The sequence below is a fragment of the Heteronotia binoei genome, chromosome 1 (genome assembly GCF_032191835.1).
Source record: "Heteronotia binoei isolate CCM8104 ecotype False Entrance Well chromosome 1, APGP_CSIRO_Hbin_v1, whole genome shotgun sequence".
Classification (NCBI taxonomy): domain Eukaryota; kingdom Metazoa; phylum Chordata; class Lepidosauria; order Squamata; family Gekkonidae; genus Heteronotia; species Heteronotia binoei.
This window is the reverse complement of record NC_083223.1, coordinates 108,440,711-108,584,889: the sequence shown is the minus strand read 5'-3', so window position 1 is coordinate 108,584,889 and position 144,179 is coordinate 108,440,711.

Sequence of the window (144,179 nt, the reverse complement as noted above, 5' to 3'; positions counted from 1 at the left end):
CCCTGTTCTGAATAGTGGGACAATGTCCACCCCCATCCCCTGATCCTGTGTTGATCAGAGAAGCAGAAGTGTCACCTCAGATTCCCGGATGATCTGGCCATGCACATGTATGCTGGGGCTTTAAAAAAAAAAAGTGGGAGGGGTGGATGGCAGGTGCTAAACATCCCAAGGGGCAGTATCGCGTATGAGCTGTCCGAACAGGAAAAACCCGAATGTGTGCTGCTTCTGTGAAAAAGGGCCGGACTTTCTGTGCTATCAAATTAGTGCGGCATTATTCCGGGGCAAGCCAGGATGACCCTGGATGATGCTAGTTTGCCAGATGTGAATGTCTGGATGAACATATTTAATCCATCAGCAAGACAGAGCTGTATCGCCACTAATGGTATGTCTGAGCGCACCCTTAAAGAGATGGAATAAGGAGCAACATCAGATTTTGCATTGATAACTTCTGCTTAAAATACTCTTTATAGCTCTGAAACTTTATCGCATGCTAACATATTCTTTGAACAGTACTAGCCCTAATCTTGCAGGAACTTAGTTATAATAGCAACTGGCAACTTCATGTCTTTTATAAAACCAGCTCTTCTGATACAAAATTAGATTCTGGACATATTTAAACAACAACAACAAAAGTATGAGGAGTAAAATAATTGATCTATTTACCCAGTTCTGTCTACTGTCACTGACAGTGGGTCTCCAGGGACCTAGGCAGCCAATGGCTTTTCTCGTCAACTACTACCTGAGATCTCTAATGTCATAAGGTGGAGACTGAACCCAGGCGCAGCAGCAAGCAGGTCTGTTTTACCCAATTTTAGGCAGGTAAAAAACTGTGGGCAATAGTACTAAAAGTGAAAACAAAGCAGAAGTACTATGCTCTTGAACAAAGCAGAAGTACTGCTGACTTGAAAACTTTAAAACTATTGTCAAGATCTCATGGTTGTAATATGGCCAATCTAGGCTAATAATACCCAAATAAAGTTTTATTGGCAGTCTCTGCTTATACTTAGATAAGCAGCAGCAACTGAAATTTACCAACTTTCAGGGCTTTTTTTAGCAGGAATGCACCACAACACAGTTCCAGCTGGCTTGGTGTCAGGAGGTGTGGCCTAATATGCAAATGAGTTCCTGCCGGGATTTTCTCTACAAAAAAGCCCTGTGTGAAACAATGGTGATGTCAGGGAGTGCGGCCTAATATGCAATTGAGTTCCTGCTGGGTTTTTTCTACAAAAAAAAGCCGTGCCAACTTCAATCTTTGCTTCAAAATCTCAAATCATATCCATTATCAGTCTAGATACAAGATCACTTATCTGTCCTCTCAGTGGTATTTTGCTCCATTTGGAAAATATTCCAAAGTGGGTACTGATTTGTTTGCATGCTACAAAATTATAATCTGTAGGTTGTGTTTTGTATTACAAAATTAGACTGGCCTGATTTTTCTAAAACAAATTTACCAGGTTATAAAACATAAATTGGAGAACACAGGGAATTTGCTCCAGTTAGCTTCCAACAAATCTTCTCATTCTTTTTCTGCCTCAAAGTAAAGAAGACCCTGAAGTTAAAGCAAGACAGGATGGGGTGTCTCATGCCTGTCCATTTCTGGCATTGGGAACAGGTGCAAAACAGCTGGCATGCCAGTATTAGCCTAATGTACTCTCCTGGCATGGCATAGCAAGTAAGTTGCCAGCAGCAAACACTGATGAAAGAAGTGTGGAATTTTCAGGGACATCTTGTCACATAATGAAAAAGCTACACTCTTATCACGACAATCTGGGTTTGTAATCTGTATCAGAGCATGGCAGCCTTTAGGGCTATGCATTACTGGGAACAGAGAGACCAGAAAACTGGACGTGAAACTAGAAATGGAAAGGGCAAGAGCAAGCAAGCATGAAAACCTATGGGATTCTCTCTCTACAATAGGTTAAAAATACAGAAATAGTTGAATTCAAAGCCCAGTTTCCATCTTTCTTTTGCAAAGCAAGACTGGAAGAGTGCAATTCCAGTAAAGCAATCATAGGTTGGAGCTGAAGAGGACATTTGATTATTCCCTACTCTATCTCTTCCCTTTCTGCACAATTTTTCCTTGTCTGTTTCTTCCCCCAATAACTTTATTTCCAAAACCCAAACTCTAGAGCCTTATTTGCAATCCCATCATGGTTTCTCAAACTCCTGGGAGAAAGCAGCTGGAGAGGAAGCTGGAAGGAGGAAATGAAGGAAGGATAAAACACCATCTGTTTGCCAGCTGCTTCTTTGCTGAAAATCACACCTTCTTGCCCTGCCTTGTAGACACAGACTGATGTTACCACATCACATAATGAATACTGCTTTTGTTTCCCCTGTTCCAGAGGAAAACACTGAATATCGCACTTTTATCCTGCTCTTCATCCAAAGAGCTCAGGACAGTGTATAAGATTCTCAGCTTTGCATCTTATCACCACAGCAGCCTTGTCAGGTCGGCCAGACTAAGAGTGCCTGGCCTAAGATCACCTGGTCAGCATGGTGGAAATGTTGGGAGTAGAACACAGGCCTCCCTAGCCCTAGATCAATATGCCAGCTACCTGCTTTAGCCCTGAGATACTGAATATCAAACTTTTAATTGGTTGCTTGGTGTCAAGAACCTGACAATATACTTTTATCATTGGGTGATTAGATGTGAAAGAGTCATAAAACTAACTGTTGTGTTTGCCTGTGATTTAGTGCTCTGGTTTCTTTGGAGGTCAGGAAAGAAATAGCACAAGATTAATCTTCCATAGGTATGGAAGAAGCTTATGTCTTCTTAATATCATTTGGTGCATCTTGTGTCCTGATAACAACAGGAATTTAAAATGAATCCTAAAATACTTGACTACATTTGAAAATACAGATGACAAAAAAACATAAAAGCCAATGAGTACCGGTGGAGGAATGAGAGAGGTGTCACAAGAAGCCTGTTCTTTCTTGAACATCATAGATAACAAAAAAATTAAAATAAAAAATTGCTATCTAGAAGACTTGCAGGGTCATTATCAATAAAGTTACAGAGTTTTAAGGCCACCAAAATCATATTGATGGCAACAATATAACTTCTAAGTACCTCATCTAATTTAATGCATGGATACCATCCTCAGTAGCCCCATAGTGCAAAGTGGTAAAGCTGCAGTACTGCAATCCAAGCTGTGCTCACAACCTGAGTTTGATCCTAGGAGTTCAGGTAGCTAGCTCAAGGTTGACTCAGCATTCCATCCTTCCAAGGTTGGTAAAATCAGTACCCAGCTTGCTGGGGGTAAAGTGTAGATGACAGGGAAAGGCAATGGCAAACCCCCCAGTTAAAAAAAAAAGTCTGCCAAGAAAACATCATGATGTGACATCACCCCATGGGTCAGTAACAACCTGGTGCCTGCTAGGCTTCCCAATCCCCAGGTCCCAGTGGGGGATCCTCTGGGTTTACAGGCTTCCCTCTGCCCCACAGCCACCATGTACCTCTAGATTTCAGGCAGGTTTAGAAACCTGCAAACAGGTCCCATTTCAAAATGCCTGTTTGTGTGTGTCTTTAAAGTTGAGCAGGAAGCAGGAACAGGAAGTACTTCATGGGAAAGGACCAGTAGCAAAATCTCTTCAGAGGCAGCCCCTCCGTTTGTTTTGCTTTCTTTTTAGACCAAGTAAGTGGTTGGGTATGAGTGTGTGTGTGAAAATAGAAGAGAGCAGAGTAGCTAGGGCTGCCAATTCCCAGGTAGGGGCAGGGGATCCCCCAGTTTGGAGGCCCTCCCCCCCTCAGGGTCATCAGAAAGCGGGGGTGGGGGAGGGAAATGTCTGCTGGGAACTCTATTATTCCATATGGAATATTATTCCCATAGGAAATAATAGAGAATTGATCTGTGGGTATCTGGGGCTCGGGGGGGGGGGCTGTTTTTCAAGGTAGAGGCACCAAATGTTCAGTATAGCATCCAGTGCCTCTTCCCCAAATACCCCCCAAGTTTCAAAATGATTGGATGAGGGGGTCCAATTCTATGAGCCCCAAAAGAAGGTGCTCCTATCCTTCATTATTTCCAGTGGAAGGAAGGCATTTAAAAAGGTGTGCTGTCCCTTTAAATGTGATGTCCACAACTCACTTGGAGTTCAGTTATGTTTGTCACACCCTTGCCCCTGGCTCCACCCCAATGTCTCCTGGCTCCATCCCCAAAGTCCTAAGATATTTCTTGAATTGGACTTGGCAACCCTAGTGCTTGCACAGATTACCTTTACCTTTTTACCATCCTCAGAAGTCCCTTAATGTACCCCTGATGGAAAATCAGAAAGGTTAAATGTTTTATGCATACAATTCATTTTCTTGGAACACATTTCTGAATTTGTCATTAGCATTTTCAGTCCGTATATGTATTGTCTGATCTTAAATACTGCAGTAAAGCCGAAGCCTTACAAAGAACACTAGTTTGATGTAGCAGCTCAGTTCTTTCAGAGATTAGTTTGTTCTTCTTAAATGCCAAAAACATAATTAAGAAAGGTAGCCATGTTGGTCTGAAGCAATAGACCAACATGGTTTAATTCTGGGTATAAGCTTTTGTGTGCATGCTCACTTCACATTGATGAAGTGTGCATGCACAATTAAATTTTGTTGGTCTTCAGGGCTTTTTTTGTAGAAAAAAGCCCAGCAGGAAACTATTTGCATATTAGGCCACACCCTCTGACATCACCATTGTTTCACACAGGACTTTTTTGTGGAAAAAACCCAGCAGGAGCTCATTTGCATATTAGGCCACACACCTCTGACAGCAGGCCAGCCAGAATTGCGTTCTTGTGTGCTCCTGCTCGAAAAAAGCCCTGCTGGTCTTCAAGATAGAACAAAACTCAAACTTTGTTCTATCATTAAGAAGTAGTAGTCATTTAGCTACATTTCACATAAAGCTGACTACACTGAAAGCAAACTGTTAATAAAAACTACCAGAATAAAACCAAACAAGATCCAGACTCAACAAAACGGTAAAGCCACATAATGACATTGGTCTGCTTCCCAGTATGAAGTTTGCCATTTATTATGTCCTTTTCTGTAGGGAAATTAATGATCTGTATTTTTGACTATGATTACTATAGTGGCTTTGGCATCAGTTCTCAGGCCCCAAACTTTAAAACAATTATCCTCGGTATTTTATTTCCTCAGAATTGCTCCAGAGTAGGTGGTTTGAAGATATCAGCTTCTGTAATGTCCCTTACTATTATGTTTCCTGTCTGCAGAATGATCTGAGACAACAGCTGGGGTCAGACTAGCAGCTTGGGGTGACAGTGTCCTGGCTCAGAAGAAAGCCAGCATAGTGGGAAGCAACCATGTAGGGTTGCCAGGTCGAATTCAAGAAATATCTGGGGACACTAGGGGTGGAACCAGGAGACTTTGGGGTGGAGCCAGGAGACATTGGGGGTGGAGCCAGGAGCAAGGTTGTGACAAGCATAATTGAACTCCAAAGGGAGTTCTGGCCATCACATTTAAAAGAACTAGGCCATCACATTTAAAAGAACTTGAGATGACCGTTGCATGGATCACTGTTGCTAGGTTCCGGCGCTTCAAGTTAAAGGGGTCTCTATGGGTAGCCCCTTTTCTCCTAGTGTTGCCTGTTTGTTCATGGACTATTTAGAGAAAGAATTTTATTGCAATGTCGCGGTTAATCCATTTTTTTCTTCTGTTATTTGGCTTCATTGTTATATAGATGATGTCATGGTTATATAGATGATGTCATGGTCTGATCTTGACAGAGTGGGTCCCTAGATTGATTGGATGAATAGCATCCATCCATCTATTCAGTTCAGTCATAAGGCGAACATTCAATCTATGGCCTTTTTGGACACTGTAGTGTATAAATCACAGGACAACACCTTAGCTGTTAGACCTTATAGGAAATCTTTTGATAAATCTCTCCCGTTAAGGTACAATAGTTGCCATCCTACTCATTTAAAGAAGAGTTTGCCCATTTCACAGCTTATAGGGGCTAAACGTAACTCCACTAATGGGGAAGACTTTGAGAAAGAAAAAACCTGCCTCTGTACCCAATTTCTTTCACGTGGGTACCCAAAACATATAATTAACTCAACTTGTAAGCAAGTCAATAGTATGTCCAGAAGCACTATATTTTCCAAACCAAGCCACCATGAAGACAGGTCGAGAACAGTGAAAAATAGATTGACATGTGCTTTTCAGTTTCCCCCTTTAGCTTATCCTATTCAAAATGTTCTTAAAAAATTTTGGTTTTTAGTGAGAGATCTTCCTGGATGTGATAACTTTCCCAAAATTGGATATAGGAGGACTAGGAATTTATCAGATTCGATCTGATTTTAAGAGAAAACCATTGTTTAAAGGGAATAGAGGACATCATAAATGTGGGGCTTGTTCTGCTTGCTCATTATCTTTGGAATTGAAAGAGACTGTTAAAGCCATCAAGCAACTGAAAAGTGGCAAGGCAGCAGGAGTTGATGGAATTCCACCAGAGATCTGGAAGCATGGGGGCACAGTACTACATAGCTCACTTCACAAAGTACTTGTCACCTGCTGGGAACAAGGCAAATTACCACAGGACTTTCGCGATGCAATCATCATCACCCTATGCAAGAACAAAGGGGAAAAGTCCAACTACCGGGGGATAACCCTGCTCTCCATCGCAGGCAAAATCCTTGCCAGAATACTCCTGAACAGACTGGTGCCCACCATTGCAGAAGAACTCCTCCCAGAGAGCCAGTGCGGCTTTAGAGCTAACAGGAGCACCACCGACATGGTATTTGTTCTCAGGCAGCTCCAAGAGAAATACAGGGAACAGAACAAGGCTCTGTATGTGACTTTTGTCGACCTTACCAAAGCTTTCGATACCGTTAGCAGGAAAGGCCTGTGGCAAATCTTGGAACGTTTAGGATGTCCCCCAAGGTTCCTCAGCATGATCATCCAGCTACACAAAGACCAGCGAGGCCAAGTCAGACACTGCAACGACCTCTCGGAGCCCTTCCCAATAGGCACAGGTGTAAAGCAAGGCTGCGTTCTCGCGCCAACTCTCTTTATGATCTTCTTTAGCATGATGCTTCAAAGAGCCGCAATAGATCTAGATGATGACGATGGTGTCTACATCCACTATCGCACCGATGGCAGCCTGTTCAACCTGAGGCGACTAAAGGCCCACTCCAAGACAATGGAAAAATTCATCCGAGAGCTACTGTTTGCTGATTATGCTGCACTCGTCTCCCACTCGGTATCAGCTCTGCAGCATATGACGTCCTGCTTTGCAGAGGCTGCCAAGCTATTCGGCCTAGAAGTTAGTCTGAAGAAGACAGAAGTTCTCCACCAGCCTGCACCCCAGGAAGATTATCACCCTCCCTGCATCACTGTGGGTGAATCAGTTCTGAAGACAGTCCAGCAGTTCAGCTACCTGGGGTGCATCATCTCCTCAGATGCCAAGATCGACAAGGAGATTGACAACAGGCTGGCAAAGGCAAACCGTGCATTTGGCCGACTGCATAAAAGAGTGTGGAGCAACAAGCATCTGAAAAAAGGCACAAAGATCAATGTTTACAAAGCGGTTGTGATGACAACCCTCATCTACGGCTCTGAATCGTGGGTTTTATACCGCCATCACCTGCGACTCCTTGAGCGCTTTCATCAGCGCTGCCTTCGCACCATCCTCAACATCCACTGGAGTGACTTTGTGACCAACACTGAAGTCCTCAAGCGGGCGGAGGTTACCAGCATCGAGGCACTGCTGCTGAAGATGCAGCTGCGCTGGGCAGGGCATATTTCTAGGATGGAAAACCACCGCATTCCCAAGATTGCCCTGTATGGCGAACTCTCCTCCGGCCATTGAAATAGAGGGGCACCAAAGAAGAGGTACAAGGACTCCTTGAAGAAATCCCTTGGCACCTGTTGCATCAACCATCACCAGTGGTCTGACCTAGCCTCAGATCGCAAAGCATGGAGGCACACCATCCACCAGGCTGTTTCTTCCTTTGAGAACGCACGCATAGCTGGTATTGAGGACAAAAGGAGATTGAGGAAGAATCGCACTGCTACAGCACCAACCCTAAATCAGACTTTTCCCTGGAGCCACTGTGGCCGGACCTGCCTGTCCCGCATTGGTCTTGTCAGCCACCAGCGAGCCTGCAGCAGACATGGACTATTGTACCCTTCTTAAATCTTCGTTCGCGAAGCCAAGCCGAGAGAGAGAGAAAGAGTTCATTCATCCTGTTTCAGGCTTTAAGGTCATTTTGCATGACATTACAACTTGTTCTACCAAAGCTTGTGTTTATATCATTTTATGTCTGTGCTTTAAAATTTATTGTGGCAGTACAAGGCGCGCTGTTAGGACACACGTCTTGGAACACAAGTCTCGTGTGAAGACTTTAATTTCTGAAGCTCCTCTCACAGAGCATTTTCGCCAATTTGCACATGATCCTAATGATTTGAGGTTTTTTGTTCTGGAAAAATTTCCTCTACGACTTCAGGGTAAAGTAGATTTGCAGAAATGGTTGCTTAGGCAAGAAATGCATTGGATTTTTAAATTGAACCAAATGGATTGAACAATGACTGGGATCTTTCCTGTTGTTTGTAGCAATGATTTCTTATAGCAACAATCTTGTGTTAGTATCAATTATGTAAGTTCTATTGTAGATCTCTGTGGATATTGTGTCTGTAACTTCTTGACATAAGTGTCGAAGTATGTATCTTTAAGAGTTGAGGTAATGTTGAACACCAGTTCGTATATATATCATGCAAGGTGCGGCCTCGTGGTGCCATTTAATCTGCCGAAAAAAGTTCAGCTATGGCTGTGTATGAATTATTCAGGAACTGTGAAGGTTTGTATTTTTGCTTGTTATATTTTATAGTATTGTGTTCCTTAGCTTGTTGGTGATATTTCGATATTATCTTTTATGCAGCTTGTTAAAGCCCCACGTGAAACAGGGCTATATGCGTTTCCCTGTTGCTTTATTGCGCTGTGCTGCTAATACAAAATAGCAGTGTACCGCTTTTTGTGTATACACCTTCCTGGCTGAAAGGATTACTGAATTGTGCTGTGCCACTAATGCAAAATAACACTGTGTCACTTGTCATCAATACCTTCCTGGCTGAAAGAATCGCAGTAACCTTGGACTTCTACTTCACGGCTTTGCAAGGTTTCCCCGGACTTCTACTATCAAGATTTATATTGTGTATTGAATGGGAGGAATGGGTTTTTGGGGCACTTTGTTACTGTATTTATTAGATTTGTTGGTCATGCAGTAAGTTATTTATATAAAGTTTTCCATAATTAAGGTTGCTTTTGCGTGGATGCCTTCGGGCTTCATTCCTGCCTCACCTGGGAATTGGCAACTCTACAACCATGGGGTGGTCAGACAGTGCACACCCCTCTGTCGGGACAGGCTGCACGAGCTCTGGAGGCGTGGTTAGACCACTCAAGCATTTGAGAGGTGCTTCCCAGGTGCTCACCAGCCATTCAGATGGCTGGGAAAGGCAGCAAGGAAGTGCTTGGGAGATCTGCTACTGCTTAGGAAGTGGTAGTTTTTTATGCCAATCTAGAGACACTGGGGGACAGGGTGAGTATTGGAGCAGGACGATTGACAGATGTGCACATCTGAACTTTGATTTTTAATCCATCTGGGGGCTGTCTCTTTGTTGGCTCTAACTGGCCATCTGGACCCAGCCCATATTTCAATAACTTGATGTTAAACAATTTTATTTGGTAACATATGATAATTATATCCAATACTTACAAAATATTAATAAACATTTACTACCTTCCCATACATTACACTTTCCCCTCCTCCCCTCCCCCTATATCTTGACTTCCATCAGTGCCAATTACCTAAAATTCTAATATCCAAAGGTATCTTTAACTTTAAAAGAATCTAAATTATATATATATATATATATATATATATATATATATATATATATATATATAATTTTGCAGAGAAATAAAAAAAGAAAAACACAGTACTTTATAAAGTCCCACCCAGTCATCTTCTTTCTTCTTCTAAAAACCTAAGTGGTATCCTCAAAAATCACCGAATGTCTTTTTACTTTCCATTCTTTTTCTATATATTTTCTGAATTTATCCCATTCAATTTTAAATCCCTCTAAATCATAGTCTTTTAAGATTTTTGTAAGTTTATCCATTTTGCTCCATGACATAACTTTAACAATCCAGTCCCATTTTTCTGGTATTTTATCTTGCTTCCATAACTGCACGTATAATGTCCTAGCAGTTGAAAGTAAGTACGAAATTATAGTCCTATCTTCTTTTGGAAATTTCTCTATTTGTAATCCCAATAGGAAAGTCTCTGGAGTTCTCTTAAATTCATATCCCAAGATTCTAGAAATTTCTTGTTGAATCATTTGCCAAAACTGTTTCACTCTTTTACACGTCCACCACATATGGTAGAAAGAACCTTCATGCTTTTTACATTTCCAACATCTATCTGGCATCTTATTGTTCATTTTTGCTAACGTTTTAGGAGTCATGTACCACTTATACATCATTTTATAACAATTTTCTTTGATACTGTAACATGTCAAAATTTTTATAGAGTTCTTCCACAAATATTACCATGTTTCCATCTGTATTTCTTTGTTAACATTAATTGCCCATTTTATCATTTGAGATTTTACTACTTCATCTTCAGTAGATCATTTCAGTAATAGCTTATATAGTTTTGAAATCAACTTTTCATTATCTCCAAGCAGAACCTTTTCCAATTCAATTTGTTCTTTTCTTATTCCTTCACTTTTAATATCGCTTTCCAAGTTCTTAATTTGTTGAATTTGAAACCGATCATATTTGTTACTTAATTCTTCCATCTTTAGTTCAGTTTTACCACCTTGAATTTTCAATATTTGACCATATGATAGCCACTTTCCTTCACCTTCAGCATACATTTTTATTACTTCCATTGGCACTATCCACAACAGCTTTCTCTCATCTCTGTATTTTTTATATTTTACCCACGTATTTAACAAGTTTCTCCTTATATAATGGTGAGAGAAAAAGCCATCTATTTTACTTTTATCATAATACATATATACGTGCCACCCAAATTTGTTTCCATGTCCTTCTAATGCTAAAAGTTTTTTGTTTAACAGAGTTATCCATTCTTTTATCCACACCAGGCACACCGCCTCATGGTATTGTTTTAGATCTGGTAGTTGAAATCCACCTCTTTCTTTAGCATCTGTTAACACTTTCATTTTAATTCTTGGTTTCTTCCCAGCCCACACAAATTCCGAAATTTTCCTTTGCCATTTAATAAATTGTTTGTTATCCTTCACAATCAGAATTGTTTGAAACAAATACATTATTCGCGGTAGAATATTCATTTTTATTACGCTATTCTTCCCAATAACGACAGATTGAGTCTATTCCATTTTAACATATCTTCTTCCATTTTATGCCATAACTTTTCATAGTTATTTTTATATAAGTCAATATTTTTCATGGTAATTTCCACTCCTAAATATTTTACTTTAGTCGTAACTTCACATTCAGTTAAAGTCTGCAATTCCTTCTGTTTTTCAACTCTCATATTTTCACACATGATTTTTGATTTTTCTTTATTTATATAAAATCCAGCCAGTTCTCCATATTCTTGTTTTTTACTCAAGAGCAGTGGCGTTACTTTTAACGGGTTTTCATTTATGAACATAACATCATCAGCAAATGCTCTATATTTATAAGAAAATCCGTTCAATTTCAGTCCCTCTATCTCTTTATCCTCCTGAATTTGCATCAGCAAAATTTCTAAAGTCATTATAAACAACAACGGAGATAGAGGGCAACCTTGTCTCGTTCTTTTGCTGATCGTCATATACTCCGTTAAATCCGTACTAATTCAAAGTCTTGCCCATTGCTCAGTGTATATTGCTCTTACCATTCTAATAAAATTCTCTCCCAATCTCAGTTTCTCCATCACCACAAACATTTAAATTATCAAAAGCTTTCTCTGCGTCAGCAAAGAATAGCACCACTTCTTTTTCAGGATGTCTTTCATAATATTCTACAATATTTACAACAGTTCTACCCCGCTTTGGTGGGGTAGGGCGGGATATAAATCAAATAAAATGAAAATGAAAAATGAAATAATATTGTCTCTTATTTGTCTCCTTGGAAGAAATCCTGCTTGCTCCTCTTTAATAAACTTCATCAAAAATTGTTTAAGCCTTTCTGCTAATATTCTCGTGTATATTTTATAATCCACATTTAACAATGAAATTGCTCTATAATTTTTTACATCTGTGACATCTCTATCTTCTTTTGGAATCAAAGAAATCACTGCTTCTTTCCACGTATTCAGTACTTTCCCCTCCATTCTTACAATATACATCAATTTGTGCAGTTTGGGAATTAACTCTTCTCTGAGGACTTTATAAAATTTTACTGTAAATCCATCTGGACCAGGTGCTTTTCCCATTTTCATTACATTTATTACTGCTTCAATTTCCATTTTTTTCTATCGGTTCATTTAAGACTTTTTCCATATTTTCTGTCAATGGAGACACATTTATTCTTTGCAAATATATCGCCAACCTTTCTTTACTTATTTTTGATTTTCTAAACAGTTTGGCATAATATTTTAAAAATTCCCTTTTTATTCCTTCCTGATCTACAATTTCTTTTCCACCAACCTTTATTTTACTTATAATTTTAGCTTCTCTTTTCTTTTTTTTCAGTTGCCAAGCCAAATATTTACCAGGTTTATTTGCTCCTTCAAAAGATTTCTGATGCAGTCTTTTCAGATTCCACTCTACTTCTTTATTCAACAAATGTCCCAGTTGTATCTGCAACATTGTGATCTCCCTAATAATTTTCTTTTTCCCAGGTCTTTTCCTTAGTTCCATTTCCATTTAGTTTATTTCATTTTGAATGTCTAGCCTTTGTTTTTCTTTGTTTTTTTTATCTTTATTATTCAATGTAATTAGAATCCCTATTTCTTTGTTTTGTAGTAAATCTTCATTTAGCCTCCACCTTCTGGTCTTTTTAGTGGACTTAGTTGACCATATTAATGGGTTGTGGTCTGCTCTTACTTTAGGAAGAATCTCTATATTTTTAGTTATAAGTCCTAAATCTTTTATAGACCATATCATATCGATTCTTGAAAAAGTATTATGTCTTGCTGAGAAAAAGGTATAGGCCTGTACCTCAGAGTTGAACTTCTTCCATAAATCTTCCAAGTTTTCTTGTTTGACTAGTTCAAAAAAAGATTTTGGCAGCTTCCCTTCTTTATTATTTTTTTCCCTCCCTGATCTAACCAATGTATTATTAATTGTGCCATTAAAATCTCCCATTATCATAATTTGTTCGTATGACACTTGATCAAGCTGTTGCACTATTTCTTTTAAAAAAGAGTCTTTCGCACCATTTGGTGCATATAGTCCCAGCAGCAGTGTTGCTGTTTTTTATTTAATGTTACTTCAACTGCTAAATATCTCCCATCATTGTCTTAAAAATTTCTTTTGGTTCCAATTCCTGTTTAATATAAAAAAGTACACCTCTCTTTTTTTGTTTAGCCAATGAATAAAATTCCAGACCCAATTGCTTATTCCATAAAAATTTGTAATCCATTTGTTTAATGTGAACTTCATGTAAACAAATTATATTGTATTTTTGCTTTGTAATCCAATGAAATGTTGCTTTTCTTTTTTGAGGTGAATTTAGTCCATTTACATTCCAAGATAATAATTTGTAATCCATTATGTTTTCTTCTTTTAGCTGCATCACCAAATTCTTTATGTTCTTCCAAAAATCTTCTCAGTTCTTGTACACTTGTAATTGTAATCCTTCTGCCTTGGAGTTCAAAACTCAAACCTTCTGGTAAAATTCATCTATGCCTTATATCATTGTCCCATAGTTTTCCTGTTAATTTTTATAGGTCTTTCTTTCAGACAGTACTTTCTTTGGCAGCTCTCTCATAATCCTCACTACGCTGCCTTCCACCACAAAATTCTTTTCAAAGCTTTTGGCTATAATACTTCCCACCATGTCCCGTGTCAAAAATTTTACTACTACATCTCTTGGTAATTTATTCTTCTTAGCATAAAGGGAATTGACTCTATACACATAGTCATATTGGTATTTGATGTTTCTAAATCATCTTCCAAAATATCCACAATAATTTTTATTATATAGTCCTTCAGATCTTGTTCATTTTCAGGTACCCCTCTCAGACGTACAAGGTTTCCAATCAATTTACAGTCCTGCAATACAGCTTTCTCTTGCACACTTTTTAAGGTGGAATCATATTCTTTTACTTTTTTTCTCCACTTCATCCACTTTTTTTGATGTTACTACAGTTTCATTTTTAAGGTCTTCAAATTTTTTCTCTAGAGCTACTGCATTAGCTTCAATGTCCTTTTTAATTTCTTTCTTGAGTTCCTTCATTCCTTTCATCAGCCTTGCTTCCATAGCCTTTAACTGCTCCTGCATCTTTTCCATTGAGATGGCCCTTGTATGTATTGGCTTGTGATCTGACATTAAAAAATGCTCGAAAATTTGATCTCAGCAAATTGAAAACTATATATCAGATTTAAAAGAGCAAGACTTGCTCTTTCCAATGAGCCTAAAATCACCGCTCTTGGGGTCCCTAAGCCAAGATATTAATATTTCAATTTTTAAAAAAATCCAAAATGGCAGTCGTGACTTTTCTTACCCCTTTTTTTTAAAAAAAAATCCTTCCTTTTCAGGCCTCTATAGTTGCTTTCAACAGTACTGTCCAATAGTATTAACTTTATAATGTCCAAATATGCTAATTCCACAGATTTTCAAAGTCCCAAGCACTTTAAAAAAATAATATTATTTTGCCCTTCTATGGTTTTTCAGTCCTAGAGTAGGCTGGCTGACTTGCAATTTGACCTTCTTCCAATGGTTACTTCCTGCTTTACTTGCCTCCAAGTCCAGTTCTCTCTGGTGATCAAATCACGCAATGGTACAAAATGTGACTTCCTGTGGAATTCTACTGACCAGCAATGCTGTGACGATGGGGGTATTTTTCAGAAACTGCAAGTATTCAAAACTTGCTTGGTTTTTTCACTTTTAAACTCTCTTTAATATTAAATAGTTCCAAATTCACCCTTCCTCCTCTACTTTATATAAGCATGCTATAGTCTTTTTGCCACCTTTTAATTATTTTTGTAAATCCTTATTTTAGTCCTGGAGAGAAAGATAAAAATCAATACCTTCCGCAGTAGCTATCCAAGCAGACACCATCCTGATAGTAATCCAGATGTTATTTGTAGTATAGAGGTGCTGGATCCTGGTGAGTTTAAGTCAATTTAGTGACTCTGGAGACCCTCTGCAGACGATTAATGCACTCGTCGCTGGAGATCCTTCAAAGCTTCAAAGGAGCTCCCTCCGGAGCTCCCTTTCTGCCAAAGTAAATCTTCTCCAAGTTTCCCAAGCATGTCTTGAACTATTCTCTAGATGAGAAAAGTAGGTAGTAGGCATTGGATTGCCTTCTCTACCCCCCACACAGAGGTTCCAGCTGCCTCCCTTATGAGAGGCAGTTCAGCTCTCCATTTTCCAGCCCCCAGAAGTCCCCATATTTCAATAATTTATCCTGTTTCTGGTAGGTTAATCCTAGGGTGGCCAAATCGTCCCGGTTGCCCGGGAAAGTCCCGCCGCCGCCCCCGAACTCCCGGCTCCCGGGCTGATTATCCCGGGACCATTAAAAGTCCCGGTTTAGCCAGCTCCTGGAGCCGGCGAGCGAGCGCTCGGGCGGGAAAGGCGGCGGCGAGCGAGGGAGCTTCCTCCCTGCGCGTGCGCACAGCTCTGCGCATGTGCAGGGCCAGGAGAGTGGGCGGCTGGGCCAGCCTGCTCCTTGCAAATGGGCCCGCCGCTCAGCGCTCTGCCGCTCTCTGTCCCGCTGCCCGCCGCCGCCAGTGCGACACCGAGTCGGGCACCGGCTCCAGCGACCACGAACGGGAGCCGCCTCCCCCGCCAGGACCAGGCGGCGGCCCCCAGCATGCTTCGCCCTCCTCGGACGCTGCAAGCAAAGCTGCCGCAGCGCCCCCTGTCCCGCCCGCTCCCTTGGCAACTCGGGCAGAGCAGCCGCAAGGCAGCGAGGCGTCCTCGGAGAGAGCCCTGGAGAAAGCGCCCGCCAAAAGTGCCCCGCCTGCAGGAAGCGGGAGGCTGGGCGGCAAAGCCCCCCTGGATCCCGCCTGCGAGAGGCAGCTGGTGGACGAGGAGGAGCTGCTGAGGGAGATAGAAGAGCTGCGCTCGGAAAATGATTACCTCAAGGTAAGGGGCGGGAAACCGGGAGAGGGAGGCGGCTGGGCCTGAGGGCAGCTGGCGGGCGGGCGGGCGCCTCCCTTGCGACTGCGAGACTGCAGAGAGGAGCTGGCGTAGGGAGGGGGGCGGGCGGGTAGCCCCAGGTCTGGGGGGTCCCCGCATTGCTTTCTTTTATGTCCAGACCTGACAAAGGGGAAGCGCTGCTCACAAACTTCGCAGCAAAACAAGTCCAGTAGTAGTCCAGAGTTCATACCTAGCGTTTAACTACGTTTCCCTCGAGCAAACCATTCCGTGCATCTTTCAAAGACACAAAATGGCTGTGTCGTTGGGGTGTCGGGTCTAAGCTGGAACTCAGGATCGCAGGCTCAGCCTCATTTGCTTGGGAGTGAGTCTGTGACACGGCCCAGCAGGAGCGCCCCTGCCCAGCACGCCACCAAAGAGGCAGTCCCTCTCTCTCTTCCCGAGGAGTCCCTGCCAGTGAGTTTGGTGTAGTGGTTAAGTGTGCGGATCTCTTAAGTGTAAGGGTCTCTGTTGTGGGGGAGGAAGGGAAAGGCGATTGTGAGCTCTGGAGGGTGAACCCAAGTGGCAAAGAGGGCAGGGGACGGGAGGGAGGGAGCTGTCGGGGGTGGGGGGAAGGCAAAGGCGCCAGAGCTCAGGAGAAGCGCAGCAGCCCCCGTCCTAGCGCGCTCCCAACCCCTTCCCTGGGCAGCCCCCCCTCTCTCCTCCTGAGGAGACCCTACCGCCAGGCAGAGCCTCTTCCTTGCTGGCAGCACGGCCGGCTGGCTGGATCCTGATGTGACACCCCTTCCCCAAGACTCCACCCCGAAGGTCTCCCTTTTGGCGGGCTTGGTGGCCACTGGCCGGGGAGCAGCCGCTGCTTCCTGTGCACGGAGCTTGGAGAAGGGGGGCTTCCCTTGGGCTCCGTGGAGCCGGGACCTTTGGAAGCCGAAAAATTAATAATTACAGAGATGCAGTTCAATGTGTGTCCCAATTTTAAAATGATCTGTGCCATTTATTGCCAAGTGTGTGTTCCCAGGGAATACCTGTAGTGCTTTTGCAAAAGAAAAAGGAGGAGGGAAGGTAAGACAGAAGTCTTCCTAGGGAAAGGATATAAAACTGTGATCTTTGGGGATAATCATACAGCTGTAAAGCCTGCTTGTTATTTTTCTCTCCTCCCCGAGCGAGGACTGTGGCGGATCGGGAATGCAAAGTGTTCGTTTTCACAGAATGCAAGCTTTTATTGCTGTAATAAGAAATGTAAATGCCCCATGGGGGGGGGGGGGAGTCTTTCTTAAGAGTCTGGTCTGGGGGTTATCCTGCTTTAGTTTTGCGCCCTGTAGCCAACTCCAAACGTCAAAGGTGATCGTCTCTGTGCTGGCTGTTCGGTAGACTTGGAGCTTTGTGACTGGTTGCAGTTCTTTATTGCGGCTTTGTTTAAATGGTAATGACAAGGAAAAAGGAAAGGTCCCCTGTGCAAGCACCGGTCGCTTTCCTCCTCCTCCTCGCCCTCCCACTTTTCTCTTCTCCCTCCCTCCCTCCCGCAGGGGCCGGTGCTGCCTGCTTGGGTGTGAAAGAACCTCCGCCTTCCCTGCCTCCCCTGCCGTGCCATCCCTCCCTGACCCCCCCCCCCGCTCCCCCGTCGTCGATGAGTGAGCGAACGAGCGAAGGAGCAGAGCGACGCAGCCCAGGGCTGGGGTGCTTGTGGTGAGCGGTGACAGCAGCGCTGAGGCCAGGCGAGGCTGAGGGAAAGGTGCCCCTATCCTTCATTATTTCCTAGGGAGGGGAGGGATTTAAAAGATGTGCGCTCCCTTTAAATGTGGCCATAACTCCCTTGAAGTTCAATTATGTTTGTCACACCCTTGTTCCTGGCTCCGCCTCCAATGTCTTCTGGCTCCACCCCCAAAGTCTCCTGGCTCCACCCCCAAAGTCCCCAGATATTTCTTGAATTGGACTTGGCAACCCTAAGGGGGTGGGATATTTGGGGTGGATGCGGGTGGGCGGGGAGAAGCTTTCTCCGTGGCGTTGGCACATCAGACCGCGGATTAGACCTCTCAGTTTTGGTAAACACCATTATATAGAAGAAATGTGTGTGTGGAGGGGGAGGGATGTGAACACATCAGTGTGTTTATGCATGTGTGTTTTATGGGGGAGAAGCGGAATTGTATGGACTTAAGAAGAGACTGCTTAGTTTGAAGTGCTCTCCCCCCCCCCCCCTTCGTGTGCTTGTTAATGATTTCTGTTCGAAAATGTATAGGCTAGGGGCAGCAGGCTTTTGAGTGAGTATTTTATCATTGTTTGTTTTGTAGTTTTTTGCCTTCTTGGTGAGGAGCTGCTACATAGGATACCCAGTGCAGCCTTCCAGGCAACATGCAGTCCTGTATGTTAAAACTTACTCGTGTGCGTGCCCCCCCCCCTCCGGGGGTGTTGTGTGTGTGCATGTTGTTTTGTTTTCTCAAACTCAGGCTTTGGACTGCAGGCTCTTGTTCCTCAATTGTCAACCAACCCTTTCCCCTCCCCACAACACAATTACTTCTGTTAAATACAAAGCCTGCATGGAGGTTATGTATATTTCATAAGATCAACAGCACAGCATGAAAACCTCTCTAACCTAGTCTAGATTTGTCTGTTTGCTACAGCAAGAAAGTGCACACTTTTAGAGTGTGTTTGTGTGAGAGAGAAATAGAGGAGGCAAAATGTTTGGGAGTATTTGAGACTACAGCTGCCTTTTAAGATTGTAGTCAACTGAGAGCAGCCAGCAGAAATGGTGCTAATAATGAGGATCATGCATTTTGGGCAACATTTTAATGAAAGAAGAATTTTGTTGAAACTGTAGAATTTGCTGTATTTAATCAGTCTTTTATAGCTAACTGTTTAGTCAGATTCTTAAATTGCAGGGCTTTATCTGCATGGTCTACTGATTTAATTTCTGTGGTTTACAGAGTTTTCTAAAGTAATCTGGTTTTGAAATTTTTAAAGTTCCCCACTTTTAGTAATGTGCACCTTTACACTTTCGCCACTAGTTCAGCAGTTAACACTTACAACTGGTGTGCATAGTGTTTTGTATAAGGAGTTTAAAGCTCTCCAAATTGTCTGATGTGCAGTTTTTGTTCCCAGATGTGAGGTGTATTGAAAGTGCACTGTTTGTTCACAAAACATCTGTTGATCTGAAAAATGAAATTTAATAGAGCCAAATAGAATAGAGCATCAATACATCCCAGCACACTGGGAACTGCCTATATAAATCACGATTGATTTTTTTTACGCAGCATGCTCTTAAGAGCTACATTATACAACTGAGGAAGCAAACAAAATCTATGTTTGTTTATTTAGGCCGTGATCAGGCATATTAAAGAATGCACTTTCCACCCACGTTCATTGCACTTTCCAACTGGGCTTTGCCAGTTTGCACAATAAAACCCAACTGGAAAGAGCATTGAAAGTGCATTAGTTTGCATGTGTTATTGTAGCCTTATTTTGTTTAACTTATAGCCATTGTTCCTTCTAAGCTGTGGAATCTTGTGAGCAAAAATTCTGCCTCATAAGCTACTGGAATTAAAGTGAGCAAGTGATTTAGCTACTGCATAAATTAGTTTGCTCTTGGACTATATTTCCTGAGCTAATACAAAAATGTGTGAGCAGGAGGCTAAAAAACGGAGCTAGCTCACACTAACTCAGCTTAGAGGGAATATTTCTCAAGAGCTTGATGTCATGTCTGACTGAAATTCAATACCAACTCAAACATGTTACTGTACTGAACTATGAATGACATATTGAGACCCTGGAGAGCCGCTGCCAGTCTGAGAAGACAGTACTGACTTTGATGGACCAAGGGTCTGATTCAGTATTAGGCAGCTTCATATGTTCATATGTTCATATTTCACTAGAAGATTAAATGGAGACACCTGGAAGAAGAGTTAGATTTATACCCTGTCCTTCGCTTGTCTCAGAGCAGTTTACAATCTCCTTCCCTTCCTCTTCCCACAACAAGCACAGAGGTAAAGTGAGGCTGAGAGAGCTCTGAGAGAACTGCTCTTGAGAGCATGTGGAGAAGCAGGGAATCAAACCCATGTCTCCAGATTAGACTCCACTGCTCTTAACCATTATTCCAAACTGGTTTGTCTGGTTCTGAAGTATCAACTACTATTCATGTTTCCGGCGGTGATATTTGGGGGAAATGACATCACAGGAAGTGCTGTCAAAGGAGGTGGTGTCACTTCCTGTTTCCGGCAGTGGCATTTGGGGGGGAAATGATGTCACAGGAAGTGATGTCACTTCCTGCTTCCGGCAGGTGGCACGGGGGGGGAAATGATGTCACAGGAAGTGATGTCACTTCCTGTTTCCGGCGGTGGCATGCCATCACCGGAAGTGACGTCACCGGAAGTGACGTCACTTCCTGTTTCCGGCGGCGCGCGCGCGGCGCGCGCGCGCACCCCCACCTTCCCCCCCCCAAAGATGTCCCTGGCTGGCCTTCAGACATTATGGCCACCCTAGTTAATCCTACCAGAGGTTAAAAACAGAATACAGCTGTTTGATATAAGAAAACCCTGGTGGATCAGACCAGTGGTCCATCTAGTTTAGCATCCTGTTTCACACAGTGTCCAACAAATAAGGCATAGAGGCTCAGGCCTTCTCCTGATGTTGCCTCCTAAGTAATGGAATGTGGAAGTCTGTTTCCTCTAAATATGATGAATCCCTTTGTCACTACAGGAACAATCCTAAACAGGTGTACCTAGATGTAAGTCCCATTTTATTCAGTGGGACTTATTGCCAGAAAAGTGTGCTTAGGACTGTAGCCCATGACTGGTAGCTTCTGATGAACCTTGATATAATACTATAGTTCTGTTTCAAAACAATGAGATCTTTTGGCTTCTACATATTCTACAACCCTCCTTTCTCACCAATGTTTTAGTTGTTCTTTTATGTCTTTCTTTATAATTTAGCTCTGTTTTAAGTGTGTTTTAATGAGTACCTTCATTCTAAAGGGCTTTTCCTTGTCTGTCTGCAGAATGGTACTCCTGGGCTTTTTTCCTAGAACAGTGTAGAATTCTCTCAGCTCACAAGGCAGCAAGATTTATTTCTTTTCTTTTCAATCCAGTTTGTTAGTTCCTAAATAAAGCTTTTGTTACTTACAATCAGTTCAGTGCCCTGACAGCTGCATAGGCACTCTGCTAAGATACCCCTGAGTCATGGGGTATACATAATAAAGTTTAAAGAAATAATGTAAAAAATTAAAAACCCTTAAGAATTCTAATGGCTTTTGAAAATGTTTTAATGCATTAGAGATTGAGACAGGTTCATAAGCTGAAATAAATGGTTTGCTGCCTTCCATAGTGTCTGCACTGGAATGTTTGAGGCTTTAAAAAGTTCTTCAGCAATTGCCAAATTCCATCATCTGGTAGGGAAAAGGAATGATATGCCAGAATCAAGATACTGCAGAGAATATTTCTCCTCAGCCCAACATTCACATTTTAGTAACCAAAGAAGAGGGATGTAGAGACGTTGCACATTTTGATGTAAATTGCATTCTCTGTCTGATACAATCATATGAAGCAATTTGTTTCCTTCCCATTATTTGGTTTCTGATGCTCAGTATATTGGAGGAACTTGTTATTTCAGACTATCTATTAGAAGTGAATTGGCTCCTCAATCATTTTAATTGTAAAAATCTAAACAATGCCTGTTTTCAGGCCCACTGTACAACTGCAGATTTAAAACACCACTGGAGGTGTTTTATGGCGCAGCTTCATAAAACCTTGGAGGAACAGCTAGGAAATCCTGTCTTAAAATATGTGCTGAGTGAAGCCTCATGTCACATCCAAACCCTTGATTATGGGGTCCTGTTTAAATGTTGTAGCTGGGACAAAATCCATTTTCCATCCCTCAAAACAGGATACAATCTAACATCTTAATTGCTATTATTTTAAAATTTAGCTTCAATAGGAAAACTCTTCTGCTTTCAGTTATTTCAAAAGAGGTATATTTTTAAATTATAGTATGGGGCCAAAAATAAAAGGTCTAGACTTGATCATTTTGGATCAATTCTAGAGACCTTTCAGTTTAGCATTGCTGAAAACCAATCATATTGGATCCTCCATAATTCACCTTTTATCCTGCTAACTAGTGTGGTGTAGCCAGGGCTTTTTGTCTGGAAAAAGAGGTGCTGGAACTCTCATGAGGGAAATGAAGGAGAAACACATGGGATTCTTTGAAACAATATTATTTTCATGTTCTATGGACTTACCTCTACTTTAAAGCAGTTTCCAAACTTTAGACACTTCACTAACTTCCTCAGTTCTTTTTGGGGTCTTGCTTTTGGAGCTAATGCTGAGTGATGACCTTGAAGCAACCATGTTTTAACATACTTTGTTGGATCAAAGACTGTTAAGAGAGGGCCAACAATTTTTAGAAACAATAAAGATGCTATGCTTTAGACTGGCAAGGTCTGGAGTGACAATCAGGTTCATCAGGGGAAATCCACTTTCACACTCACTGGAGGAAATAGATACTGTATACAGAAAGTGTTGAATCAGAGACAGTTCTTTGGACATTTCTTTGAAAGCTAGATGTTCTATGAAGGCTCAAATGGCTTCTCTTTCAGTGAGATGAAATCTTTTTGCCAATGTATATATTTCTTCTTCCCAATGGAGAATGTTGTCCCGAGTTTACTTAGAATCCAGAACTCTTCCCCATCTTGTGTCTTGTTTTGAAAGCAGTCATTTCTGATGAGAAATTTTAAGTTGATCATAGAATGCAACTGGGGAGATTGATGAGTCATCAGCTCTATTTTTTTCTATGCAATGGGACACCCTTAAATTGCAGATTTTCTGTTGCCTCAAGTGCTTTCTTATAATAAGGACCTGGAATTGTGCTTCTTTTCTCAGATGTGACAGCTCTTGCAAAGCATCACAAATTAATCCAAGATCCAAAATAAATTCAATTTATATTTTCTTTCTACAAAAACCTTCATATATGTACTTCTCTTTTCTAGCTCAACCATTTGCTGATTTACCTTTTTCAAAATGAAGCACTAGGGCTTCATAATCCTGTGAAACACTCAGAACAACTAGATGCAACCCATCTTGTAGATAGAATCCTTTCAATTTTTAAAATCTCCATCTCTAGTATAACTGCACGACTTTAGCTGCCTTGCATTTTTTGGAGATGAATGATACAAAATATACAACTTGTCCCAAAAACTCTTAAATATATTGATGCCAGAAACTTCTTTTACAACATCATGTACTTATAATTCTAGCCTGTGGCTAGCACAATGCCATAAAAAATAGCAGGGACTCTGGCTTTGAAAAGTTTTGAAACTCCTCCATGGGATCCCAGTATCCTCACTGCAACACCATCACATGTCAATGAAACTAAATTTTCCTTTAAGGATTCTTCAGTGAACCTTAGTGACTTAATATGAGACATCAAACTTTTGTATATTCCACTTGCTGTTATGTCTTGCAGCTCTATTAAACCAATGAAGAGATTTACAGGTTCTTGCATGTCTGTTTCCTCAATGTAAGTGCAAATATACACTAAGTATAGATATCTAACTCACAGTAGTAGATTCATCGAGTATCAGTGAGATTTTACTTTTTGAATCAATAATCTTTCTAATTAGTGTAGTTCTCATTTCACTTCCAGTATGATTAATAATATTTATACAGGCAGTAGCTGAGCGCAAAGAGCCCCGTGGTGCAGAGTGGTAAAGCTGCAGTACTGCAGTCAGAGACCTCGGCTCATGACCTGAGTTCAATTCCAGCAGAAGCTGGTTCAGGTAGCCGGCTCCAGGTTGACTCAGCCTTCCATCTTTCCAAGGTCGGTAAAATGAGTACCCAGCTTGCTGGGGGGAAAGTGTAGATGACTGGGGAAGGCAATGGCAAACCATCCCGTAAAAAAGTCTACTGTGAAAACGTTGTGAAAGCAACGTTACCCCAGAGTCGAAAACAATTGGTGCTTGCATAGGGGACTACCTTTACCTTTTTAGCTGAGTGCAAAATTCACCCCGTATCAATACCATTTAATCCTTGTAAATCAATTCCAGCTTCAAAATTATTAAAAGAGTGGTTCTTTTCAGCCTCCTTATATGCAGTACAAAATATTGTATTGGTAATTTCTCTCTTGTTAGTAACTTCAGACATACCATTTCAAACTTTTCTTTTTTTTCCTTCTTCAGTTATTTTAACTGTAGCATTATGACCTGCACTTTCTCTATGGTCAAAAATCTTTTTTCAGAGATATTAGTTGCTATTTCCTATTTTTACCATAAGTTATCTCACAATGTTGCCATTCTTTAGAAAGCCGCATACCCACATTCTTTCTTTGTACCCACATACCCACAATCAACGTTTCTGTACACTGAGCTATCATGAAAAATAACCAATCTTCTCTCCTGCGCCCCTCCATTCATTCTTCTGCTCTAGAGTCCAACAACTGGGCCAGAAGCTTTCATTAACATCAGAGACTAAAGTGGAATTCCCTGAATCACTTGTTGCATTTTGAAGTTCCAAACCTGAATTTTTGGGAGTTGAAATTCCAGCTGGCCAAGGAGTGTGCAAGAAGTGCCCTGCCAAGGCCACATGTGCCTTGGAGCCGGAGAGGAGTAGGCTGGGGTGTGTGGCTGAGTAGCTTCTGCTTGGACCCACTGGGGCTGTGATCCAAGCTGCACTCAACTGGGAGTCAATGCATGAAGTGGCAGTCAGGGCACTTCTACATGTTTTTTGAGGGGGGGGGGGGAATTAAAAAATGATGCCACCATATGGGCCATTCTTTCTTATGGTCCCATAGAATACAATGGACTCCATACCCAATTTGGTGCCCCCCTCTCTGTCGATGCCCAGGGCAAGCACCCCCCTCTGCCCCCCCTAGATCCAGTCGTGTAGGCTTCAGTTGATTTTCTCTCTCCCACCCGAACCTGCCCCAGACTCTCCCCAGATTTGCAGTCCATGCTTCATCCTTGGTGAGAGCAACAAGTCCCCTGCATTGTCTGACTGCATCCCTGCTCACCTGTAGCCACTACCGGGCATCCCCTCATTTAAATCTTATTTTTAAAAAATATTTTAATATATTTGTGACTTCACAAGTGATGTCATGCTCCCCCAGTGCCCCTCATGAAATTTTAAACAATTGTTGAGAATTTTGTTTCCACAAAGAGGTTCCAGAACTCTGTTCCACTGCATTCCCCCAGAAAAAAAGCCCCGGATGTAGTAGTTAGAGTGCTGGACAAGGATCCAGTAGACTCAAGATAGAATTCCTACTGTGAAAAAGAAACTTGCTGGGTGAGCTTAGATAAGTCACACACTCTCAGCCTCACCTATCTCACAAGGTTGTTGTGAGAATAAAACAGAGGAGAGGAGAATGTTGTAAGCTACATTGGGTCCCAAGATGACAAGGCAGGGTATAAATGAAGTAAATAAGTAAGTACCTGGATGCAGTTGCCTGAGCAAGAATTTCCATATTTGCATCTGTGATGGACTGTGCTTTAAAAGCTCATAAGTGCTATATAAACATGTGGAGACTGTCAAGGGTTAATGCCTCACAGATCCAGAAAGCCGTTGAGTGACAGGCTTCTCAAAGGGATTTCATTGGATAGTGTAAATAGAGAAGAAATAGTTGGGAACTGACTGCTGAAAGGAATTCAGTTTAGCACTGAGGACTGGGAAGACTGGCAAGGAGGAGTGAGGGAATTGCTGAAGACCCCCATTTGGGCTAGAAAAAGAAACAGAGCTTCTGGTTTAGAGAAGTAATTCCCTGTCCAGTTGAAAACAGAGTTATCTCAAAGAGAAGAGTGCTCCCTAGTTTGTTTAGAGAAGGATTTGGTGTAGTTGGCTGTGTATGCTGATCTTCTGAAATGTGAAGAGTCAGTTAAACTCAAGAACATATACTGGAGTTCATGTGTTCATATGTGAGTGTTTAGCAGACACTGAAAATACAGCTGCTCACCTCAAAGATTCTAAGATTTTGTAAAAAGCTTAAAACTCTCACTTCCTAGAAAAATATTAACTGGAGTTTGTGGATTTACAGTGGCTGTTTTTGCACAGTCACCTGCCCCATCATAGGTCAGCAGCACACTCCGGTGTTAGGGAACGATTCCCCACATGCCGATTCGGACCAAGTTTTTGATCCTGCTTTTAATCCTCTCACGTGAGTTTTCTGGACTCCTGGTTTTCCCAGTGTTTCTTTCTTTGCTGCGGGTATAAAATCGCAGTTGTGGGTGTGGAATTCTTGCATTCGGGGTAAGTTTGCCCTCCTCTCACCTTATTTTCACACCCATATCCCTCCTCCTTGTGACATGAGAGTAGGGATGTGGCAAGAGCCTCCTGCATGACCACCCACAACTCACCTTTCATGTCTTTTTTTAAAAGTGAAAACTGGTTGCTTTGCAATGCAATTTCACACCATTGATGGCAGACCACTGTGCATTGCTCTGCCTCCCTTTTCCTCAGGTACTGTTGCAGCTATGGGCCTGAACACACACACAAAAGCATTTCTGTTTTCAAAATGCATAGTGATACAGGCATCTATGCATTTTACTTTGAGTGCATTTTACATTGACTACTTGATTTCCCATTGATTACATCCCAAAAGAGATTTGGTTATGTTTTCCTTAGATAGGCTGCCATTTTAACCCCCCTATCTTCCGGTTACCACTCGTTACATGAAGCCACATAATAGGGGAAGTGCATTGTCTTTCTCCCCAAAATAGTTTAAGCGGTGGCGGCAAGATGATCAACCAATCCATGCTGTGTTAACATTGCGGAAGTCGGCTGACTGCCACCTTGGTGACTATTGGTCGCGCTGTATTGCAACCACGCTTGTGAGTTTTTATTTTAAAGCGGAAGGGAGTGGAGTTTCAGCCGACGAAAGACTACAGGAGAAGGGAGCATGGCTGAGAAGGACAGACAATGCAGAAAACATTATGTGGGGCTGCTGAAAACAAACATCGAAGATAAGGCAGTGGTGCAGAATGGAAAAAAATTGATCTGGAGCAAACTGACCCACAGAAAACAAGAAGCAAGCATTCAGTGCAGAAATAGCCTAAGTTACGTCAGAGTTATTTGATTCACCTCAGACATTTTACCTGTGATTTTATGTGACCTTCTCTACATTGAATAAAATATTTTGGTTATTTTTGAACTTTCAAAAGCCTTTCATGTGCCATTTTTCGAGGTATAAGTTTAATAATGGGATCTTGTCTTTTCCCTCAAGTTCCTGGGCTCAGCCAGCATCAAAACTATAATAACAGTGGGACAGTCATAAACCTTCAAATAAGAATAGGTGAAGAAGAAAAGGAGAAGAAGGAGATTGGATTTATACCCTGCCCTTGACTTGGAGTCTCAAAGCAGCCTGCAGTCTCCTTTCCCTTCCCTTCCCCACAACAGACACCTTGTGAGGTAGGTGGGGATGAGAGAGCTCTGACAGAAACTGTTCTTGAGAGAACAGCTCTGACAGAGTTATGACTGACCCAAGGTCACTCCAGCAGTTGCATGTGGAGGGTGGGAAGTCAAACCCAGTTCTCTCAGATGAAGTCCAAGTACTTGACCACAACAGTAAACTGTTCAGTCAGAAAGGGAAAAAAGAAAAAAAACAGAGGAAAAATCCTGCAAGTGAGGGAGGGAAGAGGGCAAGGTCTCCATTGACAAAGAGTTCCCTTCAGGTGACACTAAATAGCTATAATGCTGTAGTGAACCCTACTGCCAGTTTCTGTCACCACCCTTTACCAATGGGACCTGAACTACATTTCTGAATTGAAGACATTAAGTTGTCCTTAAACTCCCACAACCAGAGTCCTTTGCTTGAACAGACAGTATTCTGCAACTTTAAGTAGCAACAAACTTTTTTTGTCTGTAGACATGTAATTACAATTTGCTTCAGCTCTGAGAGAATAAAAGGGACATAGATGCAACCTTTTGTTAAGTCAGAATCAGCAAAGCACCAACTCTCATCACAAGCTTGATGAGAGATTTCTGCCACCTCAAAGGATGTGCACATCTTGTGCTTTTAGCTCAGGTGCATCATCCTATAAAGAGCCATGAGCGTGCAATCTCCAAATGACAACAAGGAAAGGTTAAGTAGGCATAGCATTGTCAGTTCTTATTACAGTAATTCATATTCATGAGAATAGCTTCATTTCCCCCCACAGCTGTCTGTGGTATTGGTTTGAGGAATCAGAATTGTTATGCCCAGTGGTGCCTGTTATAGACAGTCATGATGAATGTAGGACTGATTTAACCTTTTAAATATCCTATTATTTGGATTGGCTAGCCATCACACCTACCCTCTTTCAAGCCTGGTAGTGAAGCCACAAGTGGTGAGAGATCAATTAAATTCTACAACACCGAAAAGGTCAATGTACAAGTGCCTTTCACAGCTTGGTATGAAGGAGCCCTCCCCTCCCTCCGCCATGACAAATACAATGCAGAACAATGTGGCATGTTAACAGTGAACATGACTCATTTATGCTTAAACTGTCACTGTACATTTGCATGCATCTCATGTGCCTGAAGCTGTACAGGTTGATGATAGGACAATAATGTTGGTTGGGTGTGATCTCAGTTAGAACCAGAAAGTGTGAAAGTGTGAATGTTTTGCCAAATGGCAGTTCTTCATATCAGGACTATGATGGATCTCATCTTGGCCTAACTAATGTCATTTTAAAATGTATAAAATTCCATTTTGGAGACAGTAGTGCCTCTCAGCCTTCAAGTCAGGCTCTTTTAATTGATGTGTGAAATAGCTTATGTCTCATCCAATTTCTTTGGTGAGCTGTTTGGAGTGCAAATGTTCTTTGCAGAGGACAGCTGCTCAAATCCCTCTGTTTAATACTCAATTAATATGTTAATAACAAATGTTGTTTGGTTACCAAGGTAGAAGGTTTTAGGTTTAAAAAGGAGGTGGGGCTAGTATTAACATATCCTTGCACTGGTTTAACCCAGTGTCTTGTTAGGATCAACACACTTGATAGAGCTGTGACTGGAAATCCCAAAAATGATGTGCCATATTGGAGTTTTTAAAGCATAGAGTGAACATGACCTGATGGAACCCATGTGTTTATTAACAGCTGTTTGGCAGCACCAGCTAAATCAGGTAGGGAAGCACTGCCTTCAATGATTACTTGTTTTGGTTTATCTTAATGCTTCCTCTTATTAGAAAGGCTTTCTTAAATTACACAGGACTTTGGCTGAGTATTAAGACTGCACATGCTTCATGCAATAGATCACAAGTTTGACTTCATGTTGTTTTAAAAACAACCTTTTGTCAAGGTTTGCCCCTCGAGGTCAGAATAAAGAGTCGGATACAATGTATTGGAATAAACTTGGGCCTCTTTTATTAAACAACATAATCCACAACAAGGGTACCGAACCAGCGGCCTGGCCAGGGCTAGGGGACACCGCGACCGCTCCCCTGCCATTAGTGGGCAAGAGACCCAGTCCCCCAGCTGAAGCTGTGTGACTCAGCTCCCACCAGGTAGGCCCAGCAGGGAGGCGCGCACCAGAGAGCCCAAACCCAGACGCACGTCTCAATGGAAGGCATCCTCTAGCCGAGCCTCCGAGACAGTCTGCATTCTCCATACCCGGGTCATCAAACCCCAAGGTTGATCATGCCAAACCCCTAACTCCCCAAAAGGGGGATGCTTCACAGTCCTCCCCTAGTCGCATAGTGCCCTAAACCCCAAAAACCTGTCAACAAAGTGACCTCCTATTTAACAGCACCTCCTGATAGCCAAATCCACAACCCACTGCACTGCTATGTAGGGTAGGCAAAAAAAACACCTCAGCAACTGCCAATCAGCTGAGGCATAAAAAATTCCTACCTGGCTCCTCAAAAGAGACAACCAGCAAATGCCTACATAACATACAGGGTGGGCAGGAGGGCCGAATGTCCGAAGGACTCAAAGGCAGAGCGGGGTCTGGCCGTTGGAAACGCCAAACCCCGCCCACAGTATTGTGCACCCAAACGGTGCGCGCCGACTCCCACTGTCCCGGGTGGCAAACAGGCTAACTTTGCTGCTGGCTGCAAGCCTCAGATTGCCCCCCGAGGTCAGAATAAAGAGTCGGACACAATGTATTGGAATAAACTTGGGCCACTTTTATTAAACAACATAATCCATGGCAAGGGTACCCAACCAGCAGCCTGGCCAGAGCTAGGGGTCACTGCGACCACTCCCCTGCCATTAGCGGGTGAGAGACCCAGCCCCACAGCCAGAGCTGTGTGACTCAGCTCCCGTCAGGCAGACCCAGCAGGGAGGCGCGCACCAGAGGACCCAAACCCAGATGCACGTCTTGACGGAAGGCACCCTCTAGCCGAGCCTCCAGGACAGTCTGCATTCTCCACACCCTGGGTCATCAAACCCCAAGGTTGATCATGCCAGACCCCTAATTCCCCAAAAGGGGGGTGCTTCACAGTCCTCCCCTAGCCGCATGGTGTCCTAAACCCCAAAAACCTGCCACTACTAAGGCCAAGTCTCTACTTAGGGCTTAGCACCCACCGGGAGGCCCAAAGCCACCTGCAACCCCTGCCGCAAATCTCTCAGGAAAAGCATGTTACCCTTTTTTGAGAGATGCACCCCATCCCCTCTGTAGAGGTCAGGAAATTTCAACGAAATGTCCGGATGGGGCAAATAGTGGCCCAACCCCCCTTCTAACACCTTTTTAATCTCCTTATTAGCCTTATACCGGGCCCTCTCAATAGCTGCAGGGTCCCAAGCACAACACCAAACCCGGCAGGGCAGCATGGCTGACCACATTATGATGGTCCCAGGCCATCGCTCCCTAATGTGCTGAAAGTCATCACGGGCCTTGCCCTTCAAAAGCCCCAGGTCATTGCCTTCCCAGGTGAACAATTAAAACCCGAGGAGGAGGACCCACACTATCTTGAAATAACAAAGGCAGCAGGACCAGCCACTGAAGGCCCCGGTGCCCCCACCATTCAATACAAACATGTTGGCTGAGTCCCAGCTGAGAGCCGACCAAAGTTCTCTGCGCCTGGTGAGCAGCCCAAAACATGTGGCTATGGGCACAGACGAGAACTCGGCTCCTCTGGCCAGGAACAACAGCATCTAAAGAGAAAGAACAGTTAAACAGGCACATAACCAGTAGCAACCAATAAACAAGCTACCTAAGGCCTAAGAAATGGTCGAACATAATACCTGTAAGCCGATGAACACCAACGGCCCAAGCGCTGAATAGAAGATGAAGGATACCCCATGGCAGCAGCCGTTGTGGCTGCCCCAGTCCTAAAGGAGTGAGTACCAAACCACACTCCTGTCAAACCAAATTTACCTAAAGCCCGTGACGTCACTGCCCAAAACTGATGTTTCGTCAACGGGCTACCATCATGATGGCAAAACAAAAACTCCTCATCGGGCCCCCGGGCTGCCAGATAAGCAGTAACTGGACACAGCTCAAGCTCTGAACAACTACCCAACTCAAGTACAACACCTTTCTGCAACTGATCCGTCTTAGAGCGACGGACAGTAATCACTGCCTTACCCTCAGATAGCCTCAGATGCCTCAATAATAGAGCCTTACCAGAAACTTCATTTCTGGACTATGCCACCAGTTCACTGACTCTCAAGGCCCCAAAAAATGCCACTAAGGATGCAGCATGAAACAAACATGCTTCAAAAGAGGAAGCATGCACCACCTCCCAAACCCCTCTCAAACCCCGCAGAATCGACGTAGACATAGGATTCCGTGTGTCCACTCTGGGTCCAACCTCTCTGGCCCACCCCTCCAGCATCTTTCGAAGCCAAAAGTCAGCTGTCTCCTCCCTATAACCCAGTGCCTTACTGGCAAAAGCCAATGCTGACAGGCGCCCCCTAATGGATCGCACGGCCAATCCCTTGCCTCGAAGCGAAACACAGTAGTGGAGCAACTGCTCCACCGGGAGGGGCCAAACAATGCGATACCCTACCTCAGCCCTAAAGTCTTCAAACTGCCACACAGCCCGTTCATAAGACTTCCTGGTGCTGGGCGCAATGGCTAGGCCTATCGCTCTGCAGGCCTTGGCTCTCCAATCAGCCATAGCTCCTGTGGCATTGGCACCGCCTCTCTGTCGGCATCTGGGGCCAGCTGATGAAACCTCTCTGTCTGTTTACGAGAGAGAGTGTCAGCCACCCCGTTACTCACCCCAGGAACATGTTTGACTAAAAACAAAATATTAAGCCGCAAACAGCGCAGAGTGAAGGCCTTCACCAACCTCATCACCCACTGCAATTTGGATGAAAGGGAATTAATGACGTGGACTACCACCATATTATCAAACCAAAAATGAACAATGTGATTGGCCATATTCTTCCCCCACAGCCAAACCACAACTAAAATGGGAAAGAACTTGAGAAACGTAAGATCTCGGTTCACACCAACCTTTACCCAGGAGTCAGGCCAACTATCTGTGCCCCAATGTCCGCGGAAATAGACTCCAAAACACAAAGACCCAGCAGCATCAGACATGACTTGAAGCTTAGCTTCGAGCCTCATGTCCTCTCTCCAAAAGGAGATTCCATTGAAGGACTCCAAAAATTCCTGCCAAACCCTCAAATCATCCCTCATGCTGCCGGTAACCCGAGTTCTATGCTGAGGCAGGCGTAACCCTGCCATAGCATCACAAAGCCTTTGAAGAAAGGCCCTCCCTGGAGCAACCACTTTGCACGCAAAGTTGAGGTGCCCCACCAGCTGTTGTAACTCCAGCAAGGTAACCTTCTTTTTAAGAAGAAAGGCAAAAATCCTAGCCCTCAATTCAACTATCTTCTGAAAAGGTACCCTAGACAGCTGTGCAACAGTATCAATCTCAATCCCCAAAAAGGTCAGTTTTTGGACCGGACCTTCCATTTTCTCAGGGGCCAAAGGGACCCCAAGCTCCGCCGACAGCTCAGTAAACCTGACAGGAGCTGCCCACAATGCCCAGTCCCCTCGGGACCCACAAAAAGGTAGTCGTCCAAATAATTAACAACATCCTGTAAACCTTCTTTCTCCCTCACAGCCCATTCCAAAAATGTGCTGAAGCACTCGAAAGCGGAACATGATGCAGAGCAGCCCATTGGCAATGCTCTATCCATGTAAAATTGGCCTTCAAAAGAAAGCCCCAAAAGCTCGAAATCATCGGGATGCACTGGTAGAAGGCGAAATGCAGATTTAATATCGCATTTTGCCAACTCTGTGCCCACTCCGCAGCGTCTCACCACGGCTACCACCTGGTCGAAGCTAGTATACCTGACCGAGCATAAATGCTCAGGAATGCCATCATTCACAGACTTTCCCCTGGGAAAGGAGAGATGGTGAATCAAATGAAATTCACCAGGCGCCTTTTTCAGCACCACACCTAACGGCGAAACCCTAAGAGTACCCACTGGAGGATGTGAAAAAGGACCCAAGATCCTACCCTCCGCCAACTCCTTGGCAATCTTGTCCCTAACAACTTATTCCAAACCCTTAACTGACTTAAGATTCCCAGACATAAAAGGAACCCGAAATTCCCAGACATAAAAGGAACCCGAAAAGGGATCCTAAAACCAATTTTAAAACCCTCTAACAAATACAAACTGTCAGCCCTTTGAGGATACCTCGACAGCGAACGCTCAAGGGGCCCCACCCTTATTGGGCTGGTCCCCTTTCTTAGCTGGATAGGATCCACCATCCCCACCAGGCTTCTTTGTATTTTTTCATCCCCTCGCTCTGGGGCAGCTACCAAAGGAGTGTGACCCCCCACACACACATGGGACATTCATTTTGAACTGGCAAGCCTTCCTGTTACACACTCCCAAAGAGCCAAATTCCCAGCAGAGCAAGCGGGATTGAACCGCCTGCCCCGCTGAACCTCGGGGAGATCTGGATGAAGCCGAAGACGATGCCACTGACCTATTTACCAGGTGACTGCTATCAGAGCGATCACCCAAATTAGGCCTAGCCGGGGACATAACCTGCAGCCATAGCTGCTGATGAATACGGTCCCACAGAAGTGATGGATACAAAGCAGCCCTCATCCGAAACTCCTGATCATATTGCAACCAGGCACGGCCACTAAATGCCGTGTATCCCTTATAAATTATATCTAAATATTGAAAAGGGACAGCTGCCCGCCACGGCTGCGCCTGGGCGATAACCCCAGCAAAAATGCAAAACCCCGGGAGCCAATTCGCCCAGGTCCTGTCCACTTTCTGTTTTTTTCAATTTCTCCTTCTCATCCAGCTCCTCCTTATCTTTTTTCTCCAACTATCGAAAGACCAGAGAAAAAATGTCCACATACTCCCCTTTCAGGATTTTCTCCATGGTTGTGGGAAGCAAGTGGTCCCCTAACGGCAAGGCAACATCCCCAAATGGCAAGGATGTAAAAGGAACCATCCCATAAGGGGAAGGTGCGCCCATAAGGGAACCTGCCAAGCCAGGATGCCCTGCGCCGGCATGAGCACAGGTATTACCTTGTCCGTTAGGCCAGACCCAATTCGGAACTGAACCAGCTCTCAAGGAAGCTGGCACCCCAGCACTTGCAGCAGAAGTACCTTGCCCGACCCCTAATGCTGGTCCCCATGTCCCCCATGGCCAAACTTGCCCCACTCCAGCCTGCCAATTATCACCAAACCTACCTCCAAATCCAGAAGGAACCAATGGCAAACCGCCTCCCGATGCTCCAGCCGCTGCCATCGTACCCAAATCAGGACCACCAGGGCAAGATCCCTGCCAGGCACCACTCCACCAGACCTGCCCTTAAGAATAGACAGCCTGGTAAGTATATTAGCCTGCATACCCTTCTTGGAGGGCCTAGCTCCTTCTACCCCCCTGGAGAAGGGATACTTGACGCCTGCTCCAAAGCCCGCAGTCTACTAATGATATTAGCATCCACCATTAAATCACTGTCCTCATCAGACGAGGATGAGGGGAGTGGTGGCCTCTTAGCAGGCGCCGTGGGTGCCCTAGGTGCTGGCTTCTTACCCTTGGGCTTACCCGACCCTTTACCTCCTGCCATTTTAGCAGAAGGAACAGAACCACAAAATGGCCTCCCACAGATACCCTCTAAGATGGCTGCCTTCCCCTCAGCAAGAAAGGGACTTAAAATGGCTGCTCTACTGTCTTTTCTAACACTACCCTCCCTCACAAGGAAAGGATCCTAAAATGGCTGCCCACCAATGCAATACTGTGAGCGTAACTCACACTAACCCAGCTCTGAGGTGGTGACTCTGGATTTCCTTGGAAGTCTCCTATCCGAATCCTACCTAGAATTGACCCTGCTTAACTATTTAAAATCAGACCCGACCGGGCTATGGTGATATATGCTCCTCAGGGCCCCCGGAATGGCAGCCACCCTTCCCAATAAAGGGACTAAAAAGGCAACTCCACTCCCCTCCTTCCCAAAAAGGCAGCCCCCAACACTCCAGTCATCAAAAAAAAAACACCTGGGACTCAACTACAGTCACTCCCAACAAGGAAGGAGGCCAACCACCCCAGGTTCCAATCACCCAGGCCCCAAGCAGACCTGCCCTGCCCCAGGCACACCCAGGCCCCTGGCAGACCAGCCCAGGCCCAAGCAAACTCAGCCTCAGACAAGATGACTCCGCAAAAAACCCCTCCGATGCTGCCGCTGTGGCGAATCCCTTCCCGACGCTCGCCGCCACTGCAAAGCCCCTGACGCAATCCTAAAAGCCTCCGAGGCCCACGAGCTGCCTCCCGAACGTCCGAAGGACTCAAAGGCAGAGCGGGGTCTGGCCGTTGGAAATGGCAAACTCCGCCCACAGTATTGTGTGCCCAAACGGCGCGCGCCGACTCCCACTGTCCCGGGCGGCAAACAGGCTAATGAAGCCTAGCAGCATTGCTGCTGGCTGCAAGCCTCAGAAAGTGGAGTTCTGAACTCAGACTTATAGAAGACACAGTTGTATCAAGCTTTAATAAACTTCTTAGCAATTAAGCTTATTTAGATGCTTCAGGCACAGGCAGTAACAGAATGCACACACCAATGCCTTTTAGCTGTTCTGACCCCTGTCAGAGTTTGTTTGGCTGTTGTTCACTCATGGACTTTTCCACTAACTGATCCTTTGTTTTGCAAAGGCTTTCCAGAAAGAATCAGAAAATCTGCATCTGCCATGGAATTATGGGGGCCTTATAAGTCAGAAGTCAGCCCCGTGGCACAGTGTTAAAGCTGCTGTGCTGCAGTCCTAAACTCTGCTCACGACCTGAGTTCAAGTAGCTGGCTAGAGCCTTCCATCCTTCCGAGGTCGGTAAAATGAGTACCCAGCTTGCTGGGGGGAAAGCATAGATGACTGGGGAAGGCAATGGCAAACCACCCTGTAAAAAGTCTGCCATGAAAACATTGTGAAAGCAACATCACCCCAGAGTTGGAAACAACTGGTGCTTTCCTGTAGGTCAGAACGTTTCATAGTTCTCCTGAATAATTATCCTGTGCTGGTCTTGGGTTTTGAGCTTTTCCCCCTGATGGCTGTTAATTTTAGGTTTGTTGTTTTTTAAGAATTATGTTTTGTACCATTTTTATTGATATACCTGCCTTAGGTCCTCAAGGTGGGTTTAATTTAAAAATAAATAAATGAATTACTTGCAAGTAAATATGAATTGCAATAATATCTATTCACTCAAAAACAATGGGATTAAATTCCAGATAAATGTATATAGAGTTGTAGCTGAAGACTGACTAGACTTTCATAATACATAAATGCTGCTTAACAGAATTATTTGGAAAACAGCCTATACTTCAGCAGCCCAGACTACTCTCACAGACTAACAAAATTTGAGACAGTGGCACCTTTAAGACCAAGTTTTGTTCAAAGTATAAGCTTTTGTCTGCATGCACACTTCTTCAGATACATTTAAGTGGATATTACCAGTCCATACATATAGATAAAGGATGAGCAGCAAATTACCATACAACATAATGAAGATCTTTAACATATGCAAGGATCAAGCAGGAATATACTTAGTTTATTATGGTTACCATTTGTTTGGATTTAATTCTGGGAGGGGGGATATAGTGAAAGAAATAGATATATCAGAATTGAAGACTGATGTGTAAATGTACCCTTCTTAATTGTGGAATGCTTATAATCAGGGGTCATTTTGTAGAAAAATTGGTGGTGGAGCTCATCCAGGGATTGTTTGCAGCTACAATACTATTCAATGGGCAAGGAGGTGGAACTCTCAGAAGGAGGCGGTGGAACTCTCAGAAAGGATCAGGAGCTGCGCTCCTGTGAGCTCCCACTGAATCTGAGGCCTGCTGATAGTAATTAACTGAGACCTTGTTGTTACACTCCATCCATCTCCTCTCAAGAATGGAGGAAACTAACAGCATTCTTTTATTTAAAGTGGGGCAATTGGTTGTAGCATGTTATGTCTCCTCTTTCACCAGACCAGGAAAATATATTCCAATCTATCATTTCAAATTACATTACATTCTATTTGTTGCATTACATTTCAATCACTATTCCAATCTACTATTCCAGATAGGAAATGCACTAAAATAAAGAGGATGTGTAGCCCTACTTGGTGAGAATACAGATCTAAGGCCTGAATGAGATTAGTATATGTCAGGACTTTTTTTCTGTAGAAACCCACAGGAGCAGCACTCCAGCTGACCTGACCCACCATGCGGCAGCCACATGTTCCCAGGCCCTCTCATCTGCTGCCAAGCCTCATTGCACTGTCAACTGCCCTCTCCCAGCTCCCTCCTCCCCCCGACCCTGGCCTGATACCTCTTGCCATGGCCACCGCTGTCACTGCAGCTGCACCTGCCAAGCCTTGTGCTACTGGCCACCTTCTCCAGTTGGCCTAGAATGAGTCCATCTGGGAAAACAGAGAAGGAGTGCGGGGGGGGGGGGGGGGGGGACAGGCAGCTGTCTTAGGAAAGCTCCCGGAGGGAAGCTTCTCCAATCAGTTTGGGACAATTTTTGGAGAGGTGCAATGTGCCTAGAACTGCTCCGGCTTCTCACTGGAGGCTGGGAGTGGCATGGATTGGATCCTCTGGACCCTTTGAGGCTTTCATGGTGTCTGTTGCTGCTGCCCTTTTCTTTGATTTGTTTTGGGGCATGGAGGAGAGCTCAGGTGAAGCTTCAGGGCAGCCCGAAACTTGGGCCACTGGTTGAAAGCAGGCAAACAAAACTTCTGCCAGGTTGATCAATGAATACTGAGGCTGCACTTTGATCCTCTGCTGCTTGGGGAGGGAATGCCCCCTGAGAAATTTAAAAGCTCCCCAAAATTTGAAATCCTGGCTATGGGCCTGCTTTGAAGTCAATCACTGAATGTCCTGGAAGGTTGAACTGTTCACCTACAGATTTCTCAGTCTTGTGATTCTTAATGTCAGGTTAGTGTGCATTTATCCTTTGGCATAAGGTTTGACCTGTTTGCCCTATGTAGAGAATGGAAGAGCATTGTTGGCATTTAATGGCATATACAATGGTAGAAGATGAGCAAGTGAATGACCCTGAGATAGAGTAGTCGATGTTTGTTTTATTTATTTATTCATTCATTCTCATAGATTTATAGGCTGCCCTTTCCCATACTGGGCTCAGGGTGACTTCCAACATGTTAAAACAATCAAATCAATTTAAAACAATTAGAACAGTTTTAAAAGTTTAAAATTAAAACAATTATGTCATAACTCACAATTAGGTAGGGCAGCAAAGATTGTATTAACAGATCAATTCAGCTTGCTTGTCCCAACCTAGATGTTCAAATCCTGGCTATCTTGGTTTCAAAAAATCAGTACAATGCAGTCGGTGCAGGGGGCCACATTTAAATGATAGGACGCCCGTCTGCCTCAGCCATAAACCTGATGGAACAGCTCCATCTTACAGGCCCTCCGGAATGATAACAAATCCTGGAGGCCCAAACCTCCACCAGGAGCTGATTCCACCAGGTTGGGGCCAGGGCTGAAAAAGCCCTGGCCCTGGTCAAGGCAAGCCGGATGTCTTTTGGACCAGGGATGGTCAGAAGGTGTTGGCAGGCCGATTGTAGCGACCTCCAGGGCTCATAGTTAATGTTAGGTCAGTGATTGTGTTGTCTGGGTGTATATGGAAGCAATGTTGGGTTATTCCAAGCTCTGGTACCAGTGCCCATGTTCAAGTTAGATAATCAAGTTATTGTGGGTGAGGAGTTGCTTAAGATTAGGGAGCTTTCAGTGTGAAAGAAAAGGTTTGCCCCCCAGTACTTCTGAAAGAGAACTCTTAGACCTGTGTTTCTCATGGCTGATGAAGGCTGGTGGTGAGGGAATACAGGCCCCTTGGTAGACATTATTAATCTGTCCCTGGGTTTAGGAATCTAATGGAGGGATTGTTGTCTTAAAGGTGTCACTGGACTCTAACTTTATTCCAGGGGTGGCCAATGGTAGCTCTCCAGATGTTTTTTGCCTACAACTCCCATCAGCCCCAGCCAGCATGCCCAATGGCTGGGGTTGATGGGAGTTGTAGGCAAAAAACATCTGGAGAGCTACTGTTGACCACCCCTGTTCTATTGCTTCAGACCAACATGGCTACCCATCTGAATCTATATGGATGACACATTGGTGCTGGAGCCATATAGATTCAGTTGGGATTCCACCCTGGTCATGGGATGGAGACAGTTTTGGCTGTCCTCATAGATGATCTCCAAGTGCAGTTGGGTCAAGGTGGGTTGGCACTACTGTTCTTGCTTGACCTTACAGCTGTGTTCAACATGGTTGATCATGATCTTTTGACCCACCACCTTGCTGGTGTAGGGCTGTGTGGGATGGCCTTAAAGTGGCTGACCTCATTTCTCCAGGGTTCAGGACAAGAAGAGAGACTGTCAACTAGGCATCCACTATTATGTGAGGTTCTTCAGGCAGTAATTCTCTCTCCAATGCTATTGAACATCTATATGTACCCCTTCACCCAACTGGTATGGAGTTTCAGGCTGGACTGTAACCATTGCTCTGATTACACCCAGCTATATCTGTTGAATGGGCAGCAGGCCAGATACTACCCCAGCAAAGGCTGAGGGTTTGGGGGGCTATGGGGGATGGCTGAAGCATCCCATCACTTAATCCGACAGAGGTTCTATGGTTGGGGAGGGGCAACTCATGGTTGGGATGCTGTCTCCTTTCTCCAGTACCAACTGTCAAGAGTCTAGGTGTGATTCTGGATGCCTCCTTATCAATCGAGGCCCGGTTCATAAATGTTGCCAGGCTGCTGTTTTTTCCATTTATGCCAATTCAGGCAACTGGCTCCTTATGTGTCTCACCCTGACCTAACCACTGTAATCCATGAAATGGTCACCTCCAGATTGAACTACTGTAACTCACTCTATGTGGGGCTACCCTTCAGTCTCACCCAGAAATGCCAACTGATCCCGAATGTGGAGTGCAAGTCCTCACAGGAACTCTACTCACAGCACATATCCATCCTGTACTTCATGAACTATATTGGCTTCTGGTGGAGTGCTGGATCAGGTCCAAGGTTATGGCATTAGCCTTTAAGGATCTAAGCGGTCAGGGACCCATGTATCTTTGGGACTGCCTCTCCTGATATACCCCCAAAGGATGTTACATATGGCTGATAAGAATCTGCTGATGGTTCCCAGCCCAAGAAACATCTGGCTGTCTTTGACCAGGGTCAGGCTGGCCTAACCTGGTGGAACTCTTTGCCGGGCTATACCCATGCCCTGCAGGAATTAATGCAGTTCCACAGGGCATGTAAGACAGAGATATTCTGCCAGGCATTTGGTTGAGGACAGCAAAGGTTTTCCATCTAGCTGGCACTCCTGCTTCTCTTGCCTCCCCCACCATGAGGCAGAGGCATGCTATGTACATCTGACAGTTAATTTATTGTTGTATTGTTATGATTTTAATGTTTTATTATTTATGTAAGGTTTTTCTGATGTACTATGGGGCATTTCCCCCCACTCTTCTACAGGGGAGGGCAGCCAAAATTTAATTTAATAAATAAAAATTAAAACGGTTACTATTTAGTAGAGGTTGATGATGTGTTGAACTGTTTTGAGTTGAGAGCTGCATGCGACTACTAGTAGTGTTCTGTTATTTTCTCTTTTGGGCTTGTCTTCTAACAGGTTTTCTTTGGGTATCATTCTGGTTTTGTAAAGATGTTTCTTGACTTCATCAGGTGGGTATTTTAGTTCCAAAAATTGTTGTAGATCCCTACATGAACACTGATCAACAGACACCCCAGCAGTGATTTCCCTCTTATGCATTGTATTTGATGCAAATGACTGACTGAGCAGAGGAAAGTTAAAGAAAACATGAATGATTGATGTTACATTTTAGAGAATGAGAAGTCCTTTGGGGCTACAATTTTGGTAGAGGCTCATCATTTCTCCAGACAGTGCCCATATGTTGTCTGTTTACGCAATTTCTCACAGTCCGGAGTATGCCCTGGAACTTGTGACAGCCTATTACAACTCAAAAGTGTTAAGGAAGCAGTATTGCAAAGAAAGGTTTTCAGATAGTGATTACATCAACACTTCTTATTTATTTGCTACATCTCTGCCCTACTGGTGCATTTTTAAAAGTGAAAGTTTCCATCATACAAAACAAATATATATATTGTTTTGCTCCTTCTACCAACATAATCACAAATTTCAACTGAACATTTTAAGTGCCTTTTTAATCTATTTTTCTATCTATATTCTTGGTATGAAAACATTAGAAGTTCCTTTTTCAGTTTGTTAACTGGATATTTACTTTTAAATAACACATCCCACTCAGCCAAAGAATTCATGTGCATTGATAATCAAATGTTATTTTAGTTTAAAATCAAATGCTAACAATTTCAAGCCCTAGTAACCACATATTTCGAGAAGTAGATCTATCATTAAATGACAATGGCTCTTCTACATAGAACATCCATCTAATACAGAGCATGCAAAATTGACAAGTAGCCCAAGAAGTTTATTGGGGTAGAGTTGAAAGTAACAGGCATTTGTATGTATGTGAATTTTTTTTTTTTTTTTTTTTTTAAAAACAGATTGATTTTTCTCTGCCTTTTTATACCTGGACTGAATACTTTAAAAAAACCATCTGTCAAAACTGTATGGAAGGTAATAAAGAGTATTTCATCTGTGAATAAATGAAAGGACTCAGACAAGATTTTAGGAGAAATGTAGGCAGCTAAGCAAACCTGTTACAATCCAGACTGGCAGTTACCCTTTTAGGGGCTCTTCAGAAGGTTTCAGATAGACGGTGGCTGAAGGTGAATTTTGAAGATAACTCTATAGTCTCCTCCCCTAGATTACTGCAACATGGTTGTTATGATTTTTCTTTTCAAATCATGGAGGTGTGATGCCTCTGAAGGGAAATTAATCAACTGGAGTCTCTGTAAACCAGTACTGATGAACATTTTTATCTTGGGGATGAATAGATTATTAATAGTATGTATTACTAATTGTACTCAATCAAAATTGTAGTTCCCACCAGTAGAATAAAATAATTCTAAAATATGCAGCTGACAGCAAGACTGCCACAGTAATTTTTGTAACCCCAAACATTTTCCTGCAGGTCATTCTTATAATCTTCTTGTTCGCAGGGCCTAGTTTCATTTGTCTAGACCTGGAACTGACAAGTAACTAACCCTCCTTTTTCTTCCTGCATATTATTATTATTTACTAAATTTCTGAATCACCCAATTCCTGCTACTGCAGGGCTCTGGGGTATGTACAGCCATCCCATACATGATGTCTAGAATTGGGGATGACAGGGTAATCTTTGCACCAAAACTCTGGAACTTTCTCCACAGGGAGATTTGTCTGTTCCCTTCTGTTGCTGTTTTTTTGTTTTGCTTGGCTTTCTCTCAGTGATTCCTTCCTCCTGTCCAATATTTTAATTGTTTTTCTGTTTTTATATGCATTTTAGCTCGGGCTGTAATTATGTGTATATGGAGGGAGAGATTTTTCTGTTTTAATAGTTTTAAATTGTTTTTTAACATGTATAAATTTGTTAGCCCCCTTGGTGGCTTTTGTGAGGGTAGAAAGGCAGGATACAATATTGATAGACGCTTGCGTCTGGAATAACACACTCTCTCTGGCTGCAAATCCATATAATAAGATGTTATAAAATATTATGGGCCATGCATGGAGCCACTATCATGCAGCCATATTTTTGAAGAACGTAGGGGACAAGATGGAAACTTGCAGGATGCCATCAGCCAAAGGTCAAGGGGCTGAGCAACAGTTCCCCAACACCACCTTACCCTAACACCATCTTCTGAAAATTACTTTCCAGGTAGAATGAGAACTATTGCAGAACAGTGCCTCCTAATCACACTATAGATAGGCAGTCCAGAAAGATACCATGATTGATGGTTTCAAAAGACACCAAGAGGTCCAGGAGAAACAACAGAGTCAAACTCTCTCTGTTCATATCATGTTGTATGTAATCCACCAGGGTGACCAAGGCTGTTTTAGTCCCATAACAAGTCCTAAACCCAGACTGGAAAGCAAAAGGTTTCATGCTTTGACCACCAGCTTGTCTGGCTGCTGCTCAAGACATAGAGGGGTTAGGTAGCAGTGTTCCCTCTAAGCTGAGCTAGTGTGAGCTAGTTCACAGATTTTTAGCCTCCAGCTCACACATTTTTGTCTTCGCTCAGGAAGGATGACCCCAGAGCACATTAATTTATGTGGTAGCTCACAAAGTAGAATTTTTGCTCACAAAACTCTGCAGCTTAGAGAGAATGTTGGTAGGTGGGCATAGTCACCTGGGTCTTTTTGTTGTTACATACATACATAGCAATTTCCTTTATTGGCTTTATAAAACTGATAGTATAGAAAAGAGTAGTTTAAAAGAAAATGCAGAAATAAAGCATACACATGTATAAAAACATACTCCATCTTTCAGTTCCATTCTTTAAAAGTTATGAATTAAATCATTATAAAATAGCTTAGTTTACCATAGTACTATGTATAAGTAGAGCTGCCTGAAGGAACTTTGCCACAGTTTCAGTAACATCATCATCAGTATTGTTTAGCATAAAAAGCAATTTGTGTGAGTCAGGTAAATCTAAAATACTACCAAGAATTGGTGATAAAATGCTATGCCGTACATTGACGTAGTGACAGCATTCTAATAGCACATGGGATACTGTCTCAATGGCACCATTTGCACAGGGACATAATTTATTATGGAAAGGTGTGCCATTTACTCTTCCTGTTAGGATCGCTGAGGGGAGGACATTAAGCCTAGCAAGTGAAAATGTTCTACATAGTGTTGAATTCTGAAGTTGATAAAGGTAGATGGGAAGATGACCCAAAATAGGTAATATCCCATGATTGAGGGAAGGGCAAGTCTTATTGGCTGTGCAGTACAATTCCACTAGTTTTGCCTCTGTCTATCCCTTATTATTTTCAGTGCCTCCATTTCTAAAAGAGGAAGGAGAGATTCAAGAGAAATACTCAGTGTCTCCAGTTTCCTTCCTATGTTAGCCAGCCAGGATGAATGATTAGATTCAATTAATAACTGGAAGCAGTAGCTGGAAGGGTCAGAGTTATAATGCAAATGCAGCCAATATTTGAATGTCATGAGCCACACCCTTGTGAGCATAAAATTCTGGCCACGTTCTTGGCATAAAGCCGCATATGGGACACAAAATGGGATGCCCAAGATCTTCCGAAAGAAGCCAGATTGTACCTGCTCAACTGCCTTATTTACTGAGTCAATCCAGATGGGGCATGTATAATAATTGGGGGCCTATTTTCAGATTGAACACTCTTTCAAAGAAAAAGAAACAAAGAAGTGCATTTACATTTGCTTTAGAGTTGTTAATTATTGCTCTGCGTTGTTGGGTCCATGTTGCAGTGGCTTGGAAATACAAACCTAGGTATTTGTAGTGTTTAACTCAATATCATGGTCACCCAGTTTTCAAGTAAATTGTTTCCTGGAGTTGGAAAAAACTAGGATTTTGGATTTCTCATAATGTTACTCTAGTTGGCATAGCCACCTGGGCCTTATTATTGTTTCTCCCTTCACTGGAGGAAGAGTAGGACTATGGGCAGTCAGGGAGCCACTCACTTGACACCAAGGACAACTGCTTCAGATGCACTGTAGCTAATACTGCCACTCACTGTGTGAATGTACTTCATGTGATGAAGAAGAGTTGCAGATTTATATCCCTGATTCTCTCTGAATCAGAGACTCAGAGGGGCTTACAATCTCCTATATCTTCTCCCCCCATAACAGACACCCTGTGAGGTGGGTGGGGGTGAGAGGGCTCTCACAGCAGCTGCCCTTTCAAGGACAACCGCTGCCAGAGTTATGGCGAACCCAAGGCCATTCCAGCAGGTGCAAGTGGAGGAGTGGGGAATCAAACCCGGGAATCAAAGAGTCCACACACTTAACCACTACACCAAACTGGCTCTCCAATTAAGGATGAGAACAAACCAGATAAATACAGTTCAGTTCGTGGTTCATGATGTGTGTGGTTCACAAACCCTTGACCATCATGATTTTTTTATGTGTTCTTGTCATACTTTCCCATTAACAATTTATTAAATTAAAATCTACGGTGAACTCATGAATTTTTTGATGTTAGATAAATTGGTTTGGTAGTAGATTGTACCCTCCAGGCATGCTAGAGACACAGACTTGCACGGGATCTCCAGCTGATTCCTTTATTTGTCCTTCAAGTTTTGTGAGGATTGGATTTATGGGGTCTGAGTTACAGTCTCCCAAAGAAGGTGGCTCCAGGAAAGTGCTTTCTGGGGGCATCTTCTTTAGGGGGCTGTAACTCAGACTCTGTAAATCCAATCCTTGCCAAACTTGGAGCACAGGTAGAGGACAGCCAAACAGAGATCCCCTGTGAGTTTGATATCTCTGGCTTGTATAGTATCTATTCTATACTGTCCTGAATCTCCTAAGCCTGCACCTGTCAAAATGACTGTTGTAGTCATTTTGACAGGCATAAGTTCAGGAGGTTTAGGAGTGTATAGAACAGATCCTATGCAATCTAAAGACGTTAAACTTGGAGGGCATGTAAAGGAGCATCCAGGGGAGATCCACTGAGGGTTTAGTGTCTCTAGCTTACATAGGATCCATTCTAAACACTCCTGAATCTGCTCCTGTCAAAAAGACCAAGGTTCAGAAGTGTATTTATTGGATCTTGTACAATCTAGAGAAATCAAAGTCACAGGGGACCTCTCTCAGATGCTCTTCTACATTTCCTCCAAGCTGTTGCTTTGATGTAAACATTCTGATTGATCAGAGATAGTCTGTCTGGGCATATATTTGTTCAAGAACCACCACAACCAGCTTGAAAAATTGTGGAAAGTTCATGCCAAGTGAACAGCCATGAATTTGACTTTGCAAAACATAAAATGCCCAAAATCCATCACAAATTTTAGTTCATGAACTAGTTCATGCCCAACCCTACATGTGATGAAGTTAACACTTGATAATGATTGTCTCAATTGATTGATTGAATTTGCCCTCATTGTTGGAATAATTTGAAAAACAGCATCCTAAGTGACAAAAATAAAAGAAGTGAAGACCTTAGTCAATTGGAGAGCCAGTTTGGTGTAGTGGTTAAGTGTGCGGACTCTTATCTGGGAGAACCGGGTTTGATTCCCCACTCCTCCACTTGCACCTGCTGGAATGGCCTTGGGTCAGCCATAGCTCTGGCAGAGGTTGTCCTTGAAAGGGCAGCTGCTGTGAGAGCCCTCTCCAGCCCCACCCACCTCACAGGGTGTCTGTTGTGGGGGAGGAAGGTAAAGGAGATTGTGAGCCGCTCTGAGACTCTTCGGAGTGGAGGGCGGGATATAAATCCAATATCTTCTTCTTCTTCTTCAATTTCCCTGTTGCTGAATTGCATTATTTTGGACCTCAGGTGGGAAGTATAATTTATGAATGTACTCCACTCTCAGATACTCTAGTGCGAAATTGAACATATGAACATATGAAGCTGCCTTATACTGAATCAGACCTTTGGTCCATCAAAGTCAGTATTGTCTTGTCTCTATGCAGACAAAGCTTGCAGGTCACATTCAAGGAGTATTTTAGGTCAAAAAGCATTCAAACATTCAATTTCCCACCTGCAGAAAGAAATGGAGCAGGCCAGTGATTTATACATCTGTAGCGTTTCTACTTACCTATTTGTTTTAAATTACACCATGAAGGGATGTTTGGTTGAATGCTCACAGTAGGTATTTATAACAAGGCTTTTATGTCTGAGGGTGTATTGTGATGCTGAAAGAATCCAAGGCATTTTTTTTTGTTTGTGGAAAACTTCCATACCAAGAAAGAACTTTGAACCTTGGTAAGTGGACTTCTGAAAGCATATTTAGAGGGACAAGAACAAGGAAACATGAGATACAGGTTTCATTCCACATTTTTCAGGAAAGGATCCTTTGTACCATTGAGATGTGAAATTTTACCAGAGCAAGCTGTCTGCTCTGTACAAAGTGATTCTATTATTGCTTTAGAACAATACTGGCTCTGTCTAGATTATATGGGGTTGCCAACCTCCAAGTAGGGCCTGAACATTTTCCAGAATGATCTCCAGACTACAGACATCAATTTCCTGGAGAAAATTACAACTGAGAGTGGACTATTTGGCATCACAACCCTGCTGAGACCCCTCCCTGCCCCAGGTTTCACCCACAAATCTTTTGGAAATTCCTAGCCTGTAGTTGGCAATCCTCCTAGATCAGAAGGTTTGACTACTACATCAATACACAAAGTGAAACCATGAAGGGGGGCGGAAGCAGTGACTGCTGCAGTGTTTCATTTATATTATTCTATGGTTTTGCTTCTTGAAATTCCTTTTTAAATTCTCAGGACCAAAAAGAACTCATCAGCTGACAGGCATTCACTTCTCAAAAATGCAAATAAAGTGAAAGAGAGAATATGAACTTTAGAGTAATAGTAGAATGGTTTTCTTTCAGGAGGTTCAAGGAGGAAAAAAATACCATAGCTGAAATCACTTGTGGTTGAACACATCATAAAAACTATTTTTAGCAACTCTCTTTTTTTTGGCACATTGTGATAGGGACTTCAGAAGCTGTTGTAAACAAGAGGAGGAATAGCTTGCATGTTTTGTGTGAATTTTAAATGGAAGAAAGCTGTCCCTGTTTTGCTAACCATATTTCAAGCTGTCAGGCAGACTGACTTTATTAGGATGACCCCACCTCAGGTCTTCAAACTGTATAGCACAAATTAAAGAATGGAGAACAAGAATGGGAAGATCAGGACTGAGGTAGCTGATTGTGATACTTTGTTTTTACTTGTACACACACACACACACACACACACACACAAGGACACCTTAATGAAAAAATAGTCCTCTGCAATAGGAAGATGACTCTCATTGCAGTAGTAATGCTGTTGATTGATTTGAAATGGTGTTTTAAGAAGGAAGTTTCTTTACTTTAAAGACACATTGGTTATTGGTTTCCATTTGTTTCTTCATCTTAAGTAATTAAGGCCTAATCTACATATACAGGAAAGGCAGGCTAAAAATCGAATAAAATATAAATAAATAAATAGCAAAATGAGGTAGTGGACCGAGGTAGACTCTACAATTCAGATTGTGGGTGGGGGGTGACATTTTAATGCACCCCAAGCTATAACTTTCTGTTTGTTGTATTAGTTTATCACTTGTAGAAATGTGCACTTAGAAAATGGATGTCACATGAGCACTCTGAAGTGATTCATTCTACCATCTTAGAACATCATCAGTTCACTATCAGTTCATTCTAATCTGTGTGTGCATCAAGTCTAAGGAGAGAATTTGTAGAGAAAGAATTACTAAAGTTATACCCAAATTACATTTTATTTATGGCTGGACTGAAGCCAGTATGCAGTAATGGTTAATGTACTGGAATAAGGCCAGGGAGACCCTGGGTTCAAATCCCCAAACAGCTTTGAAGCTTAGTGGATAGCTACTGACCAGTCACTATCTTTCACTCTTACCTAATTTAAAGGGTTGTTGGGAGAATAAAATGGAGGAAATACTATAGACACTATGTGCAATGTGCTAGGATACATACTGCTAGGAACATCAGGTCTTGTACTATGGTGGGAGACCTCTTACCAATACTGTCCATTTCCAGCTGCCATTTCAAATGCTGGTGGAGGGAAATTATGGAAAACTGGGTGAGCACACCAGCATAACACCAGATTGCATTGTCACATCCAGCAAAAATTGGAAGTCTCATGTTCCCTCTAAGCTGCAGAGTCTTGTGAGCAAAAATTCTACTTTGTTAGCTTCTAGCGTTAAAGTTGTGAGCTACTGCATAAATTAGTGCAGTGGTCCCCAACCTTGTTGCCACCAGGGACCAGTTGAAGACAATTTTTTCATGGACCAGGGTGGGGGGTGGTTTTGAGATGATACAATTGCGCATTTTATTTTGGTGTGGTGGTTAAGAGTGTGACCTCTTATCTGGGAGAACCGGGTTTGATTTCCCACTCCTCCACTTGCAGCTACTGGAATGGCCTTGGGTCAGCCCTAGCTCTCGCAGAGTTGTCCCTGAAAGGGCAGCTTCTGGGGAGAGCTCTCTCAGCCCCACCCACCCTACAGGGTGTCTGTTGTGGGGGAGGAAGGTAAAGGAGATTGTGAGCCACCCTGGGATTTGGAGTGGAGGGCAGGATATCAATCCAATGTCATTATCTTCTTCTTCTTCTTCTTCTTCTTCTTCTTCTTCTTCTTCTTCTTCTTATTGTTATTATTACATTGTGATACATAATGAAATAATTATACAACTCATGGCCCGGTTGCTAACAGGCCATGAACCAGTACCAGTCCATGGCCCAGGGGTTGGGACCCCTGAATTAGTGTGCCCTGGGGTCATCCTTCCTGAGCTAAGACAACAATGTGTGAGCTAGAGGCTAAAAATCTGTGAGCTAGCTCACACTAATTCAGCTTAGAGGAAACACTGGTCATCACAACATCAGGGGCAGCACACTTCAACCATAGAATTTTGGCAAACAAGGGGAGACCTGTGAAAAAAGCTTGTGGGGAGGGGGCATTCCCTCACCTTTGCTTCCTTCTCCTCCTTCTCTTCCCTCCTCTGCCTTTCTGCAACCACCCCTTATCTGTCAATCCCTCTCTCCTCTCTCCCTTTGTATGTCTAACCCCTCTCTTACCCCAGCCCTTCTCAGAATGTTGTCTTTCCTCCATCCCTTCTCAGTCTGCCCCTCTCCCCTATTTCTTTCCACCCTCTTCTTACCCTTTCTCTCCCCTTCCCTCAGACAATCTCCAGTTCTTTCTTTCTTTACTCCAAACAAACACAATCCCCTATTCTTTCTCTTTCTCTTTCTCTCCCTCAGTTTGGAGAGGACAATGCTAGGTATGTGTAGAGAGGAGGGTGTATTAGGGCCAGGCTGGCTAGATGAATTCAGGTTGGCTCAGAACACACACACCCATTCACAGTTGCAGTGATGGCAAGGCCACGGATGAGGCAAGTCACTTCCTCTTTTGTCCTGAGCAGGGGCATGCATCCTATCAGCCAACCAACCAACACATCTGTCTCTTCCTTTCCACCCTGGGTAGCTCTCTTGAGTACTCTCAGCTTCTCAGGACCAGCCCAGGCCACTGCAGGTTGGAGAACTGTTTTTGCCCCCCCCCCCCGACTTCCAACATGGAACCAGGGTGCCAGAAGGTTGCTGCCATTGGATGGGTTGAGTGGGATGGCAAACTACAACAGGAAACTTCCAAGGTGTGGTGGTGGGGATGGAGGTGGTGGTATCTTCAGCACTGTGGATGGCTGTTGCTCCTGCAGGAAGAGTAGTGTCTGGAGTGGTTATTGCCATGGTGGTTATCCTCACAGCTGCAACTGCTTCTCCTGGCATTCCAAGTGGCAACTGCAGTGGCCTCCCTAGGGCTCTCTAGCACATCCTCCTGCAGCTTAATAAGTACATTCTTTGTGCAGGTGCAGTGAATGCTATTTTACTTTTTGGTTATTTTAAGCCTCCCCCTTATGGTTTTTTTTTAAAGGTTTTGGATTTTTCTGCACACTTGAGGAGTGGCCCACATGTGCAGGATAATCTCTTTTCCCTGCATGTGCCCCTGATCTGTGGAATTAAGTATGCACACACAGGGGGACTTGTTGAAAATTAGATAAATAGATCCTAGAGCATCATACCTGACATCATGAAGTCACTTCCAGTTTTCACCAGAAGTGACATTGTGCACTTGTGTCACACCAGTGTGCCTGTCCTTCATCCACAAATCCTTCCAAGAGGCATTGGGCTGGCAGCCCTTTAGACCACTTTGGGATCCTTGAAAGAAGGGCATAGATAGATAGATAGATAGATAGATAGATAGATAGATAGATAGATAGATAGATAGATAGATAGATAGATAGATAGATAGATAGATAGATAGATAGATAGATAGATGGCTTTTTTTGTAGCAGGAACTCCTTTGCCTATTAGGCCACACGCCCTTGATGTAGCTAATCCTCCTGGAGCTTACAGTAGGCCCTGTACTAACAGCCCTGTAAGCTCTTGGAGGATTGGCTACATCAGGGGTGTGTGACCTAATAGGAAGGAAGGACGGAAGGAAGATATGCAGCTATAATTACTTCAGTATAGAGAAGCAGAAGCTGCATGCAAAAAGATAGACACCAACTCATTGAGAACTGTTGGCTGATCATGTAGGATGAAGTCGATGTAGCATCTGAGAAAACAATAAGAAGCAAATCACTATGGCAGAATGAAATAGTTTTGGAAGTGATGGCATTGACTGCTTATTGTTACCCATTAATTTGATCTTCAAGTAGTGAAACCAGATGCAAGGATAAGTTGTTTTCTAATACAAGTAGACCATTTGAGATTAATAACCCTGTAAATTTCTGTGAACTAATGAACCATATAATGAATTTGTGTGGACAGATTAAAGACAAAGTGAAGTTACCTTCAGCCAATTTGGTCTGAGGCCACGAAATGGGAGAACTGAGGTCATCTTTGTACTTTGTATGACATGTTAAGGGATATGTAATGCTTGTGAGTGATTTTCCCAGTCCTAATTTCATGAGAAGCATTTGTCATGGACAATTTATAGTTTATTTATATACTAAATTTTTGAATTTTTTTGCATGCAAAAATGTGAACAATGAGCAAAAGGTAAAAAAAAAACTAAGGAGAGGGGAAAAGAGATAGAAGAGCTTCTTTGTTCGTCTGCCTCTCCACATATAAAAAGGGGTTTGTTATTTCAGTGCTTTGTTTTAATTAAAAAGAAAAAAGTATCAGTACTTGTATACAACACCAATGAACTTCACCGATGCGCTGTTATTAGGCCTCCCCAACCCCCATTCCACCAACTTGGAATCCAGTGAACTTTTGCACCAATAGGTCACGAATTTAGAGGAAGAGTTTCTCTTCAGTTTGCACTTTTAGCTGTTTTATACTGTATTTTAACTTGTTTTTAAACTGTTCTATTTGTTTGATTCTTTGATGGAACCCACCCTGAGCTTGCTCTGTGGGAAGGGTGAGATTAGGGTGGCCAGACCGTCCCGGTCTCCCGGGACTATCCCGGTTCTGGCCCCCAATTCCCGGCTCCCGGGCTGGGTATACCGGGACCATTAGAGGTCCCGGTTTAGCTAGCCAGAGAGCTGGGGGCCGCGCGCGCGGGCGGGGAAGGCGGCGAGTGAGAGAGGGAGCAACCCTGCGCATGCGCAGATCGCCCTGCGCACGCGCAGGGACGCTCCCTCCCTTACTCGCTGCCTTCCCCGCCCGCGCACGGGGCCCGGCGGTGGCGGCGGAGGCCCGGGAGGGCGTCGGAAAGGCCCGCGCTGGTCGCTGGAGGGCCTCCAGCGACCACCGCGGGCCTTTCCGAGGCTTCCCCGGCCTCTACCACCCCCCCTGGTGCTCCTCCGCCCGGGAGGGCGTCGGAAAGGCCCGCGCTGGTCGCTGGAGGGCCTCCAGCGACCACCGCGGGCCTTTCCGACGCCCTCCCGGCCTCTACCACCCCCCCCCGGTGCTCCTCCGCCCGGGAGGGCATCGGAAAGGCCCGCGCTGGTCGCTGGAGGGCCTCCAGCGACCACCGCGGGGCTTTCCGAGGCTTCCCCGGCCTCTACCACCCCCCCGGTGCTCCTCCGCCCGGGAGGGCGTCGGAAAGGCCCGCGCTGGTCGCTGGAGGGCCTCCAGCGACCAGCGCGGGCCTTTCCGACGCCCTCCCGGCCTCTACCACCCCCCCCCGGTGCTCCTCCACCCGGGAGGGCGTCGGAAAGGCCCGCGCTGGTCGCTGGAGGGCCTCCAGCGACCACCGCGGGCCTTTCCGAGGCTTCCCCGGCCTCTACCACCCCCCCCGGTGCTCCTCCGCCCGGGAGGGCGTCGGAAAGGCCCGCACTGGTCGCTGGAGGGCCTCCAGCGACAACCGCGGGCCTTTCCGACGCCCTCCCGGCCTCTACCCCCCCCGGTGCTCCTCCGCCCGGGAGGGCGTCGGAAAGGCCCGCGCTGGTCGCTGGAGGGCCTCCAGCGACCACCGCGGGCCTTTCCGAGGCTTCCCCGGCCTCTACCACCCCCCCGGTGCTCCTCCGCCCGGGAGGGCGTCGGAAAGGCCCGCGCTGGTCGCTGGAGGGCCTCCAGCGACCACCGAGGGCCTTTCTGACGCCCTCCGGCCTCTACCACCCCCCCCCGTGCTCCTCCGCCCGGGAGGGCGTCGGAAAGGCCCGCGCTGGTCGCTGGAGGGCCTCCAGCGACCACCGCGGGCCTTTCCGAGGCTTCCCCGGCCTCTACCACCCCCCCTGGTGCTGGCAGAGGCCCGGGAGGGCGTCGGAAAGGCCTCTCCGCCGCCGCCGGACTCGCCGCCGCCGTAGGTAAGGGGGCCGAAAGCGGGGGGGGGCTGGCGGGAGGGGGTGGCCTTCCTTCTCTCCCCTCCTTCCTTCCTTCCTGCCTTCCCTCCTTCCTTCCTCCCTCCCTCCCTCCTCCCTCCCTCCCTCCCTCCCTCCCTCCCTTCCTTCCTTCCTTCCTTCCTTCCTTCCTTCCTTCCTTCCTTCCTTCCTTCCTTCCTCCTCCCTCCCTCCCTCCCTCCCTCCCTCCCTTCCTTCCTTCCTTCCTTCCTTCCTCCCTCCCCTCCCTCCCTCCCTCCTTTCTTCCCTTCTTCCTCCCTCCCTCCTTCCTTCCTTCCTTCCTTCCTTCCTTCCTTCCTTCCTTCCTTCCTTCCTTCCTTCCTTCCTTCCTTCCTTCCTTCCTTCCTTCCTTCCCTCCCTCCCTCCCTCCCTCCCTCCTTATGTTGTTATGTGACCCAGAGTGTTGGACTGGATGGGCCACTGGCCTGATCCAACAGGGCTTCTCTTATGTTGTTATGTGACGCAGAATGTTGGACTGGATGGTCCACTGGCCTGATCCAACAGGGCTTCTCTTATGTTCTTATGTGACGCAGAGTGTTGGACTGGATGGGCCACTGGCCTGATCCAACAGGGCTTCTCTTATGTTCTTATGTGACGCAGAGTGTTGGACTGGATGGGCCACTGGCCTGATCCAACAGGGCTTCTCTTATGTTGTTATGTGACGCAGAGTGTTGGACTGGATGGGCCACTGGCCTGATCCAACAGGGCTTCTCTTATGTTGTTATGTGACGCAGAGTGTTGGACTGGATGGGCCACTGGCCTGATCCAACAGGGCTTCTCTTATGTTGTTATGTGACACAGAGTGTTGGACTGGATGGGCCACTGGCCTGATCCAACAGGGCTTCTCTTATGTTCTTATGTGACGCAGAGTGTTGGACTGGATGGGCCACTGGCCTGATCCAACAGGGCTTCTCTTATGTTCTTATGTGACGCAGAGTGTTGGACTGGATGGGCCACTGGCCTGATCCAACAGGGCTTCTCTTATGTGACAATACTGACTTTGGTGGACCCAAGCACTGATTCAGTGTAAGGGAGCTTTGTGTTTGTGACTGGAGTAGACAATACTGACTTTGGTGGACCCAAGCACTGATTCAGTGTAAGGGAGCTTTGTGTTTGTGTCTTCTAGTGCAATTTTGTTCTCAGATCCTGTATTTACTTCATCAGTATATGGGATAAGGCACTTTCTCAACTGTGCTGCATAATGCAGCCTATTTATTTTGTCCTGTTGGCTCTGTTGGCTCTATCTGCGCCACCTTCATCACTTTCGGGGTGTGGATCCCCCAGTGGAATGGTCTCCCGACTCCCTCTGCCGGCTGTTTCTGATAGCCCTGCGCCCCCTCTTTCATTTGATATGTGTCCCGTGCGGGTGCCACCCTCCCACCGGGAGATGCCGCAAAATGAGCCCCCTTGAGGCTTATGGCGGCAGGGCTCGGGGGAAGCGAGCTAGACTGCTGTTCTTTTGAGGGGTTATAGAGTGTTTCGAGCCCGTCCCTGTGGCATCGGTCCCATCATTGTGGGGCCCAGGGGGCCAGTGCAGCGGCACGCTGAAGCAGCCTGTCGGTCACTTCCGGGTTCCTGTCCTGCATCTCGACTGGTGTTATTAGTGACAGGCTGCTTCGGCGGGCCACTGCGCCGGCCCCCTGGGCCCCACAACGATGGGACCGATGCCACAGGGACAGGCTCAAAACACTCTATAACCCCTCAAAAGAACAGCAGTCTAGCTCGCTTCCCCCGAGCCCTGCCGCCATAAGCCTCAAGGGGGCTCATTTTGCGGCATCTCCCGGCGGGAGGGTGGCACCCGCACGGGACACATATCAAATGAAAGAGGGGGCGCAGGGCTATCAGAAACAGTCAGCGGAGGGAGTCGGGAGACCACCCCACTATGGGATCCACACCCCGAAAGTGATGAAGGTGGCGCAGATAGAGCCAACAGAGCCAACAGGACAAAATAAATAGGCTGCATTATGAAGCACAGTTGAGAAAGTGCCTTATCCCATATACTGATGAAGTATATACAGGATTTGAGAACAAAATTGTTTCCGGCGGTGATATTTGGGGGATTTTTGGGGACGTCACAGGAAGTGCTGTGAAGTCACTTCCTGTTTCCGGCAGTGGCATTTGGGGGAAATGATGTCATTTGGGGGAAATGATGTCACAGGAAGTGATGTCACTTCCCGTTTCCGGCAGGTGACGCGGGGGAAATGATGTCACAGGAAGTGATGCCACTTCCTGTTTCCGGTGGTGGCATGACGTCACCGGAAGTGACGTCACTTCCTGTTTCCGGCGGCGCGCGCGCTTCGCGCGCGCGCACCCCTACCTCCCCCTCCCCCAGTGTCCCTGGCTGGCCTTCAGACATTATGGTCACCCTAGGTGAGATATAAAAGAAAGAAAGAAAGAAAGAAAGAAAGAAAGAAAGAAAGAAAGAAAGAAAGAAAGAAAGAAAGAAAGAAAGAAAGAAAGAAAGAAAGAAAGAAAGAAAGAAAGAAAGAAAGAGAGCGAGCGAGCATTCCCTGAGCATTTACTGGACTTTTGTTTGATTAGGTTTAGCTGTTCAGGGCCAGCCATTTAAACCTAACAATTGAGTGGCTCAGGGTCTGTCATTCAACCATTTAACCCTGTCTGGGGGTGAACTCCCCACCTCTGGACTTGATGCTCCCTCATTCACCTCCTTGGATTTCCCTGGTGGAGTCATGGTTGGTTAGAGGATGTACCATGGCTGAAGTCCCCCCCTAAGGCTTGCGGGCAGTGGAAAAGTGGTCACGGCTGAGCCCCGGTGGGGCTGCCAATGAGGCAAACAGAAAGGAGGGATGCAGGGATGCTGGGTACCAGGCATAGCATTGTCAGAGGGTCCTGCAGGGATGCCAGCTGGGAAGAGCAACATCAAGCCCTCTCAGGTATGGAGGTGGCATTGTCACCCTCTGTAGCTCCCCAGCACCACTCATCTTTGGGTCCAGGTGACAGCCACTCATTAGCATTTTGAGGCAAGGGTGGGGAACAAAGGCAGCAGGGAAGGCCAGGCGAAGCCAGTGGGGCAGGAACCACACCCCACACCAAAGGTACAGGCAGAAGGAGGGGCCTGGAGGGAGGCTTCCAATTGCATTCCTGAGCCCACCACTTAACAAGACTTTATGAGAGGAAGTGGGGATTGACAGGCTCAAGGGAACTCCACCCAACAAGAGCTGATTTAAACAGGAGGCTTCAGGCAGGCTGAGGAAGAAGAGCACAAGACTCTACCCGGAGAGACTGGAAAAAGAGGGGGGTGGGAGAGAGAAGGGAGAGTCCATGAGCAGAAGAGAAGGGTAAAGGAGAACTTTACTATCCCTCTCCTGCAAAATTGGAGGCCTTCAAACCAAACTAACCAGACCAGCAATTAAGCCCAGAGAAGTCTGATCCCCCCCCCCCACCCCGAGCCTGGATTTGGCTCCAGAACTTGACAAACCTTTTGGTTTTGCTCCCTGCTTCAAAGCGGTGGGGAGCAAAACTGAATGGTTAAATGGCTGTCAGTCATTTAACCCTTCCTGGGCTATCCCTGCCCCTTTTCTCCTGGCTGCAGTGAACCATGACCAGGATAAAGGGGAAAAGTAAGTCCTTTCTCAGGCAATCCCCCCTCCCCATGGACTCAGCAAGCAGCTGCAGAGAAAAAAAGGGGAAATCAAACTTGCCAAACCAGTTCAATTTGGGTGGAGCCCATTTGGGTCAGTTCAGTACAGTGTTCGATTCATGGACCACCCTGAACCAATATGAGTCACAGCTTTTAGGTTCATGCCCAGCCCTACTGTCAAATCATCCCCAACTTATAGTGATCCCAGCAAGGGGCTTTCAAAGGAAGTGAGAGGCAGGCAGAGGTTTTTGGCTATTGTCTTTCTCTGTAAAGTCTTCCTTGGTTGTCTACCTTCCAAGTACCAACCCTGCTTAGATTCTAATGAAATTGGGCTATACCATGCCACCTTTCCTCCCAATTCATGGAAATACTTGTTGTGTTTTACTGATACTGATACCTTTATTAGGCATTTGTTGATAAGAATCCAAATAATAGAAAGTAGGAGTCAATACAATATTATAAAAGAAAATACCATTTAAAACTATAGGCATTTTATTTTAGTATAAAATCAAAGATAAACTTTAAAAAAAAAGATCCTGTCAATACTTCATTCCTTCCCTAAGCCAATAAACCCATCCTACTCAGTTTGATTATTTCCCAACAGCAAAAATAGGCAAGGAAATAATAATATTCATTGAGACATGCATGTAAGTAGTCAAGACATATTTGTTTAAAATTTAAACAGCACAGATCTTACTTTCCATTACTGAGAATTCTCAGTCTCAGTTAGTACCAATACTGGGGGAAGGGAAAATAAATAGAAAGGGATAAGATTGGATGGGATGGAATTGGAAGAGTGAAACTTGAGAGGGAGGAACAGGTAAGGCAGAAAAAGAGAAAAAAGTAAGGTAGAGGAGGGAAGGATATATCAGGGAGGTGGGGAAGTAACAGAGACTGCCAGGGGAAGAGATGGGAAAGGGAATGAGGTGGTGGAGAGAAGGGAGGGGGATAGCTGTAAGGACTCTGTTGTGTTTTATCACAGACTGGGATCACAGGAAGCTGAGCAAAGAAAAGATGAAAGGCAGTGATGGGCAACACGCGCATAATATTTGATCTGCTAATTATGAGCTTCCTCTGTGAAAATTAATTCTTAAAAGGGTGCTTTTTCCAATAATTCTAAATTGGCTCATAATATTTTGGCATATGTGCAATGGTATTTGGGAACTGTAGTATAGGAACAAACTCAGCAGCTTTTTCTTACTCTCTTTTTTTACAACTATACTATGGACCATAATTCTACTGCCCTGACAGGTTGTTGGATTCATTGTGCAAAATTTGTTGTTGACTTAGAAGGAATGCAAACATTTCTCAGTTGGGTCAAATTTTAAATTGGCTGGTTGGCTTGTTCTTCAAGAGAACATTTGTTTTGTTTCCAAGTATCCATGCAAAATTCCTTTCCCCCTACCTAATCTTTCATGTTTGCTTTGCAAAGGTCACAGATATGTTAAGTATCTGAGTCTTGAATGTATATAACTTCCTTGGACTTCCTGATTAGATTTCTGTAAAGCAGACAGAGCCAGAGTACTGTTATGTAAATTGCAGTGCTGTTTTAAAAGCTTCAAGTCAATTTCATATATTAGGGAGAAAGAGACAGGTTCTTACTTACTATAAGGGGCTGAAGTCATCAAGCAAGTTCTGAGCAATGGCAAATAGTAGTTATTGGCTTTGTCCTCCTGATCTGATGAATGTTCACCGCACAGAAGCAAAATCTGCTTAAAATAAATCTTATTATTAATTACAAATGGCCCTACACAAATGACCATAAAACTGAAATAGGGTCAAATATTATTGACTATGTGATGCTTTCTGATGAAAAGCCAACTCATCAAAAGTGGAAGTGAATTAATTTCTTGGGGAATGAGATTGGCAGGTTCAGCGAGAAACATCTTTATTGAACTAAATTTGATACATCTGGGCTTGCATGTCACCTTTTATGCACAGTATGCACATGGAAAAGACATGGACACGCCTGAGAGCCACTCCCACTATCACTGAATTGACATTGAATGGAAACATGAATTTTGACCTGGTCCTCCACTGACAATCTCTTTGCAGAGCTCCAACAAAGGATTTAAAGGTAATGCATTCTGCTGACAATGGTAATCTGATCCTTTGATGCTTTGCTGCCCCTTTACCTCTGGAATTCATCTCTGAAAGCAGCACTAGTCCAGTTTTTATCAATACTCTTTCTTTACATCTAACGGAGAACCCCAACATTGTGTTGGACCAAGAGATCTTACAAGCCACGTATAGAACTTCATAGCAGCAAACTCTAAGATCAGAGAAGTTTGGGAGTTTCTATGATCACAAAAGTTGTCATCATGGCATGCTGCTATTTTTGGTGTCACATGTTACCATGGTAATAAACTGTGCACACACAAATTGACCATTTATTAAGCTGAAAGGTAAATTGTAATGTAAGCATCTCCAAAACAGTTTCCACTGGAGTTATTACTTGTAGGTGGAAAAATCAGGATATTCGGTTGTTCAAAGTGTGTCAGAAAGGTTTTTTAAAAAAGCTTTGAAATCACAACACTGAAAACATTCATCAGACCAATGCATCTATACAGCCACTTGTCAGAAATCTCTGGTCTAGTCTATGGAAGGAATGCAGCCTTGGATCCATGCAGCCTTGGATCCAAAGGATTCTTTCACTCATGCTTCCCATCTGGTCACAGAAGTGGACTTCCCAATTTCTCCTTCCAGCTGTATCTCCCTACACCATATTCCACTTAACTCCCCCAAAACTCCTGTAATTTCCTTAAGTGACTTTATGGTGCACTTAAAGACTGCAGTTGGGAAGAGTAAGTAGGAAAAGCTAAGGGCAGCAACAAAGTTCCACTTATGTAGTTTGGATCCAATTCACAGTTCTAGACTCCAGATATGAATAAGCCCCAGAACATTTAAAGAATAAACTAGTGCGTTGTGAAACCAACACACAGCTCATGATGAAAATTAAACCAGGATACCAGAGGTAGGGATTGAACACTACACTGCTGTAAGTGTATTCCTCTAGGTGAAAAGAACAAACAACTTCCAGTATGTATTACGAAGATGCAGAAAAAGTCCTTTTTCCTTATAATAATATACATTACGGTCTCCTTTGATTTGATATGTAAAGAGCATTTTCAGAAAAGAACTTTCTGTCTCTAATGCATGGCAGGAGCTCTTTGTGGAATGTATTAGACAAGGGGGAGGCTTAAAACCAGTGCTGGTAAGCTTTTGATTATGAATACAATTGAAGTAGTGAATGAAAATCGCCTAATTATTGATCTTCTTACCTGTCACACATTTTGCTGTACGTCAGCCAGTTGTGAGAAGAAACAGTTCTATATCTTAATAAAGTTACATATATTCCTGAACTGCACTGAACCTTTGTGGTTCAGTGCAGTTCAGGGATACCAAATGAGTTCGCTCGCCACTAACGATAATATTGAGTTTAGGTGTTTTAATCTTCCTTACTCCATTGAGTTAATTGCCAGCTGCTTTCATGTTGTTATTCCATGTAAAATCTTTCCAGAAACATGCACACAAACACCTGGATGGCAGTCCTAACCCTGATGCAGAGGGAGCCATTCTTAGCCAAGCCTTGAGAAGCAATAAAAATTAATTTCAAAGATTGCTTGTTCATAGCAAAAGAGAAGCCAAAGCACTAAAATGTCATGGATGCCAGTAGAACTGAATGTGGATAATTGCTTCCTGCTATAGAGATACAATTCTAATCCGTGATTGGCCTTAAAATCAAGAAGCTGTCAAACTGTATAATGGAACTACTATGATCTAAGTTCCTAACTTTACATATTCCATCTTAATAAAGTGTAGTGAAGCATTAAGATGTTACAAGTGAGCTGAATAACCAAAAACCTAAAGCAAAATTAAACTGGAGTTTCTGGTGTCTTTACAAATTGCCATTTCACAGTATGACGTGCTCAGAGGAGAGGGAGGACAATATACTTTTTGAGCAGTAAAGTAACAGTATAGGATGTAGAACAAAGTTTGAGTCCAGTGACACCTTTAAGATCCACAAAGTTATATTCAAGGTATGAGCTTTCTCCCCTGTCCCCGAACTCTACACAGATACTTCTACATAACCAATCACCCTACTTTAAAGAAGAAGCAGCTGTAAGGTCACCTCCATGCTTGAGAGGGGATGGATGGAGCATAATGGCAAGGTCTCAGTTAATTACACTCAGCATTCCACAGTTAAGGATACGTATACTCATCAGTCTCCAATTCTGTCATATTTATTTCCTTCACTATGTTTTCTTCCAGAATTAAACCCAAATAAATGGTAACCCAAATAAATGGTAACCTGTTATTCCTGTTTGGTTCTTGTATTTGTTAAACATCTTCATTATACTATTTGCTAATTTGCGATCCACTCTCTACCTATATGAATGGACTGGTAACTTCCATTTCATTGTATCCAAAGAAGTTGGCCCCCTCCCAGCCGAATGGCAACGCCGCTTTCAGGCTGGGGGCCGTGTTTGCCCTCCCGGAAGAAGGGAAGGCTGGTGTTGGATCCCCGACATATGGGAAGCTAAGGGGCGTGGCGTCGGGGCTATAAAGCCCCAGCCCTGCCTCAAGCAACGCAGTTCATTTCGGCTCTCGGCCCGCCCGCCCTATGCAGTACAGGTTTTTACTGATCACCTTATTAGGGGCCAGGTAGGAATTTTTTCATTTTCACTGAATTGGCCTAAGTGAATTTGTTTTTTTGCCTACCTTGTACTGCTGGTTAGTGTAGAATTTTGGGGGAGGAGTTATTAGTTTGGTTGCTTGGCAGGATGAGGTATTGGCTACAGTATTTTAGGGGAGCACCTATGGCTCTGCACCAGTTGGTGTGGGTGGTCTGTACGAACTGCAGATGGGCTTTACAGCTCAATGCTGGGAGTGCAGATCACGACAAAGCCTCACCGGGGCGGATCCTTCCAGTGGGTTGGATGCCGGCCTAGGTGGATGTGGAGTTTGGGCCTGGCTGCTCAGCACCAGCCAGATGATATTGGGCTTGTGCTGGGGGCAGGGTTCCTGTTCTGAAGAGTGGGATAATGTCCCCCCCCCCTCCGATCCTGTGTTGATTGGAGAAGCAGAAGCGTCACCTCAGATTCCCAGATGATCTGGCAATGTGCATGTCTGCTGCAGCTTTTTTTTTTTTAAAGGTGGGAGGGGCGGTAAACATTCCAAGGGGCAGTATAGCACGTGAGCTGTCCAAACAGGAAAAAGCCGATTTTGTGCCGCTGTTTTGAAAAAGGGCCGGACTTTCTGCACTGTCAAATTAATGCGGCACTGATCCGCAGCGAGTCGGAATGACCCTGGATGATGCTCGATTGCCAGATGTGGATGTCTGAACGAACACATTTAATCCATCAGCGAGATGGAGCTGTGTCGCCACTAATGATACATCTGGCTGCACCCCATGAGTCCAAGATAAGGGTTGGAGCTGTGTCGCCACTAATGATACATCTGGCTGCACCCCATGAGTCCAAGATAAGATTGTTTTTCTCAGTCAGAGACCGTCTTGCTGCATGGCAGCTGCTCTTCATATTTAAGCAGGATTTCAAAGCAGCTGTGCTATGGCAGGGTATTTGGTTGTTCAATAAAAAGGAGGCAAACATTTCACTTGGCTTATCATTTAAGGTTGAAGAACCATTCCCATCATTAACTTTAAGCAGCTCATTGGTTTGGGGAGGGTATGCCCTTAATTATCTGAGCAGCATCAGCTTCATTACTTGAATGGCATGTGGGATGAGAAAATGAGGCTTGACACCTCTTAGCACAGTTTGATTTGCTGGCTAGGAAAGACAAAGCCTATGGTGCTGATCATGTTTGTAACCAGGGTGAAGTTGTACACAATTCTGGCCCTCACTGGCCCTCGCTGTCTGTTAGCAAAAACTGACACTTAAAAAGTTAGGATGATATTTTGACTTTGGAAATCAACCACAAAAATAAATTAAGCTGCTGTTCTCACTGTTCTATAGTAATCATCTGTGGTTTGCACACACAGGAAAAACCATTGCCATAGCATAATGAGAATACTATCTCCAATGATGTGTGGATACAGCCCTAGTTTAACCCAAATGCTTAGTGTTTCATGTCTTCTTTCAGGAGTGTAAGTACTAATACAAGCTATGTTTCCACCGTAATGGAATGGTTGTAATTTAAAAATACAATAATTCAGAGATGTTCTTATTGTGCTCTTGTCTCTTTTGGGTTTTTTGTGTTGCAGTAGTTGTAACACTTTTCATTTTGAGTATTTTTGTTGCTAGCATTCTGATTTTTTTTTGTTTCATGTAGCCATTTTCTTGCATCATAATCACTTATAATCCATTTGTATGCAAATGACACAAAAATAAAAGTTAAAAGTTGTGTAAATTTAATAAGAAAAGTAGCACTAGAAAACATAAACAAGCACTCACAGATTTAATTTGCACAATGAAATGTGAAACTGAGGCTGATTCTGCACTCACCTTGGTCCGGGGCAGGCTGTTATTTCCGCACGGAGCAAACTGGCAATTTCGCACCAGTTGCTCCGTGCCGCCATTTTGCATGGGGCAAACCCATGATTTGTCCCACCACAGTGTAAACCTGTTTTTTCAGGTTTGCCCGCACAAACTGGCATGGAGCAACTGGTGCAAAATCACAAGTTTGCTCCACGCGGAAACAGGCGCCTGCCCTGGACCAAGGTGAGTGTGGAATCAGTGTGAGTTTCAAATCAAAACAGTGGATCCAGGAAAGGTAGTCACATCCCAATGAACACTGAACTTCTTTCTTTGCAAAAAGATACTCACAAAACTCCCTATAAACTTGGGCTACTGGTCTTGGATTGGGAAATACCTGGAGATTTGAAAAACAGAGCCTGGGGAGAGAGGGATTTCGGGGGCAGAGACCTCAGCAGAGGGTAATTCCACAGAGTCCACCCTCCAAAGAAAGCATTTTCTCCAGTGGAAGTTATCTTGGTCAACTGGAGATCAATCATAATAGTGGGAGATATCCAGATGCTGCCTGGAGTTTGATAACACTACCTATAACTAATAGAGATATCTCAATTGCAAGGCAAGGAAAGAAGCACTATGTTCCCTGATGGAGGAAATATTCAAATATCTACCTGCCAATCACATCCCACCCATAGCTTGATAAACTTCCAGTTTCTCTTGGCTTGAACTATAAAAAAAAAAGTGATAGGGTTGTCAAGCAACTGACAAGCCACAATACATGACTGGTAGGTTGTAATCAACTTGGCAGTCAGTTTTCAAGCTGTGGCAACTGAACAGCATGAATTGGGTAGAAGGGTGATGGGAGCAGGAGAGTGGTTCAGTGTGTGTGTTTGTTTGCTGTGTGTGTTTGTGTGCTGCCTCGCATTCAAATGGGGAAAAAAGAATAGTTATGGGAGAAAAGGCCCTTGCTCTTTTACCTAGCACTTAGCACATTATATAAAACTAGGAATAAGGCTCGTTACGGAGAAAAATTCAATGGGCTCTAGAAAGAGGCTCTGGGTGAGTGCTCCCCCCCCCCCCCCCCGCTGTCTTCCCACTCATCCAAGTTATAGCATTATTAGCCAAATTGCCTTCAAAAGAGGTATGGGGGAAGTTAATTCGGTGGGCAAAGATGGCCAATTGGTTTGGGGTCAATAACCTGTATATACAGGAGTCAGTCCTCCTAAGGAGTCCCTTTAAATAATGAGAAGATTTTAAAAACTAAAATAGATTTTTATTAGAAAACACTCATGCACAAAACACAAGTATTCAACACACATTGAATAAATAAGTAGGAAAAATAAGTAGGCAATTGATAGGGATGTTTGCATGAGCAGGAAAACAATGAGGGGTGATACTTTACCTCTTGATGATGAAAGAAGGATGATTCTTCTGCAAAGACAGGAAGGTAAGGGGGAACAAAAGACGACAAGCATCACTCACAACTATGGGCCCAAAACTGATCAGGAATTGGGGGTGACTCCAGCAGCAAGGTAGCGATACCATCAGGGACACACCTGAAGGCCAAAAAGCTGGCCTTTTATAGCCAATTTCATATCCTGAGGCATATCCCCATTGTGATGAGCTATGCCTACCAGGTGATGGCTCCCAGAAAATAGAACAAAAGATTTTGATAGGCGATGATGGCCCATGAGGTGTGGACCATCTTTTACACAAAGGAATTGGAGTGGTCAATCTAAAGTCAAATGATTGCTATTGTAATACTTTGGAAGTGGAGAATGGGAAACGAAAGAGAATAGATGGGTTGCAGGATGTGGCTGATGATCAGCGATATTCAATGGTGTACTGCTGAGCTGGAAGTTAGCCTTGATGGGTGACAGGAGGATTCTTTTATTCAGAGAAGATGATGTTGCAGCAGTCTATTGTTGACAGCTATGCCTTCGCATCTGCATTTCCAAAGCATTGGCAGGACTCTGGAATGTGGTGCATGCAGGAGAAACTTCTCTGCATGGCAGTTTGCAGGGAAAGTGTTGTCTTCTGTGAATGTATTAGGAACTTGGCTTCTCTCAAGGCTGCTTCTGGTGTTGTCTTTTTGAAGACAGGGATGCAGTTGCTGTTCTGCTGAGCTAAGCAGCTTGCTGGTGAAGCACAGTTCGATATTCTCTCAATGTTGCAGGCATAGGCAATCCACACAATAGCAGGTACAGACGGGAAAGAAGCTGGGGTCTGGCCTGGCTCAGTGCTGCTTAGTCCATAGGAAACAAATGTCCATAGCTGGGTTGGCATTACAGCCAGATGTTTATAGTCCATAACGGTTCAGAGCAGCTGGAGAGGGGGTGCAGGGCTAACAGCATTCACTCCTCCACCCACCTCAAGGGGAGCTGATCTCTTCCATCTGGTGAGCAGTTGTAATTCTGAGTAATCTCCAGCACTCACCTAGAGATTTGGCAACTAGACTGAGACCCACAGATAGAAGTGGCAAGGAGAGAAGCTAAGCCTCCATGTATACTGTCTAGATACTACTAATAAGAATTTCTTAATAAAGTACAGACAATAGAAATAGAAAAATCTTAAATGCCTGTTATTAAATCACAATATAAATTCATACAAAAATACCAACAGAACAATACATTTTAAGGGAAAGCAACAGTCAATTCTCATACAGTTCACAATTCAACAGGTAAGTCAAGTTCCTTTTCTTTCCAGGTTGAGTGTTCACTTCTTCCATTTTATGTAGATATTAAGATGGACTTTAGGACGCAGAAAAATATACTCCAGTCCAAAAGAAGGTTCTTCATGTGCAGTAATTTCCAATATTCTCTGTACAGGCTGTGCAAAGTAAGTGGGCCTCGTGGGACGTTTAGACCTCGCTCTCACCCAAAAGGGCTTTATTCAAGCTTTAATATGTCAGTACACTTCCAGCAAATCCAATGTTTCAAATTCTTACACTTCCCAGTAAGGTTTCAGTTCTTATTATTGCACATTGAAGAAACTTCTTTCAGACTGGAGCATATTTTTCTGCACCATTTTTTCCCTTTTCCAGAGGAGGATAGCAAGGAGTCCTCAGCCAATCAAGGGAAGCCTTTCTCTGAATGTTTCTCGCCTCCTCCCTCCTTTCTATCCTCTGTGAGTCAGTGACAGGCAGCTCAGCAAATGGGGGAGTAGAGAGAATCAGTAACTGCTAGAACTAAAGTTGGTTGCCTTTTACTGACAGAATCAGCTTTGCTGGCTAGAAATAGCCACTTGGGCAAGAGAGAGGAGCAGACTCAACCAATGACATGTAAGTACTTTTGAATGATAGCTTAATGGGCCAAAGGTTGATGTACTACAGTCATCCAGTCCCAACCAATCAGGTTGCTCAGTTTTGCCAAGGCTTTTATTATATTATAGATAGTAGCACAATCCATCACATAAATTATGTGCAAAAATATTAAAACAACCATCTGCAGAACAAAATAAAACATTGATTACAATGCTAAAACTAAGTACTACAGTCTATTACTTTTGCTATATGTACTCACATTCTCTCCCATCCTACAATTTTAGCAAAGTATTTTTCAAACAGAATTCAGACAGTGGTGCAAGAGAGTGTTCAACATGGAACAAATGCTAACATATATGAGAATACTATGAACATTTACAGTGCTATCCTAAGCATTCTTATACCCTTCTAAGCTAATTTTAGTCAGTGGGCTTAGAAAGATGTAACTCTGTTTAGGATTGCTTTGGTGAAGTATAGAAGCAAGAAAGTTGTACAGCTATACTTTATTACATGATGTATAGGCTTTTAAATGGGGAAAAATAGCTAAAGTTACAAATCACATTTAGAAGATTGCTGTCCTCCAGCTACATTCAGCAGACAAAGTTATACTCAGAAGAAGATAAACAGCCTCCCCCCCAAATCCTTGAAATTATATACATATCTGTTTTAAAATGCCTGACAAGACTTTCAGTATTCAACTCTGTCAACAAAAAATTGGCAAGAGGAATATGGATATTTTCTAGAGAGGCCAGAGATTTCAGACAGATGCAAGATACTGATCAACTCTTATTCAAAACACCAGTCTTCTGCTGAAAGAATATATAATCAAGGTTGTCCCAATACCTTATTGTGATAAAATTCCTGCTCAGTCCTGAAAAGTGAAACAGAATCAAGCCTCTAGGTAAGTACAAAATTAAAATAATAATTATTGATTGCATCTATCATCACATATCTGATATTTCTCCTAAGGCTTAATTAATTTGCAATAAGTACCACCCTAACTTTCTTTAGTCATAATCATTAACATGGATTGGAACTGCCACAGCACACATTCACATGCATAAAAAGGGCAGAAAATGCCACTGTTTTAGTTCCATTAATAATCATGATTAAATTACATTGAGTAGTAAGTCATCCATATGAAAAGACTTCAGTAATACATTGCCTGAGACACAAAGTGGTTCTTTGACATAACAGAGAGGATGATAACAGACAAACAACTAATCCATTTATAAATTCAGATTGAATAGCAGGCTCCAAATAGTGATGTTCACAATGATGATGAAGGGCATTAACCCAAACCAAAAGAAAATAATTTAGCACATCTCCAAGGCTGAAATGCTTAGGTACACTTTAAATAGGCAGATTTTAAGCCATGAAGAATCAGATTTTATCCCCATGTTCATCAGTATTGCAGGATGTTAAAACAAAAGAACACAAGAAGACCTGATCAGTCCAAAAGCCCATTTAATCAGAGCCTTTTTTGTAGAAAAAGCCCAGCAGGAACTAATTTGCATATCAGGCCACACCCTCTGACACCAAGCCAGCTGGAACTGTGTTCCTGTGCATTCCTGCTCAAAAAACAACCTGTCTTTAATTCAGCATCTTGTTTCCCAAATGCATAGCAGCCACTAAATTGTACAACTTCTTTTTAAACTCATCTAGCCATCAGCACATTTGTGGAACTGTACTAATTACAGAGTTGCGTTTTAAATGCTCCTGAGTTTTCCTCAGTAATCAAATGTGAATGATCTGATCTTGTTTCTAAAGTGTGACAAATGTAATAGGAATCTCCTATTGTTCTTTTCTTTTTTTCTTTTTTGCAGTATTGTATCAAGGTTCTCTGTCATATTAGTAACTGGAAGGGATTCAAGATACAAATGAATAACAGATGAAAGCTGTAAAAACTGCACATGCTCCAAGTCCAAAATTAACTTTTGAAATTCTAGTAGTTAAGAATTGAGGATTCATGAAATACAGCATCAAGTGAAATTCTGGAACAGTAATGGAACTGAATGGGAGAAATTCACTTACCTGTATTCCATAAATTAGTAATGTGTTATGTGGAGAACTACTTTTTGCTGTATTCAACTTCTCCCTGAATTGTCACCAGCATATTTAAATAATTTAGCATTAACATGTCCCAAGACAAGAACAGTGAGCTGTTTCATGAACAGTCCAACTACTAATGGGAATTATAGGCAATTTTAGAAAGAAATGTGGCACAACCACATCATATAGTGGCAGTTTATTAAACAGCCTCTCAATATGGCTTGATGGATATAAAAACTTCCATGCACTTCTAATGGCACTAGATCCAAAAGCTACGGTTAAAATATATGTTACATGCTTTGCTATACAAAACCAAAATGCCTTGTATCTTTATGGCACAAATCCCCAAAGCATCACAAGGTCCGGCCCCTCCCCAGCCAAGCCGGCTTGCCGGCGCTCAGGCTGGGGGCCGTCTTTGCCCCCTCGGAAGGAGGGACGAGCAGCATCACCCAACATACGGGTGTTCGTTTGGGCGCGGAGTCGGGGCTATATAAGCCCCGGCTCCCGCCCGCAGCCACGCAGTTCCTCTTGGCTCTCTAAAGGGAGAGCCACGTGCGTTGCGGCGAGGGTGAGGCCTTGGCGGCAGAGATCACACACAGCGGGAACTGCTGGGGAAGCGCGGCGGCGGCTCCTAGCTTGCGGCAGCCGACGGCGCTGGCGAGGCTGAGCTGTTTACCTTGTTTGGGGCGGCTGGGCGCTTCAGCAGCGGGAGTCCTGTAGCGGGCCAGGGCCCGAGCGGGCAAGCCCGGTGCAGCGTTTAGACCGGCAGCGGCCTTAACAGCAGGAGTCCAGGGCTGGCTAGGGGCTGAGCGGGCAAGCCCGGCGCAGCGTTTAGACCAGCAGCGGCCTTAACGGCAGGAGTCCAGGGCGGGCTAGGGGCTGAGCGGGCAAGGCCAGCGCAGCGGCCTCAGCATTCCAGTCCGGGGACATTTGAGTGGGTGATCCTGAGCCGTATTTTGGGCGGCAGGGAGCTGCTGTCACTCTTTCCTCCCCTCAGTCGCGAGGGAAACGTGCAGCGGCCCTCTGTCTTGGGCATACACGCGGCATATGAAAGGCAAAAGGCACGTTTGGCGGCCCTGGAGCACGGCGCACGCGGTGGCCAGTTTAGACTGCTTCCACAGTCCCAGGGGGGTTAAAGGGGCAGTAAAGAAAATTAAAGGGAGGAGAAAGTGCAGGCATATAGGGGACTTGAGGGTGGTCAGGCAGTCCAAGTTTACATACTATCGGAGTGGGGAGAGTGCTCACTGCCCCTCTCATTAATTTGTGGTGCCTTTAGGCATACAGGTGGCTGTGTGGGGCCTGGCCTCGACTTTCCCTCCCACCCCTCCTTCCTGTTTGTTCTCTCTCCCGAGCAGCCGCAGCGTGCTTTTGGAAAACTGCTCCCAACACCTTCCAAGCTGAGGCTCACAAGTTGTTAATTGGACGGTCGTTTCATAGCAGGGGCAGGGACGATGGCTCAGTGGTAGAGCATCTGCTTGGCAAGCAGAAGGTCCCAGGTTCAATCCCCAGCATCTCTGACTAAAATATATATATAAGGGCCAGGAAAATGGGCGTTAAAAAACCTCAGCTGGAGCCGTTGGAGAGCCGCTGCCAGTCTGTGTGGTCAGTGCTGACTTTGATGGACTAAGGGTTTGTTTCAGTGTAAGGCAGCTTAAACACATTGCCCCCCCCACAGTTTTTAGTACTATTATGGGCGGTGGTATAGTTGTGGGGCAGTTCAAGGCTGCTGAAAAGCTTATTAAGGTTACTGTGGTGTGTTCAAAAGCTGGACCAAGGACATTAGTATGGCGCCTAGGAACCAGGACAAGGGGAGCGGGTTCGGTTGCCATCATGAGATAACTGGAGGGGCAACAAATGGTTGCCAACAGGGGCTCCCATATGGGAGGGACCGCGCTGCGCTTCAGGGTGGTCGACACGGTTAAGCACCCCCCCCCTCCTATTTACAATGTGCCAGCTGGTGGTTGGGAAAGCTGGAAGAGCCCCTCAATGCAGAGTGTTAACACTGCAGTGCTGCAGTCCTAGGTTCTGCTCATGAGCTGAGTTCGGTCCCTGGCGGAGGCCGGGTGTTCAGGTGGCTGGCTCGAGGTCGACTCAGCCTTACATCTCAGCTCGGCCCTGTGGAAGAGCCGGGGCAGGGGACGTGGGTCAGAAGGGCCATTATAAGCCAGTTAGAGGCCCTCGAGCAGGAAATAAAGGTTGCCAGGGGTGCTCCCATCTGGGAGGGGCGTCGCCGCTCATCTAGGTGCTCGGCGCTGCTAGTTTTTGAGACGGCGGTACTGGCCCGCTCGACTGCTTCACAGGGCGGCGCACCTGGGCCCGAACCTCAATTGGAATCGGATCAGGAGGATGGCCTGGACGTGGGTCTGTCGGGTGAACAGGTGAGTGGCGGCGCGTCTGGAGGTGGAGTGCAGTAGACCCCAGGCAGGGCTGGAATGCCTGGGGTATTGGTGGTAAGTTCCTGTTGCAGCAGGCGCAAGGTTGGCCCGGCGGTCTTATTCAAATGCCACCCCCCCCCCGGCATCGGGGGGTGGGGGTTTGGGGGCAACAGGCGGTCCGTAACTCCTGCCGAGCTGGGGGGGTTCCGGGCCGCCTTGGGCTTGGGACATGCAGGGTGTGGCCCCCTGCAGATCCGCATGGGGTACTTCAGGCTTGCCGTCCGTGGTCGCAGGCTGCCCCGGCGGTGACACAGGCCGTTCCCACGGTGTCGCCCCCCCCTGGCATTTTGCACTGGGGGGGAGCGGCAGCATGCGCATGTTCTGGGGGCGTGGCCTAGTGTGCGGGGTGGGGGCACTGGGCAGCGCCTGGTGTGCTGGTCAGAAAACCCCTGCAACTTCAGGCACGAGTGTCCACTTTGCAGTGTGGCTCACGCCTTCTCCGCCTGTATTGGGGCTAAGCCACGGCCCGGTGGTAGGCGCCCCGGTGGGGGCGGTGGTGGCAGTCAGCAGCCCCCTGGAAATGGGGCCTAGCCCCATTCAACCGAGGATACTCAATTGTTTATTGAGTAAGTTCCCACGTGTAGAGGTAGGCTGGTATCTGCCTGGGGTGTTTCCCTTTGGGGTTTCGGATCCCTTATCAGGGGCCTAGGTTTGGCTGCTGATTTTCAGTTAGCGGTGGGTCTTGAGCATGTAGTTAGGGCTTAGATTGTCAAAGAGGGTCAGGATGGCAGGGCTTAAGCGCTTGATACGCCGCCTGTACCCACATGGTGCGTAGCTCCCCCAGGGGTGGCGCCTAATAAAGCGACAGGGGAATATTGCTTTATTTTTCACTGGTCCTACCCCAGAGGGGCGGTGGTAAATTATGGAATTAAGTTCGGGATGGTACACTTTCTTTGACCAGTCGGTTAAAGTGCTGTGGGGTTTTGTGGTGTTGGGCTGCGATGGCGTTATGCGACATTGAGGCGGCATTTCGCCCTTGCCAGTTCATTACAAGGATTCTGAGTTCCTGGGTTTTGTTTGAGAGCAAATTTTACAGGATTAGGCCTTCCTGATGAGGTCCCGGTCTCCTGCGCTGCATTCAAGCGCTTTGGCTCCTTGGTGGAGTGGGTGTTACGGGATTGGACCAGGCTTAATGACACGGCGCGCTATCGGGGCGCCTACCTTGTGTTGGTCCAGCAGGTACAAGGATGTGCCTGGCATTACATGCTTTTCAGGAATTGGCCACCAAGCTGGGGGTACCTTTGGCGTACGTGAATACCGAGGGGCCCAGTACGGTGCTTACATTCCTTAGGCATTGAGCTCGATACCCACCAGCAGGCATTTTGGCTGCCGGAGAAAATGGTTGCGGACCTTAGGGGCCGGTTGGCTGCCCTTGGGGGCAACGCTGGGTGTCGCTGCTCTAATTGCAGCAGGTGGCTGGTCACCTTAACTTTGCACGCAGGGTGGTGGCACCTGGCGGGGCCTCTTTGAGGCGTATTTGGACGCTAGGGGCACCTGCGTTGGACAGCGGGTTCAGTAGGGACCTGCAATTTTTGGAATCTTTTCCCTATTCTAGTGGCCGTTTAGCTTTGGGGTAAGCTACTCGCCAACCGTTTGGGGTTTGTCTGGGGCGATAACATGGCGGTAGTACATGTTATCAACTATTTGACCTCTAAGTCGTGTCGGTGCTGAACCTGGTTAGGTTATTCACACTTCATTACCTCCGGTGGAATATTTGGTTCCTGGCAGGGCACGTACCCGGAGGCTGCAATGGGGTGGCGGATGCTCTATTTTGCCATTGGTTGTAGTGCCTTTGGCAGCTCGCTCCGGAAGTGGACTCACGGCCGGCGCAATTCCCCCCTGAACTCTGTTAATTTGGGAAGCTGGTGCTGGTAGGGACATTTGGCTGGCTTTGGCACCTAGTACCAGAGGGGATTATGGTAGCGCGGCCTCCTAGTACAGGAGTTGCATAAGGCCGTGGTGCTGCTGGATTACTGGTCGATTCGACGGCTCATATTATGCAATCCTACGTGTTGCAGAGAGATACGTCTGGAGTTGGGGACTGTTAGGGGCCAACTGGTGACGTTGGCCTTTATTGGTAAAGCCCATGGGTTTGTTGAGAGGACTTACTAATAGAAGGGCAGATGATGGAGTGGATTCCCTATTCCGGGCATTTGGGAGCTTCACAGGAATGCTTGTTAGTTGGCTGGTTCCGTGGCACGGGTTATGCAGTTCCCCCTTTCGGGGCCGCTGTGCTTCATGCGGCCTCGTTGATGGCCTTTTTTATTGGGGCGCGATCTATTGGCTAGTTAGTTGTGCAGTCTAATGACTGACACTGCGGGTCGGCGCCCCAGGCCAAGATGCCGACATTGATTGGCCTGTGGAGGGCGGCAACCTTTTGAATCAGGTGCGCCCGTTGGTGGCCTAGGGGTCATTTTTGAGGGCGATGGTTTTATCGTCTATTAGTCATTACCTGTTCTGACAATTTTTTCTGTTTTTCAGGTGCTGTGGCTCGTAGTGAGAGGTAGCGCGTTCTCATCTGCGCGCACAGCAGGTTGTTCCAGGCGGCCCATCAAGCCAGGCGGTCTCCAAAGGGCTCCCAGCTGGGCTTCTGCGACGGGGCAGTTGGGGAATGGCTGGGTCGCCGAGGGCCGGTGTTGGCCGTAGTGCGGGGAGAGGCAGGGCACCTCCTCCGCCCATCTGGGTCATTCTCTTAGGGCTTCAGGGGAGCACCTATGGCCTAGCACCAAGGGTGCAGGTGGTCTGTACGAACCGCAGATGGGCTACACGGCTCAGTGCGGGGACTACGGGTCACTGAACAGCCTCACCTGAGAGTATCTTTCCATGGGGGATTGACGCTAGCTCAGGTGGTGAATGGCTCGGGGCCTGGCCGCTCAGCTACAACCCGAATATGGCGGGCTTGTGCTGGGGGCAGGGTGGCTCGCCCTTTGGACAAGGCGGGGTCCGGGGGTGACCCCAGGGCTTGTCCTTCTTGGCTGGTCCTCGTATGGTCAGCTAGATTGCCATGCAAGAGTTGGAGGTGCCCCCCCCCTTTTTTTTCACCTGGTGGTATGGAGTGTGTTAGGTGCAAGGTTAATGGTCCTGTAGAAAGCCATGGAGAATGGCTTGGGGTTTTGCTCCCTCATCCGGCCATACGGGTGGAGCATGACCCATATCGGCCGGATGGTGTTCATCTTTTGGAGTTGGGCAACCGGGCCCTTGTTAGACGAGATATGGCAGGGTTTGCGGTTGGCTCTGGGCCACCCGTTGGGGCGCTAATGCCTAAGCAGAGGCTTGGCATTGGCGGTGGCTGGAGGAGGTTTGGCCATAGGGTTTTCCAGGGGAGCACCTATGGCCTAGCACCGTTGGTGCGGTGGTCTGTATGAACCGTAGATGGGCTACACGGCTCAGTGCGGGGAATGCAGATCACAGGGAGCCTCACCTGGGCGGATCTTTCCACGGGGATTGATGCTAGCCCAGGTGGCGTATGGCTGGAGGCCTGGCCGCTCAGCTACAACCCGATTTCGGCGGGCTTGTGCTGGGGGCAGGGTGGCTCACCCTTTGGACAAGGCGGGGTCCGGGGTTGACCCCAGGGCTTGTCTGGTTTAGGTTCTCACCCCCTGCCAGTTACAGCTAATTAATTGTTTAATAAAGCGGCCCGGTTTAAAACCCAACACTTGTGTCTGCCTCTTCATTCCGACTGGGGGGGCAAGGTCCGGCCCCTCCCCAGCCAAGCCGGCTTGCCGGCGCTCAGGCTGGGGGCCGTCTTTGCCCCCTCGGAAGGAGGGACGAGCAGCATCACCCAACATACGGGTGTTCGTTTGGGCGCGGAGTCGGGGCTATATAAGCCCCGGCTCCCGCCCGCAGCCACGCAGTTCCTCTTGGCTCTCTGCCCACCCACCCTCCCTCTGGCAGTACAGGCATATGCTGGTCGTCTTATTAGGGGCCAGGTAGGAATTTTTTCACTTCCACACAATTGGCTCATGTGGGGTTGTTTTTTGCCTACCTTGTACTGCCTAGTAGTGTTAGGATTTGTTATTGTTATTTGTTATGGTCGCAGGCTGGAGGAGGTTTGGCCATAGGGTTTTCCAGGGGAGCACCTATGGCCTAGCACCGTTGGTGCGGTGGTCTGTATGAACCGTAGATGGGCTACACGGCTCAGTGCGGGGAATGCAGATCACAGGGAGCCTCACCTGGGCGGATCTTTCCACGGGGATTGATGCTAGCCCAGGTGGCGTATGGCTGGAGGCCTGGCCGCTCAGCTACAACCCGATTTCGGCGGGCTTGTGCTGGGGGCAGGGTGGCTCGCCCTTTGGACAAGGCGGGGTCCGGGGTTGACCCCAGGGCTTGTCTGGTTTAGGTTCTCACCCCCTGCCAGTTACAGCTAATTAATTGTTTAATAAAGCGGCCCGGTTTAAAACCCAACACTTGTGTCTGCCTCTTCATTCCGACTGGGGGGGCAATGCTGCTTTTCTTTAAATGACTTTTTTTTTATTACTGCAGGTCTTTCCTCAAGGAAGTACAAGAAAACTCCAAAACAACATTGTAAAACTCCATCAATCACACTATTATTTGTTATCAGAGATTGTGCATAATTCAGTATGCCAGTTTGGTGTAGTGGTTAAGTGTGCAGACTCTTATCTGGGAGAACCGGGTTTGATTCCCCACTCCTCCACTTGCACCTGCTGGAATGGCCTTGGGTCAGCCATAGCTCTGGCAGAGGTTGTCCTTGAAAGGGCAGCAGCTGTGAGAGCCCTCTCCAGCCCCACCCACCTCACAGGGTGTTTGTTGTGGGGGAGGAAGGTAAAGGAGATTGTGAGCCGCTCTGAGACTCTTCGGAGTGGAGGGCGGGATATAAATCCAATATCTTCTTCTTCTTCTTCTTATGGGGGTAAATGATGGAGTGTTGAATGGAAATCCTCTCTCCCAGTTCATACTAAACCAAAGCATCTCTCTGTATGTTAAGTGTCGTCATGTCATTTCTAACTTACAGCAAGTCTATGAATTAACATCCTCCAAAGCATCCTATTGTTAACAGCCTTGCTCAGGTCTTGCAGACTGAGCACCATGCCTTCCTTGACTGAGTCAATCCATCTCAGGTTGGGTCTTCCTCTTTTCCTCCTGCCTTCAACTTTTCCTAGTGCTATTGTCTTTTCCAGTGATTCTTTTTTCATAATGTGACCAAAGTATGATATCATGACAATAAAGAAATCGAAATTGCTCAAGATTTTCAATTCCTTGACTCCATCATCAACCAAAAGGGAAACTGCAACCAAGAAATCAGGAGACTGAGATGGGCAGCCATGAAGGTATGAAGCCATGAAAGTATGATATTTTCTTAGTGTCAGTTCTGGGACTATCAATTAAAGAAGACTTCCAGTGTGGTCAGAAAGCTGTCTTTATTGATAGGTCAGTAGCAATACATGACGGTGTCAGAACTGGCTTACCTGTGAGGTGACCAGTCTTCTATACCTTATCCAAGGCCGTTATGCAGCCCACCAAATACAGTGCAAAAAAGCCTGCATAGAACTATACAAATTTGTTCCCACCAACACCCTTTCTTACTGGACCCTTGGCAATTGAGCTGCCTCTGCAAAAAAGATAAATGTGACCTTGAGGCACCTGCAGGGCTGAAATGAATACAAGTATTTGTTGCAAAGAACAGAGCATAGCTGGGCAAAGCAGGCATAGTGCATCTCCTCCTTCATTCTTATGACATTCAGTACACAGAAACATAAAAATGGCAAGGACCCTTGACACCTAGGTACTTGATTTTTATGCATTTCATTTTACCACTCCCCCTAACACTGATGTCTCTCATCTCGTACAGTTTTTCCTTACCTTTCAGTACTTTGCATTTCGTAGCCTCTACTTCAGGGGTGTCAAACATGCAGACCAGGCCCTCAGAGGGCTCCTGTCAGGCCCTTGAGCAACTGGCTCTTGCCTGCTTCCTTCTCCCTCTCTCTTTTGCTTCTTTCTGCATCTCAGCTTGCTTTGCAAGGCTTGCTCAATTGCACAGGAACTACAGAGCAAAATCTCAATTTGCTTCATTAATTGAGGCTCCTCTGCCTCCTGGACCCTTGGGGAGGGGGGAAAGAGGCAAAGCTCGTTCTGGGGCAGTGATGCTCTGTATTGTTGGTGCTTGGGAGGGTTTCTGGTGTCCTGGTCCCGCTGGTGGACCTCCTGATGGTTTTTTGGCCACTGTGTGACACAGAGTGTTCGACTGGATGGGCCATTGGCCTGATCCAACATGGCTTCTCTTATGTTCTAATGTTCTTATCCTGAATTTAGTTGTTTTAGCTTAGGAGGAGCTCAGGCATGATTTGATCTAGAGTCCATTTATTTAACTTTTTGGCAATCCATAGTATCTGTAAAATTCTCATCCTACACAACACTTCAAATGAATCAGCTTTCTTCATTGTCCAACTTTCACATCCATACATAGTAATAGGGAACACTGTAACACAAATTAATTTGATCTTGGTCACCAATGACTTAAGAATCTTTCCTCGGTCCTTCATGGCTGCCCTTCTCAGTCTCAGCCTACTGATTTCTTGGTTGCAGCTTCCCTTTTGGTTGATGATGGAGTCAAGGAATTGAAAATCTTGAGCAATTTCAATTTCTTTATTCTCAGACTTAAAGTTGTATAATTCCACAATAGTCATTTCTTCCTGAAGTTCAGCTGTAATAATAATAATAATAATAATAATAATAATAATAATAATAATAATAATAATAATAATAATAATAATAATAATAATAATAATAATAATATTTTATTTATATGGTGACAGCATATGGCACTTTAAGGGGCCATAAAGCTGAGTAAGCATTATGTAACTCCTACTATACAGCTAAATGAGTAGCATGTGAGGAACATGTGTAGCCTGTTAGCTAATTAAGAAATGTGATTGGCTAGCTGAAGTATAACAACAGAGACCACACTCTCTGTATCTTGTGGGTGAATGAGAGGATATCGGAGGAGAGGTGTGGAGAGGATTTGGAACGTGGCTTGTTACTCTGTTGGACTGGATAACTGTATTGACTTGTGGACTGGTATGTGTGACTGCTCTTCTGGATTGTGATTTTGTACTGCTGAACTGGCTGGACTGAATATATGTGACCTGACCATTGGATTGACTTTGACTATTGCATTTTGCCTAAACCCAAATATATCTGTTGAACCGGCTTTGTTTAAGTTTGTCTTCATTAGAACTGCAGCTGGGGCTGAATTTACCAGGGTGCTCTACTCGAAGAACTTCCCATGCACTGACATCTCCCGCCCTCCCCGCCGAAGCAGGCTCAGGGCGGCTAACAACATCGATCCATACAATAAATTATACAACAGGTTTTAAAATCACATTCACTTTAAAACATTCCAATTAAAATTAGAATAGAGTCTAATTAGAATTAAAAATAGAGTCTAATCATCTCATATTTTAGGTATAGCTCAGAATTGCTCACTAGTTCACAAGCACTCCCCTTGAGTAAACAGTTTGCCCTGTTGTCAGTTCCTCCCTTTTCCCAAAAGTAATCACGGTAAGTGGAGAAGTGCCACAGACAGCTGGTATGGAGGACTTACAATAGCAGTAGCATCTATGCCTCATCTTTAAAGCCTGAATGATGGCTTCTTTGGGGCACATTGTCACTGGGGTGGCTGGGAAAGAGATCCTGATGCTTTTTGGATTAATGAATGTGGGTGCACTTCCTGTGGATCCATTGCCTAGGATGCACAGCATCCTTAGAAGTGTCTGTTGCTGCTAGATTGCCTGCGAAAGCATTCTCAATGTCTCCTATATAAATCCATTAAATCATGGGACACTAGGGAGTATTATTTTTTAGGTGGTAATCTGAGCATCATGAAAAAGTACACCAGCATCTAGGCTTAAAGATGACATTTTGAGGCTGCTGCAAGCTTTCCATGCCAGCTCTCCCAGATGGCACATACAGTAAGCCCTGAGCACACAATCCCTCCATGTTTTGACTGAACGTGCTGAGGGGTCATGTGCTTAGGGCCTGACAGTCTTTGACAGATACGTTTAAAGACAGGGAAAAGTCCATTACAGAGCTGAGCTTCCCCAGGCTTAATGTTTCCATCCTTTCTCAGGAAAGGCTTAGAATGATCCTTTTAAAAATACTTCATAAAAACTTAGAAAAACTGAACCAGTTATGCAGTAAGCCTGAGTAGAGCTCACCCTTCTCTAAATATTTTGAAAAGGTTACGCATTATATACAAATACATGCAACTCCAATACTTAGTATTTCATTTTTAAACAATTTTTCAAAGCGCATATCTTTTATTTCAATGGGATAATGTTACAAAGAACTATTTTATATAGTGTACATTTAGTTATGCCTTGAAAACCAGCATCATAGGTTTTTTTTTTTTTTTTTGGATGTGAAATCTCTTTGCTTATGGCCCCAAAGATCTCCATTTATTTGTTTCTATTGAAAGGAAGAATTTTTTTTTGCCCTGTTTGATACTCTATAGAATAGCAAAATCTGCCAGCCTTTTATCTATTAAAATTCATGCTCTTCCAACCAAACATCACAGGAAACCAAATTCAACCAAATATACTGTGATTACAGTAGTTTTTAATCTCTATTTACATCAGTTCAATGCATCTACCTTTTCAAACATTGTTTCATATCATCGTACCTCTATTTATTATTTCTGCTATTTTATAGCCCGCCCTTTTCCATAATGGGCTCATGTAAATAGTGGGCACTATGTAAATAATGTTCCCTTTTACCTGGACTTCTTATTATCAATGTAGTTTTTATTTCAGTTTTTCTCAGGCCATTCAGATAAATGAAGTTTTATGTTACTAAGATTTCTATGTCTCCCCAACACCTGGAAAAGAAGACATTCCTGCTTGTGGACTTTGGAGTGATTTATGAATGTTCCGCCTCTAGTCTAGAATATATCACATCCTCCCCTTTTGTGTTTCTATCACTTCATTTTCCCATCAAATTCAGAATCCTTAAAAGCTTTGGGAAGGACTTGTCATATTCCCAGAGATTACTCTGAACACTGAAAATGTGTCATTCCTGTTCTCAGCAAAGTAAGAGGATTTATTGGCCTCACTATCACTCTGTACTGGTGTTAAGATATTGACTGTCACATTTCTTCAGGTTGGTTAGGATTTTTTTAAAATGTTATTATCATCAGAATGAGACATTTATCAGAAGGGAGGGGCTATCTGACAGGAGAGAGCCAATGTGAGCTTAGCTGGCGCCAAGACCCGCTGCAACAGTCAAGCAACTGACCAGCTGGTAGCTGCACACATGGGCGGGGAGATGGACACCCACAACTGCTGCCAATGGCATCAGGCAGCACCCTGAAGAAGAGCAGGCAGACCAAGTCTGGTCACCTTCTGGGAGAAGGAGAGTGGGGGCCCAGCACCGGGCACTTGAGGCTGAGTGAAGACCACCACAGCCATGGAGTTGTGGCAAAGCATCTCTGAGATGGTGTGAGGCTTCATCCTGGTGAATTCTTGACAATCAACAGCAATCTTGAGATTTATGGAACTATCTGAAAACTTTTTCTGTTGTTGTGAAAACAAATGTTGTCTCTGTCAGAGCCAACAAACGGACCTGAAACAGGAATCAAGAAAGATTCAGGAAAACTGAGATTTACTATGGAAAACATTACGGAAACACCCTGAGCTAGTAAACTTGCTTCCAAAAGAACATACAGAACAAGACGAAGCCAACAAACCTACAAGGAAATAAAAGAGACACCTGAAGGTAGCCTCTGTGGCCAAAAGCACAACTGTGCCTGCTGCAAATCAATATGATGCTTGAAACTTAAATTCCAAAAGGCTAACACAGAAGTCAGTTGGATTGGAGAACAAATGATGGAACTGATTGAAAAGGTTGAAAAAGAAAAAAGTGATCAGCCATGTATGTCATTTGGGCCTTCTGGGAAATCAGCAAAGGAAAGCGATCAGCCATGCATGTTGTCTGGGCTTTCCAGCAAGACAACAAAGGGGAAGTCTAGGGTAGCCACCCCTCAGGGTACTAAAAGTACAAAAGAATGCTCCAGAAGTACAAGAGAAAGCTCCAGAAGTAGCACGATCATTTCTCCAGGAATTTGGCACTCTTAAACCCAATATGATGGACCCCTGTTAATTCCCTTTATTCAGGCAGGATTTTCCTATCTCTAGTTCATAACAGCTTGGTACAGTTTATGTCGACAACACACACACACAACAACAATCTTAATCCCACCAAATAATAAGTAAAGGTAAAAAGGGGAACACAGGAATTGTCTGACTTTCCCTAGGATGAGCAGAAATGGCACTGGAGAAGTTAGTTAGAAATTCAAATAAAATAATGAAATTTATTGAACATAATAGGGTTGGAATAAGTGTACACTTTTAGAACTATCAGGTTGATATTGCACCCCCAGACGGAATAAAGAGGCAGACAACTGTAGTTGGTGAAACGGGCCACTTTATTAACATTAACATTAACGAGACAAGATGAACAGAGAGGACGAGCCCTGGGGTCACCCCTGACCCCGCCAAGTCCTGCAAGGGCGAGACACCCAACCCCTGGTCCTAGCCGTCCTCATGCGGCTGTGATCCAGGCGGCAGACCAAACATGCCATCCCCGGCCCGGCCCCGATCACCAGAAGGGGGCGGCAAGGGATGCATGAACCCGATCCGTATTCCAGGGCATTGAGCCATCAAGCCCATCTGCCTATCATACGGATCGCACGCACAAAACAGGTGCCAAGGCCTGGGTGTTCACCGGCAAGGTCTGAATGCCATGCAAATTCCGCCACCGCAATCCCAAGCCTCTGCTTAGGCATTCGCGACCCCCGGGAGGCCCAACGCCTCCCGAAGACCTTGCCTCAATTCAGACAAGAAGGCCCGGTTCCCGGTATCGGACAGATGGACACCATCTGGCCGGTACAACTCGGCATTATGAACAATAATGCCCGGGTGCGGGAGGTAAGTACCCAGCCCTCCATCTAGGGCCAACTTCAGGGCCCGATTCGCCTTTCTCCTGGCCCGCTCGAGCCCAGCCGGGTTCCAAGCGGACTGCCAGTACCTGCGAGGCAGAATCGCGGACCAGATGATCCTGACCCCGGGCCACCGCCTCTTGATGGCCCGCAGGTCCGAGATTGCTTGCAATGAGAGGGCCCTGCCTTGCAACAGGCCCAGGTCATTCCCACCAAGGTGGATGACCAACACATGGGGCGGGGAACGGGGTCGACTGTCAAACAACAGTGACAGCAACTGGGCCCAATGGAGCCCCCGTCTCCCCAACCATTCAACCGTGGCCCATTTGCTCAGCCCAAGTTGCGACCGAACGACGAACTTCTGGCGAAATGGGCTGCCCAAAAGATCATGCTGTGCCCGCATATGAGGATCCTCAGCCTCCCATGATGAGCTACAGCACCTGTAATGCAAAAAAACAACGTCAGAACAGCATAACAACTCCCCCCCCTAAGGGGGCAACAATGGTCTAACGTAGGCACGGTAAGCAGAAGACCTCCACCGCCCTACCCTCTGGATGGTCGGCCCTGGATAACCCATGGCCGCGGCAGTCGAGGCCGCCCCAATCCGAAAGGAGTGGGTGCCAAACCTGACTCCGCCCAGACCTAGTTTGCCAAGTGCCCGAGTGGTAACTGCCCAAAACTGGTACTTAGTCAACGGGGACCCGCACTCGTGCCGGAAAAAGGGGCCCTGGGCGGTACCACGGGCCTGAACATACTCCAATAGGGCTTGGACCAGGCAAAGCCCAGGCTCAGAACATGGGCCGAGCTTGACCGTCGTGCCCTTCCTGAGTTGATCCGTCTTGGACCGGTGGACCTGGAGCAACACGTGCCCTCCTTTGAAAGAAACGTCACCACTTTGCAGAGCGGTGTCCGAAGTGTCCCTGCGCGAAGCCTGTACCAGCTCGCTAACTCGTAATGCGCCAAAAAAAGGCCGTGAGGGCCGCGGCGTGAAACAAGGCCACTTCGTAGCCAGAACCACAGACTTCAGGCCAGACAGCACCCAGGCCTTTTAATATAGCCGAGGATATGGGCTGTCTGTTTTCAACCCCAGCCCCCTGCTCCCTAGTCCAACCCTCAAGCATTTTCTTAATTCTGAAGTCCTCTCCTGCGGCAGGAAAACCCAGGGCTTTACTTAGGAACGCCAGTGCCGCCAACTGGCCTCTAATGGTTTTTACTTTGATCCCTTTGGTCTTCTGTAGAACACAAAACTGCATCAGATGGGCGACCGGGATGGGCCACACCTCACCCAACCCTGTGTTGCGGCGGAATACCTTAAACTGTGAAGCCACGCGCTCATAAGCCCTCCGCATGCTTGGGGCCAGTGCTAAAAGGATTGCCCTCCCGGCTTCAACCTGCCAAGTTGCCAAAGGTGGGGTGGCATCCGCAGAGGGTGGGCGTCGGCCTCCGGGGCAAGAAGGCGGAATCGCTCCATCTGTCGGCGAGACAGGGCGTCCGCCACCCCGTTATTCACGCCCGGCACATGCTTGGCTAAAAACACATTTAACCGAAGGCACCGCAACACGAAAACTCGGGCAAGCGACATCACTGGCTTAGATTTCGACGTCAGTGCATTAACTACGTGCACCACCGACAGGTTGTCGCACCAGAAATGCACTACCCGGTTGGCAAAGTGCTCCCCCCCAGAGGAAAACCGCCACCAGAATAGGAAAAAATTCCAAGAAGGTCAGGTTCCTGCAAATCCCGGAGCGCTGCCAGTCCTCAGGCCACTGTTCGGCACACCACTGCCCCCTGAAGAAGACCCCGAAACCATTGGAGCCGGAAGCGTCGGACGAGATTTGAATATCCGCCTCAACTTTGAGGTCCTCTCGCCAAAAGGAAACCCCGTTGTAACCCTTCAGAAACATCTCCCAAACCTCCAGGTCCCTGCACATGCTCTCAGTTATCCTGGCCCTGTGGTGGGGGAGCTGGAGGTTCGCCATGGCATCGCATAGGCGCCGAAGAAATGCCCTACCCGGGGCTACGACCCGGCAAGCGAAATTCAAGTATCCCACGAGCTGTTGTAGCTCAAGAAGGGACACTTTACGTCTCGCTTTCAATGCTTCCAGCCTGACCCTGAGCTGCCGGACCTTATCGTCCGGCAACCGGAGTGTTTGCCGTACGGTGTCCAATTCAATGCCTAAGAATGTGATACGCATTGCAGGGCCCTCGGTCTTTTCGTGGGCAATGGTACCCCCAACACGCCCGCCAACCTTACAAAGAGGTCAAGCAGCTTGGCGCAACGGCCGGACCCAGGGGCACCTGTGAACAGGGAGTCGTCCAGATAATGAACCACTTCGTTGCGGCCTGACTCGCGTTTAACCAGCCATTCCAGGAAAGAGCTAAAACGTTCAAAGGCTGCGCAAGACACCGAACACACCATGGGAAGCGCCCTATCTACATAGAAACTGCCCTCAAACTGGAAACCTAATAACTCAAAGTCATCTGGGTGGACCGGGAGCAGGCGAAATGCAGACTTAATGTCGCACTTAGCCATCTCCGCCCCAGCCCCACAACCTCGGATAACTCTAACAGCCTGATCAAATGACGTGTAACGTACTGAATATAGGTGGTCAGGGATGCCATCATTGACTGATCCCCCAGCGGGATAAGACAAATGATGGATCAGCCGGAACTCGCCCACAGCTTTTTTAGGGACTACGCCTAGCGGTGAGACCCTAAGGTTGGGAACGGGGGGCGCTTCAAAAGGGCCAAGGACTCACCCTTCAGCACATTCCTTCCGAATTTTGTCCCTGACCACGTCCTCTAAACCAAAAACAGAACGCAAATTGGGCGCCAAACTAGGTGCCCGGGGCCCCGAATAAGGGATGCGAAAACCAAACATAAAACCCTTCAACAAATACTTCTTATCTGCAACCCGTGGGTACTCCTCGATAAACTGTTCAAGGACCTTCAGCCGAAAGGGGCTGGGGCCCTTTACCCAGTGGCTGGGAACCGCCACCACCCCCGGGGCGCTTGGGCCCGCCCTTTGGCTTGGCCTTACTGCACGCCGAGAAGGCATGGGAACCACCGCATAACGGGCACTCATGCTTGAACCTACAAGCTTTCCGTGAACAGACTCCCTGCGAGGTGTACTCCCAACACAACAGCCGGGGTTGAACCGGCTGACCTGCCATAAAGCGGGCTGTTGGGTTAATCGCCTGTTTGTGGACCAAATGCCCACTATCGGCTCTATCCCCAAGGTTAGGCTTAGCCGGGGCCATCAGTTGTAACCACTACTGTTGATTAATTTGATCCCAGGGCAATAGAGGGTTGATGGCCGCCCTCATGTGGAACGTCTCATCATATTGTAACCAAGCTGACCCCGCGAAGTCGGAGTAGGCCCGGTAGATGATGTCGCAGTATTGGAAAAGAGTGGCGGCCCTGTTCGGCTGTGCCCTAGCAATAACCCCGGCGTAGATGAGGAAACCTGGAAGCCAGTTGGCCCAAGTCCTATCCACCTTCCGCCTCCTGAGCTTCTCCTTCTCCTTCTCATCTAGCTCTTCCTTGCTCTTCTTTTCCAATTCCCTGTAGAGTAGACTAAAGACGTCCACATACTCCCCTCTCAAAATTTTTTCCCTAGTAGCGGGAGTCAGGTGGTCACCCAATGGCATTGCAGGGTCACCGAACGGGATAGACAAAAGAGGGATGGACCCATAAGGGTTCTGGGAGTAACCCCAAGAGTTGCAAGCCACCGCCGGCCACCCAAAAGGATAGGCTCCAGGCATTTGACCGCTCCAAGGCAGAACCCCCGTAGCCGTGATGGCCGCCGCCGAGCCAGGAACAGTTGGCATCCCCCTGGACACAGGCAATGACTGACTCCAATATGCCTGAGGGTACTGCCCATGCCCCGGCTGGCAACCACCCACCGCCCACGAAGGCCCTGGTGTTGCTAGAAGCGGCCCCTGTCCGCCTTCGGGAGGGGTGGGGGCCCATCCACGCCCACCAGACTGTGGTGGCGACGTAGGCCCCCACACCCCCCAAGGCCAGTGTGAATGTTGTGTAGGCATCAACGCCCTACCTTCCTCAGATGCCGGAGTCACTGCCACAGCCAAAGGTGGCTCAATCTGCTGGCGTTCATCAGCTCCCTCTTGTTCACCGCCATCACCGCCAGGCGCAACCTCCTGGTCTGTCTCAACTTCTTGTGCCTGCTCCGGCCTTGATCCGGCAACCATGTTCTCCTGTAGGAAAGAAAGCCTGGCCAACAACTCACGCTCAAAAGTGATGGTCCCTGATCTTCCCGTGGCACTGTGGCGCCCCGGCCATACTGCCTGGGAACCGGACGCACCTTGTTCGTCCTCCATCACCCGGACCCGATCTAATATAGCCTGGCGTATAACAGTGGTGTCAAGATCTTTGCCAGGGGGGTCAGAGCTCCTTCTTTTGGCCGCAGTCCTAGCCGGCTGCTTTCCCTTAGAAGGGCCCTGGCCTTTCTTGGGTGCCATGTTAGGGTGGCCAAAAACAACGCTAATACAATGGGCAAAGGCAATAAACTGCAGCCAGGCTCTAATCCCCCACTCTGCAATAGTAAAATACAGCTCCACAGGAATGTGCGAAGAAGAGGGTGGGGGGGAGCAGGCGCTATGTTCCCCTAAAGAACAAGGAAATTTTTTTGGGGGGGGTGGAGAGCGTCCGACCCACTCAATAACAGACAAGGGACCTGCCTCCCAGCCCACAATCCCCAAAACTGATGAAGAGCGCTCCTTAATAGGCACCGCAAAGCAGCCTCCACTAACCCGCTTCCCATGCCTACGGCCCAGCGGGAAGCACAGGAAAAGCCAGGGGAGAAGAAGGGAAGGGTGGGGGGGTGAAAACCGCCCGCTCGCAAGCCCTCCCGACAGCTGCGCCGCGTCCCACAAGCCTCTTGCAGCAACGATGTGTGCTCAGCTGAGCCGGTTCCAGCGACCTCGTCGCCGTCAGCTGTCTCCGCCCGGCCGCAGGCTCCGCAAGGCGCGTCCTCCTCGCATCGCTCCAGGCGTCCTTGCTCTGCCTCAAGCCAGGCCGAGCCGATGACGCAGTTCCAAAGAGCAGCCGCAAATGCTGCTCCCGTCCCAACGACTCCACGGAACTGCGTGGAGACGCCCGGGGCAGAGGCTACTTAAAGCCTTTGCCCCCGCCCCCAGGGAAATCCTCGGATGCCCGGGAAGCTGCTCTCTCTCCTGTTGGGGCTGCAAAGGACGGCCCCACGGCGTGCAGCCGCGTTGCGGCGCGGCCGGCGTGGGGCCGAATTTTGTTGATAACTGTAAGGTTAGACTGCTTTATTCAGAAAAGGAACCCAATCTAGATAAGTCTTTTTTGGTGCCTATGAATCAAGCCTTCTGGTGCTTATTACAGGAAACAGCTATTAGAACATACTTTCCTTTGACTTTCAGCTGTATGTGAAGGAATTTCTGTCAGTGTTATGGAAGACAATGACAGTTTCTAAGCACATGCTGGGAAAGTGAAAGTAACTGATCTGCCAGGTAGATCATCTAGGTGACAGGAGGTGGCTGCTTGCCAGATTGCATCAGCCTGGACAATGTCAGCATGACTCAGCAGCAAGCTGATTGGTCACCTGGGGAGATGAATTGTACAGAGACACTTTACTATGTGTGGGTTATGTATGGTGGTGTTGCAGCGGAGCATTCTGTCAGTTTGGAGAGTGGAGGTGTAAATAAATTGTATATAGTAGTTTTACCACTGCTGTGTGCAAGCCTTCATTCTTTGCGTCACTAAAGACCACCCTCACTAAACACTGGCGCATTAACAATTTCTCCCCCCCCCTCCCAACTGGTTTAACTTCTTCAGATACCTCAGCTTATATGTTTTGTGAGACTGAGGTATCTAGACAGAAACCCACTTTTATTTAGACCGCAGTTGTGTGATGAGTGTTGGGAAATTAGTACCTAGAAGAAGGACTGAGGGGATTCCCTGGCAGCAGAAGAGGATTCACTTGTGTTTTTAAAAATTGCCTTCCTGATTATGTATAATTGACGCAGACCTGTGTTTAATACAGTGGTGATCCAAGATCCCCAAGCTCCAAATAATCATTCTCTCTTTGTTCCCTAGTCATTTTGAAAGACAGCTTTCCAGCATCTGGAAAAGAGGTTAGGAGTAGGCAGAGATGGAGGCAAGTTTGAGGACAGTGGTGGTAGTGGAATAGGAAGAGTGTACTTCTCCAACCTGCCACCTGAGTTCATCACCTCACCTAATTATCAGTCTGTTGTTACTACCTTGATCAGTTCCACAGGGCCTGCAAGACCACCCTCTTTAAACTGGCATTTATGAATGGCTGAACTATAAGTGTACAATAAAGGAAACATCAAAATGGTCCAGTTTAGAGATCCGCCATCGATATACCAACTGACAGGCATAGCGTCAAATAACAATGTTACTGTCAGATCCAATTTCATTTAATTTTCATGCTATCAGAGTTAGTAATTGTTCTTAATTAATGTATTGATTGGTTTTAAGGTTAATTTAATGTTTTATTATTGTATTGCTGTTTTTCGTTGTTGTTAGCCGCCCTGAGCCTGCTCTGGCGGGGGAGGGCGGAATACAAATAAAATTTTACTTTACTTTACTTTACTTACTATTTACCAATATGCATGTGTGATAAAACACAACTAAAAAGCAATCTTGATAGAATTGTTGGTATTTTTTCATTATACAGAATGACCCAAAGGCATATAGAATTAGAAAGCTCTCCCCAGTTCCCCAAGTCAATAGAATGATGCAGTGATGAATGGAAATGGGAAATACTGAGTATAAAACTACCACGCAGGATGGTTCTGTTACTGATGATCACTAATGTAGAATCATTCTCACTCTTTCATGCCCCAAAAGACAGTGGGATGCCAGAATAACCACTGGAATACCAGCCAGATCAGTAAGCTTCCACTTACTCCCAAATATCAGATGATCATCTCTGCTTTTTTCCCTGAGATACACAGACCACAGGGTTAAACAAAACAAAAAGTTAATTTTTATTTATGGTTTGAAATAACACTGAAGAAAGGACTGATTCCCACCAGTTTGAGAGGGTGCCAGGAATTGTCCATCTGACATTTGAATGGAAACACATGGGGGGGGGGGAAGGTAACCAATGGTGGACTGCAATGGTGCTTGGAGGGATGGCAGTCCTTCTTAACCTCTCTGGCCAGTTAAGATAGGTTGATTGGTTCCCCAACCGCCCTCCTTATAATAATCATGTGGGATTAGCTGGTTGCCTGTTTGAGGCCAATGAGGAATTTTTTAGTCCCCATTTGTATTGGCCTTGAAGGGGGGGGTAATTTTTCACCTGTTCTACATGGTCTGTCAGGGTGGGTTTTAAAAAGCCTAGTTGTTCTGGTTAGGCCATTCAAGAAAAGCAAAGGAATTCCAGTTGGCAAGCACTCTGATACATCTAAATAGGTGTGTTTGAGGTGGATATCTATTGGCTTTACAGTCTGAGTAGTCCAGGGAGCACCTCTGGTGGGTTTAGGCAGCATATGACAGGCCCTAAGGCTGGGTGGCCATGGGCCTGGGCTCTGTCCCTCTTTTCATTCCATGCACCATGGTGCAGGTGATTAAGAGAGTGATTTGGATACATTCCTGATCTGGATCAGAGCAGGGGTAGTATTGCCCAGTAGGAGGTTTGCATTACAAGCCAATGTAGAACTGTACTTTAAAAGTTAATAAAGTTGCAGATAAACCATTTTAAATAAATTCTTAGTTTAACCCAACATTCATGTTTTTCCATTCAAAGGGTGGTAGATGTTACTATGTTTCGCTTCCATTGAAATTTTGACCTGTTCCCCTATTCCAGCAACTTGGATCCTGCTTTACAAATTGACTCTTTTTAGTCAGCCAGCTTTAAGTGGATCTTTGTCTTCGCTTCATTTAGTCAGACATACTCTTTTCTCTCTGAAGTCCCTAGCTGCCAACTGCCAACTCCTTTTTAAACAGCTTTTCCCCCAGCTGTCCACTCACCGACATTCTGTAAGCTCTCATTGGTTACTCTTAGGGAGAGGTGGAACCTAACCATTTAAAAAGATTAGGAAAGAAACAGAAACCCAAGTCTACAACTGTGTGAGAGAGAAATTGCATTTGGACACAAAAAAGGATGAGAACAAACACTCTGTGATTGGAGATTTTAAGGGCTATGCTGAAAAAACATTCATGCCAGTCCTAACTTTATTTAATCAGAATTGATTCCAGTAGGATTTATTGCTTGCTGTGTGTGTCTTTCTAGAATTGAAGCCAGAGAATGCAGGGGTTATTGGAGAGGTAAGGTAGGAGAACAGAAAGAGCTCTGAATGAAGACCTGGGTTAATAAGTTCCAGAGAAATGCATATCCTTTCATAACAATACACATATCTTCCCTCCTACATAGTTTTGAATTATTACAAAGATATGCAAACACTTTTTAAAAATTGTCTTCCTCTGTCTATTGATTCAGCCCTTCTTTAGCCAACTGAGAATGAATTTTAGCCGACTAAGAGAGTTGCCCAAAGTCTTTCAGCACAGGAAATTCATCTCTCTGATTATTTTTGAATTACTGATGTATTTGGCATCAAATTTTCCATTACATCAAAGAAAAAAACATTTCGGGGCTTATACATACTAATCTCTCATATAAACTCATCTAACCTGTCAGACAATTGACTTTTCATTTGTAACGCCTCAGCCTAGTGGATAAGAATATTATCCTCTTACATGCTCTACTTATGTTCACAATAGAGACAAAGAAGACTATTGCAGTTTCATCACTGTTTGTTTCATTTATTACATTGAACACAAACAGAACAGTGCCCAAGACAGATCATTCCTCTTTTATTTACTGTGTTAGGAGTTCAAATATTTTATATGTGTAGATGAGTAAATGTTACTGCAGAAGTTCTGCCAGTCAGACATTTCATTCATTTTTTAATCATTAGTGAGTATTTCTTCACAGACCAATTCCTCACTAGGCTTGTTCCAGTGTCGGAGCTCTTTTCCCCACAATGCTTCTGTCTGATTTCACACAAGCTGCTGCACTGCAATGACTTGGTCCACCTCTTTCCCGCAACAAGCAAGATCCTCTGAAAACCGGTTTGTGCTTGCCGCGGGAAAGAGAGGGCCAAGTCACAGTCACAGGGCAACTTGTGCAAAATTGGATGGAAGCATCAGGGGAAAAAGAGTTCCAATGCCAGAACAAGCCTAGTGAGGAATCAGTCACAGAGTGCTAAATAAATTAGAATTGCCATTAGCATTTCTTTTGAATCAAACTTTGGAATTAATGGGGTTTTTCTTCATACATTTTGAGGGAAGCCAAAAGAGAAATATGAAATTTATATGAAATGGTTTGGGCTGCCCCTTATTACCACAATTCCACATCCTTTTTAAGACTTAGCAACAAGATTTCTGCCATGATACCAACATCTCTTGGTCACTCAGCACAAATTCAGACTGCAGTGTGTATATAAGGTTAGGATGATGTCCCCTGTCCCATATGCATAACTTTACACAATCTGAGTTTTTCACAATATGCTTCTGCTTTCACTATCCAAATAATTTGATGGCATCTACAAATGTTCCCAATAGCACTTGATGGATCCCACTGCTTACTCATGCCTGTTACAAGAACTGTCCATTCATTCCTACCCCTCTGTTTCCTGTTGTTTTTAGTCAACCAGAGGACCCATCTTCTTTGGCTATGATTGCTAAGGTTTTTCAGGAGCCTTTGGTGAGGGACTTTATCAAAAGTATTTTTAAAAGCCCAAGCATATAGTGCTTACTGTACCACCTTTGTTCACTCTCTCAAAGAACTCTAAAAGGATAATGAGACAGAATCTCTTAAGAGTTTATTCTGTAGTAGGATCTGCTGCTCTATGCATATAATAATCCTATCTTCAATTACTATTTCTACTATTTTACCTGGAACATGTGCTAGGCTAATTAACCTATAATTTCTAGTATCTCCTCAGAAACTTGCATTACATTTGCTACTTTCTAGTAGAAAAGCCATTGTTAATATCCAATTGCCTATTCTTCTTTAAAGGTAAAGAGTTTCTTTAAGAACCCTCAAGTATATGCAATCTGAACCTGCTAGTTTCTTGGTTAAAACATTTATTATAATGTAATATATTGTAATGGTATGTTATCATTTGTCATTAAATGTTAGTACACATATATACACATACACTTATATCACGTTTTCTCCACCTCACCCCCCTTTTTGGTGACTCCCAGCAGTGTCTTCCCCCTTAACAAACATCTCCATATTACAATTTAATTTAGTTTGTTATAAGGTAATATACTCTATCTATTAAAGAATCTTTCTCTAAAAAGCCCAAAGGTTATAATTATAGTCCTTCTTCATAATATTTCTTAGTCGTTAGCAAGTAAATGAAAAAGTTATAATCCAATAATTCTATTTTTTTAACTGTAACCTATATATAGTTTCTTTAAAGATTAACCATTGTCAAAGATCACCAAATGTCCTTTAACGTTGCATTGTTTTTCAATAAATTTTTGAAACTTTCCCCACTCGCTTTTAAACTTCTTTTCTTTTCTTTTTCTTGCTCTTTTAAGATTCTTGTAAGTTTGTCCATTTCACTCCAATGCAGGACCTTCAAAGTCCATTGCCACTTTTCTGGTATTTTATCTTGCTTCCACATATGCGCATATAATGTCCATGCAGCTGAAAGCATATACCAAATTATTGTTCTATCTTGCTTTTGAAATTTTTTCTCCATTAATTTACAGTCAGCTAATAATGCTTTCTCCTGCATTTTTTGCATAGTGGAATCTACTTTATCCATTCTTGTATCTAGGTCTTTCACCTTTTCCTCCACCTTCTGCACTTTCTGTAGAGCTGCTTGTGTGTCTTTTCTGAGATCTTCAAAGTCTTTTTTAGCTTCTTCTGCACTGGACTCAATATCTTTTTTTAATTCTCTTTTTAGTTCTGTTTTCGTTTCTCTAATTATCTTTGCCAATCTTGCTTCCATAGCATCCATTGCTTCTTGTCATCCTGGTTTCTCAGCCCTGTCAATTTTAACTTTGGCCGTTTTTTCTTCTTCAAGTGACTCAGTCCTCGTTCGCATCTGCTTTGCTGCTAATCTTTGCTCCAACATCACTGCTTACCTGTTGCTTTAAATAGGTCCAAAAGTTGACCTCTCATATTCAGATTTTAAATACACAGCCCTATAAATTAAATCATGCCCTTTTACATAAGCCCAAAATCGCCGTTCTCTGATGTTCCTAGGTCAAGATATTAATTTAATTTTTTTTTACTCAAAATGGCCGCCACGGTTTTTCTGTCCTTTTAAAAAGTTTTTCCTTTTTTCCTCAAAACAATGCCAAAGTTGATTCTAAGTATATAGTCCAATAGATTTAACCTTTTAATGACAATATCTGCCAGCTCTGCTCTTTTTCAATGTCCAGTTTTCTTTTAATTAATTTTTTAAATTTTGATCTTCTTATAATGGCCGCTGACACTTCTCTATGATTTTGAGCCCTAGAGAAAGCTGGGAAGCTTGTTATTTTTTCCTTCTCCTAATGGCCCCTTCCTTTACCTTCCTTCCTTTCTTGACACGAAGTCTCATTTTCAGTGGTTATGAAGTTTTACGTTGTTTCAATGACGACATTTCCTGTATTATAATCACCAGCTCAGCAAATCTTCTCGGAGGGGTTGTCTATTTCAGACCACAGGTATTCCAAACAATATTTGTTTTTCCTCTTTTAGTATTAATTCTCCAAGTTTACAAGTCCCAATTTTAACCCTTCCTTTCACTTCCTTAATATAAGATAATATTTCTGGATCCAGACCTTTGTTTTTATTTTTATTTAGTCTTTTATTAGTCCCAGAGTGATAGATATGAATCTTTTACCTTCTATTCTGATATCCTTCTGTGCACTGCTCTCTTAGTTGTTAGATGTTGATCAGTCTCAAAGAAGCTTTGTATCTTGGTGGATTTAAACCAACTTAAGGACCTCAGAGATCCTCTGTAGATGATTGAATGCAGTCCTTCTCGGGGGACTCTTCAAAGCCAAAAAGGAACCCCACTGGAGTCCCTCATCAGCCAAAGTAAATCCCCTCAGAACTTGATAAGCATATCTTGGCCCTCTCCCTGCCTGGAAGAGGTAGGCAGCAGGTGTTAAGATCACCTTCTCTGCCCAGAACAGAGGTTCTGATCTGCTCGTCGGCTGAAGACCAGCTCAATCCTCCATGACCAAAACCTGGAAGTCTGAACCTGGTAGTTTCTGATTTATCCTAAACCGATATCAATCAGCCTCATTCTTCCAATATGATTCGGTTCTTTGGAGCCCTTTCTAGAAATAACAGTTTCATCATGGTTTTCCAGTCATCTGTTTTCCTTTAGTAAATTTTTTTCTTGTAAGGGCAAAATCTACCTTATTGGTACGTTTTCCACTTCTGGTATAATTAAGATATTCTTATGGTTTTTTAGCAATCTGATTTTCATATTTTCTTTTTGTTTACTTTATTGTCAACTTACTGTCAAATTTTGTCTTAACTTGTGATCTATCTATTACTTTGGACAATACTTCCTCTTGGATTTGGTGATAACTTTCTGTCATTTAACATATTTTTTTCAGAGTTGTATTAAAATTCCAAAAGTATGGCATGAACAATATAAAAAAATACTTTCCCCTGTTTAATTCTTCACCTTCTGTCATTTTTTCCAATATGTCTTTTCTTTATAGTTTTATAGATAAGTCATCTTGAAGAGATCTTAATTCCCTTTTGACTAATTTCTTCAATTTTTGGAAGTTTTCACTTGATCAAATGTGATAATATTGTTTATTATGGGAAACCATTTCCGTAGGCATATAAATGTTTAATTTAATAGCACTGTGTACCAACACATCTCAGACCAGGTCCTGATCACTACTCAGGGCTAAGTCCAGGTTTACCTGCCTCCCCTCTTGCTGGCTCTGTGAAGGCACAGTACCCTTCCTAGAGTTTCAAAACACTAAACTACTGCACTATTTGGATTTTCTCAGAACTATGTGAATCAGCCAGAGTCACAATGATCATTCATTCATTGTGTACCTGGCTTTTCTCTGTAACTGGGACCTAAAGCTGCTTACAACATGGTTCTCCTTTGCTCTACTTCATCTGCTCAATAACAAACCATTGAGATAGGTTAGGATGAGGGACAAGATCACCCAATGAGCAATTCAAACCTAGGGTTTTCATATACTAATCTGACCTTCTAACCACTACACATGCTGGTTGTCTCCCTTAGTCGCCATGTGACTTGAGAGTAGGGATGGATGCAAATCTGCTCATGAAGTAAAGGTCATCACACATTTTGACCAATTTGTGATTTATGAAGCATTGTTCATGGACAAGCACTCTGCACGAACATTTCATGAAGTTGGGTATTTGTAGCAGTTTGTGGTGGTTCATGAATTTTCAGACAGACTGTCTCATGGAGGACATAGTCAGCCTTCTTAGAAGGTTGGCTATCCACAGGGATCTCATCTATGATGAGGTAAGTGACTACTTCCTAGGCCCTTCACATAGCTCTTTTGGACTCTTAGAGGGTGGCCCGCCTTGATGTCCAACCCATAGCAGCCTGAGTGTGGGGATCCTTTCTTGGAGGGCCCCTTTGCTCTCCCTCCATTTCTCCCTGCTGAGAGGGAATGGGCTTCTTCTTCCTCCCACTGAGTGCCATTCTTTCCACCAGTGGCAACATAATGGGGTGCACCCTTTGCAGGTGCCTGTGGAGGACAGAGAAGGACAACTGTTGGGGTAAGTTTGCAGCCCTCCAGACATAGGTGTGGTACACCTGGCACTTTACCACACAGGGGTCACTGGGGAGGATGTGGAAATGTTTCTAAACTGTGGCTCCAGGATTGGAGGAGGTGGAAGGCACAGCTGCATTCTGGTACTGGGCTGGGAGTGGCCACAGAGGGATGTACTTGAGGATGGGAGCAGTAACAGGAGTTGGGATGTAGAAGGGGAGGATGCTTCCCTCCATCCTCTGAATCACTGCTGTCTGAGTCCTCCTCTCCAAAGAGCATTAGCAACTGTTGGTTTCTCTGGGCAGTGAGAACAATTCTTTTGCCTCTACAAAGAGCCCCAGGGCCAGGAACAGATTATGGGCAGGAGGCTCCAATGCCCTGGTGATGCCCTGATAAAGCCAGGCTCCAGTGGCCTGGCAGGATGGGTTTGATGCCCAGGGGTGGGGGCCTGTGGTACACAGGGGGTGGAAGACCCTTTGCAACCCACTTTCACCCTCATGGCACACAGAAATGTTTACACTCAGGAGAAGTGAAAGGGAATAAACATGGGAGACCTGGGGGGGGGGGGTGTCTATAACTGGGGCCCCAGAAATGTAATCCACCTCCCAACTCAGAGAGATTGTAGAAGAGCCAGTCCTAACATCCAATATGGAAGCAACCCAACCCTAGAGGTACAACTATTACTGAGGAACATACTTGAAATAGTCCCTGTGCATTATTTCAGTGTATTAATATATGTTAGCACCTCAGTCCTTAAACACTTAACTAGCAAAAAAACCTGTACAGTCTTTCTTTATTATGCAAAACAGTTCACATTACTAATCACTTTAAATGAAAAACTCTGATTTCCATTGGTCTAGTGGGGTTGGGTGCCCATCAATCTCTAATGGGGCAACTTTTGGGAGCCCTCGTTGGAATATAGCTTTTCTATCATTCCAGATCTGTCTTTGGAGAATTGTGGGTGACCCAGTCAGCCCAACGTATTTCTTTTCCTCTGTGAAGTAGAAGAATTCATCACAGGTTGTTTCAGCCCTTTGGGGGAAGGCTGTGAGATTTGTGGGCATGCTTCCCTTGCTTGTCTGGTGGGTCTGGGGTGCCTGCCAAGATGTTATCATAGGGCAACTTTGGGGAGTGCCTGTTGGAAGTCTCCTGTCATGTCTGCCTTTTTGTCCTTCCAAATCTGCTTTTGGAGAATTGTGGTGGCTCAGCCAGCCCACAGGTGTTTCTTCTGCAGAGAGGAATACACCATACTGTTTCAGCCCTTGCAAGGATTGTAAGAGTTGTGGGCACTGGACACACTTCCCTTTCTTGTCTGGTGGGGCTGGTGTGCCAGCAAAGCTGTTGTAGGGAAGCTTTAGGGAGCCCCTGTGAGAAGTCGCTTGTCATGTCTACTTTTCCGTCCTTCCAAATGTGCCTTTGGAGAATTGTGGGTGGCCCAGCCAGCCTGACAGGTGTTTCTTTTCCTCTGCAGAGTAGAAGAATTCACTGTGGGATGTGTCAGCCCAGGGGGAGCTGTGAGAGTCGTGAGTGCTGGGCACACTTTCCTTGTCTGTCTGATGGGGCTGGAGTCATGGGATGACTTTGGGAAGCCGTCGTTGGAAGTCTCTTGTCATGTCTGCCTTTCTGTCATGATATCAACTCTGATTTCCACTGGTTTGGTAGGGCTGGGGTGCCCACCAAGCTGTTGTCATGGGGGTTACTTTGGAGGTCCCCTTTCAGAAGGCTCTTGTCATAGCTGCCTTTCTGCCCTTCAGAACCTACCTTTGAAGACTTGGTTCTGGGCTGCAAGCAGATTGGAGATGCTTGCCTTGCTTCCAGTGTCTGGTGTGTGTGAGTCTGCCCAAGTGAGGTTTCTCTTTGAGTTTGATGTCACTGGCTTGTTTCTGAGCCATTCTGTAGACTCCTTTAACTGCACCTTTCTTATCCAGAAAGAGTAGTGGGAAGACCTTTGGGGGGGGGGTGTAATTCGGATCCCAGAAATGTAATCCACCCACAAATTGGAGAGATTGTAGAGGAGTGGGTGGCAGGGTGAGGTTGCCTGTGTGTGTGTAGCTTGCCAGGGTTCCATTCTATACACTTTTGAACCTATTCCTGACATTTTTTCCCAAAAGCACTTTCCTGGCTTGACTTTAGTCCTGTTGGGTTTGCAGTGGCACAGTAGCAATGGTTTTGCTGTGCACTTTGCACTGGTTCTACTGGGCTTGCAAAAAGGCTCCCCACCTTCAGTTTCTACTCTCTCTCTCTCACACACACACACTTAACTGTCTCTGGTTCCTCCGCAACTAGGTCTGAAAAGTACAGACTCGGGGACTTTGATTTTTTTTCTCTCAGGCTTTTTTTTTGCTGTTTCCTCCTTTGGAAACAATGGTGGATAGGGGCACCTACTCTGGGGGCTATAACTCAGACTGCATAAATCCAATCCGCACCAAATTTAGAGGGAAGGTAGAGGAGAGTAAGCTGGAGATCTGCTGCAGGTGTGGTGTCTCTAGCTTGCACACTACCTATTCTATACCTATTCTATACACTCCTGAACCTGCAACCTCTCATTTCCCAAAAAAGAACTTTCCTGGGGGCACCTTCTTGGGGAGGGGGCATAACTCAGACCCTGTAAATCCAATCCTCACCAAACTTGGAGGGCAGGTATAAGTAAACCAGAGATCCCCTACGAATTTGGTGCCTTTAGCAGGCCTGGGAGGGATTCAAGTGCTTCATGATCCTCACTAACTAATCCTCACTAACTGAACTGGTTTATTTAGCATCAAAAAGTTTGTAATTGTCTGTTCAAAAAACATGCATGTCACAAACTGTCACAAACTGAACCACATTTTCCCAGTTCATGCATATCCCTACTTGATAGCATACTGATCTTCTGAGCATAATGTTACCAAATTAAGGCTTCTAGTAGGAGTGAGAATTGTGGGTGGCCTAGCCAGCCCGACAGGTGTTTCTTTTCCTCTGCAGTGTAGAAGAATTCACTGTGGGAGGTGGTTGTGAGTGTGTGTGTGAGAGAGAGAGAGCAGGATAGCCCATGTACTTTTCAGACCTAGTTGCGGCGGAACCAGAGACAGTTAAGTGTGTGTGAGAGAGAGAGCAGCCCCTGTACTTTTCAGAAGTCTTTGTAGAGACAGCAAGAGGGTGTGTGTGTCTCTGTGCTTGTTTTGCATTGTTTTCAGGGACTTTGTATAGGAACCTGTTTATGGGATGGAGTAAAACTCCACCTCTCTCTCTTTTTGTTTGCCAGTGTTAGCCTGAAGAACAGCAATTCCTGTAAGTAAAGCCCCAGTGAAATGTGAGCGTGCAAACTCTGTGCATTTTGGCTGCTTTGTATGTATTCATTTTCATTTACTAGAATTGCAGCTATTGGGCAATGAGGAAATGATGACTATTCAGGTGAACTGCACTGCTATATTTTTATGTATTTATTTTGGGAATGGGAAAATCTGGCTCCGCCCCAAAGTCTCCTGGCTCCATTCCCAAAGTCTCCCGACTCCACCCCCAAATATTTTTGGAATTAGACTTGGCAGCCCTAATTGGGTTAAGTCCATCCTTAGAATAATACAGGCAATAATGCCAGGGCATTTGCACAGTACTGGTACTTAGATCATGAAAATCACTGTACAGTTAGAGGACATACTTTGCAAGGAGAGGATCACAAGTTCAGTTCCTGACATCTTCATCTTAAAGGATCTCAAGTAGACAGACAGGGAAGTATGTCTGTGGGAGAGCTGTCAAAGATTAGAAAAGACAGCACTGGACAAAAGGGACCAATGATCGGACCTAGTGTAAGGTATATATTCATAATCTTCAGATGTTTCTGCACACACTTTTTCAGTTCCTAGAGGATGATATGTAAAACGACTGCATACGCCTTTAGCTGGAGTTCTACCTTATTGGCATTCTGATATCAGCATGGCCTGCTGGGCTTCCTCCCTCAATGGAAATCAAATGCCAGAGAGTTGCATTCTATTTGAAAGCTGAGTACTTTCCTGAGGAATTGTTTCTAAAGTGATTGCCAATTTTCTGCTTGAGAGCATTATGATCCAGCATGAACCTTCCGTTGGATCCTTCCTACTGCTAATGTCCCAGGGACATTTGAGAAGTGAGCACTGAAATCTTCCCACACTGCCATTTCTGTTACCATGCACAGAACAAATCTCTGCACTTGCTAGAAAATAAGAAATAATGATAATGTAAAGATAGAGGGGAGATATGTGGTGAACCATGAAAGGACAGCATAAAACAATACTTGGCACCTACCATGGAGGAGACAGAATAATTAAACAACAGGGCTGTAAACAAATAAGGTGAATCAAATGGTTCATTTTTAAAAAGGAGAAAAGTCCACACAGCAGCCAGACACCAGCAAGCAATGAAATACTATCCCCAGTGTATTATCTTCATGGTAAGAATTCATTTCCAGCTCAGCTTTCAAGGGGAACATCATGCTGAGGTCATTTCTTGACACTCTTGAGAACAGCTGCTCTAAAGCATATGCTAAATGGAAGCATCTATGCTAAGATACAATCTTGAAGTCAGCGGCAAATCCAGAAGCATGCACAGTTAACGCAAGACACAGCAGGGATAAAGTGTGAATACGCTGGGAGGGACATGATAAAATAAAATAAAAAACCACCAGATAATCTGCCACTCATATCTGAAGCAAGACTGTGGCAATATATAATATATATTCCATTCCAGTGCAGCATGTGGCAGGATGCCGAATAAGTGTGATACAATTTAGTTAGCAGAGCACAGGAAAAATAAACCTCCTGCGGCCGTGGATTTTTTATACATATTATTTGCATACACAGAGAGATCCATTATAATGAACATATTTTCAAAATGCGGTATTGAGATTCTGTTTGAGGGCCCAGAGATAAGCTTGGGAAACAGCACTTAGCATCGCTCTCCTGAGAGGGCTGAAGTTAATGGCAAAACAGAACTGCTGCTGCTGTTACAATAGAAAACCCTGGAACCGGATTCTGATGGACTTGCGGGGGTTTTTCCTAAAGAAAATTAATTGAATTTAGGGGTTATGAAAGATGCTGTGCTAACGATAGTGGAAAATTAATTCCAAGATGCTCTTCTGCAAAAGAAGCACATTACATGGACAAACTGATACTGCTAGACTGAGTCCCTTTAATTTTCTTTAATTCTGATTTACACAAGTGCATCTATGTAGGTTTTATGCAAAAATACCACTGTGTGCAAGGCAGCTGTGAAGGGTTGTGGCAGAGCCATTGCAGGCACTTCTGTATAAAATTTTGCCTTTGGCCCATTTCAAGATGGTTTTAGATCTGAATCAGGGATAAAATATCACTATTGGCCTAGAATGATAATCACTACGAATTAGATAAAGGCAGTCTGTCATTGCTGATTAAGTTAAAAGATGGCTACTGTAGGGCAGATTATACTACTATAGTCAGAAATAAAGCACCAACCATAACTTACTGAAGGCTTGCTGCACTGGTGGCTGCATGGCATAAGTGGCAGGGGCGAGTTACCTGGATGGGATTCCAAGGGCTGGCAAGCCATGTCAGCAGGAGGGCCAGTCCTGGATGTGTGGGAATGAGTCATGGGCTCCTCGTGCAGCTATTAGCATCAGAGCCCTCTTTAGGAATTCAAACTGCTGCTGCCAGGAGCCTCTGCAGTTTGGTTTGTGTGGGTGGCTCACCCTCCCTCCCTCTTTTCAGTTATTATTGTATCTCTCTATTTCTTAAACATGTATTTTGTCACAGCCAGATCAGTTTGGGCACAGAGATGGATCTTTTGGGGGGAGATGGGCCTGTGTACCTACTGCCTCTGTTCATGGACTCCCTTAAGGAGTTCTGAGGGTTGAGCCAGAATATGGCATGTCAAGCTCAGGAGCTCTGTGGGCTCACCACCAGGCGGCAAGAGGAACCATACAGTGGCATTTACCTATGTGGTCCTCACAATTTTCCATTCCATGATTTTCCCCTCAGCAGGTGGGCTGGGGGAAGGAGTTTCATTGGGCAGCAAGTGGGGTGTCCAATGTGTGGATCTGTGCCCCCATAGTGTGTCATATGCTCCTGTGTCCGTTATCAATAAAACTGTGCCCATTTTTCTTCTACAAATGTGTCATTGCGTGTTTTCCTCCACATGATCTCTCCTCATTTGGCCATGGGCCTGTAACTGGCACTTCAAAATATTAGTCACTGGTTTGGGAAACTGTGAGCATGTTAGAAAATACAATAAGGCAACATTAAGCTGGGGTTTTTTTCTGTTTTATGGCAAGTACATGTTTTCTGATAATGCATTATCAGACTACTGGATGTGAGACTTTCCACTTGCTTCTCCTCACATAAAGGGACATTTGCAGTTGCTGTCATTGGGTGGAACATTGCTTTTGGAGTTTTGTAATTACAGTCCTTATCATCCTGCAGAAATACTGTGGTTTCTACTGTTTGTCAAGTTACCTGTTGTTACCCTCCTCCAGAATAATTTTCAACTGGATTCTGCTTCCGCTCACAAATTGCTCTTACTGGGTTAGAGCATGATTCTGAAAAATAGTAAGTGCATACTTGTCAGCACTGCTTTTAAAATCCATTTCATATATAATTTTGGTTCTATTTTACCGTGGAGGAGTGCATAAGAGAAAAACAAAGTAGAGGAAACAGGGCTTGCTCAAGGTCATGTTGGAACTTGTTAAAAACTACTTAATGAGTTAACAATTGAAGGTAATGATATAAAATACAAATTTTGAGTTCTACCCATACTGTTATATTTGGCAACATAAGAACTACATCAGAAAAAAATAATGCTATACCAGGGGTGGCCAACAGTAGCTCTCCAGATGTTTTTGCTTACAACTCTCATCAGCCCCAGCCAGCATGGCAATGGCTGGGGCTGATGGGAGTTGTAGGCAAAAAACATCTGGAGAGCTACTGTTGGCCACCCCTGTGCTATACAATTGGAATATAAATGTCATTTAGTACAATATGTTACATGTGGGAGGAAAATAGACAACCATTTTAGCAGCAAAGAAAATCCTATCTACATTTTGTAATTTACTAACAGTACCATAACCCACAAATTATGACTTTATGAAAAGATGTTCCTCTCCTATCCCAAGTATTGTGCTTAGCACCATTCCGTGAAACCTACTGATTCTGCTTACAGGGAACTGCTGGGGAATCAGCTCATGTTGACCTGGGGCAGAGTCGGAAGTTGTCTAAGAGGACAACATCTCAGAGACAGGGAAGATAACAAAATAAGAGTCAATTGCACCTTTAAGACCAACTTAGTTTTATCAGAACGTAAGCTTTTGTGTGCATGCACACTTCTTCAGACAAGAAATGAGGTACAGTAAGCATAGCCACATATAGCTGGTGGGGTTTGGAATGCAAAGTGAATAGCAGAATAGTAAAATTAACAAATTCAGAAAACCTTTGATCTGGGTTGAATAAGCGTGGGAAACCATAAAACAGTAACATGTCAGAATGTGAGAATGCCTGTTAATTATTCTATTTTAATAAACCTGGGTCAAAAAGAAGGCATTTCTTTCCCAGAACTTCTTACTCTGCTTACTGTACCTCATTCCTTGTCTGAAGAAGTGTGCATGCAAACGAAAGCTTACGTTCTGAATAAAACTAAGTTGATCTTAAAGGTGAAATTGACTCCTATTTTGTTCTACTACTTCAGACCAACATGGCTGCCTATTTGGATCTATCTACAAGGAAGATAAGTTCTTCAAAAGAACCAAAATGACCCTTACCTTATTGGCCAGGGAAATATGTCAGCAGACACCAATTCAACAGCAAAGTTCACTTTCGGAGTTTGTCCCAGCTCTGTTCATTGAGTTGCACCTGCTCTTTAAACACCCTGCTTTCTAGCAAATGAAAGGTTCAAAGGTCAGAGTATAGACCTAGCTGTTTTGTGACATATGGGTTGAAACCAGACAGCCGGTTTGGGGCGGCTTGCAGCCGCCCCGAAGAAAGCCAACTGGAAGAATAGCACCCTGGAGCTTCTGGATGGCTCTGGAAGAAGGGGCGGGCTTTGGGCGGCCAGGGAGCATCTGGAATGCTCACGTGTCATGCTCATCGCTCCTCAGGAGCTCGTAAGGAGCCCTCCAGCCTTCCAGATGGCCAGGTGCCACCTCGGAGCCATACCAGTGAAAAGGGTGCCTTTTTGAGGCGGTTGGAGTGTCCTCGAGGATGGGGTAAGTGTGGGACAGGGGCGGGCGGCAGATGTTACTGTCTGGACGGGTTTTTTGGGTCAACTTCTGAGCTTACCCAAAGTGCCGGTCTGTAATCAGCCAGCGTATCACAGTGGTACAAATGTCAATCAGTGCCAAAAATTAAGGCCATAAAGAAAAGTTTAAAAAAAAAAATTAAACAGGCAATTGGCAATCAAAATATTGGTAGATCAGTATAGATTACTGGCAAGTCCTTACTAAACAATTACTAAAATCTTTGGTTAAGAGGCCCAATTATATTTCACTCATATAAGAATTCATGAAAATACTTATGTCTCTGGAGGACATGAGAAAAGGAAGACTATATGAGAAAGGAAAAGAAAATGAAAGATAATACAAGAAGGAGGCTTGAGGATCTGAATGGGGAAGTTATGCTGGAGAGCTGTATAAAAGGGAAGTTAACAGGAGATATAGAACCAGGGTACCTGACGAGGGGAGGAGGATGTTGGGAGAGACAATGTCAAGAACCAGGGGCAATGGGGAGAAAGAGTGTGGGGACCATGGCCCATAGTGAGAAAAAGAAAAAGATACTAAGCAAAAGGAAGAAGTTAGATCAGCTACCAGGACTTTTTTTTTTTAACAGGAACGCACAGGAATGCAGTTCCGGTTGACTTGGTGTCAGGGGGTGTGGCCTAATATGCATATGAGCTCCTGCTGGGCTTTTTCTGCAAAAAAAGCCCTCCAACATTCCATCCCCCTTCTCAAAGGTGATTGGATGCTTGAGCAGCACTCCCATAGGCTAAGCTGGATGGCTGCTTTTCCTGTCAGGAGCAGGACAGCCTTCTGTCCCTCACATTTAAGATGCTCAAAACCTATGTCAGCACTGCTCAGCAGTGTTATGCCATTTTTGGTGCCCCATTATCTAATTGCTCTGTTCTCAACAATGCTTTAAACATTATTTTTACACTTCCATATGCATTAAAATGTAGAACATTCAGCTAGCCAAGTCCCAAACATCCAGGGATTCATAAAATACACCAAGCATTCAATTAGAATTGAGCCACTCCCTTGTTCAAATGGCCTGAGACCTATTTTTACTATGGAAAATTGCCAAAACCAGCTCAGGGATCTTTGGGAAACTATGGGCTAAATTCATGCCATAATATTGCCCACAGGATTATTAGTAACAGAATCACTTGGCAGATTTCCATACCCAGCATGCATTGCACTGTTTATCCAGTCTGCTTGGGAAGGATCTTTGAAATAACCTTCCATTCTGTTACTTTTAAAGGAAAATTATTATAGTACTTAACAGATTTAAATATGGGAAATCTTTTTCTTCTTCTATTATCTCTTTATTCTCTGTGAAATTCTCTTATAGGAAAGTAAATTATTTATATTCTTCCTCATTGTTTATGTTCTTCAAATGACTTTACTGTACATTTTCTGCCCAAGTCTCTTCTTAGGCAATTCAAAGCTCAAGAACCACTGAAGGAAATAATTAATTAGGTTAATTCCAACACATATCTTTTATTTCCCTCTGCAAATCTAAACCAAAAGGCCTAACTACAGTTGGAAAATATAGACAAGAAATAGCAGGGCAAAAATGCTGATTCTTTCCAGAAGGGAGATAAGCATTCACTTCAAAGTAAAAACTGAAGTAAATATTCAGTTAATTCTTTCTAAGTGTGATAAACCACTGAAATATAAGCCAAACACGAAAGTCTAATGTCCCAGAAGACTATACTATTAGATTCAGTAACCTTCTCAACAAAGCTATCAAGGCTAATGGTAACATTAATAGGAGAATGCAAATCAAAAGGGTTCCCTGAAGCAATTTACATCAAGTCAGCATAAGGGAGCACAAGCTATATTCTGAAAATTAACACCTAGTCAGGAGGGAATAAGGACAAGAAAGGCACAGTGCCAGAACTTCATGCATTAAACTATATTTCAAAAAGCATTTCTTTCCCATGGAGCTGGATATAGACCATAAATGTTTAATCCAAAAGATCAAGGATCATGACACCAACATGATGTACTTTTGAGGTCTTGCTTAGGGAGTCCTTTTGCATAACAATGTTGTCATGGTAATAACTGTTATTAATTGCTATTAAAAAGTATGATGCATTGCTTCATATTTTGTCTCCCTTGATGTACAAGTAAAAATACATACAGAACACAATGCTGCACACTCACACTGTTTCCCCAAACATTTAAAGGAACCTTCCCTTTAAATGGTTGGGAGGGAAACAAGCGATGGTGCTGCAGACCTTCCAAGCCCCGATCAAGGCTTGGAAAGGCAGAAGCAAGCAGTTTCTGCCTCTCTGAGAGAGCAGTCGCCAGGCTCGGCTACCCTTCCAAACCCCGATTGAAGCATGGAAAGGCAGAAGATAGTGGCTCTCCTTGTCTCTCAGAGAGCGGGCGCTGGGCTCAGCTGCCCTTCCAAGCCCCCATCGAGGCTTGAAAAGGCAGGAGCAAGTGGCTCTGCTCCCTCCTTCCAAGAGAGCGGATGCCTGGTGCTGTTGCTCTTCCAAGCCCCCATTGAGACATGGAAAGGCAGAAGGTAGCAGCTCCGGCTCCTTCTGAGAGAGCAGGTGCCTGGCACTGCTGCCCTTCCAAGCCCCCATCGAGGTGTGGAAAGGCAGAAGGTAGCAGCCCTGGCTCTCCCTGAGGGGCTGGGCGCCGGGCTCGGAGGCTTGGAAAGGCAGGAGCAATCGAGGCTTGGAAAGGCAGGAGCAAGTGGCTCCCACCCTCTCTGAGAGAGCAGGTGCCCGGCACTACTGCCCTTCCAAGTCCTGATCGAGGTGTGGAAAGGCAGGAGGTAGCGCCGGGCTCAGGTGCCAATCGAGGCTTGGAAAGGCAGGAGCAAGCAGCTCCTGCTCTCTCCCAGAGAGCCCACGCTGAGTGCACTTGCTTCTCAAGCTGCAAATTTGCAGCTCGGGGTAGGTGCAGTCTGTGCCCATGGGGCCACTGGGGGTGTGGCTTCCCCCGCTGGGCAGCTGGCTTGGGGCAGGAAGAAGCCCTCCAAACCGGGGAAACCCCTGCTTGGAATGGGAGGTTGGCAGCCCTACTACCAAAAGGACCTGTCTCCATGAAGTATCAGCATTGCTCTTCAAGAAGATTTTGTGCTGCTGTACTGATACATTAAACAGTTTAATGCAGATATCCCAGTGTGGTGGCTATGAGTGCCATAGTGCCCACCAACTCTTTTCCTTATGCTCACCAAGTGTTTTGAGAAAGTAGAATCATAGAGATGGAAGGGACCCCCAGAGTTATCTAGTCCAACCCCCTGCACAATGCAGAAAATTCACAAATATTTCCCCCTAAATTCACAGGATCTTCATTGCTGTCAGATGGCCATCTAGCCTCTGTTTAAAAACCTCCAAGGAAGGAGAGCCCTCCACCTCCTGTGGAAGCCTGTTCCACTGAGGAACCGCTCTAAAGATCAGGAAGTTCTTCCTAATATTGAGCCAGAAACTCTTTTGATTTAATTTCAACCCATTGGTTCTGCTGGGGCCACAGAAAACAATTCCACACCATTCTCTAGATGACAGCCCTTCAAGTACTTGAAGATTGTGATCATATCACCTCTCAGCTGCCACATCTCCAGGTTAAACATGCCCAGCTCCTTCAACCTTTCTTCATAGGACTTAGTCTCCAGAACCCTCACCATGTTTGTTGCCCTCCTCTGGACCCGTTCCAGCTTGTCTATATCCTTCTTAAAATGTGGTGCCCAAAACTGAACGCAATACTCCAGGTGAGGTCTAGGCTTCCCAACCCTCCCGCCCTGGCGGGTGACCCCCGAAATTGCATCCTCCTCCCCTGCTCTCAAAAAATCTGGGGGCGGGGGGGAGAGAGAACATACCTTTAGGCATCATGTTGTAGAGCTTCTGATCTGTTTTAAAATGTGTCCCTTTAAGGCTGCACAGGAAACATGAAGGGCTTCATGGGAAAGTAACAGTTTCCATGGAGAACGGCCCCTCCCTTTCTTTTCCTGTGGAGCCTTGCTTTCGTTTTCCCAGCAAGCACATTCTACTGGAAGAAGACCAAGTACGGTAAATATTTGTGTGTGTGTGAGAGAGAGGGAGGGGGCAGGGAGGGGGATTCCCTGGTATGGAGGCCCTCCCCCCCTTTAGAAAGCATGGGGGTGGGAGGGAAATGTCTACTAGGCACTCTATTATTCCCTATGGAGAATGATTCCCATAGGGAATAATAGGGAATTGATCTGTGGGTATTGGGGGCTCTGGGGGGGCTATTGTTTGAGGTAGAGGCACCAGATTTTTAGTATAGCATCTAGTGCCTCTCCCCAAAATACCCCCCATGTTTCAAAACGATTGGACCAGAGGGTCCAATTCTATGAGCCCCAAAAGATGGTGCCCCTATCCTTAATTATTTCCTATGGAAGAAAGGCATTTAAAAAGGCGTGCTGTCCCTTTATATGTGATGGCCAGAACTCCCTTGGAGTTCAATTATGCTTGTCACATCCTTGTTCCTGGCTCCACCCCCAAAGTCTCCTGGCTCCGCCCCCAAAGTCCCCAGATTTTTCTTTAATTGGACTTGGCAACCCTAGTGAGGTCTTACCAGAGCAGAATAAATCGACACCATCACTTTCCGTGGACACTATACTTCTGTTGATACAGCCCAAAAATACATTTGCCTTTTTAGCCACCATAAGTAGATATGGTCAGGTTGGGCTATTAGCCATTGGAGATTTGATTGGCTGTACAGATTTTTAAAAATGCTGCCTTGGCAGTAGCTGTCACCACAGCACAAGGATCTTCACTTTGAGACTGAAAGTAATCTGCAACAGTCATTTTTTGGCTGGCTTCACCTTCTATGTTAGCCGTTTTGTAGCTGCCATTTTGTGGCTGCACCCACCATGCTGTGTCAGAATTTAAAGCTACTCACAGGCTCAAAAATATTGGAGATCCCTGGTTCTAATGGAAGGGACTATTGCAGAATACATTATAAAAGCAAACAGCATAAGCATGGATATAAGAATACCCAGGACTTTTTTTGTAGCAGGAACTCCTTTGCATATTAGGCCATACCCCCATGATGTAGCCAATCCTCCAAGAGCTTACAGTAGGCCCTGTAAGAAGAGCCCTGTAAGCTCTTGAAGGATTGGCTACATCAGGGGTTTGTGGCCTAATATGCAAAGGAGTTCCTGCTACAAAAAAGTGTTGAGAATACCAAAAAAGATGCATACGAATACAGCAAATAATATAAAAAACATAAACAGGCAATAAATAAGCAAGTAAGGCATGAATCTGCAGTCCGTACAGTTCTACATCAGAGCCCAGCAGAGGACACACTAGGTAGCAGAGAAATGGACCATAAACCCCTATGCATTGCTAACACGCTTAAAGCAGAAGGTGGCAAAATTATGATGGCAAACATGATGCATATTAGCTATTCCACACATTAAAAAACTAATTGTCTACATACTTCTGTCCTGCACCTTCTAGTTGCAGTGTAGTTCCCAAGCAAGCAAGCCAATGCAGTTCCAAGAATCCAGAAAGCTTGGGGAGGCAGAGCCCTTACAGGCCCCTGAGGAGGGTGGCAGAATAAGCCAAGGATAGGCCTTGGGAGGCCTCAAGACACAGAAAGCCATCCTCAAGGCAGGCAAATCCCAAAACAAAGACTGCTCTCAGCCCACCTTCCTCCTGGTCTTTTTTACATTTCCCTTAGGCAGGAGTAGTATCATGATGTCACCCACACCTTGGAAGTGGGGACAGAGGGGTGAGTTTAATTTCCCTAATCATTTAGCACCTATCAATCATTTGGCATATAGAAATCAAAAGTCCCCGTGAGTGTGTGCATGTCTGTGTACAGTGCCATCAAGTCACAGCTGACAAACCCAGCAAGGGGTTTTCAAGGCAAGTGAGTGGTTTCCCATTGCCTTCCTCTGCAGAGTCTTCCTTGGTGGTGGCCCTTCCAAGTACCAACCCTGCTTATCTTCTGAGAACTGATGAAATCAGGCTGTTCCCCACAACCCACCACAACATATTTCAGTACCCCCCCATCCCCCATATGACAACCGGGATACTTCTTATCAGTCAGAGTTGCAAGTATGCACTCGTAACTTGAAGACTTTTTTCTTTTCTCTTTCTTTTTCCTTTTTCAGTTACTAGTAGTGTATCCTGGGGGCTTCAAATGAGGACTTTCATGCTGGAGTCCAAGGAAGAACATCCTCATGAAGCAGGATTGTACAGTTGGGGGGTTCTTCTTATATAGGGGACCTAATCCAGTGCAATCCAGTTGCCTGTAACTTTGGTTTCTGGTAAGTCAGGAACCTGCATTGTTCCTGTAGCATCTAAATCTTATCTTAACTAATTTTGCACAGTCAATGTATTCCAGCTGATGCATGAGCTCTTGAGTTCCTTCAGCTGAATCCACATCATCCCCTGAAGGCACCAGAATGCTGGCTCAATATAAAATCAAAAGCACATAAACTCATGCTTCTCCTCACACCAAATATATACATAGGTCGGGATATTTGGAGGGAGTGGGTATTTGGCTGTAAGAATTCATTTTGACAAGCTGCCCCAAGCCCAAAAGTTTTCTCTCAATATTGAGAGATGTTTGAGGTTAGACATTCCTTGTGGAATGCAAACAATGACCTGGTGCTGTATCACTGCAGTCTGAGTAAAAGTCACAGATGCTTTAGTATTATGAAACACAATGATTTCTGCTATTCCAAACAACAGTTTTGTGGGACTTTTTCTATTCCAAGGTACATTGACATTTAGTTTGAGGATGAAGTACACCCACATGCAATGCGAGAACGTTATTTTCCAGGGGTGTTAGAGGGTTAAATGTATGGATAGTGCCCAAAATGGAAACTGTAAATATAATTCTTAGCTACCTATACATCTTCCAAGCAATTTCTGTACACAAGTGCACACTCTCTTTCAAACACGATTGTCCTTGCTTGCTTGCACAAAGGTTTGACAGCTATCCATAGGCACTGTAACATTCAGGGAAATTATGAATGATGTAATCCTTGTGCAATGGCTGCAGTGAAACTGATTAGGAGTTTCAAACCTTTTTTCTGGTTCACTTGTATACAGGAGGGATTTTGCTGCTAGGCTGGAGAAAGCATGTAGACTTCCATGCAGCTCTTTGCAGCCTTTTCACATAAATCTTCAAACCTATGCAATGTGTTGTGCTTCCAACCAGTTTCTTGTTCTCCTAGCAGGATCATAAAAGTGTTGTGTATGAACATGCAGAACTACTGAATCTGCATTGGAAATCTGGACATTGCACTTGGCCAGTTATCAAAAGCATCCCTACAATTATTCATGCTTCCTCTGTCCATGTATGTTTATAGTTTTATAAGGTCTGCAAAGTGAAATGAGGAGAGGAAGAAAAATCTTCTCTCCAGTTTTGAAATTAAATGTCTGAAGAGAGTGAAAATATATATGTATGTATGCATGGCCACTTACATCATTCTCTTCTCATTTTATCCTCAGAACAACCCTGTGAGATAAGTTAGGCTAAGAATATGTGGCTGACCTGAAGTCACATGAAATAAACTGGAATTCATACTTTCTTTTAATAAACAGATGGAACTTGAGCCTATAAAATAGTTTAAAGCAAAACAAATGTGTGTGTGTACTGGTAAGTCTAATTCATCTAATTCACCTTGAACCTTTGTGATGGGTGAAACAGAATTCACAAAGGATCAGAATAAATTACAATGCTCAGTATTCATTTAATCTTCCCAAAACAATAAGGGAAAATTAGACTGGAAAGTCCTAGGAAACTTTGGGGCTAGGGTTCCCAGGCCCTACCTGGCTGCTGATGGGGGGACTTTTCTCATGCATGCAAAGTGCACATGTTGCAATGACATCACCTGGAAGTGATGTAATCATGTTGGGCATGTCATGCAGGAACTCTCTAGCATTTTGGTATAAAAGTCTAGAGTTTTATTTCAAAAGTTTTATAGAGTTTTACACTAAAATGCTAGAGTCCCCACACAACATGCCTGGTGTGATTACATCACTTCATCACACTGGGCATATCAGGCACTGTCAGAGTTCTTAAGGGGTCAAGCTACCCCCCACCAGCCAATCCTGTGCTAGCAGGTTGGAGGCCCCAAGATCAGGGGAACTTTCACCCCAAGTGGAACTCTATTTGGGGCTAATAAGTGATTTTGAGCCCCAAACTCTCAAATCCTACATTACTTTGTCTTAGAATGCTTACAGAAATCTGCAAACAAGGCCATTTTTTTATTTGTATATCCAATGTTCTGTATTGTTGTTTATGTTACATTAAAGCAATAGGATCTACCTGGTGTATCTTTGATATCACAGGTTGAGTAATGATATAGACATTCTCCAATTATTTAGAATAATGGAGATTTTATTCATTTATTTATCTTGGAAAAAAATCACAACTTGTCATACCAAATTGAAGCAATAAATGGTCCTAAATTGCACCAAACAGTCCTAAAAAAAATCACTGTAGTAACATGAACAGCCAAAGATCACAAATAAATAGCTAAAACAGTCCACATCGTTCATAAGACACCATGTAAAACCGCTCCCACGAGCACATGCAGAACTCAGTGGGAACATGGACAGAGATTTAAGGTTACTATGAAGAATTTTTCAAACATTATTCAGCCCCGCCCTGACCGGGCTGCGAAGCGGCTACGTGCTGCGGGGCCGCGTTTTGCCTCCCCGGAAGGTTGGAGGCTGACGTCGTTCCCGGGCATCCGGGACTGTTGCGTGGGCGGTGCATCGGGGCTATATATAGAAGAAGAAGAATTGCAGATTTATACCCCGCCCTTCTCTCTGAATCAGAGACTCAGAGCAGCTTACAATCGCCTATGTCTTCTCCCCTCACAACAGACACCCTGTGGTGGGGCTGAGAGGACTCTCAGAGCAGCTGTCCTTTCAAGGACAACCTCTGCCAGAGCTATGGCTGACCCAAGGCCATTCCAGCAGGTGCAAGTGGAGGAGTGGGGAATCAAACCCGGTTCTCCCAGATAAGAGTCCACGCACTTAACCACTACACCAAACTGGCTCCGACCCTGCCCGGAGCTATGCGGCTTTTTCGTGGCTCTCAGCCCACCCACTCACCCACCCTGCAGTAGTACAGGTTTATCCAGTCATCTTATTAGGGGCCAGGTAGGAATTTTTTCACCCCACCTTATTGGCCTTTGGTGAGGTGTTTTTCGCCTACCTTGTACTGCTTGCAGCGGTGTGGAAGTTAGGGAGGGATAAGTTAGTTTGGTCACTTGGCAGAAGGAGCAAGGGGTTTATACCTTGCAGGTGAGCACCCAGGCCACTGCACATGTTAGTGCAGTTGAGACGCAGGAACGGCAGATGGGCTTTACGGCTCAATGCTGTAGAATGCTGATCGTATTCATGCTTCCCACTAAATTTGCCTCCTTCTGGTGATCGGGGCTGAAGTTTAAGGGGAGGGTAGTTTGTGGCCTGGCTGGCCTGGCATTAGCCACAATCATATGGCTCGTGTTGAGGGCTGGGTGGCTCGCCCATTATTGGACTTGGCGGGGTCGTGGGAAGACCCCAGGGCTTGTCCAATAGCAGGTAGCCCTGTCGTGTTAGTTGTGTTATTAAATAAAGTGGTCCATTTTCCCAATATTTTGTGTCAGCCTCTTTATTCCGACTGGGGGGGCAATACTTATCTCCCTTTTTGCAGGAATCAGAAAACAGTTTCTTCAAATGATCTTTTAAAAAGAAAGGGGCATGGCATGGGGGTGGTTCATATGGGGAGAAACCAGAACAAGCACTTTGAGTACTGATAATTCAGGCATCACTGACCCAGCAAGAATGTATATCATCTAAGTCAGGAATGTCAAACATGCAGCCTGGGGGCCAAATTAGGTCCCCAAGCAACTGGCTGTCATCTGCTTCTTTCTGCATTGTAGCTTGCTTTGCCAAGCTTGCACAATCACACAGGAGCTACAGAGCAAAGCTCCTGTTTTCTCCATTGGCTGAGCCTTCTCCCTTAGGGAGGGATATCTTGCTTCAAAGGAAGCTTTGGCTCTTTCCTTCCTTCCCCAGGGGAGCAGAAGGGGGAGGAACCTCAGCCAGTAGAAGGAAAAGAGGCTTGGCTCAGTAGCTCTGCTGTGCAACTGAGAGAGCCTGGATTGCATGTGAGAGATACAAAGAAAGCACCTTTAAGACCAACAAGTGATAATAAGAACATAAGAACATAAGAGAAGCCATGTTAGATCAGGCCAATGGCCCATCCAGTCCAACACTCTGTATCACACAGTGGCAAAATTTATATATATAGAAATCAAAAGTCCCCGTGAGTGTGTGCATGTCTGTGTACAGTGCCATCAAGTCACACACACACACACACACACACACACTGTGGCTAATAGCCACTGATGGACCTCTGCTCCATATTTTTATCTAAACCCCTCTTGAAGGTGGCTATGCTTGTGGCCTCCACCACCTCCTGTGGCAGTGAATTCCACATGTTAATCACCCTTTGGGTGAAGAAGTACTTCCTTTTATCCGTTTTAACCTGTCTGCTCAGCAATTTCATCGAATGCCCACGAGTTCTTGTATTGTGAGAAAGGGAGAAAAGTACTTCTTTCTCTACTTTCTCCATCCCATGCATTATCTTGTAAACCTCTATCATGTCACCCCGCAGTCGACGTTTCTCCAAGCTAAAGAGTCCCAAGCGTTTCAACCTTTCTTCATAGGAAAAGTGTTCCAGCCCTTTAATCATTCTAGTTGCCCTTTTCTGGACTTTCTCCAATGCTATAATATCCTTTTTGAGGTGCGGCAACCAGAACTGCACACAGTACTCCAAATGAGACCGCAACATCGATTCATACAGGGGCATTATGATACTGGCTGATTTGTTTTCAATTCCCTTCCTAATAATTCCCAGCATGGCGTTGGCCTTTTTTATTGCAAACGCACACTGTCTTGACATATTCAGTGAGTTATCTACCATGACCCCAAGATCTCTCTCTTGGTCAGTCTCTGCCAGTTCACACCCCATCAACTTGTATTTGTAGCTGGGATTCTTGGCCCCAATGTGCATTACTTTGCACTTGGCCACATTGAACTGCATCTGCCACGTTGACGCCCACTCACCCAGCCTCAACAAATCCCTTTGGAGTTCCTCAGAATCCTCTCTGGTTCTCACCACCCTGAACAATTTAGAGTCATCTGCAAACTTGGCCACTTCACTGCTCACTCCAAACTTATGTTTTAAGCATATTTTATTTTAAGTTTAAAAAAAAATCTTTGTGCTTGTGTCCTTCATAAAGTTTATATCTCTGCTACCTGGCATTATTTTTATGACACACATGGCCTGGCCTGGCAAGGTCTCATTTATGTCAGATCCATCCCCAGGTCTGGGGCTAGGGGTGCCTGTGCCCCTAGGCCGAACCTTGCTACTCCACCCCCCTTTTTTCACACACGCTTTGTGCGCATGCACCAATGACATCAGTGTGATGTCACTGTCCCCCTGACTTTGCTGAAGCCTCCTGAGCCTCAGGAGACCCTGGCAAAGTCCAGAAGGGCAGTGGGCGCGCTTACAGCATGCCTGCTGCTATGGCCCCCCAACTTTGCAGAGGCCTCCCAAGCCTCGGGAGACCCTGGCAAGGTCTGGAATGGCAGCAGGCTAACTTAGAATGTACCTGCTGCCATGCCCTCGACTTTGTAGAGGCCTTCCGAACCTCGAGAGACCTTGGCAAAATCAGGATGACAGCAGCACGAGTGCTGGACATGGGGAGAGGGGGCGCCTAGGCCTACTCCCATGCGCCAGCCCTGTCTGTCCCTAATAACAAATGAGTTTGACACCCCTGATCCAAACAGTGACAGCTTCTCCCGTATTTTGGTTGCAGGTGCTCTTGTTTGATAGGACAAATGGGTGGACTTTTTCCTCCGCTTCTTTTCATAAGCTGTGTGGGCAGAGAAGAAGAAATGCATACTCATTAGTGGCAATTTGTTGATCCGTGATCACATCTTTCTCTCTGATGGTCCAGTTATAATCAAGTACCTCTGGACATAATGACGTTTGAAAATGTCTTTTAAGCTAAAGCTTGAAAGTCTATTGCTGTGTAACAGAAATTCATGCCAAGACTTCTCTGTAGGTGCATTCACACACACTAAATAACGCACTTTACAACTGGATTCTTACTGTGTAAGAACAGCAAAATCCACTTGCAAACAGTCGCTGTGTGAAAGCACCCTGCCTTACCACTCTTTGTGTCTTTTACTTTGCCACAGTTCTCAAACTCCACATCCACTGACCATTCCTAACTGCTATTTCAACATTATTACAGAGAACTTTGTACTTCATTAATCTTCCATGTCCTCTGCATTGTAACTCCGTTGAGTGGGCCTAAATGTTTCGCTCATAATGGGAGCCAAAGAGAAAAGCTAAAAAGTTAAATGTACTTCATTGATCCTCCTGAATGTAATAATTGTTGTATAGGCCTCGGGGTCCAGTTGTCCTTTGCAAAACCTTTCTTGTAAACCTGTCTTCTCTTCCCCTTACAGCTACATGAAATTGTGAGAATCAACCTTGAGAGACTAGAACTGGGAAAATGTACAGGTTGCAACAGCTATTCAGATAATGTATATGTGTGTGGGTGAAAGGAACCTTGATACAAATATATGCCTGAATAATTCTGGAAGCCAGTAGCCATTCTGATTGCTCTTAGAGGTTGGTAGCTGGCTAACCTGAAGAGAAATTCAGCAGTGGAGAGCTGTCTGGAAATGTATCCATTCACAAAGTGTCAGGAATCTCCACAAATTGCCTAAAAGTTCATAGAAAGTTTATGCCTGTTGACCTGACATGAACTTCAGTTTGCGAAGCACGAATCAGTTAAATTTAATCATGGACTTAAGTTTGTGAGCCAGTTCATGCCCATCCCTATCTACTTCATGACCCTTGTATTCCTTGGTGGCCTCCCATCCAAATACTAGCTAGGGCTAACCTGCTTAGCTGCCAAGATCTGATGTTTTAAATACTTTACATTCATTCTTCAGGAAATGAATTTATTCCTATAGGACTCTTACACCCTGCCCCTGGGCCCTTTTCTGCTAGGCTATGATCCTTTTCCTGGGGCCACTGTTAACGTTTATTCTCAGGGCCACTTTAGCTTCCCAATATGCCCCTGCATCTGGGTACCTGCTGGGATGATAAAAACCTGTAGTAGCAGAACCCTGCTGCTAAGGAAATCTAACAAATAGCAATAATCACTAAAAACTTATTATACATACTTGGCAGGGAAAATGGATAAAAATGAGGAAGTTAAACAGCACTATTTCTGGATTTAATATCTAAAAATATATGTAGCTATTTTATCTATCAGTTACCTAATTATTACCTATTTTCTTGTGTAGCTGTTCAATTTCTATTACTTTTTCCTATTTAATTATCTCACACCAATGCAAATATTTAGTCAATGTCTTGATTAAATTGTAAAACAGAAGAACTTGCACATAAAATGAGAATTTTCTCTCTCTTGGGACATGCTGCTTCCTTAAGCAAGTACATTCCTTAAGTATTGCAAATATGCCAAATAAATAAAGCTAAGCTTGGGATTCACCTGGATTCTCTCTGCTGTACATGGGGCATCTTTGAAACAATCACTATGGAAAACGTGATATATGGTGGTGTTGTCAGTAGTTTCCAGCTCAGAATTTTAATATTCCAGGAAGGACAATTCAAGTTCAAACTAGATATTACATTTGATGTGCATTTGTCACCAAATATGGCAGCAGTATGTCTGGATTCATTGTGTGCTAATAGATGTTTTGGAAGTGTGTGACATCCCTTCTTCTTGCCATATATGATACGGGAATGTCAGAACCTCATTTTTCTTATTAAAAGCTAATGAAATATTCTGCCTTTTCTGTCAGGAATGTTTCATGTATGCTTAAAATTGCCACATAACTTTTCAAAATTTGTAAAATAATTTGTTTCCATGTTCCAACTGTAACATAGGAACTCCTGAATTAAGTTTTCAAAAATCCCACCAACTTGGCTAAGAAATTTAAAAGTTCAGAGGTTCTAACTAAGGGGGGGGGGATTATTTTGAGGCCTAAAGAGTCCTACATATCATAAAGATGATTTACTAAACTGTAACTAAGAACCTGACAGAACCATTTGCTGAAGGACTCTCTCATTAGTATTTGGAAGCCACTGAAAAGAAAGTTAAGAATTTGTGGCTGAACTAAACAAGGTATTTGGGAGTGTCTCTTACATGAATATCTGGAAAATTAGGGAAGAGCTTCAGCAAAATATTCATACAGAATAGAAACTGCTGCTTGAAGCAACAAATAGGGAAGGGCACAAACCAGCTGACAAACTGAAGTTCATCCCAAATTATTGGTTACTTTGTGGTTCACAAAGCAATATTTACAAACTGAAGAATTGCCACAGACTTTCACAAATGTTGATGCGGTTCATGGTGGTTCATGAAGAGCAGACAGCAAGAGTTTAAATTGCTCAGTTGTTTGGTTTAAATGGCTCGAAGCCATTTAAATCCCTGCTTTCTGCACCCCACAAAAAGCCGCAGGTAGCAGAAAGTAGGGTTTAAATTGCTCCAAGCCATGTCACCCCCGGCTTTCTGCTCACTGCCACTTTTGGTGGCAAGCAAAAAGCAGGGAATGAAATGGCTTAGAGCCATTAAACTCTTGCTTTCTGCTCCCTGCAAAAAGCCACCAGGAGCAGAAAACAGGGGTTTAAACTTTAAATGTCTCACAAACCAATAAAAACTGGTTCAGTTCATGAACTGGCATATCAGTTTTTAGCCAGTTTCATGGTTCAGCAACAATCCATGGACTGAACCACAAAAATGTGGTTCATGCCTATCCGTAGCAACAATCAATAACAGTCTAGAGAAAGGTTGGCCAAACTTGCTTAACCTAAGAGCCATATAGAATAAACATAGAATAAACATCAAATGTCTGAGAGCCACAAGACATGAACATCAGATGTTTGAGAGCAGGAAGGAAAAAGATGAGGGAGAGGTGGAAAGAAAGCAATTTTAAGTGCATTCTCTAAGCTGCTGGCTGGCTTTGCTTGGAGAAATGATTTAAAGAGACAAATGCCTTCTCCAAGCCAGCTGAAGGGATGGTGGGGACTTCAAGAGCCACACAATGTGTGTGAAAGAGCCACATGTGGCTCTTGATCCACAGTTTGGCCACACCTGGTCTAGAGGAAGATGAAACAGGAGTGACCAGGAATTGCTTAGTTGCTTTGTTTCACATGTACACATAAAAGTGTGCTTGTCTTAGACAAGATGCAGTCAAAACACATACTGAAATAACAGTTGCAAGAAGATAGCACAACCGAACTTTCGACTTCTTAATTGAAAGGTATAGCATTTCCTTTCAAGACTGCACTATCTAGTTAATAGAAACTCAAAGAAATCCTAGGAGGAGCCTCACGAAAAAGACACCATCCTAATGAGACAGCATCTCATTGTGATCTCACTGAAACTTTGTTGTTATTTGTTGTCTAAATTGTTTATTTGTTTATAATGTTTTAAATTATGCAATGTGTTCAGCTGACTTTTTGTGACCCGCCCTGAGCATGCTTATTTATAAATAAATAAACCAAACTTATTTCTGTGTTCTTCAGTCTTAGCAGGATAAACAAAGCTAAGCTTCACTTTGGTTACTAACTTCCTTCTTGCCATCTCTGAGAAGACTAGACATTGCTGCCTATGCTGAAGTGACTGGCTGGCCACCCTGTAGCTTCAGTTGGTACCCTTAATTCCTGTAAGTAAGGTAATATTACATGTTTTGTTTGCTTTTACTTGATCATTTGGTGTTGCTAGGTAATGTGTGTTTTGAATAAACTGGTATGATTCATAAAAGGAACCTGCTGTGTTTGTGTGTATGTAGGTGAATATGGCAGGTTTGGCTCTCATTATTTTTCTAAAAAGAACTTTCAGCACTGTGGCCTACTCAGTAGTGTAGAGAAAAGTGTAACACACAGGCCTCGGATTCAGCGGGAGCTCAGAGGAGCACAGCTCCTGAACCTTTCTGAGAGTTCCACCTCCTCCTTCCCACCTTGTCCATTGAATAGTAGGTGCAGCTGCATAACAATCCTTGGATGAGCTCCATCACCTGTTTTTCTACCAAACAACCCCTGGTAACACAGCTCTCCCTGTTTTCTGCTCACCTGAGTTGGCCCAATGAAGTTATAAATTAGAGGTCAAAGGCAGAATGGGGAAGTGCCTCTTCACTGGCTTGTGACCAAGCAAACCAAGGTACAAGAGAAGGGAATTTTTTTTCTGGAATAATTTCCACAGCTACACCAACCAAACTCCAATTGCATATGTTCCATGAATCTCATTAGGTTCCCCATATTAGAAAGGTAACATTATAACAGCACATTGCATGGGTCATTCCCATTTGAATGGACTGCTTTAGTAATGAGGGCAATAATAGCTCTCTTTGTCAGAAATAAGTACACTATGGCCGTGTTCACACAGCATGTTGAGTCTGTGTTAAACTGGCCCGGTTCTGTTCCGAATATCTTTGTTCCGGATATTATCGATCAGACTGCCATACTGCAATTCAGATCACTCCACGGTGAAACCATCTTCTGCTGTCCACACTATCTGCTCATATGAGCATGTGCAGAGGTCAGAAAACATTATGAGGTTATGTGGTTATGCGCATATCACTAAGTAGTAAAAAAAAAAAATGGCAGCTGTAAACCGGATGTCTGAGCCTCCTTTTGCTCTGAGACAGCCTTCAGACATCTGGAAGTTGATTAATATCGCAGCAGAACTATCCAGGCAGAAAAAACTGCGAAGTGAAACCGGACAACTCAAAAAACACCACAAAGGAGCAGGTAACAAATAATCCGGTTCAGAGAAGGATTGGTAGGGAGGGGGGCTACAACGATTGGGAGGCAGATGTTTCTGTCTGATCAACCACTTTTAATCTGATAAGAAACTGATTAAACTGTGCATCTGAACAGGTCCTATGTATATATGTGACATATTTATTTATTTACACACATGCACAGGACTTGCTGTTATTGCAGTTTCTGGTGGCCAGGAGAAATAGGGTTTAATATGTGGAAATGCTCAGGTTTGCACTATTGTTCTATAAAAACTACAGAAGCCAGGAGGGAGTGGAAGGAGTACAAAGAGAGGCAGCTCATCAGAAGAAGAAATATGTGTTGACAGCCTACCAGGAAACTCCATTAAAGCACAAGTACCCACATCAGCCACTTCAACATACCTGTGCTGTATGCACTATGTAATGTTTCATTTCATTTGCTCTGGGAAATGTTACAGTTCTGCCTTATATTCATTATGCTAAAATGTTAATTGCTTCAAAAAAGATTTCTAAAAGAATTTCTTTGTAAAGGAGTTCCTTTTCTTCTATACTCAAGTAGAAAAGACATCCTGGAATTTTTAATGGCACTTAAAAAATAATGCTATTATACTTGTACCTCATCAAAAATTCTGATGATTGCTCTTGGAATGGAAAGGACATAGGGGACACGTTCTGGCACTCTGTGGGTCTTTTTTCTTCTTCTTGTAATAGTCACATCTACTCTGCCAAGGTAACGCTTTGAAGTAGAAAATCCTATGCAGGATTCACAACCTCTTTGCTGAATGTGTGACAAACCTGTCACAGCACATTTAACAAAATGCAATACAAAAGGGCAGAAATTTTCCAAGTAAGTGGATAGTTCTCACAGATGTTTTGATACTACACCAAGATTTCTAAAAAGGTAAAAGTATGCTCTTTCAGTTCAATATTTGCATAGTAAACTGTATATAAGTAAACATCTTGAAGTTTTAAATACACAAATTTCCCCCTTTTAAAAAATCAGAGCACTGCATTAACCAGCTATGAATTGACCCAAAGTGCTAGGCAGCTATATCCGAAGACCTGTCCACTGGTGTATCATCAGTGCTGGCATAAGCAACAACACTGCTAGTCAATATCCCATGCTTACTAAAATGAGGGGCTATGTATGAAAGAGGGGGGTCTTGACAGGACCCAAAGAGCATATCAATTGCACTGGTGTCCATTACAATGCCTCAGCCACCCTTGATCAAAGATGATGCCTTCATGGCAGGCAAAAGGAAACAACCAACCAGTGCACACTGATGTGTGTGATCCCTGACATCATGCCACTGCTGAACATATGCAGAACACAGCGGAGGAAGGGCCTCTGAACCCCAGTGCCAGGAGGTAATATTGGGGATGGTCTCATCCTCTATGTCCTGGTTGACCCTCTAAAGGAATTAGTTGACCACTGTGTGAGACAGGATGCTAGACTAGATGGATGACTGGTCTGATGCAGCAGGGCTCTCCTTATGTGTGTTCTTATGTTCTTAAGGTGAACACAACATATCCCACTCAAAGGAATATTGTTGCATAATCAGGAGGAACCCTGTAGTGAATATATTAATTTATTTAGAAAATTCCCGTGCCATATCCCCAGGAAATCTGCCTATGGTGGCTTACAAAATAAAACCTAATAAAAACATAAACACCATAAGTTATTGATTAAAACTCAGCTATATCATAAAAACATAGAACATCAAGCAGCTTAAAATGAGTATCACATAGTTATAAGGTTAAAGGCTAACCATAAACATGGCATTAAACGATCAACATAGTTATAAGCATGGGTAAAAATAAATGTTTTGGTCTGGCTTCTAAAAGAGAGTACAAAGCTGTCAGGCAAACCTTAAAGGGAGGGGCTTGTAAGCTAAGAGCCTTTGCAGATGACTTGGAGTTAATTTTTGAAAATCCTTTAGTAAAGCAATACATTCAACTGTTACTACACTGAAACATAATGTAATGACATTGCAGTGTGGAAAAACAGACACCAAAAAATGTGGCATGTCTTGAAATGTGATAGGGAATGACCCTATTTCCAAAACTGCAATATAGTTCAATGTGAGCTATTTGTGGTTAAAAGCATAAGGGACGCTTTGACAAAACACAAACACAGGATGTTTATCTGCTCCTACTATATTCTCAATAATTCAAGTTGCAAACGCCAACCCCAATTTAAAAAGTGGTGTAAAACCTCAAAGCCAACAAAAGTCTATAGACATAAATTATGACAGAAATGTTAGTTTTCACTATTTGCTCCACCTTCCTATAAAATGGAGATAATAGGTGTTGGTCCATCTATGCTGGGAAGTATTAGGAAGGGAACTGAAAACAAATCAGCCAGTATCATAATGTCCCTGTATAAATGGATGGTGTGGCCACATTTGGAGTACTGTGTACAATTCTGGTCACCACACCTCAAAAAAGATATTATAGCATTGGAAAAAGTGCAGAAAAGGGCAACTAGAATGATTAAAGGGTTGGAACACTTCCCCTATGAAGAAAGGTTAAAATGCTTGGGGCTTTTTAGCTTGGAGAAATGTCAACTGAGAGGTGACATGATAGAGGTTTATAAGATTATGCATGGGATAGAGAAGGTAGAGAAAAAAGTACTTTTCTCCCTTTCTCACAATACAAGAACTCGTGGGCATTCAATGAAATTGCTGAGCAACAGATAAAAGGAAGTACTTCTTCACCCAAAGGATGATTAACACATGGAATTCAATGCCATAGGAGATGGTGATGACTACAAGCATAGACAGCTTAAAGGGATTGGATAAACATATGAAGCAGAGGTCCATCAGTGGCTATTACCCATAGCATATTGATGGAACTCTGTCTGGGGCAGTGATGATCTGTATTCTTGGTGATTGGGGAGGGGGGTACAGTAGAATGGCTTCTAGTGTTCTGGCCCCACTGATGGACCTCCTGATGGCACCTGAGTTTTTTTACCCACCGTGTGACACAGAGTGTTGGACTGGATGGGCCATTGACCTGATCCAACATGGTTTCTCTTATGTTCTTATCTATTTGTACATGGGAACAGTGCTAAAATCATTTTTTCAATATTTTGGAGGGGTGGGGTCAATAGTTATGATTAAGTATAGCAGGGGTTATGCTGTCTGAATCAAATGCTGTCTGAATCCTCCTCATCCAAATGAATTTCCTGCATAGAGAGGAAAATAATCACCTTAGGTTTGTCTATGGATTCTCTTTACATGCTTCCTCTTACAGATGCACTATATAATTAAACACAGAATTTTAGATAATGAATTACAAAAACTAATGAGTGCTGCAAACAAATCTTGCTCCCCTCTGAATTTTGGAATTTCCCCAACTATTGGTCATCTGCTTTCTTATTTATCAACTCTCCATGTTCCAAAATTGCGTAGAGCATTTACCCTTGCTAGATGCAATACAATCCCATCAGCAGTTACCTATGGTAGATATAAAAAATCCAACTTTCATTAAGACTATGTATATGTAATTTAAAACAAGTTGACTCATATTCTTTTTTATTGTCCCCTATACCATACTATATGCCTTAGGTTTCTAGATCCAATTCTGTTCAATATGACAGGCTGTTCCGACGTTGTAAAGGTTTGCCATCTTCTGAATGATTTGTCATCTGAAATAACTGAAAGGGTTGCTTTATTCTTGAGTCTGGTAATCAAGGATCAATTGTCCAATGTATAGTTGCATATGACTGTTTTATTATTTCTGTAGCTGTTTATTTGTTTGTTTATAATCTGATATATGCCTATAAAGGCTTTAGATTGATTGATTGATTGATTGATTGATTGTATAGCAGGGGTGGCCAACGGTAGCTCTCCAGATGTTTTTTGCCTACAACTCCCATCAGCCCCAGCCATTGGCCACCCCTGATGTATAGTACTGTCATTTTCAAGCCAGGTCTATTGGGGGGCCAGATTGACCCCATTACCCTTTTGATGAAACTCAAAATCAAGAAAAAAAGGCAGGGGGAGGATGGAGAGGGACTTCAGGGCACTGCAGTTCATTGACAAGAAGGCATAACAGGAGTTTGGTAACTGTAGAAAGTTTTAAATGTGAAAACAAAAGAACAAATGGATTTGATTAATAACACTGGTTTCAAGCTTGAAAAGAAGGTAAAATATTTGGGTATTATGCTGACAAATATTAATTTTATGGAATGAAATTTAAAAAATATATATCAAAATGGGAAAAGTGCCTTTTTGTTTCAGACAGTATCTGTTTTGACATCTGATGTACCTTTCAAGGAATGGCAGAAGGACATATCTAAATTTATTTGGCAAGGGAAAAAATCATAAGAACATAAGAGAAGCCACGTTGGATCATGCTAATGGCCCATTCACTCCAACATTCTGTGTCACACAGTGGCCAAAAAACTCCAGGTGCCATCAGGAGGTCCATCAGTGGGGCCAGGACACCAGAAGCCCCCCCACCAAGCACCAAGAATAGAGAGCATCACTTGCTTCAGAGAGAGAGTTCCAACAATACACTGTGGCTAATAGCCACTGATGAACCTCTGCTCCATCATGAGTAAAATACAAAGTATTACAAAATGCAAAGGAAAGAGAAGGCCTGGATTTACCTTATTTAAAACTACACATTGATGCATGTTGTTAAGCTTTGATGAAAGAATGGGTGCTGTTGAGAAACAGAAGGTTATTGGAGTTAGAAGGTCACAATTTGAACATAAGAACATAAGAGAAGCCATGTTGGATCAGGCCAATGAGATTTGCTTGGCACAGATATGTGTGGTATGACATTAAGGTTAACGTGGATTTTAAAAATCATTACATAAAATGTGCCATCCTAAGAATGTGAAATAAATATAAACTTAGGCTTTGTACAAAAACTTTTGTGGCTTTCTACACAGGAAGCATTTTATAAATGAGAAATAATAACTAAGCATAAGTGGTTAACATATGGCATGTTAGACTTCTGTCAAGTGTAATGTAAAATGAAACTAAGATATTTGATAACAGGATATACCTTTTAATTTTTTATAATGCACAATTCCATGAAAAGTTTAAAGTAGATAAAAAATCTTATGATTTTGAATAATGTAAGACTGCATTTCAATCAGAACTATGTACAAATGATGAACAATGATGAAAGCCACCCCCCCCTCCCCAAACAGCCACCATATGCCTTTAAATCTCCGCAGGCTTAGAAGATACTTGCAAAGAACTGCTTGTGTTTTGGAAGGTGTGTGTTACTTTAAATCTCAGTTGGACAAAGCTGCAGGGAGGTGGGGTGAATGTATGAGAAAGGAAGCCAGAACATGGCTTTTCCTGGTGAGTGTGTGAGAGAGGAAGCCAGCACAGTCCCTCTGTTTGTTTGGGTTTCAATTCAGAAGTCATTTGTATGAACAGTAAAGAATTAACCAGAACCTAGACTGCTCTGTTCACTAGTTTGGTTTTCATTAGTTGGTTGAAATATAGCAGACTGATACATCCAGGAACTCCCATGAGTAAATTGTCTCAGTGAGATCACAAAGTGTGGGGTTGCAAACTCTTTGTTTTGGCTGCTTTGTGAGTGTGTCTCTCTCTGTGTGTTCACTTTTATTTAGTGGAAGTGCAGCTGCTTCGGGAATCCTTTAAAGGCAGAAAAGAGGAGGAGGAAATGAAGACTCTTCTTAAGGAAACTGCACTGATGTATTTGTATTTATTTATTTAGGGAATAGAAAAGTCTCCAGGCTCCACCCTCCAAAGTCCCCAGGTATTTCCTGAGTTGGATTTGGCAACCCTATTAAAGGTACGCCAAACCAGGGATCTCTGCACTCTTTAGACCTAACTCCCTGTTTGACTGGGTTGGAAACTAATCTACCCCCTTTCCTTGGCCTGAGCAGGAGTCTTCACCTACTTCCCAAACTTCCTTACCAACTTCCTTTCAGTTCTTCTGTCTGTGTTAAACTGCTCTCAGTCAGGGCTTAATTTCAAAACTATCAGTACTTGAGTCTTCTCAGATAGGGCTGAAATCAGACTGTCAGTACACAACTCAGTCAAGGCAGAAATCTGACTGTCTCCTTGGTGTGCAACCCTCAAGTCTTTCTCAGCTGATGTTAACCAATCAGATTGCTTGGAGTAGCCCATCACTCAAGTCTCTTTGTCTTGGTGAAGTCCTATATCTGTTTATACAACATGTCTAAGCTTTTTAAAGTGCAGTCCCTCACAAATACAATCATATGCTCGGAGCCTGTCGTACCGGTGGTAGTTTTTACAAGGAGTTGGATGGGGTAGGATGTTTGGTAAGGATAATATTTCTATGCATTGGGAGCTGGAAGATATGGGGTGGGAATTTTAAAAGTGAAACAGAGACATAGCTGACTTTGCTGCTTATCTGACCTTTGTCCCACACCTAGAAATTATGGTTCCTCCTGCATTATGCTACACCAGATCAGTGAAGAGAAAAACTGCACTCCTGCGTGGGTTGCCAGAGGAGGAGAGAACTGATTTGGCTTGCATGATTGAGATCTTGTTGGAACAACATAAAGGAGTGTATAAGTCTCAATGAATACCACCTGGTTAAGCAGTCTTTATCAACCTTGTATATGGCTATATTGTATATGGCTATCATACTCCATGGTCCTTTCCCATCACAGATTCCCTATGCAAAGTATTGCTGGCATTGATTGTCTGTTTCTTATGTCATGTTCCAGCAATAGACTGAGTATTCTACTTAGCCATATAGTTGTGTCTTTTTTTAAGAACCTGTTTCTCAGTACCTGTTGAGGTTACCTCTAACAGCTATTTTCTTATACTGCTGCATGACCTGTCTGATTCTTTTATGGGATGATTTCATCATGGACAATGTAAGAGAAACAAAGAGTGTAAACAATATAAGTGAGTCTTCCTGCAGTTTTGGCCATGGTCTGCTTTGTCATTTATAATTATATGTATTTTACCTAAAGCTATAATAGTTGTATAACCAAACAGATGGTAATGTATGCAATAACAGAAAAAGACTAGTCAGAATATGAATATAAAACAATATTGAAAACTTGTGTCAGAGATGTATATATGTTTTTTTAAAGGTATTGATGATGATGATGATGATGATGATGATGATGATGATGATGATGATGATGATGATGATGGGGAGGGACGGTGGCTCAGTGGTAGAGCATCTGCTTGGGAAGCAGAAGGTACCAGGTTCAATCCCCGGCATCTCCAAAAAAGGGTCCAGGCAAATAGGTGTGAAAAACCTCAGCTTGAGACCCTGGAGAGCCGCTGCCAGTCTGAGAAGACAATACTGACTTTGATGGACCAAGGGTCTGATTCAGTATAAGGCAGCTTCATATGTTTCATATGATGATGATGATGATGATGATGATGATGATGATGATGACGATGATATTGGATTTGTATCCCGCCCTCCACTTCGAAGAGTCTCAGAGCGACTCACAATCTCCTTTACCTTCCTCCCCCACAACAGTCACCCTGTGAGGTGGGTGGGGCTGGAGAGGGCTCTCACAGCAGCTGCCCTTTCAAGGACAACCTCTGCCAGAGCTATGGCTGACCCAAGGCCATGCTAGCAGGTGCAAGCGGAGGAGTGGGGAATCAAACCCGGTTCTCCCAGATAAGAGTCCGCACACTTAACCACTACACCAAACTGGCTCTCCACTATTGTGATTGTAATTCCTAGCTAACTTGATAAGGTCACTTCTCTGATAAACGGAAAGTCAATAATATCATGAGTGAATACTGTTAATATATTCCTTTATTTCTTTGTGCTCTTAAAAGCATGTGGCTTTGTGCCACAAAGGTCAACAAATGATACATCTATAAATGACAATCTCTCTCTTTTTTTGAGGTTGAGGGAGTTGCCTCTCCAAAAGGAAAAAAAAAGATCATATCCACCTGACTCATGCCAGCATTTGAAGGATTTATTATTTAATGTTTGAACAGAACTCGAGAGATGAAAAATACCACATACGGTAACTGCTGTGCTTCATTCTAGTTTACAATAAGAATCTGGAAATGATTCCTCTCCCTCATCAAACACAGAGTTTTGGCACTTAGTTATTAAGTGCTTCCCTCATCTGCCTGGCCTTTCATTCAAAGAACCAATTTTGTTTATTATTTTCTATGATGCCAGAAGTTGCATTTGAATGGCTCTGAACTACAGCTAGCAACAATGAGCTCTCAAAATCAGGCAGCAGGGAGAAATATCATTCTATGAATACTATTCTACTGTAACTCCTGCATATTTGAAAGATTCTGTGTACAGTGAAGGAAAACTCTTCAAAGCAATAAATATTCTGTGCCTTATAAATCTGGCATTAGCATAAGTAAACTCATGAGACTGTAGCAAGACTGGCGAGATAAACATTGAAATAGTAATGGAATAGCAAGAAAATATAATTATATGTCTAAAATGGGACATTTGTTGATAGAAATAAACACCGTTTCTAACAGAGTATACCTGCTGCTCCTGCACTTACTGCTGACCATGACATTGTTTACTTAAATATCTCTCTCACCTCAATAAACTATTGAAGAGCATATTGAACATTATCATGGGGCTTGAGTAAATGGTGGGAGAACGGGCCTCACTTCAAATCATAATTTGATCACAAATTGTGAGCAGCACCCATGGACACTCAAATATGAGCTTTAAAATACTCAGCCTTTTAAATTGTACTGCAAATGTTTCGCACATGTATGTTCTTTCTCTGCTTTCCTGTATCTGATTTTCCCTTCTCTATCATCTGCCACTCACCCAATGCATTGGACAAAATAATATTAAAAGAGTGCTTTGTTTGGTTGTCTTAGTTCTGCAAGTTGAGAAGCTGCAGGCATGTCTCTCTACAATGTCAATATTGCCCATATTGCCAGCCTACATACCAGAGCTGAGCATGCTTTTAGTTAATCAACATCTATATGCACCCTCTGGGTGATATCATCAGGGGTGGTGGGGTGGGGTGCCATCACTATGCAGATGACACCTAGCTCTGGAAAACTGGCTGAAGCAAAATTCTTCTAAGATTGAGGTTGTATGGCTGGGTCAACACAGACTTGTTGGCAACATACTGTTTTCAGCTCTTGATGGGGTTCCACGTACATTGCTGGACTGTCAGGAGTTTGCGGGTATGGTTGGATACCTTATTTGAGAAACAGATGTCCAACATTGTATAGATTGCCTTTTACCGTCTACAATGAGACTGCCAAATAGTTCAACCTGTCTTGTTCCAACCTTGCTATAGTGATCCATGCCATGGTCACCTCTTGCTTAGTTTACTGTAATTTGCTCTATGCTGGGCTGCCCTTCTAAAGCTCAAAGTGTTTCCCACATGTTTCCCAGAAGCTTCAGGTAGTTCAAAATGCAGCTGCAAGACTGTTGCCTGGTGTAAACTGGGATGCATATATTTACTTGTGCAGTGCAGCTGCATGGCTACCTATTTATTTCCCAATCAAGTTCAAGGGGCTTTAAAGTCCTAAACCATCTGGGTCTGTCATATCTGAAGGACCTGCTCTCTCACTATAATCCCCTTTTGTAATCTGCACTTCCTGGTGATGATGGGCTCCTGAGAAGTCCTCTTGTCTTCTCAGTACTCAGTAGACGGATTGCATAGGATTGCCTCCAAGTGGAGCCTGAAGTTCTCTTGGAATTGCAAGTGATCCCCAGACTTCACAGATCAGTTCCCCTGGAAGAAAAGACCAATGTGAGAAAGGTTCTTGTCCTGGTGGGATGCCTAGCTGAACAAGGTTTGAGCCCTTGGGACCTGAGCTGCCACAGGGCTTGCAAGTCAGGGAGGCCTTCCCCTGATCCTCCTGGAATGCATCCACCCATTCACTTCTCTATTTTAATGATTATTTATGTATGATTTTATTATCTTATATATTATGTATTTTGATATGCAGTTGTTTTGATATGCAGGAAAGGGCAGTATGGAAATCAAATAAATTGAACATTTGAAATTGACTCACATTGCCTCTGAAGCTTTCTTCTAGGGGAACTGGTCTGGAGATCTGGAGATCATTTGCAATTCCAAGAGAACTTCAGGCTCCACTTGGAGGCAATCCTGTTACTGAGTGCTGCTTAAATTTGTACTGCTGATGTTATGACCTGGGGAGGGGAGGGGGAGTGGGCTCCCTCTTGGGTATCCTGCCCCCCCCAGGGAAAGTGTATGCGCAATACATAGCTTCTCCTTTCCTGGTGTAGTGAACGCCGCGTGGTCACTGTCCGGCTATGCCTGGCAGATGGTCACTGCAATGGCCTCTCCTGCATTACTGCATCCGTGGCAACACCTTCCCGCTGGTCCCCCCCCCCCCGTTTCTCACAGAGTTTGCCACGTCATGGTGCAACCGAATATCCGGCGTTATAACCGGATGGGCAGGCTGGGCTCACCAACCTCATCAGCCAAGAGAAAGAAAACTCCAACATCAAACCCGGGCAGATAGAGCTCGTTAATGTAACACCTACCACCTGGAGGACTCGCTGCCGGCGTCCCGGCTTACTGGGCCATGGCAGATGACCCCAAGGTGAAAGGGTGGAGCCAGTACTGCACACACTGTGCTTCACATAAAAATTCCTCTCAGCAGGCCTGAAGGGCATATCCACATCCACTCCCCAAATCAGACTTTTCCCTGCAGCCACTGTGGCCGGATCTGCCTGTCCCGCTTTGGTCTTGTCAGCCACAAGCGAGCCTGCAGCAGACGTGGACTACTGCACCCTTCTTAAATCTTCATTTGCAAAGTCAAGCCGAGAGAGATAGATGTTATGACCACAGGTCCTTTGTTTTGTTTTTTAAGCAAAAGAAAAACCAACAAGATATTCATTTATATTTTTTTTCATTCATTAATCTACCAGAAGATATATCTCAGAAGCACACTGGTGGAAACTATGAAGTAAAAAAGATGCGACACTGTCAGGGAATTCTCTTTAGACAGTGACCTAGTAGCGTCAATTCAGCTAAAAACTGCTGACCTTAAATAAGTGCTCCCCAAACTATTAAATCCTTCTAAAGCTCAAAGTGTTTCCCACATGCTTTTCTCCTGAAAATGTCTGGGTCTAAATTCTTATGTGACAACGAGACACCTGTTGGAAGAAATGTGACTCTTTCAGAGTTGAAGTGAAGTGTCTATGCTTCTCTTCTTTGCCCCCCTCCGGAAATTAGGCCAAATCCACCAATTTATCACAGATAAATTCCCTAACAAAATGCCAGGGTGAGCCCAACTCTCTTTCTCCCTCCTTCTTCTTTGAGGAGAAAGTGCAGTTTAAAGGTTTAATAGCTTTTAAGGAGCAGTGAAAGGTATAATCTGCATTTAAATAGAAGAATCTGCAAGAGTACATTTTTCTCCTCATAGCTAGAGGCAAAGCATATTTTATGTATAACTTTTAATGATAAACTTGTGCTTTAGCTGTTTTGTTTGTTTCTGTGGTATGAAGCCAGAAATGTATAACTTTAAATAGCATTACTAGCTAATTGTTTGTTCCCTAACAACTAAGGGCACTTCCAGATGGAGGGCTTTTCAACAGTTACATGTACTGTATAACTTAGAGCAATGGAAGAACTTTGTTGATCCATATTATTGCTTCTAATCCAAAAGCAGACTATGGTACAAGAATGTCACCACATGTAGCATAGACTGAACATTGACCATAGTTTATACAACCAAAGCATTGGAAGGGGCCATACAGGCCATCTAGTCCAGGAGTGTCAAACATGAGGCCCAAGCCCCCAGAGGACTCCTATCAGGCCTCCGAGCAACTGGCTTTGTTAGCCAAATTGCCTCTGAGATTGAATTGGGGAATTAAATTAATAGGCAAATGGCCAGAGCTGGATCAACAACCTATGTCTATGGGAGTTGGAATTCACCAGAGACCCAATAATTAGGAGACTGGTTACTAAAATTCAATGTGTTTATATTAATAATAAGTTCGCACATCATACAGTTACACTAGCATTCACACAATCATAACAGAACTAGGAATATACAGAGGTGAAAAATTGGATAGGGACATTTGCAATAGCAAGACTGAAGCATTGATCACAGGGTGATATGATTACCTGTCCAAGGGAAGAGCAGATCTCAACAGCCATGGCAGGAGGGAAGGGGGCAGCAAGAATCAGCCAACAAGTCTCGCCATAATGGACTCAGACCTGATCAGAGTCTGGGGCTACCTCTGCTGGCAATCAAGGGGTACTACCAGGAGGAGCCCAGAACACCTATGTGCATGACCGTAAATAGTTCATTTTCCTCACTTAGAGAAGGCAGGCAATGGACCATAGGAAATAGCCCTGATTGGAAGAGATACCTGATCCTGATCTTATGGATTGGTTCCCAGGGTGGACCAATGAAGTCCAGGATTCTGTTACCATGTGACAATTTGGAGTCCAGATGCTAACTACCTGTGTGACACCTCTAAGAAACTTTAGCAAAACAAAAAGGAGGGAAGGAAGAACAATGGAGGTGGCCAGTTGGCAGCTGGTCTTGATGTTGGGCATTGACTCGTTGATGAGCTCCTGGCACCGCTGGTGCAACCTCCTTTCATCTGTGCCAGCGGTAATCCATATGCATAGACGTGATTGTAGCTGTGTATGTGATGTAGCTGCTTTGCAGTAATGGTGGCTGGGAAGAAGATGTGTTGTCCTTTTCCACCTTCCCTCTGAAAATGACTTTTCCTTTGTCTTCCTGACTCTCTCAGTGTAGTGAAGCCTGGTCAGGGATGAAGGATGACTGGGACAGTAGTCTTCTTGCCTGTTACTGTATGTTCGAAATGTGAATTCAGAGCCTTGTGCATGGCTTTGCGTTAGTTTCTGGGATAAACTCCCCATTCCTAGCAATATTTGGCAAACTGCTAGTAGCTGAAACATAGTCCATTACAGATGGCTTCCCATAGTGCACAGTCCTCAGTAGGTAGTTAGGGGGTGGTTTTGGGAGACTACGGCCTGTTGCTCACAGCTGTCATCTGCTTCCTTCTCTCTGTCTCTTGCTTCCTTCTGCTTAACAGCTGCTTTGTAAGGTTTGCTCAATCGCACAGGAGCTACAGAGCAAAACCTCTGTTTTCTCAATTGGCTGAGGCTCCTCCCTTGGGGAGAAAGGGGTAAAGGCAGAGCTTGTTTTTCCAGGCTTTCTCAATCGCACAGCAGAGCTACTGAGCCAAGTCTCTCTTCCTTCTATTGGCTTAGGCTCCCCACCCCAGAGGAACAAAGGAAATAGCCACAGCTTCCTTTGCCCCGTTCCCTGGATCCCAGGGGAGAAATACAAAGAAAGCACCTTTAAGACTGAGTGATAACATTTTAAGCATATTTTAAGCTTTTTCTTTTTTAAAAAAATATTTAATAGTGTTTGCTTGTATCCTTTATAAAGTTTATATCTCTGCTAAAAAAAAAAAAAGTTAAAGGTAGTCCCCTGTGCAAGCATCAGTCGTTTTCAACTCTGGGGTGATGTTGCTTTCACATCGTTTTCATGGCAGACATTTTATGAGGTGGTTTGCCATTGCCTTCCCCAGTCATCTACATTTCCCCCCCCCCCCCAGCAAGCTGGGTACTCATTTTACTGACCTCGGAAGGATGCAAGGCTGAGTCGACCTGGAGCCGGCTACCTGAACCAGCTTTTGCTGGGATCGAACTCAGGTCGTGAGCAGAGGGCTCCGACTGCACTACTGCAGCTTTACATGACCCAGCCCGACATGACCCAGCCCAACAAGGTCTCAGTTATGTCAGATCTGTCCTTCATAACAAATGAGTTTGACACCCCTGATCTAGTCCAACCACTTGTTCAATTTTATTTATTTATTTAATTTCTATTCTACCTTCCTTGCAAGCAGACTCGGGGTGGATCACAAACCAGAATGTAAATACATATCAACTAATTCAGTATAAAAGTAAAACAATGTAAACAGTTCAAAAGCAGTATAAATTAACAAAAAGCAGGAATGTTGGTCTCCAAATCATCTTAATCTGTATCATCTGAAGATGATAGCTTTGTGGGGGAGGGTAATTATTGGATGCCTGCTGCTGCGACTGAAGGATCAACCTGAAGCTCATCCAGCTTGGAGACTGTCAATGAAAGGGAGCTCACCACTTTCCTAGGCAGCTGATTCCACTGCTGAACTACTCTTCCTGTAAAAAAAATAATAAATCCTAAAATCCAGTTTGTATATTTCTGCCTGTAATTTAAACCCATTATTGTGAATCCTAACCTCTGCTGCCAAAAGGAACAGCTCCCTGCCCTCCTTTAAGTGAAAGTTTTCAGATACTTAAAGAGAGCAACAATGTCCCCTTCAATCTCCTCTTCTCCAGACTGAACATTTCCAAGTCCCTCAGTCCTTCCTAATAGGGCTTGGTCTCCAGACCCCTGATCATCTTCTTTGCTCTCTTCTGCATTTGCTCCATTCTAGGTAATGAAAAATGTTGAGACAAATCCTAATAGCAAAACAAATAATAATGGTTTTACATATGCAACAAAACAAAACACAACTTTAATGCATATTACATAGTAAAACAAGTGACTTAATGGAACGTGCTTCCTACATGCAAAAACATATGTACCATACAAGTTACTCTGAACTTGATACAGGCTTTACAATGAGGAATACCTTCAATTTAAAAATGACTATTGATGGTCCTGATGCATCCCAAAAATGAAGAGGGACTTATTTAATTAAGAAATTATCCTTACTTCTTGGGAAGTGTTTTTAGGTTCAGGTCAGAACTGATGTATTTTTAGTTGTGATTGACTATACTATATGGTGTGTATTTTATGAGGAAGTTTATTGCAAGCTGAAACCAGTCAGGTTATAATGAAAAAAATGTAGTATGTAATATGAATTAAAGTTGTGGTTCTATTTTTTACATATGCAAACCCACCATTTGCTTTATTAAGCTTTGTCTCAACCTTTTTTGTTACCTGGTCCTCCTGGAATGAGGTTTTTGCTCCCCACCTTTTTTTTTGTCTTGGTTTTGCTGCCTGCTTTTTTCTATCCACATCCTTTTATAAGTGAAACCTTCAGAATTGCACACAGTGCTCCAGGTGTGGCCTGATCAATGCAGTATATAGTAGTACTGAGAAATCTTGTGATTTGGATGTTATGCCTCTGTTGATACACCCGAAGACCGCATTTACCTGTTTTGTTGCTGCACCACACTGACCGCTCATATTTACCTTACAGTCCACCTGTACCCCAGAATCTTGTTCACACCCTGCTGCCCAGAAATATGTCCCCCATCCAGTAAGTGTGCTTCTCATTTCTGTTACTGGGTTCATATTTTCATGGTAGTTTGAACGTCTTCCTTGAGATATGTTTCCCAACATACTTTCATTTATTTTTGTACAGCTCTGAAGGGGCTATGGGGAAGAATGTTCAAATTTTGAATGGGGAGGGAATGCCTGAATGAAATCAGCATAACCCAATAACTGATCCATACCTTTGAACAGAATTCAAATCTTATGTGCTCCAGTAGCTTTCTACAAATAGCTAAAATGTCCATCACAAAAGGCAGGAGGAGGTATGATTCTCTAGCCTCCCTGTAATTTAGATACTGATGGAATACCTGCTATCTAGACAGTACAAATACAATAATGCTGTTTTATACTATTATGCTGTTTCTCCTAAATAAGGAGCAATATAGGGTCAAGCTATGTATAATCTGACATATATGTGGAGTGTCTTACAATAGTTTTGTTTTATCTCATTCATTGGATGGGAGTGGAATTTTATTTGAAATGGTTACAGGAAAAGAGGATGAGGCATTTTGTTAAATATTTTATTTAAAGTATTTCCCTTGTTTTCTCCAGGCCTGCCCGATCCATGCAATCAAAGCTTGTGGCAGGCATCACTCATTGAAAGAGAAAGGTAGACTGAAAACTGGCTACCAGCTTCAGGTTAAATATGGGAGTTGCAGTGCTGAAAAGGAAGAAAATCAGGACATACTGATCCAAGTTATTTCTGGACCCACCCTCATGTTGTTTATAATGGAAGATAAGTTTCTAAGGGTCCTGTAAGCTCTTGGAGGATTTGCTACATTGGGGGTGTGTGGCCTAATATGCAAAGGAGTTCCTGTTACACCAAAGCCTTGTTTAGGAGTACTAGATTCAAGCCCTGTAACATCTTAGAAGCTTGAATCTAGTACTCATTTTCACCTTGAACTGTTTCACAGGGTTGTTGTTATGACGATAAAATGGAGGACAGGAAAATGATGTAAGTTGCTTTGAGTCCACATCAGGGAGAAAGGCAGCACAGCGAGGAAGGATGGACAATATCCTTTCCTTTATAAAACAAAAGGTGGTAAAGAACTTTCCTGAGCTGAGTCCTAAATGTGCTGACTGGACTTGTCATCTCATGAGGTATGCTGTCTACCAGGTGCACGCACCTGGGATGTGACAGAAAGGGTAGGAAGACTCATTCAGCCCACAGCTTAGTACTTTGGTAGTCTGCTCATACTAAAATGAGATTAATTAGCACTTAACATGCCTTGTTTTGGGAAACCAAGGGCAGGAGAAAACATACAGCAGATTTGCCAAGATTTCATGAACAGAAGTGCTTAAGGGCAAAAAAGATGTTTAAGACATCCATGTGTCCCACTCATGAGAAGAATGTAGCCATTTAGAAATTCCACAAGAACACAGCAGAACTGCTGATTTTGTTTCCTCACCACCTGCCTTCTCAAGTACCAAAACAGACCTACCATGGCTGCTTTGGAATTTGGAAAAGGTGCCTGGGGGGAGTGGAGAGAAATCCCCCTGTCCCAATGTACATTAAGCACAAACCAGAGCAGGCCCTTGTGACATTTTTAAATAGCCAAATTCTTGTCTAAAATAGCACTGTTGTCCATGGGCCAGACCCAAGGATGTCATAATGTTTAGTTTGGCCCTTAGAAACATCTCATCCATACTATATTCTAGACATACATAACACAGAGTGTTAATATGCATGATAATGAAGGATGCCAAATTTAATTTAAGCTATGAAGTGCAATAAATACAGTTTAATTATCATTGGATGAGATAGGTGATGAAAATAGATTCACCTCAATACATAAAGCTGGTAATATCTCTTTGGTCCACTGCCAGGTTGCACAGCAGTGGCTATCCATCTGGGCATTCCTGAATTTTTATCCACAAATTATAGGGCTACTCTTTATGTGACCTTTACAATTAATTATAACAGACCTCATTTGGGATGACATTGTAAGATGGCTTGTAACATAAGGAAAACGGACTGAGAGATTTCAGAGTTGTATGTAGGTAACCAGAGACCATCTAGCCAAAAACAGAAGGCTTCTTGCCCTGAGCAACAGATAGACTTCTGCCACGTTGTTTGTGGAACTGCCTGGCCTTTGGCTACCTTTGCCAAACTACATAATGTATGTGATGAAAGTCAAGTTCCACATGTACTCAGGCACATGGTCCTAATGCACACGTAGCCTCACAGCAGGTCAAACAGCCCCCCTCCCCAGTGGCCATTCATTTCTGCTTGGGAAAATGGCACAGGCAGGAAGGCTGAAGTCCCTTCTCACCTGTACAGTGCTCCTGAGCCACACTGAGCAACAGAGCAGTTTGGATGATAAGTTCCCACCCTTCTGCTCAGAAAACTTTTAGGCTTCATGCCACCCATATATGCAATTGTAAATATAAATGTGCCATCAAGTCACAACTAACTCATGGTAACCCCACGAAGTTCAACCTAATGGGATTTTCAAAACAAGAAATGAGCAGAGTTGCTTTGCCATTGCCTTCCTTTGCATAGTAGCTCCAGTCTTCCTTGGTGGTCTCCCATCCAACTATCAACCTTGCTTAGCATCTGAGCTCTGACAAGTTCAGGCTAGTAAATATACATAAATTGAAATGTAATTCAACACTATTTGCTTGCAGCAATACAAGTTTGAATATTTGGTACCTACACAGAAAATAGGATTCTGTATGCACAGATCCTGTCAATATCAGTTTACAAGGTGTTTCACACAATATTTCCTATACAGATCTAGATACATGTTTAGTTGGTTAATCACCATCATTTAATTAACTAATCAATTCATTTAAAAAATCCTTTGTGTACAACCAAAACTTCAATATTGGTACATTTTTTAAGACTTTGAAGTAAGTTTAACAACATTTACAGTGTAAATAATTATCAGTGAAAGAAATAATTGTTGCTATTCATTGTTAGAAGGAAAGTTACTGGGTATTTTTCAGTGTTATGATCAGGGCTTTTTTTGAGCAGGAACACACAGGAATGCAGTTCCAGCTGGCTTGGTGTCAGGGGTGCATGAGTTCCTGCTGGGCTTTTTCTACCAAAAAAGCTCTGGTTATGATAATACACTAGAAACAAAATATCCTCAATAACAAAATGTTTCCTTAACTTTCAGTTTCAGCATTTTAAATTTGCTGCCACTAGTTAACGTTGGCTCCTACAAAATTAATCAACTGAAGTTTTATTTAACTCATTTATGGGTAAAACTAATTAAAGTTTGCATCCTCAGTATACAGCTTAATTCCAAGCAGTCACAAACTGAGGTGGCATTAATTATGTTAGATTTAATTTTATAAGGACTTTCTAACTTAATAAGTACATTATCTTCACATTGGCTCTGCTTTCAGACCACAACCATCTGTGTTCATATAGCATAAACACTGGGTTCTTGTTTTGGCAGTGGTTAGAGCAGGGGTGTTATGAGACGTTGTCAGGCCAGGCCATGTGTGTCATAAAATGTAATGCCAGGTAGTGGATATATAAACTTTATAAAGGACACAGACAAATATAATTAACATTTTTTAAAAAACTTAAAAATAAAATATGCTTAAAAATTAGCACTCTAAAATAAATTTTATTTATTTAACAGTTTCAGATAACTGACAACTCTTGCTCTGAATTACTGCATCAACATCTGGAGACAATGACTGTACTGTAGCAATCTTGAGTATGCTGCTCAGGTGTTGTTCAGGAGTATGTCTGTAAGTTGCAAACCTACTTTTGATTAATTGACAATCATTACAGAAATCTCATGGTCAATGCTTTGAGCCTAAGACCCAGGGGGAAAACATGAAATGGCTAGGGATTGCAAGCTTTTGTATATAAACTGCTCCATGTGTTGGTCAGTTAAGGGAGAAAATAGAGGCTTTGCTCTGTAGCTTCTGAGTGATAGAGCAAGCCAGGCAAAGCAAGCTGCAAGGAAGCAAGAGAGAGAGAAGGAAGCAGATGACAGTGAGTTTCTCACAGGCTTGATAGGAGCCCTCTGAGGGCCTGATCCAGCCCTCAGGCCACACATTTGACACACCTGGGTTGGACTAGGATTTAGGAGTTCCAGGTTCAAATCCCCACTCTGCCATGGAAGCTGCTGGGTGTCTTGGGCCAGTCATATACCCTTAGTCTAGCCTGCTTCAAAGGGGGAAAATGGAGTAAAGGAGAATGAAAGCTGTTTTGGGTTCCAATTGGGAAGAAAGGTGGGTATAAATGAAGCAAATAAATAAATAATAAATATATTTACACTGGAATCAGGTAGAGAGATAGCTAGGTTGGATTTATCTACCTATCCTCAGGCCCTTGCCCAATACAGTTTCTGTTTAGCATAATACAATTTCATCAATTATCAGATGAATGGTTTTTCACTTATAACAGCAGCAAGCATTTCCATTTTGAAAGATGAGTCATATCTTTTCTCATATGCATTTCAGAGAGAATGTGTTTAAAAACTGGCTCACCTTAGAACCTGCTTCAAAGAAAAGTGCAACTAGGGTTGCCAGCACTGGGTTGAGAAATAATTGAAGATTTGGAGGGGGGGGGGGTGAGCTGGGGAGGCCTCAGCTGAATATATAGAAACCATCCTCCAAAGCAGCCATTTTCTCCAGGGGAGTGGATCTTGGTCATCCTGAGATCAATTGTAATAGCAGGAGATCCCAAGTACCACTTGGAGGTTGGTAGGGTTGCCAAATCCAACCCCAGAAATATCTGGGGACTTTGGGGGTGGAGCCAGGAGACTTTGGGGGTGGAGCCAGGAGACACTGGGGTGGAGCTAGGGGGAGGGGGGAAACGGCGCCGGGGAGCGTGGCGAGCCGCCCCACAGCTGCTGCCTCTGCTCCGCTCGCCGTGGCTGCTCCTCTGAGATGGGCTCAGCCTGAGCCCATCTTGTAGGAGCAGCCACGGCGAGCAGAGTAGAGGCGGCAGCGGTGTGGCGGCCTCTTCTCCGCTCGCCATGGCTGCTCCTCCGAGATGGGCTCAGCCTGAGCGCATCTCGGAGGAGCAGCCACGGCAAGCAGAGTAGAGGCGGCAGCGGTGCGGCGGCCTCGCCCGCTCCGCCTCTGGGATGGAAGCGGAGGGGGGGGTGGAGGCGGGCCGGGAGCGTGGCTAGCCACAAGTCCGGGTCCTAGAAGGGCCCGTATTCATGGCTCGCCATGCTCCTGGCCTGCCTCGCCCTCCCCTGCACTGCTGCCGCTTCTTGGCTGCTCCTCCGAGATGGGCTCAGCCTGGGCCCATCTCAGAGGAGAAACTGCGGTGGGCGGGGAGGGGGCGGCAGCGGCGCGGCGGCCTCGCCGGCTCCAGGATCCGGCGGCTTGGCACCGTTTCCCCCCTCTCCCCCCGCTTCCATTTTTTGGGGGAGCGGGGGGAGAGGGTGGAAATCCTGGGGTCCCCCGCCAGGGCGGGAGGGTTGGGAAGCCTAGAGGTTGGCAACCTTAGGAGGAACCTTAAAGTCATATTTGGTGTGAACTCTAGTTCTCAGGCAAAAATTCTGTGAATTTAAAAGAAGGCTTGCACTGTGGAGAATTATTTATCAGGTGCCATTTATCCACTGAAGTGTTTACTAGGTAGGGTTGCCAAGTCCAATTCAAGAAATATCTGGGGACTTTGGGGATGGAGCCAGGAGACTTTGGGGGTGGAGCCGGGAGACATCGGGGTAGAGCCAGGAACAAGGGTGTGACAAGCATAATTGAACTCCAAGGGAGTTCTGGCCATCACATTTAAAGGGACTGCACACCTTTTTAAATGTCTTCCTTCCATAGGAAATAATGAAGGATAGGGGCACCTTCTTTTGGGGCTCATAGAATTGGACCCCATGGTCCAATAGTTTTGAAACTTGGCGGATACTTTGGAGAGAGTCACTAGATACTATACTGAAAATTTGGTGCCTCTACCTCAAAAAACAGTGCCCCCAGAGCCCTCAAAACCTCCAGATCAATTCCCCATTATACCCTATGAGAATCGATCTCCACATAGAGAATAATGAAGTACTCAGCAGACTTCCCCCCCCCCCCCCCAATTTCTGGCAACACTGAAGGGGGATCGGCCTCTCTACTCGTGAGTTGCTGCCAACTTTTTCAAAGTAACACAGACACCCCATCCCAAGAGGAAGCCTTTCAATCAGCGACTGAAGCCTCCGGAGGTAGAAACGCACATGGTCCTCTGGGGGCGGAGCTCCCCCCCCCTCCGCTGGCCAGAATCCCTGAGGAGACGCCTGCAGCAGCTGGAGAGGATGCAAGGACTATGAGTCCCAGCATGCACCTCTTGAAGAGAGGCCATGCCGTTTCCCCCCCACCCCTCTTGCTTCCACGTTCTTAGAAATCGGGGGAAAGGCTCCTAATCCAGGGGTCCCCCGGCAGGGCGGGGGGTGGGTGGGAGCCCTATTACCAAGAGGGTGTTGTTATTAGAAAGCATGCATCCCATGGTGTTTCTATGTAGAAATGGCTAGTTTGCAAATGCAACAGTACTATTCATTGCAAAGCAATTTTCATTGATTTCAGAATTGTAGGAGGATGTGCATATAGGGATGTGCATTCAGCTATATCCAAGCTGAAAATATAGCAACCCCCCCCCCAAAAAAAAACCCCTTATTGATATTTTTGATTATTCTTTCAGCCGGATATATGTTTGGGGGGAGGGAGTGTTTGGCTATCTAAACTGACTGAGCCCCAGCTTCAATTTCTCCTTCACATCTAGGAATATGTTATTTTCCCTAGCTCTGTGTATTGATCTGACCTGGGGCCCCTGAGGGTTCCAAAATAGTTTTTTACTCACATCAACCAGGAAAAATCGAAGACTAGTTATTGTAATTTAGGCAAGATCCATACAAAAACTTAGAAATCAATTAAAGTCCTTGCAGAACATCGCGAGCCCCATAGAGTGGTAAACTGCAGTACAGTAAAAGCTAAGCTGCAGGCTCAAGGTTGACTCAGCTTTCTATCCTTCCAAGGTTGGTAAAATGAGTAACCAGCTTGCTGGGGGGAAAGTGTAGATGACTGGGGAAGACAATGGCAAACCACCCCATAAAAAGTCTGCCATGAAAACATCCTGATGTGACATCACCATCATGGGTCAGTACCGACCCAGTGCTTGCAGAGGGGACTACCTTTACCTTGGCTTTTAAAGAAGGGGTGAGATTAACAACATGCTTGAAGTACACATGAATATTTTTTAAAAAAATGATTATTGTTGTGGCTGCCTAACAAAAGGAAGTGGTTTCTAAAAAGCCATGGATGAACCTGATCTTTACTCAGGAAGCCTCAGATTTGGAATTAAGATTGGCAAACTAATTAATTGAATAATTTTCTTTTTTAAAAAACACAAGAAAAATCTCAGTTTATTCTAAGTGGCGTCATTGGGAGTAGAGTGATATCCAGACACTCCTTCCAATTTTCCCTTGACCCACTTAATCATAGAAAGGCTTAGAATGTGTGCTTTAAGTATTGTAAAATCAACAAGGATATCCCCATGCTTGGAACTTGTGACTGAAGAATAACTGAGCAGATGCAGAGCTATAAATTGCTGGAGTAACAAATACTTCTGCTTTCTATACTATAT